This window comes from Sphaeramia orbicularis, chromosome 3, assembly GCF_902148855.1.
Source record: "Sphaeramia orbicularis chromosome 3, fSphaOr1.1, whole genome shotgun sequence".
Classification (NCBI taxonomy): Eukaryota; Metazoa; Chordata; class Actinopteri; order Kurtiformes; family Apogonidae; genus Sphaeramia; species Sphaeramia orbicularis.
The window spans coordinates 43,195,234-43,339,412 of NC_043959.1; the positions used below are offsets into that span (position 1 = coordinate 43,195,234).

At 38.6% G+C, this 144,179-nt stretch overlaps 7 protein-coding genes across 9 annotated transcripts in view; 5 read left to right on the plus strand and 2 right to left on the minus strand.

The window, feature by feature from the left end:
- Nucleotides 1-16,448: 16,448 nt before the first annotated feature.
- ppm1g (protein phosphatase, Mg2+/Mn2+ dependent, 1G) lies at nucleotides 16,449-29,544 on the minus strand. Of its 2 annotated transcripts, none has more exons than XM_030131220.1 (14): nucleotides 29,392-29,544; nucleotides 28,979-29,115; nucleotides 27,684-27,753; nucleotides 27,412-27,497; nucleotides 26,993-27,122; nucleotides 24,794-24,905; nucleotides 24,055-24,257; nucleotides 22,793-22,965; nucleotides 22,488-22,619; nucleotides 21,951-22,053; nucleotides 20,482-20,613; nucleotides 20,093-20,222; nucleotides 19,875-19,974; nucleotides 16,449-18,479 (listed from the first exon to the last, which is right to left on the minus strand). In XM_030131220.1, the coding sequence occupies exons 2-14, from the start codon at nucleotides 29,087-29,089 to the stop codon at nucleotides 18,279-18,281; spliced, it is 1,683 nt and encodes a 560-aa protein (XP_029987080.1). In that variant the 5' UTR covers nucleotides 29,090-29,115; nucleotides 29,392-29,544; the 3' UTR covers nucleotides 16,449-18,278. The 2 variants fall into 2 exon arrangements, with proteins under 2 accessions (XP_029987080.1, XP_029987079.1); XM_030131219.1 differs by having other exon boundaries at nucleotides 22,793-22,968.
- Nucleotides 29,545-32,079: 2,535 nt separating this feature from the next.
- On the plus strand, nucleotides 32,080-33,756 carry mis12 (MIS12 kinetochore complex component). The gene is made up of 2 exons (XM_030131238.1): nucleotides 32,080-32,505; nucleotides 33,320-33,756. Exons 1-2 carry the CDS (start codon nucleotides 32,086-32,088, stop codon nucleotides 33,587-33,589), a joined length of 690 nt encoding a protein of 229 aa, XP_029987098.1. The 5' UTR covers nucleotides 32,080-32,085; the 3' UTR covers nucleotides 33,590-33,756.
- A 7,089-nt stretch (nucleotides 33,757-40,845) lies between these two features.
- Nucleotides 40,846-51,135, plus strand: LOC115417192 (acyl-coenzyme A thioesterase 3-like). The gene is made up of 10 exons (XM_030131200.1): nucleotides 40,846-41,041; nucleotides 41,131-41,230; nucleotides 41,570-41,760; nucleotides 44,222-44,403; nucleotides 44,656-44,775; nucleotides 44,965-45,047; nucleotides 46,603-46,696; nucleotides 46,804-46,884; nucleotides 50,782-50,917; nucleotides 51,011-51,135. Exons 1-10 carry the CDS (start codon nucleotides 40,846-40,848, stop codon nucleotides 51,133-51,135), a joined length of 1,308 nt encoding a protein of 435 aa, XP_029987060.1.
- A 9,466-nt stretch (nucleotides 51,136-60,601) lies between these two features.
- On the plus strand, nucleotides 60,602-75,891 carry LOC115417194 (acyl-coenzyme A thioesterase 3-like). The gene is made up of 10 exons (XM_030131201.1): nucleotides 60,602-60,797; nucleotides 60,884-60,983; nucleotides 61,066-61,256; nucleotides 66,397-66,578; nucleotides 68,646-68,765; nucleotides 68,956-69,038; nucleotides 72,606-72,699; nucleotides 72,807-72,887; nucleotides 75,538-75,673; nucleotides 75,767-75,891. The coding sequence occupies exons 1-10, from the start codon at nucleotides 60,602-60,604 to the stop codon at nucleotides 75,889-75,891; spliced, it is 1,308 nt and encodes a 435-aa protein (XP_029987061.1).
- A 5,349-nt stretch (nucleotides 75,892-81,240) lies between these two features.
- Nucleotides 81,241-88,000, plus strand: LOC115417218 (acyl-coenzyme A thioesterase 3-like). The gene is made up of 11 exons (XM_030131226.1): nucleotides 81,241-81,269; nucleotides 81,844-82,039; nucleotides 82,125-82,224; nucleotides 82,307-82,497; nucleotides 82,848-83,020; nucleotides 83,364-83,483; nucleotides 83,664-83,746; nucleotides 84,518-84,611; nucleotides 84,706-84,786; nucleotides 86,214-86,352; nucleotides 87,780-88,000. The coding sequence occupies exons 2-11, from the start codon at nucleotides 81,844-81,846 to the stop codon at nucleotides 87,902-87,904; spliced, it is 1,302 nt and encodes a 433-aa protein (XP_029987086.1). The 5' UTR covers nucleotides 81,241-81,269; the 3' UTR covers nucleotides 87,905-88,000.
- A 27,800-nt stretch (nucleotides 88,001-115,800) lies between these two features.
- Nucleotides 115,801-123,849, minus strand: LOC115437029 (delta-like protein D). Its single transcript, XM_030160103.1, has 12 exons — nucleotides 123,386-123,849; nucleotides 122,931-123,230; nucleotides 122,118-122,178; nucleotides 121,051-121,308; nucleotides 119,567-119,627; nucleotides 119,328-119,458; nucleotides 119,040-119,209; nucleotides 118,716-118,932; nucleotides 118,446-118,619; nucleotides 117,639-118,356; nucleotides 117,223-117,502; nucleotides 115,801-117,088 (listed from the first exon to the last, which is right to left on the minus strand). The coding sequence occupies exons 1-12, from the start codon at nucleotides 123,437-123,439 to the stop codon at nucleotides 117,083-117,085; spliced, it is 2,430 nt and encodes an 809-aa protein (XP_030015963.1). The 5' UTR covers nucleotides 123,440-123,849; the 3' UTR covers nucleotides 115,801-117,082.
- Nucleotides 123,850-132,078: 8,229 nt separating this feature from the next.
- The window catches only part of fam120b (family with sequence similarity 120 member B), a 22,028-nt gene continuing 9,927 nt past the window's right edge, over nucleotides 132,079-144,179 (plus strand). Inside the window, exons 1-13 of one of the 2 annotated variants that reach the window (XM_030130885.1) lie at nucleotides 132,079-132,170; nucleotides 132,520-132,642; nucleotides 133,222-133,412; nucleotides 133,866-133,999; nucleotides 134,148-134,270; nucleotides 134,594-134,785; nucleotides 135,994-136,261; nucleotides 136,350-136,536; nucleotides 137,161-137,262; nucleotides 137,481-137,653; nucleotides 139,330-139,422; nucleotides 143,686-143,892; nucleotides 144,078-144,179. The exon at nucleotides 144,078-144,179 is cut by the window's right edge and continues 52 nt beyond it. In XM_030130885.1, coding sequence (XP_029986745.1) covers nucleotides 132,522-132,642; nucleotides 133,222-133,412; nucleotides 133,866-133,999; nucleotides 134,148-134,270; nucleotides 134,594-134,785; nucleotides 135,994-136,261; nucleotides 136,350-136,536; nucleotides 137,161-137,262; nucleotides 137,481-137,653; nucleotides 139,330-139,422; nucleotides 143,686-143,892; nucleotides 144,078-144,179 — 1,893 coding nt within the window. In that variant the 5' untranslated portion in view covers nucleotides 132,079-132,170; nucleotides 132,520-132,521. Of the gene's footprint in view, nucleotides 132,171-132,519; nucleotides 132,643-133,221; nucleotides 133,413-133,865; nucleotides 134,000-134,143; nucleotides 134,271-134,593; nucleotides 134,786-135,993; nucleotides 136,262-136,349; nucleotides 136,537-137,160; nucleotides 137,263-137,480; nucleotides 137,654-139,329; nucleotides 139,423-143,685; nucleotides 143,893-144,077 lie in introns of both variants that reach the window. The other variant, XM_030130886.1, reaches the window with a different exon arrangement.

Here is a 144,179-nt window from a genome sequence, read left to right on the forward strand (position 1 = left end):
AAGAGATTACCCATCATGCCTAGTGCCTACAGTACACACCTGTGGGGGCAGCATTATGATCTGGGGTTGATTCAGTTGATCAGGTCTAGGATCAGTACTTTTATGTGTCCATAAAAGGAGGGAAATAAATATTGGGATGGTGCATAACTTTACTGAACTAAGGCCAAAGTGAATGCATTACACTGGGTTACAAAAAAATGTTTTTTGCAAGTTGTCTAAGTTTTTTCAACTGAATTAGGACCATTTTGCACCGCTAAATCCAAAAATGACATCTGTTTTTCTCAATCAGGTCAGGTTTTTTTGCTAATTTGATTTTGAAAAATTTGATCTTCTCACAAAATATAATAATTAATACCAAAATAAGATTGGTAAGCACACTTTATGAAACTTGTGACTTGATTCCTGTTAGGTACAATGGTGTATTCACCGCAGATGTAGCAGAATACGTCAGGCTTATTTTTGCAAGATCTTCTAGTCAAAGCCATTTCATTCACCTGTAATATTAAAAAAAACATTAATCATAAATTGGCAAAAGTAAAATCTTCAGAACTCGTTTATTGCAAGAAATATGAAAGAATTTTGTATCATATGATGTGAAATGCCCATAAATGTAAGCAAAAATATTAAAAAGCCAATATGTAGCATAGTTGAGAAAGTTGACCTGATTGAGCAAAATTAATGTGATTTTTGGATTCAGCACACCAAAATTATCCTAAATCAGCTCAAAAAACTTAAACAATAAATTTGTTGTTGACCAGTGTAATCAAAGCTTGAAATGCTCCAACAAAATATTAGGGAATGGGACCAAAACTGAAAAACTCATGAGATTTTCCTGAACTGTACAGTGGTCTCCAAAGTTTGGTCTTTGTCACCGCTCTAATCTCATGCCCAACCTTAATCCCACAGGTAAATAAATGATTTACTTCAAATACTGATGGTTTCAGGTATGAATATTTGTTATGACATAGGGTTCAGGAATCTTTACAGAACAAGTGGACCTGTGCTTTATCTGAGTTCAGTCTACTCATGCAAACACACTATATCCTGTTGTCTTTTCTTTGCTTATCTTTGACTCTTTATTTTCCATACTCTCCCCACTTTCTCACCTCTGGTTTTTATTCTGCATCTCTCCAGAATATTGACTCTAACAAGCTGATGAGGTGTATGTGCAGCGTGTTTACATGTGTGTCATGAGGCATTTACACAGTTGAGTAATAGTGTGACACACCAGGTTTATCACATCCCTCCTCCTCTCAATGTTCATCCCTCCTGCAGACTGGAAACAGCAGCTGACCACTACATTTACTTAGACACTGCTACCACTGCAGATAACACATAATACATCATGGACAAGGTCAAAATGAACAGCATTTTCACATCCTGACCACATCCCTGTACACAAGCCACAATGTACTAAAAACTGAACATATGCTGAAATGAATAATGCACAGCGCTGTCCAGATAATATGGGCACATCCTGGCCGCTATATTTAGCTCTAGACACACGCTTATTTGAGTTATTGTAAACAGGATGTGTTATTTCATATGTTTGACCTGACCTCATCAAATGGGCGACATGATATGTGTTCTGTGAGGATTTTCATTTTAGGGAGAATAATGTAGTATCTCTGTTTCTGTAATAGCTATGTCTGATTTAATTAGTAACCCTTAACGTGTGTGAACAGATAAAAGCTCTCACTAATGTTGTTTTCGCACTTAGAAACTTTGGTGAAGCAGCTGACAACAGAACAGGGAATTACCAAAGAGTTCCAGATACATTTTACATGTTTGAGTCATCAGGCTGACACTACCTTTCACAGTAGATAGAAACAAAAATCATCTACTTTCCTGGAAAACCAAATCAAAGATGTGGCAACTCAGTAAATGAGCAGAAACTGAGATATTTCTGTAAACGACAAAATAAATCAGGATTCACTGCAACATGCTGGTCGTGCTCAAGTGGATGATACAGTAGAAGGGTTGCATCATTGCAAGTGTTTAGTAATTTATGGGGACGAATGAGTAATGTGATTAGACAGAATCAAAGTTTGTCTTTTTAATAATTAAATCATCCTCTTTGCTGTAACACTGGATCAAGATGTGGTAACTCAGTAAAAGAACCAGATGTGGTAAAAATCCCTCCTCACAGGTCACTGAGCAGTATACGTAACATGATGTTTATGCAGAATGAACAGGCACAGGTGCAGCTGAAGTCTTCAAAACAGGGAGAGGGAAAATCAGGAGTTAAATTAGGACAGATGAGGGGGATGAAGCAGCTTTAATAATAACAAGAAATATATGTATGCTTTTTTTTTTTTTTTTTACTTTAAAGTTAACCTCCAGTCATGTTATAAAACCCCTTATAATACTGTCATGCTTTTTACAATTTTTAACCAAAGCAAAGTGACTCTGAAACCAACTAAATAGGAGACAAACATTAGTCTGTTTACACAATGAAGTCTTCAGTCCACAAGTCTGACATCTTTATCTTTCTTTTCTGCTGCTCTGCTAAAGTCAATTTTCAGTGTGTGAGCAATGATGGCCTCAGGTTTACACAAGACACAGTAGCTACTGGCTCCCAATTTACATGAATAAACAAAGTCAGGTTTTATATTCTAATTATCGCACATGTACATTCTCTGCACTTTTTTTAATGAACATTGGGGATTAGTTTGAAATTGTATGTTTATTACGAAGTTATGTGTTTATATGGAGTTGTTGCATTCTATTTCTTCATGTCGGTTTTCAGTTTCATTTTTAAACCAACACTAATTTCTATTGCACTCTTTTGCAGATGTAGAGGAGCGGAAGAGTTACTGAAGTTGAACTTCTTATTGAACTTTGATATAAGGGATTTAAACAAAAAATCTGACCTGAATCCTCAGCATATGCAGATGCAACCAAGACAGCTGTTACAACTTAGTAATAAAGTTAGCATTAATTAGCATTAGTTAGCCTTAGCATTAGCTAGAATAATGGACTCCTAACAGAAAGTTAGTACACATGAGTGCATATGACTGATACATAATGAACCTTTAAAACCAGTTTAAGTGTTTGAGGGGAGGAAGAAAATCCTCACCTTATCATTTTGACTCTTTGGTTTGAACCATATCTAAAATATCCAACTTCACAAAAGTTAACCTTAACAGTGGGCTAGGGTAAAAATGCTTCCAGAATAAAAGTAGTCAAATGTAACTAAATTTGGGTCATTAAGAAGAATTAAGTTAAATTTACAAGTTGGGTATATGTCTCAAGATACAGTATTTGGTTAAAACTTGAAATTGTATTCAGTGAGTGAATAGGTTTTACTTGAAAAGAACGTTAAAATACTTAAAAACAGTCCCCACATTAGAGCTATTTCAGTTTTACATTCCTTTACGTGTAAGATTTATAAATCTGCTATGTGAATGTACACAAACCAATATATATAGGTGTAATAACACTTCATCATATATCTTGAAAACATAACTAGCCAGTTCATTTGTCAGTTGTTTTCCAATTCATTTAAGATTTTTCACATTTTATGTCTAATAATTTCCCCCAAAAAATGTAGACCAGTGTGATTTAGATAGAGCTACTGACATTTTTACATCACAGTTTTAAGCATACTGACAGGAAATATGGATTTCACATCCATATATCATATTTTAATGTGAAAATGATGGCATCTTTACGGCTGTTTCTAACATGCACACTTCTGGGAAACAGGGATTAGTAACTGATATTGAGAGGTGGGAGAAATCACCCTCCCTGTGTGCCTCTAAACCAGATGTAACCAGCTGGCACAGACACACACACACACACACACACACACACACACACACACACACACACAGACAAACTGACCAGGCTTGTGGCCAGAACTTTTGTCCTACTCTGACACAAATGTGTGTGGAGAGGCCCAGTTTCAGCTGTGCAGAGTTCAAAGACGCTGCTTCCACGCATGAATCTCTGTGAGCACAACAGCTTCTTAAAGGTCTTTAACTCAGCCCTAAATACATCTCAGATCTGCTCGTTTAATGAAGAATATAAATCTTTCTCCTCACATAAAATAGTAAGTGTAAATGAATGCGTTTACAGAGAAACGTGGGTTGAATGTGTGAAGTGTTACTTGCAGGCTGTGTGGTTGTGTGTCCACATAAACAGAGTAGACAGTGGGGGAGAGGGTGTGTGATGTGATGGTAAATCTTCAGGGAGTCAGATTCATCAGATCAACTCTGAGTCATGACCGGGGCTGAGGGAAGGGAGGACGATAATCCACAGTTTTTATGTCTCTGTGGAAAATATGCAGAGTTTGTTTTAGTGTAGAAATTAATTCAATTCAGACCAGAAATAAGTCAAACTCTGAGTTATAAAATAAAGTTAGATTGAGTGAGATGTGTTTGAGGGGTCAGTTTAACTAGTTCAAGAGCCATTAAGTTAAAACCTTTATGTCGTACTTGCCGTACTATGTTTCTGATCTTGTCTTGGTTCAGGTGGTCTGGGCTACAATACCAGGACAATGCCTTGGTGACTGCCAACAAAAAATACAACAAGTAAGGCAAGCCTGGCTAATTTAGATAACAAAACAGAAAACATTACAGTGGCAATATACAGATATATCAGATATACATACAGATTCAAATAAATATACAAAACAGAAAAGGACACTATATGCAACACTAAGTGTATTTGCCTTGAGCTGTTGTTGAGAGTTGTTTTAAATGTAGGGTTTGTCGAGCACTTCTTTAATGAGACTATTCCAGTAATTACTCTCCTTATTAACAATTCATCCAAATTCATGTCTCAAGGACATGCCTTTTAATGTACAGATGTTTTGTAAAAGTGACGTTTCATTCCTTTTTAAATGTGTTGTATAATTCCTATAAAAAATGTGTTATTTAGGCATATCGTAGTAAATCATCAAAGCTGAAGAGCCACAGACGTTGGTGAAATAATGATCATCAGTGGGTTCAGAGCAGCAGTCATGAGATATTAGACGGCTGGTCATATGACCGGGAGTCGTTCTACATATACCCTACAAAGCTGCTGGGTTTTCGATGGTTTTCAGACCAGTCACAAGATGATTAAGCTGAGAGCAGACGATTTATTTAATCACAAGACCAGTTAAAATGTGCACACAGTGTCTGTTTCCAAAGTCGAGATGGGTTTTTGTTCATAAAGTCTGATGTACTTTGGACAAAGCTTTCAGTTCATACTTTATCACAACAGCAAAACATCTCTGCCATACTGCATCACACGTCACGTCAGGTAATGAAGATGTTACATCAGGGATGACAGTGAATACAACCCTGCAATAATGTTGAAATTCTATATATGTACAGGAGAGTATATCTATGTGTACTTTTATTGTATCAGTAGTTGGTGAACAAAAGTGTGTATGGTTACTTTCATAGAAATGCAAATAGAAGTCATTACTTCTCTCAAATTTCATGAATATAAGTCATTGTTCACAATCTGAAAAAATGATGTTCAACAGCAAATTCTGCAGGTATTTAGATAAAACATTTTTTTTTATTCACCCTGAAAAATATTGATCACTAGAAAATAAAAAAAGGCTACATTAATGAAACACCTAAAAGAGACAAATAATTCTAACTTAAGTCAATTAAGACTTTAGATCAAGTTGGTAAGTTCATCTTGTTTTTGTTTGCAGCTGTTACTGTCTTGTGTGGGTGTCACTGGTGCCTCATGAATGCAGCAGATGCTATAGTTAAAGCAGAGGAACCATTATGCCTGAAGGCTGAAGTTTCTGGGTGGTTGAAAAATGTTAATCTCAATACTGTTCTATATAGTACAATGGGAATAAAGTATTGTATTACATTATACTGTTTTCAGTGTGAAGCAGATTAACATGTGTGCCCAATGTGTTACATAACTGTAAACCATACAATAAATTATACATGGTTCTGATATAAACTGTTGCCCATAAAACAGGAATATAATATTTTTTACCCTTTCTCTTGAAATGATTCTGACAATATGATTTATTCTTGATAAAGTGTAACTGGGACTCAGTATGTAAATAATGTACCTGGTTAAACGTGATTACTGATGTATATAAATAGCAATAAAAAGAGTAATGGGTCTGAAAACAAAATTATTCCAACTTTATGGGCAACAGTTATTTCAACTCTATTGTGCACATTCATTTTTTAATCACATTTGTTTCACATATGACTTGTCACATTGCAGGCATCTCTATTCACACATTTTATTATTTCAAAACTTTAAAATTCAGTCTAAATTTTGGGGCTGACTTTACAGATGCCTACAAAGGTCTGCCAAGTAAAAATGTTTCTAAATTATATAAAGGGCTGCAGAAACTAAATGGAAACAACACATTATACGTTAACTCAAAATGTGAGAAGGAGCTGAGCATTGTCTTGTCCGAGAGTGATTTGTATACAATGTGCAACACACAACAAACATCTACTAGCTCTAAAAGATGGAGGGAATTTGGGTGGAAAAGCCTGATTAGATTCTTTATTACATTACATATCACTTCTAAAGTAAAGAGACATCAACAGTATTGTCGGAGACACTGTGGGCACAAATGCACTAATCACTCTCATATTTTCTGGACATGTACAAAATTGAAGTCTTTCTCGGAAAGGCTTTTTGAAATGATTTAGGGCATTATAACTTTCACAATTCCTAAGGACCCCAAGTTTTTTGGTTTTTTTTGCTGGGACTGCTACCTGGAGATGTATTAGAGAAAGAAGACAAAATTCTTATAATTGCTTCCAAAAAGGCCATTACAAGGAACTGACTCAAAACTGATGCACCCCATGAGGATCAATGGCTATGATAGAGGAAATCTACTCTATGGAAAGAATGACTTATTACCTACAGCTCAAGGAATATATCTTCATAAAGCACTGGAGAAAATGGCTGAACTAAACACAAAACAATGCATAAGTACTACTGTATGACATTTAAATATTTTGTGTTCAACCAGTGACCCCTAGTTTCTGTTTTGTATTGTCTGTTGATAAAACAAATAAAAATAAAGTATATATATAAAAAAAATTCAGTATAAATTTTGTTCATGTTTCTTACATTTCAGCTGGAAACTGTATTATGCTGCGTGTAAACCATTGTGAATCCAACCTGACAGAACAAATATTTTTCATGTGGGCGAAAAGTGCTGTGTTCAGAGAACAAAATGCATAACATTAAAACCAAAAGTTACGCAAGAAAAACAAAGTTCTAAACAACTTCAACATTTCTGCATAAAACAAACTTGGAAAACACAGTTTACAAACAGCAAGAATTATGGCTGGAGGTTCTTTTTGTTTTCTTCTGTTTTATTTCAGTGTAGTAAAAATGAGAGCAAGTGTTAAAAAAAAGACAGAACAGACAGAATAAACACTGCCTGGGTTAATTAGACGTAGAGAGTACAGCACCAAACCGATGAAAGACAGTGAGGACATGTTTGGTGATGTAAGGGCAGCAGTATGTCCGCCGATCAAACAGCTGTTTGTTTCCACTTCTTATCTCTGCAGCCGCACCCTGTGTGTGTGAGTGTGTGCACATACCAACATCATGATAGTGTGTATCAGATCTAGTGGATGTGTGTATTCAGGTGTGTTTGTGAACGCTCATCTGTGTCTGTAAACCAGCTGCTGGAATGTGCCGCCCTGATGATCTCTGATATCACTGAGTTAATGTTTATATTTAGCCCATTTTTGTTCCCACAGTCTTTCTTTGTGTTGATATACTCGCATACTTGAACACGTACAATAGTTATATGTACTTTTAAGGTCAGAAGTTTATATACACCCTCGCTGAATGTGTTCACAGTTTTGACGTTTTCAGACATTGTGATGAAACAAATCAAATCAGGGTTTGCAGAGAGGACATAGGTACTGCACTAAAACTGGACACAAAACTCTGAACTGTACTACAAACAGCTGTTAAAGAAAATTCAGTCCAGTTTCAGATTTTACTCTCAGGTTCCCGCAATGAATATCCACTAACTTTCATACTTTCAGCACAAGTAGGAAAACATCAGCTCACTCAGTCAACCAACCATGTCTACTGAACCTTAACACAGCACTTTACCTGCCTTCCTGTTGTATTTATCATCATATTGTATTGCTGTGTCTGATGTTGTATATGTGATGTTGTGTTATTTACGCTGCTGCACAACCACTGACCCCCTGAGTTTGAATAAAATTCTACTTGGTTACTTAAAAGCTAAAATGAAAACTTCTCTCTGTTATTACTATGAAATGTCACACCCTCAAACTAAAACAGCTGGACTGAAGTAACACAGTCTATAGTCAGAGTATATTCAGATGAATAATGTAACGTGTGTGGGTATATTTCTAGAAAATCACTGAAAGGAGTAAATCATACTTGAGTTCATGCTTTTGTTATGACCACAATCACATTTGTTGATGGGTGCTTCTATGAAACTGGTCCCTAAAAACAGGACATAGGGACTAAAAATTCAAACCAGATGTAGACTAATGCTATGAAGCAAGTTTGGAAGCACTTTGGGTCTATTTTAAAAAGAAATATTTATGGAGATAAAAGAGGAACTATTTTTCAGATAAAACATTTTTTAAATTTTTTTTATATATATATATTTTTATACAAAAATCTGCATGTAACACGGTAAAAAGGACACGAAAATTACGTGCTACTATTTTTTCAGATATCTTTTTATTCTCTCACAGGTACATTTTGGGAATTTAAGTAATTATGCAAGGCAGAGTGTTTCACAAAAATGACCGCTGTAGCAAAATCACTCATAATTTATTTGTGTTTAAATGGGCAGGTTCCATATGTAACACGAGTTGGACACGATGAGATACACACGAAACCTGGAATGAGACTGCCGATTCAGAAAAACCTGCATGTCTGGATTAGAAAAACCACTAGAATCATTAAATTTAACACAGTGTCTTTATTCATAGCGGTATATAAGACCATTTCAAGTTGTTCATGTTTTCCTGATCAAATGTCCTAATTTTGGTCCTATTTTTGACCTCAATTTTTAATTAAAAAATCATTAATTTTGGGATGGCTCAGGGCAAGAGTATAACGGGTTTTTTTTTGCATTTATCTGAGGTCATCATTAAGTACATCCTGAGGAGAAATGTGTCTAAATTTGTCTTATATTGTTGGATCTAAAAAGCAGGTACCAAAATGAACCCAGTTTCATAGAAGCACCCTGATAAAAAAAAATCCTGTTCTTTAAAGTTTCAGTTTTGTTCTATAAAATGTCTTCAAGTTCCAGCATACAGTTATTTGCTAAGTGTATTTAGCTGAACTTTCCAACTCTTTTTATTCCAATTTTCCAATATGTTGACATACAAACAGTTGACAATAAGACAAAGGCATGACTGTACAATTTGTCAACCCCCTAAATTTCCTAACCCAGGTCACATTGAACATGTTTAATGTTGAAAATTATCATCAAAAATCATTCACATTTGTTGTTAAATGTGATGAAAGATTAGAAAAAATAATAACTAAAGCATATATAGATACACAAAATTAAGGCAGAAATAAAGCCTAAAACAATAACAGTATGACCTACAGGAACAAAAAGCCCTTGTTGCAGTATCAGGTTTAATCTCCCTTATTTCAGATTTACAGCATTTATACTTTTCCTCTGAGTCAAAAGGTCATAAATATTTATTTGTCTGTTGCCATTTTGCAACTAAATCATTAGAAAGACTGATGATGAAAGAGATTTAGTTGCTGTATTGCTTAGAATTATTACCTTATGACCAGAGCTTCTGAATTATACATGTTAGATGATAGTTTCTGTGAAAATGCAGCATTAGTTGTCATACAATGAACATACTGTATATCTTAATGTGAGCCTGAAGACAAATGGTGTTGGTAAAAGTACATGAGGAAATCTGTGGGAGGGTGGAGAACAAGAACAGGAAAGAGAGGATGAGACCAAACAAAGTGATCAGGAAAAGAAAGGAAAGTCAAAATTAGCCAGACAAGGCATTTTGTAATAAAATACGGAAGTGGAGTGGAAAGGTGAAAGGTGATGACGAGCAGAGGAAAGGAAATGGGAAGAAAAGAAAGGACGCAGGGTTTTTTCCTGTTTTTCTTCCACTATCAGTTTACCCACCACGCTCTTTTTGACACATGATGAAATGCAGACGAACACACATACATGCACAAAGAGGATGTGTCTGGATCTGACATGTTGGTGCGTCCTGCCAGCTGACGCCGACATCATGCAGTGTGTGTTTGTGTGTGCGCGCTCGTTTCTTTAGTCAGAACCAGTTTGCGTTTCGACCTTGGTAATGAGGACAGTTTTAGAAAGACATTCTGGCAGGTCATAGACTCTAAACAGGCTCTTTTAGGGACAGTTTGGGAATGGATTACAGTTAGAATGAGGTCTATGTTTGGGTCTGGGTGTGTCATGAAGAATCTGAGAGACACTATCTATCTATCTATCTATCTATCTATCTATCTATCTATCTATCTATCTATCTATCTATCTATCTATCTATCTATCTATCTATCTATCTATCTATCTATCTATCTATCTATCTATCTACCTGTCTGTCTGTCTGTCTGTCTGTCTGTCTATCTATCTATCTATCTATCTATCTATCTATCTATCTATCTATCTATCTATCTATCTATCTATCTATCTATCTATCTATCTATCTATCTATCTATCTATCTATCTATCTATCTATCTATCTATCTATCTATCTATCTATCTATCTAATCTGTACTATTATTATTTACACCATACCAATCTCCTCCTGGTGTGTTTTTAACCTTATTTGCTTTTAGTCTTAAGGTTAAGTGTGTGTGATATAGGACCAGCTAGTGGTGAACTCTTAGATTGCAACCATCAAAACATGTCTTACCTGTTGCAGATGCTCAAAATGTGACAAACATGAAAATTCTCACAAGAAACATTGTTTGGTTTGGGCTGTGGTGTTAAATCTGCAGTTCTTGCAAAATTCTATGATTATCTTTTAGCATATCGAATTTCAAGTGGAAGCAAGAATTTTACCCACCTGGGGACTTGGGCTGTTGAACCATGCAATGAGTTGTTTATTAAATCAGGATTGTTTAAGTTTAAAGAGTTAGCTGAATTAAAGACATTGCTGATTGTGTTTAGAGCGAGAAATGGACTTTTGCCTGTAAATTTGCAGAGATAATTTGTTTTAGTATCACAGGGTGAAGAACATAGAAGGAGGTTAAATTTTAAACAGCAAAGGGTTCGGACTAATGTAAAGCAAATGTGTATTTCTGTTGTGGGTGTCAGAATGTGGAATTCTTTGGCAATGGAAGAGAAAAGCTGTACAAATATTTTTCAGTTTAAGAGGATGTATAAGGAAAGAATAGAGATGCTTTATAAAAGCATGTAATGAAATAATTTAACTTATGGATGTTGGATTTGTTTTGTTTGCATTGACTATCATGTAAACGGTTTACTGTAATAGCTGTAAGGCAAGGCAAGTTTATTTGTATAGCACATTCCAGCAACAAGGCAATTCAAGGTGCTTCACACAGGACATTGAAATAAAAAGAAACACATTTAAAACATTATAAAAGAAACATGTAAAAGGTGATTAAAAACAGCAAGTAAGGAAACAACACATAAAATAAAAAAAAACAAAAACAAAAAAAAAACCACACACATATTAAAGTAAGAGTTGCAGTGCAGAGTTTCAAAAGAGAATATAAAATTTAAAAAGTCAAAAGCCTTTTAGTCAAAGGCGACAGTGAACAGGTGAGTTTTTAACCTGGACTTAAAAGAACTCAGACTCTCAGCAGACCTGATATTTTCTGGTAGTTTGTTCCAGATATACGGAGCATAGAAACTGAACGCTGATTCTCCATGTTTAGTTCTGACTTTGAGAACACAGAGCAGACCTGCACCAGATGACCTGAGTGGTCTGGATGGTTCGCACTGGACTAGAAGGTCTCTGATGTATTTTGGGCCTAAACCATTCAGTGCTTTATATGCTAGCAAGAGAATTTTAAAGTCTATTCTCTGAGAGACAGGGAGCCAGTGTAGAGACCTCAGAACTGGAGTGATGTGGTCCACTCTCTTGGTCTTGGCTCTCTTGGTCTTGGCTGTAACGGCAACCTATCTGATGTAAGCAGATGTTTCAAGAAAGGGGCAGGTATTATAAGTTTTCTTCATTCTGCTTCTTTCCAATCATTTAGATTAGAATGAATGAATAAAGATGTCACACAGACTTTGGATAATTAACTGGTATTTTCAAGACAGGTAGGGGAGTTAAATATGTGATTGCTATTTAGTTTTCCTCTACTACTCTATGTGGTTCAACAGGAAAGTTTGGAGAAGTGTCCTTTTTCTACAGCAATGTGAAACAGCATCAGGTACATCTGTATTTGTAGTTAGTCTTTCCAGTTCTGATGTTTCCCCCCGATTTTGCCTTTAAAGCTTTAAGCGGATATTAAATCTGGAGGTGATGGTATTGCACCCTATCACCTGGTGCCACCTACTATAAAAGGTAAAAGAGGAATTAGTCTTCTCGTAGGTACTGTAAAAACATGGTGGTGCAAAACAGAGTTGGTCCACTTTTTCTGTGGTAAAGAAAACACAATGAGTCTTTTGGCAACTGATTAGAAACTAATGAAAGCATAAAGTGTTAAAATTCTGTTTCTACAAGTACATCTCCCTAAAACTTATATTCGATACCTTCACAGATTTTAGTCACATTTCTACTTAAGAAAACCCTCATGGCTTTACATTTCCTTACTTTATTACAGTGTTCTACTTTTGGGAGCTCTAAGGAGGTGTCGAGCCACCAGCAAATCTTAGCTTCTATGAACTTCCCCATGTGAAGTCTTCTAATAATCCTACAACAACAGCACATTTACTACTTCTACAAAGGATAAAAACAGGAACACGGTTCAGTGTTGTGTGAAAGATATAGTAAACTATATTTGGTTCTATTCAAATGCCTGTCCCTGACCACCGGAATGTGTGTATCTGTGTGTGTCTGTGTGTGTGTGTCTGTGTGTGTCTGTATGTATCTGTGTATCTGTGTGTGTCTGTGTATCTGTGTGTGTCTGTGTGTGTCTGTGTATCTGTGTGTGTCTGTGTGTAAGTGTGTGTGTATCTGTGGGTGTCTGTGTGTATCTGTGTATCTGTGTGTGTCTGTGTGTGTCTGTGTGTATCTGTGTATGTCTGTGTATGTGTGTGTCTGTGTGTATCTGTGTATCTGTGTGTGTCTGTGTGTGTCTGTGTATAGGTGTGTGTGTCTGTGTGTATCTGTGTGTGTCTGTGTGTATCTGTGTGTGTCTGTGTGTGTGTGTCGGGACTCTGCTGATTTCTGCAAAGTAAAGGGCAACGGGGCCACAGCAGTTTTGCAGTCTGAGCAGCGAGTGCAGGAAAAATGAAAACGACTGCGTTGAGTCTCGATGAATGCCTACAGTGTCTAAATACAACCTGCTATTGTGGTCTAGCTTTCTATATAAGACCTGTTGGCGAGACAGCACACAGACACGCACAGACACACACTGAGCTTCATGTACAATTGCAGGTCTAGTTGAACTCCTGTGGTTCTCATCCACAGACATCAGTCAAATTTAAGAGTCTGGAGACAGAAGCAACTCCCCCAGCGTGCACACAGCTGGACAAGGCTGCCATTGAGCGCTATAGGAGAAACACTTTTTATAGTCACAGCGGTGAGAAATCAGACAGAAACAGCTACGTACAGTGAACCTCAGAGCTGATGAATGTCTTGCAAAGAAACACTTAATAGAGACATTAATATATGACCAGAAATAACTGATTTAGGCTGAGGCCTGAGGCCTAACTGAGGCCTTTGTGCATTTGTTGGGCTCATTCAGACTGATAAAGAAGGAGAAATATTTCCTATTTTTAATCAAATTCTTCAGATGTCACATTCTCATACATGGTACTAGTCCATGTGTGTTTTGGCCAGGGTTTGGATTGTGTCTCTATGTGCACAAGAATGAACACTCATACCAACAAACTTTTGCACGCACATGCTGTATCCACACTCAAGCCACTAATCGACGCCATGGAGAACAAAAAACATCCTGCCTGTTAAAGACGGGGAGAAAATGTGCATGTGTGCATCTGCGATGACATTTTTAGATCCCAAGGACAGTGTGTTTCCTCTCCTGCTTTCTATTGTTCCTGCAGCTACAGCGATCCTCTGGGAGCAGAGCAACCAACAGGACTGAAGAGCAGCAGCCAATAGCAAGGCAGGATGCAAAAGCCCGAGGCTGATGGGAAATAAAGTCTGTCCTCTTTTGCATTGCAGTCTCTATGGAGATTTAAAGTATAACTAACCCTCTGCGTCTTCATGAGGACGACTGTGATCATGAGCTGTGAAGGACGAACGGTTAGGTTTTGACCATGTTCATGACTCAAAGACAAACATGAGGTGGTTCAGGAAATCAGAGGTGCTCTAGTTGAGATGAAACGCTGAAGAGTATTGATCTCCAGTAGCACCTTTCCCTGCTTTATGGGATCTCATGATATGCCTTAACTTTGAAGAGATGTGCTCCAAATCACATAAAACACTTACTGAGTCCCTGTTGGAGATCAGTGCATGCTGCTCTGCTGGTTGTTTCTAAATGTAACTGAAGGTGACCAAACCTTCTCTAGTACACTACTAGAACACATCATCCACATCTTTTAACTCCTCTGTTAAAACCACCTTCAACAGGATAGCATTTATGGATTCCTAAATATCACACTGAGTATATTGATTCTTATGTTGTTTCTGTAATTTTTTTAATCTTCTGTCCTTTGTTCATGCTGTCTTTTCTTTTTCTGTGTAGTGCTTTGTGGCCTTGTTAAGAAAAGCAGTAAAGTCTTTTTTTTTTCTTTTTAATTTTTTGAATTAATATTAAAAAAAAATAGTACAACTGGTACAAACATCTTTGCTGCCCTCTGCAGGATTGCCTACAGACACAAAACTTAGTACAGAGGACAAAGTCACTAACATGTTGATTTGCTCAAAATGAACATATGTGAAGCCTCTGTTAATACCACTTTGCTTTTATACATTGACCCATCCTGGGTACGTTTTTATTTTTTATTTTTTTTAATCATGGTGCAATTAATTCCATTACATCTAATAAAAAAATACATTCCTTAACCTGGATTAAACCATGTTTTAATATTAAAATGACGTGTTTGACCTGTCTGTAATGAGGTTTGAACCAACAAAAATAAAGATGTTCCTTTTTTATATGTATGTATTAGTTGTGTTATGTTCAGAACACATTCTTACTTATCAAACTTCGTTGAGTGCATTTACAACATGTTCTATATTTATGCTCTGCTCTAAACACAGAAATCTGTTATTTTTCTGTTTCTTCCCATAGCGTTATTGTCTTGTGTGCTTATTCAGATGGTTTGTGTATAATGTATTAACTCAGTTTGTTCTATAAGTTTTGCTTTTGCAGGAACTGTATAAAGTCTGTAAAGTCTTGCTGGTCACTTAACCATTTTGTGGTTTGTTTGCAGAGTTCTGCAACCATAGGAAACAGATTGTACCTAAGGCAGTGGTTCCCAACCTTTTTTGGCTCCCGACCCCATTTTAACATCAGAAATTTCTGGCAACCCCAGACATTCAAAACAGACATTTCTTTGCTAAAATTAATTTGTTTTTGATCATATAATAGTTTTACTATGTTGCAAATAAACGTGTTACAGTAAAATCTGGGTAGTTGGATGCTTGATTTATGTTCAGTTAATGATATATTTTGCTGAAAAATTTACTTTTTATTCAGTGCTCTGTTTTGATATAATAAACTGCACATTTTTATCTACATAATCACTATATTAAATGTTGGAGGATAATGGATTTTCACTAAAATATGCAAAATGCAGAGGATGATAGTAAATTGTAATATATTACTTAAATGTTAAATGTAGAAAAACATAATAATTTGGAAGACGCCACGAAAATACTTCTAGGTGTTTAAAGGTTAAGGCAGTGAAAAATAAACAGTACCACAGTGCTTCAGTTTCAGCTTCACAGTTCGTCATGTCTTTTATGAATTGGGATTGTCTCTCTCAACTCACCACATATTTTTTTAGTAGTAATTTTTATCAATTACTAAAAATTTCAGACGACCCCACATGGGGTCCCGACCCCAGGGTTGAAAAACACTGACCTAAGGAGTCATAAAGAACTATAGTGTTAACTTTAACTCACTGCAAATTTCCCATCATTTAATTTTTTGCTCTTCAGATCTTTTTATTGATGCTGTGTAGACAATAACTTGGAAAGGTTTAAATCAAGCACCAGAAATACATCTGATGAGCGTTAAGTCATTCTAAAGGCTGGACCAAAGAAATTCAGAGTATGAAAGTCCTTCTCTTACATTCTCCAGGCAGTAGATGTTTTCCTTGAATGTCTATAAAAAGGAACAGGTTTGATTCAAAGTGACATGGCTGTCAGTCTTAAAGAATCAGACATAGGAGGAGTTTCATTATTTAAAAAAATGTATTTGTATGTACTTACATACTGGTGTCAAAACAGTATGCACCAAAAATGTCACATTGACTCACAATTACAAAGAAAAACCATCTTCTTTTTCTTCAATTAGTTAAAGTATTGAAAAACTATGTACAGAAAAAAGGGCATGGTGACAAGATAGAATACGAGAAACAGACGCACAGTCACACAGTATGGTTTACATGAGGCTTCTGCAAATAAAGAAAAACAGTCTTAACAGTTACACTGTCTTGGTGCTCTGAACTTTAAATTGTATTTCCACTCAAAAAATAACCGTGATGATCCTCTCCACAGTCCAACATCAGGGTGTTTTCAGAATGTGCTCACAAGGACTTTAAAAAAAAAAACCCACCCAAGGACTGACTCGTCAAAAATTAAACAAATGCTGAGTGGAAATGCTCTCTGCTTAAAACACATATTCTTAAAAAGGTGTTGGGAGTGAAAATCATGGAACAGCTGGGTGGAGTTCATTAGAGCCCTGGAGCAAGGAATGTGGTGGATCAGTCCAGGCTTCCTGCTGCAGCAGTGCAGTCTCTGTGGATGGACACTCAGAGACGCCATTTCCCTCTATTTTACAGAGATGAAAAGTAGACTAGCCCCCAAAACCCTGGCATTTTCTCTTATAAACCATCTGGAAATTTACAGATACCAGTGAAGACAAAACAAAAAGCAGGAATGAAGAGAAAGTTGACGATGGCGATGTTTGGGGTGCTCTGTTACAAGGAAAAAAAAAAAAAAGAAAAAGCTGAATATGACCCTCATTTGTCAGATTATAAGAAGATGGTCATGGGTCAAAAATCAAAATGGCAAACTAGAGCGATTGGACTACACACGCTCCTGCATCCTTAAGTTCCTCCTGTTGGAGGGTGGAATCTGAACCCCACATAAACTGCTCCTGAAGAAATTTGGGGAGCGTTAAACAGAGGGAACCTGAAACAGGTGCTGACACATTCAGTGCAACGCTAGACAAACACACACATTCCCACTGCATCGTGATGTAACTTTAATTTTAGATGAGTGTCTATTCTCATTTGTAATGAGAGAAGACACATTTCAGTCCTGTAACTATGCAATGCCAATTTAGCTGCAGTCATTTCTGGTCCATTCAGCAAATTTAAGTGTGCGAAATGGTGCTTACAAAAAAAATGTATAACATTTATGGCACTTTGTTGGGATACATTGACTACAGCATCATTTTGGGCACAACACCCACAGAGTATTGTGCAGTTTCAAGTTGAAAAAGAAACATGTGCACACTTAAAAAACAGAACTGCGGTGAACATGACTGACACATTGAAAAATGTGCACAGCCTAGAGACGTTGGTCACTACATTAGCTTTTCTCAAAGTGAATCTGAACAGATCAACAGCCACATGGGAATTGATTTTAACATAAGAGCGCACTCTCAGCAGAAACGATGAGCCATCTCTGACGTGCATTTAGAAATACACACCAGTCTCTGCTGACTAAAGTTTTCTCCTACATCTTCACTCTAGTAACAAATGATGTACCATTTATCTTCTCCAGAGTTTAAAAAGTAGAACCATGTTCAGCTTCATTTTACAAGGAACAAGGAAAAATTGAAAGGGGTATTGGAGGGAAAAATCCAAAAAATATATATTTACACTCACGATCTTGGTTCAGTGGATCTGAGTATACATATAGAATTTGTGAATTCTCATGTAGGATGAATTTAATGTTTGTGAGGTAAGAATCTAATTTTGAACAGAATGTGTCTCTGGTGTATCTGCGATGGCCTGGGACCAGCTGCTCCTCCTGTGAGTTTTTCCTGCATCCTTAGTCACTCTTTGCCTTTTTGCTGTCGTTTCCATTCTTCTCCATCTCCTTCCCTTCTGCCTCATCTTGGTGCTTCCTCTTCTTTGTGTCGTCTGACTGGCTTTGAGCAGAGTGAGGCCTGAAGGTGATGATGATACAGGTCATGTTGTCGCATCCTGTTCCGTCTCCAGACGTGTCGGGAGCCAAGCAGTGGTCCAGCAGCTGCCACGAGGACACACAGGATTTGAAATTAAAGACGCATGAATGTAGGGGCGTTTTGACATGGCCAAAACCTTCTACCATGGTATGTAGTTCAAAGGCTGCATGAGGATTAATTTCACTTGGAACTTCCAAATAAACAAAAACTACTTTCATAAATGAGACTTTAATTAAAAACAAGACCCAAAACAAAACAGTAAAGCTAATATTCTTTCAATTCAAACCATTATGATTCCCAATTTTAACAGGCAATACATTATCTCGTCATCAAATACCGTGTGAGTGTGTTTGTTGCAGTGATTGAAGCTGATCTGTACTTATTTTGATTCTGCTCAGTTTCTGACTGTATTTAAAGCAGTTGACCAACAACTCTCACATTGCACGTCCTTTTCTCACAAAGCGAAAAACAACTTCATAACCAATAATTTGCAGCGTAATAACATGAAAATGATGGTGCAAACATCCATGAGACACATGGAGCAGCGCAATTTAACTACCACCAAAACAAAGACACTCTGGGACTGTTACTATGCAAAACCACAAATACCTCAGTAGGAAAATATAGTATGTAATAAAATTGAAATTAAATTTAAAAAATGTAATAAAACATGCTCTCATCTCTTAAGTAATCTCATTTGTGTTTCCACCAAAATCAGCTGGGGGGAAAAAAACTTTTCAGATTCCCAGGAATACTTGAGGGGCAGGGCTGTGTAGCCATGAACACTGATTGGTGGAACACATTAGCGGCATTCCACACTTATATTCACCTACAATGTTTAAGCTAGTGTGCGGCTGCAAACTTTTTTTGTTCCATTTCAAAAAAGCTTCAGTTTTTTTTGTGTTTTGATCACTTGGAAAATGGCGCAAAAGAAGAGAAACTACAAGAAGTGAACAGACGACAAGGTCCATTTATCAAATATGCTCAAAAGAAATTCAGTGGGACTTTGAATTGGTGACTCGAAATGACTGAGGCTTATTTAACTACATTTTGTAGAACTTTGAGGAGCAGTGGAAACACAAACCAGACTACCAAGAATCCTTTTACCCAGACAAAGAAATTCCTGGTAATAAAAGTTCTTGGAAATGGGCTTTAACTTTATTAAAAAGGTTAAAAAGCAAAGGGTTGTTGATAATTATTCAGTGATCGACGAACCTTTCATTCCTAAACTACCAATTGTCTACTGGTGAAAAGATTCCTACCATTGTCTGATAAATACCTTCATGTCATCCAACTTTAAATGAATATGGACTTGTCTAAACTAGAATTAACATCTCTGTGTTCTTTAATGTTTAGTTTGGGTACACTTTGTTCTGTTAATAATGGGATATGGATCCGACTGTTGTAATGTGTCAATTATCACTTTGTGTAAAGTGTGTCTGTATCAGCTGTTCTCTCACCTCTTCCACTATGGATGACAGAGGCCTGGTTTTACCGCTCTGGTCTGGTTTGATCCTTTCACTGATGAAGTCCACTACTTCCTGACTGCTCAACACATTCCTGTACACACGTTAAAATGACAGAGGTGAAGGGGAGAAAAGAGGATAAACAAGCAAAATATCAATCTAACAGAACAACCTGCAACTCGGGCATAACTTTAGGTACCACTTCTACTCACCAGATGCCGTCACAGGCAATGACCATGAAGTCGTGTTCCTCATTAAGCGTCAGGACTTTAACGTCTGGCATCGCAGAAATCATCTGCTCCTCTGGAGGCAGAGCCTTGTTCCTCTTGTAGAAGTGGTCACCTGAGAACCAAAGTCCACTTTAAAAGCTCTCTTCTGTCAGATAATAACTGTCCATTTTTACTCTAATATTAGCACTTTAACTGCTAAACATCAAATTGTTATTTTATACAATTCCATGTATTGAAAGTTTCTGTGGGGACATCTTCTCAACGGGTTGCTGCAAAGTATTTATTAAAAAAAGTTGTTGATGTTTCAACTAATGTCAATAAACCAATGGTACCACCCAAAACATTTCAAGTATCTATTATCAGATAAATACCAATAGCTCTGGACAGGTTCAGTCCACCGTTGACTCGACCATCCATGGTCACTTTCCCTCCAGCGTTTTTGATTCGAGCCAGTTCCACCTCATCCTCTGGCTTGTGGTCGTACGACATGTCCACAGCTTTACCTGCAGAACCACAGGAATTTTACTTTTGATACACGATTGCTCCAATGCCCATGTTAATGCATCTTCTCAGAGCCACTCTAAGTTTTTGTCTATAATGTTGATTAACTATTACAGAGAAAATTAATCACATTTGTAACAAGGTTCTCTTCAGCTACAACACAACCTCATCAAATTAAAGGTTTCCTGGTAAAGCTGTACCTCTTTTCATATGATATTGTTTGTAGATTTGTGTATCAGTTAAATCATAATGTCATGATATGAATGTGTGATAAACACATTGCACCCAAAAGACAATAAGACAAATGAATTCATTTGCGCTCAGCACACAAACATTTGAAATATCAAATGAAGTTCCAGCTCTCTGACAGCTACAGTCAAGATTAACTGGTATTAGTTTGGTGCCGAGTGTGAGGTTTAGTTGACGTATTTCACATCAAACCATCACTGCAATAATGATACTGGTACTTTCCCCTCTATCATGCAGTCCTGGTACCAGCATATTTTTGATTTGCAGGTTCACAAAGTGAAACAGCAGGTGAAACATAATACATCACAAACACTGACAGAAAAGAGAACAAGGCTGCGACACAATTTCCATTTTAAGTTTCCAGAATTCCCAGTAGAATTTCACATTATGAAAGAAGGCTATTTGTGTTAATAAAGGGTTTTAGTATCCAGCTGTTTACAAGCATGTTACATTCATTATGGACGCCATTCTGTTGCCAAATAATTGCCAGAAGATTATCTTTGGGGGCTGTAGCTCATACAAATTAATTAACATCAAATCCTGGATGCCATTCCATGCATCCGCTCACTTTTCACTCTTGTTCTGCTTTCAGCTTGCTCTTGTGTGCTCTGCCTCCTCCAAAGACCATGAAAAATACTCTGTGTAATCAGTTTATTTTTTATAAATTCTGTATTGTATATTTTAGAGAACAGAAGAGAGGCAAAAGTCTGGAGACACATGATCCCATTCTTAGTTTTTTCCTATATTTGTCCTGACCTTCAAATTCATAAAATTAATTCCCTTACTTTTCCATGCCGTTTATGAACTCGTATGAGAAAAGGTGGTCATGGATGGCTATTTAATATGAAGCATATGAGGTGCATAGGAAACAAAAAAAGCACTCGGAGAGCACAGACCTCCACCAAGACATATCTGTGCGCCCCCCCCCCCCCCCCCCCCCCCCCCCCCCCCCCCATGAAAATCTGTCCATAACTTTTTGAGCTATCCTGCTAACAAACACGCAAACAAACACGCAAACACACACGCAAACACACAAAGCAAAGCAATCACAATAACTCCTGGCGGAGGTAATGAAAAGGGTATAACATACCACGCTCAGAGACCACACAGCGAGAGTCTCCAGCATTGGCTACGATCAGTTGCTTCCCTCGGATTAGAGCCACAACAGCTGTAGTGCCGCTGTCTGAGCCAGGCTGCAGAAACAAACACGCAGGGTGTGAGATGCTGTGAAAAACTCCAACACATCAAAAGTACAAATGACCTGCACTCTTTCCATGAAACAAGACAAACAATCTAAATCCCTTATGACAGTCCTGCATGGTGTACTTCAAGCTACAACTGGAACTAACAGTTTCAGACACTTTCTTGAAGAGAAAAGAATTTTGGGCTGCCACTACTTCTTCCATTTACATGTCATCACAAATCATTTCATTTGGCGTATGCTTCATCACAGCCATCTGCAGGTTGGCTGAACATTACAAATATGCTCTTCAAACGTCCATTACTTACCTCTCCGTTTCAAATGACAAGCAACATTTTTACAACCCTTAGAAGCAAAGTTACATAAAATCTTCATGCTCCCCAGACTAAAAAAAGCCTTTCAGTATACCTGTGTCATTATACACACCTCCTCCTTGCCGTCCATTCCAGGTAGACACATTTCCTCCTCATCTTCCTCCTCAGAGTCTTCCTCTCCCTCCTCTGTGTCTTCCTCTTCTTCCAACTCACTGCTATCACCTTCTTCATCCTCACTACCGTCCTTGAAAATAGTTATGAGAATGTTTTTTTAAGCACACAGGATTTGACAGACAACAAACATGGGAGACATAATGAAACATCACACACAATGTCATGTTTCACATTCAGGCTTTTTGGCTCCCAGTGTTTTCTTACTAATATACTGACTGAAGGCCAAGCCTTCAGCTCTCTCACCTCCTCATCGCTGCCCTCCTCCTCTTCCCCCTCCTCAGATTCCTCGCTGTCATCAAAAAATCTGGACTTTGAATCTCCAGAAGCTTTAGAAGACAAAGAAGAGCAGGAAGGACCTGCATCTCCTTCTGCCTTACCGGCCTTCTCCTCTCCATTGGAGCTTCCAGACTCCCTGGCTGCTGTGAAGGAGAAATGTGGCCAATATGAGGTGTTGGAAAACACAAAAAATTTATATGTAGATACATCTGAATCTACATCTACCAATAAGGCTCTTCATCTGAATCACTTAAGGTTCATTCCATGTAATTTCATCAAGTGGTCCCCACCTGACCCTCTCAGATTTTTCTGAATTTTTTACATACTTCTAGTACATTATATATGATGGAAAAATCCAAAATTTCAAGGCTTAATTGTAAATAGTTCCAAAGTTATGACCATTTGAAAAAGGTAGGGGGTACCCTAAAATTGCAACCAAAATTAAGACTTGAAATTTTCGGCTATTTTCAGGCTTCTGTAACTTCTGAACGACGAGAGCTAGAGGTCTGAAATTTTCAGAATCATTTCACAGGAATCTATAGTCCTAAGAAATGTGAAAATATTTACTTAAAATTTATAATTGCATGTTACAGAGAATGACAAAGTTGAGATTTTATCCATCACGAACTTCTAAAATGCTACTTTTGGCCACTCATTACACAAAAACTAATCATCATATTCATTAGAAATTGTATGTGCTACATCTTGGGTACTTAGGGAATGGATCTGAAAAAAAAAGCACATAAAATTTCTAATGAATATGATGATTAGTTTTTGTGTAACGGATGGCCAAATGTAGCATTTTAGAAGTTCGCGATGGATAAAATCTCAACTTTGTCATTTTCTGTATAATGCAGTTATAAATTTTAAGTAAATATTTTCACATTTCTTAGGACTATAGATTCCTGTGAAATGATTCTGAAAACTTCAGACCTCTACCTCTTGTTAAGAAGTTATAGAAGCCTGAAAATAGCTGAAAATTTCAAGTCTTAATTTTGGTCACAATTTTAGGGCACCCCCTACCTACTTCAAATGGTCATAACTTTGGAACTATTTACAATTAAGCCTTGAAATTTTGGATTTTCCCATCATATATAATGTTCTATAAGTATGTAAAAATTCAGAAAAATCTGAGAGGGTCAGGTGGGAAATTTTCTTAAAATCTGTTCAATTTAATACAGAATGACCCTTAAGTAAAATGAGAAGTGTACCTTATCAGGTCTTCATACCTGCATCAGTGCTTTCAGCTCCTCCTGTTCTTCGACAGGCTCGCAGCTTGGACCCACACGCAGCTCCTTCACGTTCCTTCACTTTTCCATTACTCTCTTCCTCCTCCATCTCCCCATTCAACCCCTCCTCCTTCCTCTGTCCTTCACCACCATCTTCTCCAGTTGTGTCAGGGTGTGGGCAGGACACCTTCTTAGCGGCCGCACTGAAGAGGAAATGAGAGGAAATAATGAGGGATCAACTAGCTGGTCAAACAACCCTGAACCACATGACTCCACTCATTTTGTTTTACATAATCAAAAATCCGGACTGACCGAGTCCCTGGTTAAGACTGAGGTTTCATGTTAAGATGAATATAACCTTAGCACATGATAAAGAAAGTAACAGAAACTAAAAATAACTGAATACTATTATTATTACTTGGACTGATTTAAGGAACTGATGATAATATAACATTTATTTACCTACACATTCCATGTAATGTTGCAAAAAATATATATGTTTATTTTTTTTTAAATTATATATTATTCATTTCATTTTCCTCATTTTCTCTGTTCAGAATTACATTAGATCAAATTTTTCTTTTGTGTTGTTCTGTTATTGAGACATTGGGGTTTCTGCCTTTTTTCGTTTGAAATGTATGGTGTTAGTGGAAATAAATTACTTTTCAAGAAATCAAAAATAATTTGTAGTAGCCAAATAGTCCCCGTCTAAAGTCAAAACATAAGATTGTTCAAATACCTGATGGCGGCAGCATGTTTGACTGCGTTGCGGTTCTGGCCGTAACGTACCAGCAGCTCCTCAATGGTCATGGTGGCCTCCTCGTGAAGCAGAGCTGCCTCCTCTGTGTCCACTGTAAAGACAGAAAAGGACAAAGGAGAGTGTCAGCCATTCTGAAGAATCCTCCATAATGCTGTTAAGAAGTCCCCTTTTATGACAGCTTGGTCTGTTTACACTCAGCCACACAAAGCTGGCATAATGCTGCTCCAGTGTGCAATGTTACATGAGTTTAGTGATGATGTTGATGTTGTATGAATGGGATAAAAATACAGGCATACCAGTGCTGCTTTCAAAACAGTATTAGTGAGTGATTTTGTCCTCTGCTCAGACAGACAGACAGACACTGTAGTCTCCACAAACTGCAGACATCTTTAAAGGCGAAGACACACCAACTTGGCTGCCGACTGTCACCAGAAAAGGTAGCTCAACTGATCAGTCGGCTCCTGTTTCCCCGACACGGTCAAAAAAGTGTGAACACACCAAACCAACTACCGACTTGAGCGTACGTTCTGTGCTTGCACGAGACGTAAAACTGGAACATCTCTCTAGACCAAAACACAGAGCTCTCTGTCATCAGTCATTGTTGTCAGCAGAGAGTGTTGAATAGTCAAGAAGGTTTGTTGTTGTTGTAACTGTTGAATGGATGGCTAGTAATAAGAAGATAGTGGCGCTGTCAGCTCTCGGGCTTCTTCTTGTGGAAGAAGAAAGATGTCACAGGCGAAAATGGAGGAGAAATCAAACTATGCTAACAATGCCAACAGTGTTCACTTCATGGAATGAAGGAAGTCCATCAGCAACACTGACTGGCACTCATTCAGATATGATATGAGCAGTGAATGACCTGTTATAGAAGACAATAATAGTGTGAAGTACCTTAGCAAAGCTGTATTCACATGTAAACTTCTCGTTCACTGATTCCCTAGTCAAGGGCTATCCCTCCACCAATCAGATTGGTCCAACTGAAGAACTGGATACTGCAGGGGTCGGCAACCCTGGTCCTAGAGAGCCACTATCCTGCATGTTTTAGATGTATCCCTCTCCCAACACACCTGACTCAAATGATAAGCCTATCATCAAGCTCTGCAGAAGCCTGATAATGACCATCAGGTGTGCTGGAAGAGGGAAATGTCTAAAACATGCAGGATAGTGGCTCTCTAGGACTGGGGTTGCTGACCCCTGGGATAATGGCTGATTGCACATGTTGAATCGGCTGAAAAGAATGGCGATGGCATTAATGACGGCTGATCGCACGGAACACACCAAACAGACTCATGTCACCGACCTCGCCAGACTGCCCGACGATGTCCGACCGTCAAAAATCGGGTTGGTGTGTCTTCGCCTTAACAGTAGGTTAAGTAGGTTGACAGTAGGTTGACAGTTTCTTCAGCGTTTTCAAACCCTCCGGTGGTTGGCTACATACATCAAAAGTCACAACTCTTCCCAACTATACAATCTCTTTGTTTCACACAGACAGGTGTTTCTCAAGTCAAGGATGGATAAAGCTACAAGATCAAATTTTGAAGGAAGTGCTGTCCCAATGATCTGGATCATACTTTTCTTTGCATAGAGAAATTTCAAGGAAGCTTGTATAGATTCTCTGTTTGCCATAAATACCTTTAATAAATCCTAAACAAAAGAGTTGACCACTTTGCCAGTACAACATGCTTTTAAATGCAAGTAGGTTATCTCCTTAGGTAAAGCAAGTTTATTCATGGTATATGGCACATTGCATACACAAAGGTAATCCAATATGCTTATACGTATGTAAATGAATCGCACCTTTTCAATGGCAAAACCTGAACACTTTTCCATTCATGGATCATCAGTTGTTTGACCTAGGAAGCACCCAACTTAGAAGGATCAAATTAAAAAGGATGGATCCATTTCTCACAAAGTCAATATTTTCAGTTTAGAGGCCAAATATTAACTATTGACCACTATCAACTTCTGCCGGTACTTCGTGAAATGTTTTATTGGCACCAATTAAAGTCTACTCTTAGTGCAAACACACAAAACCTACATTTTATTAAACCATATTTCAATACAGGATCTAAATATGACATAATAATCCTCTTAACTTTGCAATATGGTATCATTTCCTTACAAGTGACACCAATAACAACAGCGCAACATTAGTATTGATGTCAATGATATACTTACAATCATCCTCCTCTGCCACCTTCTCAGTGGGTGGCTCCTCAGTGGGCCGCCCGGCGATCTGGACCAGCTCCTTGATTACTTCTTCTGTGGTTATTCTACTATCGATAGCCAAGAAGGCATCCTCCAGAGCCTGGCAACAACATGGTCAAAGATTTTCTTGTTCAAGTCAATCAGAAGAAGAAGCAGGTGAAACAAGCCTTACAGACAGAAGAAGTTTGAGTTGCATGTCTGTTTCAGAAGAATTTGAAACATTTGACACACTTTAACTGAAAAGAATAAAAGATAATCATGTAATTGCATAATCAAATTTTACCTAATATCCAATTGTGCCAAGCACTTTTGATAAAGAAGATTTCTGCAGGGAAAGGGATTGGGGGAGGAAAAAAAAAAGGCATGTCGTGGTTATTTTGGCTTCTCACCTTTTGTAGTTTCCCATCTTTGTATGTCTTCTGCTCCTTTATGATGTCAGGTAGGTACTTTGAACAATACAAGGCTACCTCTTCACCTAAAGGAAACACAACAAGTTGTATAATTTTCCCTGGAAAGGCCTGTTGTAATCTACATGTGCAAAACAATAAAAACAGAAAAGGGATGGAGTAGTGAGTGGAACATTTCACAAAAATGCCTAGATTGTAATAGAAAAATAATGCGGTGACAAATACATCAACAATTAACTGAATGCTGCTTTTACCTCCATGTCCATCATACACAGCAAACATAGTGGTCTCCTCATCAAACTCTGGGATACAGTTGTGAGCATCCTGCAGAAAAGAAAAAAGATGTTCAACATGACTGACAGTAAAACAAGCAGATACTGGACCCTTAACTTTTTGTAAATAGATATCTATGCAGGTGACAGAAGGTGTCACAGATGACGAAAATGATTATTTTGCTTTTCTCTTTAAATAGGGCTTTATGATGCTATTTCTCCATAGTCAGCATCTGACTAATACTAGATGATTATTGTCTTTGTTGCTGCATGAAGTGTTTTAGTGCGTTAATTTGGGCTCTAAAACTTAGTCATGAAATTAGCAGTAGGATAGCACTTCCCCTGTTCTGAGATATGTTTTTGTCAAAGGTTTCATGGTGGCTGTGAACCGCTCAATCTAATAGCTTCAGTTCCCTGTTGGAAAGAACTGCCTGGCAGCAAGTTAAAGTAGTGAAAACATTTTTAATGTAAAACATAATTGTACTGGTTTTGTTCTTTTTAAGATAGGACATTTATGCTGCTCATCCACATGCCAACTGCAGACTACTATAGTATAACACCTACTATCTCGTATAAAAGATTTTACATTTTTTTCTCCAAACTAACTCCTCAAAGATTTTGACCAAATTAATGATGAACAAATTTTGGCCTAGGGGCTGCCTCCTGAAAACTGCATGTATTGTTCACTAACAAAGCTGTATGTACATCATATACCATTGTACTGTAGTCATTTTCAAATATCCCTTTAACTTTCTTGAAACACAGATTCAATGGATTTTTTTCTTGTCTTAGAAGAGAACCTAATAGTTGAAGCTTCATACTGAACAGCCAAGTCCCATTCAACTGACAAAATTCTGAGTAAGGGACAGTCCTACTAAACATTACCATGAACATATATGTCACTTGGCTAAATGATCCACACCTACAATTAGGAAATAACTTTATGAACTGTGCAGCATCTTGTGAAGACACAGAGCACAGTCAACAGCTACCCGTTTCATATTCTTGAAAGATGTGGTAAAGTGAAGATATTATGGCTTGCTGTGAGTGAAAGATGGATTTCCTAAACCAATGCTGCTCACTGTCTGGAAACAGGGTATTGCAGATAAATCTACCCCTCACTGAACTCTCATCCAAACAAACCTGTTTAACGAAAAATTCCTCAGACTTCCTTAGATCGCCATTTTAAACTTAGGAAACAATTTGTCTTTGCTGTCTGCAGGAAGCTGAGAGTTAACACGATTGTCTTTGATCTGGTCATTCATTTTCCGTCTCACCTCCATGGAAACACGCCATCCTTGCATGGCAGAGAAGCCGTAGCTCATGTTGCTGTTGCCGCCATCGGAGGAGGTCTTGGATGTGTTAGGTTGCGACAGATAAGCCCCCATGGTTGTTGGTTACTATGGCTTTAAACCTGGTGAGAAGAAATCACAGACAAAATGCCATATTTTAGTTTTGCATAAAATAACATGTATGCCACACTTAAACTGCGTTAACCAGGTTGGATAGTTACGGTTGTTAGCTAGCTAATGTTAGCAACACAACAACAAAAAGTGAACGCATCGGCTAGCTAACATCAGCATGCTAACAGGAGCAAACCCGGCTAAACTTCCATTGTAACCTATACACCGCCATGAGCGGCTGCGCAGTTGGACAAAGATCAAACACACAACACCGACGGCAACTTTACCTGTCTGACAGAGCAGGATGAACTTATAAACGGGTACGAAGGAGAGGAATTCACATAGGACTTATTGCACGTGTGGAAGCAAAAGCCGCTATCAACACAGACAAACTGGAGAGAAGAGAAGCCGTGGAGGAAGTGGGCACACGGCGCATGTCCCTTTCCTTCGAACAAGGGGGCGTGTCCGGCTGGTACGTCACTAGTCACGTTACATACTGCTAGGTAACGGAATTCCACAGTTTCAGGGGTTAAAATCATAGCTGGATAAAACACCTTATCCAACTCTACATTTATTTTAAAAATAAAAATAAGGCACCTTCATGCCATATTATTCTATGTTGTTATTTATTTAATTTCATTTTATTCTTTATATATACCGAACATTGTGCATTTTGTATCTTATCTTATCTTATCTTATCTTATCTTATTCAAATGAAAGAATCTGAAGATCTCATTTAATAGCAATCTTAGTGGGGGGTTTTTAACCACTATATTTCTATGAAGAAAATTTATAGGGAATAAATTGCAACTTTATTCTTGTAATATATTGTAATAATAATATCTTGCAATATTTCTTTGGGAATGACAAATTTGGACAGGATTAGGAACAAGCCCATCACAGGGATAGCTCAAGCTGGACGTTTTGGAGACAAAGTGAGTGAGGACAGATTGAAATGATTTGGACATTTAATGAGGAGGGATGGTGAATAAATTGGTAGAAGGATGATGAAGATGGAGGTACCAGGTAGGAGGCAAAGAGGAAGAACAAAGGGATGCATGGATGTGTTGAAGGAGGACATGCAGGTAGAACATGCAGGGGACAGAGTCAGACGGAAGCAGATAATTTGCTGTGTGGTGAACCCTAAAGGGAGCAGTAAATAGTAGTAGTAGTAGTAGATGTAGTGGTAGTAGATGTAGTGGTCGTAGTAGATGTTGTAGTAGTAGATGTAGTAGTACTAGTAGTAGATGTAGTAGTCGTAGAAGATGTAGTAGTCGTAGTAGATGTAGTCGTAGTAGTAGTAGTATAGTAGTAGTGGTAGTAGTAGTAGATGTAGTACTAGATGTAGTAGTAGATGTAGTGGTAGATATAGTAGTAGTAGTAGTCGTAGTAGTAGATGTAGTAGTACTGGTAGTAGATGTAGTAGTAGAAGATGTAGTAGCCGTAGTAGATATAGTAGTAGTAGATGTAGTAGTAGTAGTAGTAGTAGTAGTATAGTAGTAGTGGTAGTAGTAGTAGTAGTAGATGTAGTAGTACAAGTAGTAGATGTAGTAGTAGTAGTAGATGTAGTAGTACTGGTAGTAGATGTAGTAGTAGAAGATGTAGTAGCCGTAGTAGATGTAGTAGTAGTAGTAGTAGTATAGTAGTAGTGGTAGTAGTACTAGATGTAGTACTAGATGTAGTAGTAGATGTAGTGGTAGATATAGTAGTAGTAGTAGTAGTAGTAGTAGTAGTAGATGTAGTAGTACTGGTAGTAGATGTAGTAGTAGAAGATGTAGTAGCCGTAGTAGATGTAGTAGTAGTAGATGTAGTAGTAGTAGTAGTAGTAGTAGTAGTAGTAGTAGTATAGTAGTAGTGGTAGTAGTAGTAGTAGATGTAGTAGTACAAGTAGTAGATGTAGTAGTAGAAGATGTAGTAGCCGTAGTAGATGTAGTAGTAGTAGATGTAGTAGTAGTAGTAGTAGTAGTAGTAGTAGTAGTAGATGTAGTAGTACTGGTAGTAGATGTAGTAGTAGAAGATGTAGTAGCCGTAGTAGATGTAGTAGTAGTAGTAATAGTATAGTAGTAGTGGTAGTAGTAGTAGTAGTAGTAGTAGATGTAGTAGTAGATGTAGTAGTAGTAGTAGTAGTAGAAGTAGTAGTAGTAGTAGATGTAGTAGTTCTAGTAGTAGTAGTAGTAGTAGTAGTAGTAGTAGTAGATGTAGTACTTCTAGTAGTAGTAGTAGTAGTAGTAGTACCCAGCCAGCATGTCCATGTGGGCCCCAGAAGGGTTCCGTTTGGGCCGCATATAAGGGTCCCATGTGGGTTTGTCCGCAGTTTCCATGGTGACCCCACATGTGTTTGCCCATATCAGAATCAGACATCTGAATATATCATATTATTTATTCTTCACACTATTTATCCCACAATATTTATCTTTCATGTCATTTGCACTACTTCTCATATTCTTTGCACTACTTAAATTTTGCTTTACAAATATCTTACTTTACAATACTTTTTTTTTTTTTTTTTTTAATGTAAATAACTGTGCCTTTTACTGATATTTGTTGTTGTTTTACTAATATTTTTCATCTGTCTGTAAATTCTTACACTGAACCGGAGAGCTTTGCCTCAGTTTCATTGTACTTGATAAAATGACAATAAAGAGATTCTGATATGGGCAAACACATGTGGGGTCACCATGGAAACTGCGGACCAACCCACATGGGACCCTTATACGCAGCCCAAACGGAACCCTTCTGGGGCCCACATGGACATACTGGCTGGGTAGTAATAGTAGATGTAATATTTTTATTTGATTTCGAACGATTTTTTTTTTCGTAATAACAACGTTATTCTGGAAATGTAACACATTATGTTCCCCTTTCTCGGTTTACTGTTAGGTACACTCCACTCCGGCAGGTGGCGATGTTGCACCTTCTCTTTATTTGCAAACGTCGGAACAAAACAAGCGGAAACACGGAAGACAAATATCAGATTGAACATGGAGCGGGAAACTCGGGAACAGTCGGAGATGGATGTCCGCGGAGAGGCTCCAGAGGACGGGGACACTTACTCTCCGTCCAAATTAAAAATGTACGACGCGCAGTTTTTCGGCTTCACCCCACAGACCTGTGTGCTTCGGGCTTGTAACGCTTTCCAGGATTGTCTGTACGATATTTTACCCGTCGTAGAAAAGGTGTGTGTGAGGCAGCTGAGCAAGGGCGAGTCGGCCGAGGAGGAGGAGCTGCTCCGGGCCGGGGCCAGGGAGTGCAGCCGAAAACTGCAGCAGTTCCTGGAGGAGCGGTTCAAGCAGCTGTTTGAGCGAATGGAGCCGCTACTGGTGGACCGATGCCTGTCACTGCCGGCAAATGTCCTGCTGCCGGAGGACCAGTCTCACAACAAGTATCCTCAGGACATACAGGTGGAGTCCTGGCACACAGTCTGGTCTGACTGCTACTACTGAACAGACTAATTCACTGGTCTATGGACTGCATTGATGACAAATTTACAGGGTGGGGAAGCAAAATTTACAATATTTTGAGGCAGGGATTGAAAGACAGTGTATGACCAATTAGTTTATTGAAAGTCATGAGAATTTATTTGGTTATGACATCAATACATGTTTGGTTTCAAAACAATTGACGTAGTGCCTGCTGAGAAAAAACAACTAAATGTTCATTGTAAATTTTGCTTCCCCACCCTGTATGTTGTTTTAGCTACACCATATTTATTTATTTATTTAATAGGGACAGTGCATATTAATGAACATCTACAACAATTGCAGCTGTAAATATGCCAGATTGTAGCAGCAGTGCTAATTTCCATCTGTAGTCCCTAAATTAAATTATTTAACACTTACACCTTTCAAAATAGTCGTAGGTTTCCACAGTTGCAGAAGTGTTAATTTCATTTTAAGTACATACAAAAAATGTACTTAGTGTGAAATGTGTTAGTAGTTCTTCAGTCAGTTATGTCATTTTACTGCTGCATTAATGTGCGTCCTGAATGTCACTGTGCTAAATGTTTATGCTTGTGTTCATTTGACCTGCTTTATATACTTTTGAGCTGTTCTATCTGCAGCAATTGTTCGTTTTCCACAAGATCATCCTATGTTTGAACTGTCACTGTCGTTCGAACCACGTCATTTGTCCTATAATAGCCCCCTTTTTTTTTTAGCTTTGTGATATGACATTTTGACTTATCTCAGTTTTGTCTTTTTTCTCTATTCTGTTCAGGAGGTGTTCAAGCTGGAGTCTTCCATTGCAGATCTCCAAACAGCCTACGAAGCAGAGATCTGTGCCAAGCAGGCTTTACTTGCTGAGTTGGAGGAGCAGAAAGAGGCACAGAAGCAGTTGGAAGAGATACTAGCATGGATCAGAGAGTTACAGGGAGCCTGGGTTAAAGAGGGTAATGGCAGCTTCCATGAAAGCTTCCGACTGGTGATGGAGTCAGTACAGAAACTACAGAAGAACACCAGAGAAGTCTGCAAAAAAACACCCCATTAAACAGACATAAATCTGTGAAACTGTTTTCAACAGGCAATCCTTGTTTTCTATTTTTACTCTTTCTGCAAGAGATCAGAGAATTTAGAAGACTAGCAGCACCATGTGACATTTAGGGAAAAGATGATCAATGTCATGGACCTCATCACTTTATTCACTTCAATTTCAGACCAAGTTTTAGGAGAAAATAAAACACCAGTGAATTAATGTTGCATAGTGTGTAAATATTTTGAACCCTGCTTGTCTTGATCAGAACTAATGGAAATGACTCTTGAAGGCACAAGTGTCATCACTTAAGAAGACAAAACAACCTGTGTCAGATGCTTTGTGGCTTTATGAATGTTATCTATATTGCAGTGACATTTTACTCAATCTTATCTTAGCTACATCAGCTTAAATTAGTCATGTTTATCTTTCCACAATAGCAAATATTAGATAAAGGAAATATTTTAATGTCATTTTCGTTAAATTATTTCATGAATCAGGCTTTATGAATGTTATCTATATTGCAGTGACATTTTACTCAATCTTAGCCTAGCTACATCAGCTTAAATTAGTCATGTTTATCTTTCTACAATAGCAAATATTAGATAAAGGAAGTATTTTAGTGTCGTTTTCATTAAATTATTTCATGAATCATTAAGTTTTTGGGTTTGTCTTTGGCGTGTCTTCCTCCTCAGCTTGTGTTACTTGCATGGCACTCCATCTTACAGTCTTATTTAGCAACTGCACAGACATTGCACAGCCACTGTACAAATCTGTCATCGTGATGCAGCCATTGCATATGATATGGGTGCAAGCGCAGCCTTAGATCTCATGAAAGAGGAAGAGTTTGGAGGAAAAGGAATGAAATATAATACTCATAAGCATAAATCAGTGTATAATCACCTGAAAATAAGAATTGTGTTTGTTACCTTGTTACAGAATCCACCATGATGCACTGTCATGCTTTTACAGTGGCTCAGAACAGACTTCCTTTTTACCTCTGCCAGGAGGTATTGTCACCGCTTTGCTTTGTGTTTGCGTGCGTGCGTGTTTGTTAGCAAGATAACGCAAAAAGTTATGGACGGATTTTCATGAAATTTTCAGGAAATGCTGGTACTGGCACAAGGAAGAAATGATTAAATTTTGGTGGTAATGGTGGAGGGGGGCCACAGGGGCCCACTGATCTGCCTTGGCGGAGGTCTGTGCTCTCCGAGTGCTTTTCTTCTTTTTATTATTTATTTATTTATTTTTTCCTTCTCCCGTGCTTTGAGCTCAAATTTGACCCCCTAAACATTTATGACAACTCACCAAATTTTGCCCAAAATTCAGAAGTGTGAAAAATTTAATTTACATACAGGTTTCGAAGATGTCTGTAAAGAAATGCTGTGACAGCGCCCCCTTGAAAAGTGGAAATACATTACACCAATGGGACCACATCCAACATAAAGTTTGTTGTAGAGCCATGAAAATTGGTACGGAGATTCATCGTCAGGAGACAAACACAAAATATTATGGCCATGCCCCTAAACCAACCCTTAGTTGGCCATATTGGATTGAAATTTCCAAAATGCTGAGTCAGCGTTTTCACTGACGTATTGTAACTATCTCCTCCTTGGCCGTTTGGCCAAATGAGCTCACACTTGGTGTACAGTATCTAGAGAAGTGGGGCATGACAAATTAGCCAAATTTTTGGGATCAGTGTCACCGTTTTTGTGCGACAAGTTTGCAAACTTTGCGAAGTTTTTACAAAAATTTACAAAAGCTTCAGCTCGGACATACGAACACGAATTTAGCTCAAATTTGACTCAGATTTCTATCTCCCAGGCCTACATCCATTTATTGGAAGAAATTTTAATTTCACACTATAGTGCCCCCTACAAAGTTACCTTTACCAAAATTGCTTCAGCTCAGACATATGAACATCAATTTGGCTCAAATTTGACTCAGACGTCAAACTCCCAGGCCTACACCCATTCATCTGAAAAATTTGAAATTTGGCTATATAGCGCCCCCTACAAATTTAATTTTACTAAAATTGGGTCAGTTTGGACATACAGTCACCTATTTGGATCAAATTTGAATCAGTTGCCAATCTCCCAGGCCTATACCCATTCATCAGAAGACATTAAAATTTGCTGCTAGAGCGCCACCTGCTGAACGATGGACATACTTGTACTGGACGTGCCCGTGGCGAGGGCCTTTCAATGCCGCTTGTGGCTTTAATGCTCTTTCTGTCTGCTGGTTCAGACACGTTCAGCCAGTTCATCTTCATAGTCTTCTGCAAGAAAAGCAGACAAAAAGACAGTCTCAAACTGGGTCCAAGTAGTGACATCTAATCTAGCGATTTCCCACCAGTCACAAGCGGTGCCTTGGAGGACAGTTCTGAAAGTTGCCAGAATATCAGAATCAATCAAAGGATGTAGAGCAAGAAAGTCATGGCACTTTGACAAATAATTAAGAGGGTCAGGATCATCATTAGGTCCTCCATACGTTGGGAAGGTTATCTTAATATGATCACTTTTCATAATTGGGGGGTTTGTAGACAGAAGTGGGCATGATTTATCAGAATACTCTCTATAACTTGAAGAGGATGGAGTAGATTTGACTTCAGCCTTGAAAGATTCTAGTCTTCCTTCCAGACCAGAAGATTTCCTCTCAAGACGCGTTAACTGTTCTTTATTTTCAATCTCCACTTTCTTCATGTTAGTAGCCAGCTTGGTTAGCTCAGCACTAGTTGCTTCAACAGTTTTTGACAACTTGGAAATGCATTCTTGAGAATGTGTGTGAAAAGTTTTGAGCTCCTGTTGGATCTCCACTTGAAGCTTCTCCACCATAAAGCGAACTTCTGACAGCAGGGATGCTTCAGAGTTTTTTATTTCCTTTTCTACGATCAGTTTGATTGTCTTTACAAGATTCTCCATTTCAGTTCTCGGACCTTCTTTATGTGATGTAATCATAGTGCAGAGTTGTTGATGATTTGAACTTATTTGATCCACAAAATCCTTAAGATGTTCCTTTGAAGAATTCTGACTTTCTTTTAAGTATGTTGTTGGCTCCTTAATAGCCACATTTTGCTCCTTCATTTCCATGTGCATTCTGTCCCAACCTGTCTGGGTTTGTTCTGCGAGTTGATTCAATTCCCGAGCAGGTGTTGGTATTGCACGTGGAAGTTCATCAGGAGAGGGAGGTGCTGGGTAAGAAGAGGAAGCTGTAAGGTTTAAAACTCCACCTCCTGGAGCAGATGAATAAGACACGGCCTCAGTTTCCCAAGCAAGAGATTGATCAAGAGGATGTAAATTGTCCAAGGGGGGAAAGGATTGGAGAGGGACTCTGGCATCAGGTGTTCCAGCTAGCGGTTGACTGGGGGTTGGAAAATAAGTCTGTAAGTGTGCACTAAATCCAGTGGGTGCACCATGTGCAGCTGGTGGAGGGGTTTGAACATCAGGAGGTTCTATGTCAAGAGAAAGACTTGGTGACACTGTAGAAGACTGTTTAGCCATACTGTAAGGTGTGGGGGTTATGGGTGAAGTATGAATTATGAAACAGAGTAAAACACTTAAGGGTCACTCATCACATTAAAAAAAAAAAGTCAGTATCAGTTCAAATCAGCATTCAACACGTTAAAACACAAAAATCCACAAAACAGACCAAGAAAATGGATATACAGGTGAAATAAATTAGAATGTATACTTTAACTTAATATTACTGAGGTTTTATTGCTCAGGGCTATAACAGCTACTTCCATCCAAAGATATTAAGCCAGGGGTGTCCAAACTTTTTTTCAAGAGGGCCAGATCTGATAATGTGGACATTGCCAGGGGCCAGTGGTCCCTTTGGACATTTTTTAAACCGTAAAAATTACATATAAATGCGCTGTTCTACAACAATTTTATTTTCATTGTCACAATATCATTTTTTTAAATGGCAATGTAACCAAATCTAAGCCACTCAGGTGTGAACAAATTTAAAAAAAAAAAAAAAAAAAAAAAAAACATTTCTGCCTTCCTTTCACATCTGGAGTCAGATAACATAGAACAAACTGTATGGAGTATCTTAAACTTCCAAGTTGATAAAAAATCTTAACCCCACATTCATTTTAAACATGACTTATATAAGTAATCATTACTCATATATTACTCAGTAATGCAAAGTCTGTTAACATTTCAGATGAAAACATATGACTCTTACTCTTGTCTTTCACAAAATCATTCAGAAAGTAATATTTTGTGTCACATCTACAAGTACATAACACCAGCAGTTAGAGGCAACTAACCTGGCAACTTGGTAGCTTGCCTTGGTGGTGAATTCATTGAACTCCCAGGTTCACATGAAGAGTCACTGTTGTGAGTTTAAAGCAGCTTGAATTTGCTTCACTTTTTCGGAACGCTCACTCCCTGCTAGCTTGTTGTATGTGTTAGCTTGTTTTGTCTGCTAGTGTGTCTTTACATTGAATTTCTTAAACAAGGCAACAGTCTCTTGACAAATTAGGCAAATACAATCGCCTCGATTTTCAGTGAAAAAAAAAAAATTGTAATTCCCATCTCTCCTGGAAGCGGCGGCCCTCACTGTCAACTTCCATTTTTTTATTTACAGGCGCCATGGTTAGAAATTAGTGAGAAGGGTTCACGGCAAAGTCACAGAGCCAGATAGAGTTAGAGTGGTGCTGCCACCATGAGGCGAAAGGAGAAACTGCATTTTGAACCTTTTGTGATTCATGTACTCAGTTCAACAGTCCAAGCGGGCCATAAATAATACATTCTAAAACCCAAGCTGTGGGCCGTCTAAAATCTGACCGCGGGCCATGATTGGCCCCCGGGCCGGACTTTGGACATGCCTGTATTAAGCAATACACAACACATTCAGAGAAGCATATGCTGTGGGAGGGGACTGGGACTCCACATAAGACAAACCACCACTCAGTTTTATATATGAACAGACTGAAGACTCCAGCTCCACACCCTTCTGTCTCCTGTGTAGTAAGTGTTTTCTCATTATGCGGTTGAGTATTTTACAGACTTAGATTTTCTATTTGGAGGAATTCCACATTCAAAAATCCATGCAAATTACTAATTATTAAAATTATGTAAATGAGTAAAACTTGTTTTTTTGTGTACTGTTAAAGCTGCAGTATGTAGGATTGTGGCCAAAACTGGTACTGCAATTACATTCAAAATACTGTAGAACGTGGTATCCTCTCCTCCTCCGCCCAGGCTAGGGGTTGCCAGATCCCGCATGAGCCTCCACTACTAGCGTTTCCTCTAATCCAGGGGTGTCCAAACTTTTTTTCAAGAGGGCCGGATCTGATAATGTGGACATTGCCAGGGGCCAGCGGTCCCTTCAGACATTTTTTAAACAGTAAAAATTACATATAAATGCGCTGTTCTACAACAATTTTATTTTCATTGTCACAATATCATTTTTTTAAAATGGCAATGTAACCAAATCTAAGCCACTCAGGTGTGAACAAATTAAAAAAACAAAACAAAACAGTTCTGCCTTCCTTTCACATCTGGAGTCAGATAACATCTCAAGAGTCACTGTTGTGAGTTTAAAGCAGCTTGAATTTGCTTCACTTTTTCGGAACGCTCACTCCCTGCTAGCTTGTTGTATGTGTTAGCTTGTTTTGTCTGCTAGTGTGTCTTTACATTGAATTCCTTAAACAAGACAACAGTCTCTTGACAAATTAGGCAAACACAATCACCTCGATTTTCAGTGAAAAAAATTGTAATTCCCATCTCTCCTGGAAGCGGCGGCCCTCACTGTCAACTTTCGTTTTTTTATTTACAGGCGCCATGGTTAGAAATTAGCGAAAAAGGTTCACGGCAAAGTCACAGAGCCAGATAGAGTTAGTGCTGCTGCCACCATGAGGTGAAAGGAGAAACTGCAGTTTGAACCTTTTATGATTCATGTATTCGGTTCAACAGTCCAAACGGGCCATAAATAATATTATATAAAACCCAAGCTGTGGGCCGTATAAAATCTGACCGCGGGCCGTGATTGGCCCCCGGGCCGGACTTTGGACATGCCTGCTCTAATCCTTGCCACCACACCATAAATTTCATACAAAAAAATCATCACCAGACTTACTCTACATAAGTCTAATATATAACAGGCCAGAACAAACGTCCTGCACAGTCAAATGAAAATTTGCGAAGATTCAGGAGCTCTAACCCCCCCCCCCACCACCACCACCGAACCACAGACACCGGACTACTGACACCCCCACCCCCACCACCGAACCACAGACACCGGACTACCGCCCCCCCCCCCGACCGAACCACGGACGCCGAACTACCGAACACCCCCCCCCCCCCCCACTTTCCGGACTACTGATCCCCCATACACACACCGAACCACAGATGCCGAAAAACCAACCGAACCCCCCGACCGGACAACGAGCTACCGAGCCCCCCCCCCCCGACGGGACCACGGACCGAACTTTGTGCAGTAATCTACACCTGGCTTTTCTGCCTCCATCCATAATAATATACATTATATAGACTAAATGTCAACTAAAATTGATGTTTATTTGCAACATAGTATAGCAAACTATTACATGATCAAAAACAAATTAATTTTAGCAAAAAAAATGTCTCTGTTTTGAATGTCTTGGGTTGCCAGAAATATGTGATGTTAAAATGGGGTCACGAACCAAAACATTGTTGGAAAACACTGGAATAAGCCATACTGATAACAACTAAGACCATTTACAAAACTTTAAATAATGGACAAAATACACAGAGAAAGAAAAAAATAAAAATTAAGCAACATTCTCATTAACCTATAGTAATTTTTTCACAGGCACACCGTTTTCCAGCTGCATAATGACAAAAACTCAAAAGCCAAAAGTGATTTTCCATTTAATGTTAATTTGATGACTCAGACCAAGTCAGACACCAGTGGTCAGCCTTCAGTTACACAAATCGTTTTGGATCTGGTCCAGAGCCAGGAACATGGCAGCTGCAGATTAAACCCTGTCACCAGTGTTCTTGTTCATTTTGTTTTATTACAGACCATAACAGAGCACTCCATTTTGTTTGTATTTATTTAACCTTTATTTACCCAGGCAAGCAATTAAGAACAGGTTCTTATTTACAAATGCAGCATTGCTATGGAGCAATGTCTTTGGGGATAGTAGGGATGGATAGTGTTGGTGATGGTGTTGGCGATAATCAGGATCAAACATTAGACTTGTATTTTAAGAGGTAGTATCTGATACTTTGGATAAAATATAACAGATCTGAACCTTATCATGCAGGTCACTGGTTTTGAAGATGGACAGTGAGCGGTGTAATGTGAAGCTCTCAGTCTACCCGTCCAGAGGACTTGTGGATGAAAAGTTCACTGTTCTGGTCCAGAAGGCCCCTCCTGGTTTCCAGATGACCATCCATGCCCTACACCAGAGTGAAGATGGAAACAGTTTGGAGGCATTTGCTCACTACACCGCCGACGCCTGTGGAACCATCAACCGTAAAATTCAATGCACTGAAACAGGGCAATCAATCATAAATGAATCATTCATCACATTGAATGTTTTTTTTTTTCCTTTTGTGTCATAGTTTCAGAGGATCCTAGTATGGGTGGGACTTATGTGGGAGTTGAGCCAATGGGGTTACTCTGGAGCCTCAAACCAGCTCCAGGCAGCAAACCTGGGATCAGGTAAAACCACTAAACAAGGGGTCACCAACCCTGGTCCTTGAGATCTACTATCCTGCATGTTTAAGATCAAGGGTGTCCAATCCTGGTCCTTGAGGGCTGGTATCCTGCATGTTTTGGATGTTTCCCTCTTCCAGCACACCTGACGGTTGTTATTAGGCTTCTGCAGAGTATTATGATAGGCCTATGATTTGAATCAGGTGTGTTGGAAGAAGAATACATCTAAAACATTCAGGATAGTAGATCTCGAGGACCAGGGTTAGTGACCCCTCCACTAGACTAACAAGGCAGATAAAAATCCAAACAATACTCAATATCTGACTCTTTCTCATAATCCCTCAGGTTGAGTAAGAAGAATGTCCAGACTCCAATGGAGTTCACCATCTCAGTGTACAAGGGTCACCAGACTGAGGGCTTTGTGGATCAGGTCCAGCTGGCCTGTGTGGTGGTGGAGCGCTGGTACATGGCACCAGGAGTCCGTAGGGTCCCGATCACAGAGGGGGGTCTCATTGGTGTCCTCTTCCTGCCCCCAGGTAAGATCAGAGGGTATGAGAGGTACAATATACATTATGTAGTATACGATAAAATACAATGGAAGCTGGATAGAAAGAAAATCATTTTTATACAAATGCTCTTGTCATTATAGCAGATATGTTCATATTAATATATTCACAGAATGGTTTCCATACTCTTGCAAAGACATTGGTCTTGTGGTGCATGAGACAGGTCAGAAAGTCCAGGAGTATGAATTCCATGAATATATGCCAGGCATGTCCAAAGTCCGGCCCGGGGGCCAATCATGGCCCGCGGTCAGATTTTAGACGGCCCACAGCTTGGGTTTTAGAATGTATTATTTATGGCCCGCTTGGACTGTTGAACTGAGTACATGAATCACAAAAGGTTCAAAATGCAGTTTCTCCTTTCGCCTCATGGTGGCAGCACCACTCTAACTCTATCTGGCTCTGTGACTTTGCCGTGAACCCTTCTCACTAATTTCTAACCATGGCGCCTGTAAATAAAAAAATGGAAGTTGACAGTGAGGGCCGCCGCTTCCAGGAGAGATGGGAATTACAATTTTTTTTTTTCACTGAAAATCGAGGCGATTGTATTTGCCTAATTTGTCAAGAGACTGTTGCCTTGTTTAAGAAATTCAATGTAAAGACACACTAGCAGACAAAACAAGCTAACACATACAACAAGCTAGCAGGGAGTGAGCGTTCCGAAAAAGTGAAGCAAATTCAAGCTGCTTTAAACTCACAACAGTGACTCTTCATGTGAACCTGGGAGTTCAATGAATTCACCACCAAGGCAAGCTACCAAGTTGCCAGGTTAGTTGCCTCTAACTGCTGGTGTTATGTACTTGTAGATGTGACACAAAATATTACTTTCTGAATGATTTTGTGAAAGACAAGAGTAAGAGTCATATGTTTTCATCTGAAATGTTAACAGACTTTGCATTACTGAGTAATATATGAGTAATGATTACTTATATAAGTCATGTTTAAAATGAATGTGGGGTTAAGATTTTTTATCAACTTGGAAGTTTAAGATACTCCATACAGTTTGTTCTATGTTATCTGACTCCAGATGTGAAAGGAAGGCAGAAATGTTTTTTTTTTTTTTTTTTTTTTTTTAAATTTGTTCACACCTGAGTGGCTTAGATTTGGTTACATTGCCATTTAAAAAAATGATATTGTGACAATGAAAATAAAATTGTTGTAGAACAGCGCATTTATATGTAATTTTTACGGTTTAAAAAATGTCCAAAGGGACCACTGGCCCCTGGCAATGTCCACATTATCAGATCTGGCCCTCTTGAAAAAAAGTTTGGACACCCCTGATATATGCCATCCCGCAACAACATCTACTATGTGGAACCAGTTCGACTCGACTCGGGTACCAGGTACTATTCCTGGAGACCGTTTCCATTACAGGATACTTCTGAATTTAGAGTACCTGGATGTCATAGCGCGTAACTTCCGTAATGTCAGCTGAAAGTTGCTGATTTACCCGCTTGTTGTGTGTTATCCCGTCAAGCTCACACTGAATTTTTTCGTTGGCCACCAACCGATTGTCACAGAGCTTTTTGTCTGTTGCTCATTTGATCCTCTCTACGATAATTTTATTGGAAGAGTGTTATGCTGTAGGACAGAACTAGACAGAAAGCAATAACATGCAACATGATCTTTAACCCTTTAGCCTAACTAATGTAGTGAGCAGATTCCCATCCAACAACCAACCAACCATCAGTTTAACAAAGAGCAGAAAGAGTGGACTGTGTTTCAATGGAAAAAGGTCATGTGGTCTGATGAGTCCAGATTGGCCATGTTCTAGAGAGGCAGATGAAGTGATTACCCATTATGCCTAGTGCCTACAGTACAACCCTGTAGGGGCAGTGTTCTGACCTGGGGTTGTTCAGTTGGTCAGGTCTAGGTTCAGCAACATTATATGTCTGAAAAATGATGGAAGTAAATGCTGTGATATTGCACACACTTACTGAAACAAGAAAAGCACTCAGAGAGCGCAGACCTCCACCAAGGCAGATCAGTGGGCCCCTGTCCCCCCCACCCCCGATCACCACCAAAATTCAATTATTTCTTCCTTGTGCCAGTATCAACATTTCCTGAAAATTTCATGAAAATTCGTCCATAACTTTTTGAGTTCTCTTGCTAACAAACAAACAAACAAACAAACAAACATGTAAACACGCACGCCCGAGGTAATGATGCAGCAGTGAATGTAATCAAAGCTAAAGGTGGTCCAGCAAAATAGACAGAATGTAAGACTTTTTTGACCAAACTGTGTATTTTGTACAGTGTTTTTATTTTTATTTTTAAAAATTAGATAATAAAGTTTTTTCTACTTATCACAGTATTATTATCTTAAATCAATTTACCATCATTATTTCTCTCTTTTTTATTATTAGAATAAAAATTTATTCCATTTAATCTGATGTCTTTAATTTTGGCTGACTTCTTGCCTATTGTCATGCAGGATCTGGACCATTTCCTCGTGTATTGGACCTGTGGGGAGGTGGAGTTGACCTACTGGAGACTCGTTCAGCTCTACTGGCTTCACACGGCTTTGCTTCCATGACCATCAACTATATGGACCCTTTCAGAAAAAAAGCAGAGACCACTGAAGCTGGGAAAATAGTGAACAATCAATACTTTGAGGTAATTTCAGTTTCCAACCATGTGTAATAAAACTCAAACTATACTATACATTATTCAGTATGTGATGTGTTGAAATAATAATTTAGTCAAAGAACTGAATCTCGTTAAATATGAAAAGACAAGCTGTTTATTCTGATTCGTCAATAAAACCTTAAAAACTGGTTTGGAGATTCATTCACCTATATAGTGATTCATCCACACTTAAATGCCCTCAGCTTATCAGTTACCTTTCTGATAATGTTTTTCTTGCAGACAGCCTTGAGAGTCCTGCAGCAGCATCCTCAGATCCTCAGTAGCAGCATTGGCATGTTGGGCCTTTCTTTTGGTGCCAGTGTGACTTTCAAGATGGCTGCTTACTCTGATGTTGTAAAAGTGAGGAACGCATGGATGAAATATTTATCATTGCCATTTGTTATTGATTTATCTAACTTATTGAAAGAATAGAATATAATGGAAAATGTCACGTTAATTGTTTTAATACCTGAAAGTGTTTCATATTTGATGCTACTTTCATTCTTCAGCCTTGTCTATGCAGCCAAAAATATTTTGTGTTTTTTGCAGCTCAAGTGTGCAGTGTGTATTAGTGGAAGTCATGTGCAGCCAGTGGATGGATCTGTGGCAGACCTGATAGAATACTGTACGAAGTAAGTCATCTGTGACTACTACTTTACAATAGCAGCAGTGGTGGATCTAGAAAATTTTACATGGGGTGGCAAGGGGTTGGCAGGAGGTTTTGATTACAGGAGACATTCGCTGTCACATTTTTTTCGCCACATAATGCTTATGTAGTGTCACAGTAAGGTTCATAATATTTTTTCCATCCATAGTTGCATTAATTTTTGATTATTGATGATGGAGAATCAGACTGCTGCATCAAGTCTTCATCATATCCCAAATTAGAGTCTGGACTCTATGGTGGCTAATCCATAAGTGAAAATGATGTCTCCTTCTCCCTGAACCATTCTGTCACAAGTCTGATGACCCTGATCAATCCTGGAATTGTCCAATCTTTATGATGTTAAAGACATGAGAGGCTACTTACTACATCATTTAGATGGACACACTGAGTTTTATGCAAAACCTCCACGGTGTTGGCTCCATCTACTGCTATTGCAGTGACTGTCTCAAACAAAAGAAGGGAAACTGACTAACCAAAGGGGAAAATGTTCCAACAAATCACAGGCGAGTGAGTCACTTTTGGCTAATGATGACTGAATGTACTGAACCATCACCTTACATATTAACTTGACTTTAACTTTGTGATAGGGAAACTGACTTCACCTGGTTAAGCTGGGCGGCTCAGCCCCTCCACTCTGCCGGGTTACAGACAGTTTCCAGACAAACAGTGCTATTATAGCAGTACTAATACATACAGACATATTTACCATTTTAGGGGACACTGCATTGACTCATCCTAATGTACAAATGAACTGCAACCTAACATTAACTGTGTAACGATGAGCCACCGTTACCATAGTCTGCTTGAATAATTGTTGTTTATTTTAGGCCTATAGTGTATAATGGCTGAGAAGCAACATAAGATGTTTTAAGACAGTGGTTCTCAAACTTCCCCCTGAAATATACTTTTTTAGCCAAGTTTGAAATATATATATATATATGTGTGTGTGTGTGTGTGTGTGTGTGTGTGAGTGTTTATGATCATGTTTAATTCAATGTTGTTGTATAATTTGTGTGTGTAACTTTCCCCCGTTTAATTAGTATATCTCCTGCCACTGGAGGCAGCACAGTGTATAAAAGCCTCACATTTGTTTTTGTTTGAGTTGGTTGGTGTATGGATGCATTGAGTCTTGTTTTGGATATTACTACTGTTATATTGAAATTAAACCAGAAAAGGTAAAAACCTTAAAGTGCCTCCGACTGAATTCAGTTTTCTGCTACTTCTGAAGCCTCGACTGCTCAGCCAGCTTGACAAACTGTAAAATCTCAAATGTAATGATTTTATTTTTTAGGTAATGATTAAGACCTGCCTTTTTGTTTGTGATGTAGAATTTTGTTTAAACAGATTGATGTTCCCAAAGGTAATATATTCATAGTCTCTAGTTCTAGAGGGGCCATGACTTCATCTGATTTTTTAATTTGTATTAACTGATTATCTTGAAGTACTCAGCTGGTGTGCTGCAGGTTTTCCTGTAGTGACTAAATCCAATAAAATACTAACTCTACTTACTCTTGAATCAGAAATGCTTCAAAGATTCGTGTCAACACAGACAACCAGGTGATCACCAGAGACTTGCTGCTGCCCATCCCCACTGACCCCACCATGAAAGTAGATGTGAGTCACAGTGATTATTTTTCGTCAGAGCAGTGGCGAAGAATAACACGAGTAACATCCACAGATGAGATGCATAAAGCTGAGAGAGTCTGTTTGTCTCTGAGCAGGTTGGTCGTGTGCAGTGCCCTCTGCTGCTGATTGTGGGTGAGGATGATCAGAACTGGCCAGTGTCCGAGTCTGCACAGGATGTGAGTTCACTGATGTCATGACAAAATCCTCCTGTGAAATTCTCTATATCATGTCACTTATATTTATACTCACAATAACACATTTTACAGAGCTGGGGTGATAAAACCTCCTCTGGTGCGTCATTCCTGAGAACAGATTTTATTTCTTTATTTTGAATGTATTGTATTATACTTAAATGTGCTACTTTTTTATATTTAAAGGTGTAATGTAAGATTTTCATTTCCTTCCTATATTTGGTGGTCTTCCTTGTGTTTTGCTGTGTTTGGAATGTTGCTAAAGGTCAATATTTAGGCTCTGAGTGTGTATCTAAAGCCAGTAACAGAGCAGCGCTGAGTGAAGAGGTGGGACTCTATTGTTATATGACTGTCTCCTCTTTCTGCTGTGATCTGTCTGCTGTGGGTTTGTGACTCTGAGACAAATAACACATGACTACAGAATTCTCTGTAGTGGTTTCTACTACATTCACTGTGACCCGTCCAACTCTGTTATATGAATATATGACCTTATTCACTTATGAAACAATTAGAACCTAAGTTTAATTTCTCTGTGTCGTGGCTTTGTTCTGGCTGTCACTGTTCTCCCTTCATTCGTTATGAACTCACTTGGCTACTGCTGCCCTTGCTGGTATGAGGGTCCAACTTTGGATCACAGGTTTATTAATTGGAAATCTTACATATTATGACTTTTAAGACCATAGAATGATCAGATACTTCAGCTAAATGGACTACAGACATCCAATTTAATAAAATAAGATATATAGATAAATGCCTGCCAGTGGTTAGAACACTAGCTATTATTTCTGTGTATTGCTACGAATAACAGCCCATTGCTTTGCTATAAATAATGTGTCAACCACAGGTCGTGGGCCCTAGAGTTAGTCCATATATTAGGTGAGTTGGATAATAATTCATACTCTATCTAATCATGGATGGATCATGGGTGACATAATAGACTGATTAATGAGAAAAAGATGAATTAGCGAAATTGTTTTTCGGTGCAGGAAGCCCACCACAGGCTTGAGTGCAGCATGAAATGCTACCCCAAGCCAATAGCGTTGGCTCAGTGTATACTTAGGACTACCAATGAGATGCTGAAAAGTCTTGAAGATACAATCATCAGAAAAACACATACCTTTGAATTCTATGCTTTTATGTATCTTAAGTGATTTAACTTCAGTGTAAAACAGCATGCATCAGATTCCACTATGCCATCATTAATTTAACAAAAATGAAGCCAAGATGGAGAGACTGTCTGTGAAACAGTACGTACACCCTTAATGCTTCCAAGGGAAATAAGAGCAGTAGCAGCTTGGTGCTGCTAATCAAGTTCCCTTTATTTATCAGTAAGTGTTTGCAGCTTCATAAAGGCAGATTGTGTACCGGTTTGCTGGTCCAGGGCAAGTGTTACTAGTACCCATCAGTCTGGTAATGGGTGTAACGTATAGTATCATGGTACAGTGAGAAAGATATTTCTCAAGTAGAAAATGTTCAAGACAGGTTCTTGTCTTCTCAACAAATTCGCCACAAAGTCAGACTGTGCAGTGCTCAGAGTTACTGGAAAAAACCCAAAGCTACATTCCACCCCAACAGGCTTCAGTTAACATGTTAATATTAAAGTTCTTGGTGATAAAACTAGAAGCCTGAGCAAAAATGGCTTGTCTTGTTCAGTCTTGTTCAGAAGTGATCCAAGAAAAAGCCTCTTCTCTCTAATCAGAACATGGCAGCATGGCTTAGTTTTTCCATAGGTGCAGATTTATGTAGTTTTATAACCTGGTGAGGACCACATGAATTCTTATCATGTTCCAATTGAGATCCCTGGTTTTAACCTGAAATGTCCCCAGTTAACCGTGGCTTGCTACAAATTAACTATCTGAGTCACCTCTGCACCAAAACAGGAAGGGAGACACTGTAGTTATTGAACAACTCCAAATACTTGTTTCCTTCTTCTGAAGTAGCAGAAGATCCATACAGCAGTGGAAAAATGTTTTCAGGCACTCCATGCATTTGTGATATATTGCATTAAGAATCACTCTTAAGTCATCAAACTCTGCCAAGTATTGTGCTGTTCTCCAAACCCACATGTTCCCTTCTGAATCAGAATCAGAATTGCCTTTATTGTCATTTGACAGTACAAAGTACATCAAATGAAATTGAGTTCGATGATTAGGGACATCGGACCGCTGCTCCTAACTGGTGCGCCACCACAGGACCCTTTTCTTCGAAACAATTACTGTGAAGATAATGCAAGCATATACATCACATACATAAGACATAAGACATTATAAACACAGTACACGTGGTCACGTGATGGAACTTTTTCAATGGATTCGGTTGTAGGAGGGGGACAGGAAGAGAAGAAGAATGTTGTGAGGCAGATGGAGATGGGGGGGGGGGGGGTAAATGCTTGTATGTGGTGAGTCCTTGAAAGTCTGTTTGTATATGAAAAATAAGAGACACAGACTTCTGTCCTTCTTTCAGTCCTGTGTCTTGGCCTTGGAAGGATGTTTTGACTGCAAAGGAACAGATTAGACCAGAGTGGCTTTAATTGCTTTACCGGCTCCCAGGAGGAACAGAATTAAACAGGGAAAAATGATTTGGTTTCTGCTTAATTTAGTTATAACTTAATTTCTGTTATAACTGGGCCTCAGCATTTAACTCCTCACTTCAGAGCAGGTAGATCCCTGCACAGTTCATCCACTTATCCCTCAGTCCCGCGATTTGCCGGAACGCATCCACGGTCTGTTCAGCGAGGTAATCCAACTTTTGTGTGGGTCCGCAGCTCGTCCAGCCAGGTCTCGCATGCAATCCTCCGACTGTGTCACCATCCGCTGTAATACCTTCACATTGTCACTAACCGCTCCAAAGTGCTCCTTAATTTTGATCGACAGCAGCGGGGTCTCTTTGTGTGCTGCTGTCTTTCCAACTTTGCGATAAACCAGGGCAACTCCAAGACCAATTAGAAGGTGTCCTGTTATCAAAAATCCAAATAGGTAAATATCCTCAATATCCTCCACCGACAGAACCAACAGCCATACTACTTCCACTTGTTCCAAGCATTGATTACATACTGCAAAAGTTCCATCAGGGCAGGCGGGCTCCCCCAGGCCCCTGTTCCTGGGTGAAAAAATCTTGTCAATTGTGCTGAGAGACCAGTTGATCAATTCCATAATTTAGTTGTTCGGGAGTACAGCAAGCAGGGGATCCAAAGACAAAATCAGACGAGATACAGAGGTAAAAGCAGGAGAAAAAAAAGAGGAAGGCAAGGACAGCTCAAACAAGTCTGCTCTCGACAGAGGACATTATTCCATTGAGGTCAAAACTCAGCAGGATAACACATTTGCATTTGTCTGTCTGATGCAGTCACACCTTTTAAAACACACACAAACAAGTTTTTCTGTAAATATTTCATGGCAATGTTTGAGAGGTAAAATTTTAAGGGTGTCTGAACACGTTTTTCCACTACTGTAGATCTATGTGACTTTAGTAGTAACACTCTTGATACCCTACACTACACCCAATATAACCTCTGATCGTCATGACATAAGGACTCCTAGAGAAGTGGCTAAGCTAGTAAAACATAGAATTCAAAAAGGCTGTACTTTCTTTCTCTCATGACTATACAATAATACAGACTATAACCTGTCTATAACCCCCTAATGTGTGCAAGAAGGGCTAATGTTATATGCAAGTTATAACACTACAGTTATTTATAGACCTTCTCACTCAGGTTATCAAACTTGTTTTACCCTCTTTCTCCAACAATCATCATGATGTACAGTGGGATAAATGTTTGTAGAGTTATACCTATTTGGTTCTTTGTTTTTCATGTCTGTCCGATCAGTTTGATATGGGCTGTTCTATTGAAGCCTTTTTGTGTTTTAAACCTGTATTTGTCAGATAAAAGAAATGATGGAGCGTGCAGGAAACAGCCACCTACTGACCATCTTGTCGTACCCAAATACTGGCCATCTGATTAATCCTCCGTACTCTGGACACGTTCTTGTCAGCACTGTAACATACATAGTCAAACCGGGTAAGATCTGACCCTAGTTTGTCATTGAATGTATAAATGTGGAGCTCAGACATATTACTGCTTGCTGAGGGTTAGTCTCTGTGTTTTGTGCAGTGATAAGTCTGTGGGGTGGAGAGATGGTGGCTCACTGTCGTGCTCAAGAAGACGCTTGGAGGAAAATTCTGGTGTTCCTTATGGAGAATCTGTTTGTTCATAACTCTGCTAACACCTCTGAATAACAGATTGTGTCCAGAAAGGGTGTCACATTTTTAGGTACCTTTCAGAAGTTTAAAATTTAAAGGGTACCAGTAGTGATTTTCATTTGTAGTCATTTGCTTCTAGCCTATTCCTTTTTTGGTTTTTGTTTATTATGATTGATGTACTGAGATTGATGTAAAACCAAAAATAAATTAATTAATTCATTCTTTCATTCATTCATTCATTCATTGCTAGCTCTTGAAAAAAATCACGTATAATACTAAGCAGTTCTGTCAGGTTAATTATGTTACAAAGTCGCTGCTCAGTCAGTCAGACATGGTCAGCAATATTTTGGCTCCAGTGGCGGCTGGTGAAATTATTCTTTGGTGGGGCACAGTATCCAAGTCAGTTTTCAGCTGCACTATAACCACATATCACCACAGTCCTCCACAATGTTGGAGTACAAAGCTTACGGCTACACAAACAACGAGCACAAACACTCAATCTTGCTCACTGACTGCTGCTTGTTTACATGTGCTCCATCATCCGGAATCAATGACAGGTACATCACTTTTACTCAATCTACACCCCTCTTGCTTATAAGTAATACACAAAGCACAATGAATGTCTGAAGCATGACCAGGACTGGTACACTTTAAGGTGTGAAATTGCCTCAGTCTCCTTCTGAGCATTTATAAGCTATCAGTGACTAATTTTAACTACAACAGACTCCATGTTTCAGCTAATTTAAAATATACATTCCTGCTCATAATTTTATTGCATAATCAAGTCAGACATCTGCAGTTAATTAGTTTAGTTTGATTTCGAGCACATAAAATCTTCAAATAATGAACGATACGGACAAACAACATTTTCAGCGCTCGAAAAGGAGTGGGAAGAAGTATAACTTATAGACACCCACCCCCTTTTTACAAACTACTAATTAAATTGATTCCGCTTTCTTTGCTTTGTTAACACACTTTTTTTACTCTTTTTTTTTTTTTTTACATATTTACAACACAAAACATCCATGGAAACCATTCACCAAATACTTTTTTAGTCACCTCACACTCAATCAGAGTTGCATAATCAACCTTGTTTGATATAAATTATAATATTTACCTGCACCGGAATTATTTACTACAAATACAAGAATTAATAAATATGATAATATCTCCTAATCATGATTGTCTATGGTAATTAATTATAAGTAAGCAAGACTCAAAAATATCATATTTTATGCATTCTTCTATATTCTCACTAGATATTCAGCTATTTGGATTATGTTCTATGTTTTGTTATTATACTGTATTTTTACATCCTTTTAAATGCACAAATTGAAGAAGACATTTTTAAGTTTTGACCCAGATTATTCCAAAGATGTATGCCTCTAACAGAGATACACTGACTTTTTATGTTAGTTCTACACTACATTTACTTGAAGATTTCAGTTCCCCTTAAATTATAATTTCTTTACCTCGGCTCAAACATCTCCTGTATACTGTAGGGGAGCATATGGTCATGGACTTTATATATTATCATGAGAGTATAAAGGTCAACAAGATCATGCAGTTTTAGAGCATTTAAATTTATAAATAGGCAATATGTTGTATGTTGTACAATATATTGAGAGATTTCTGATTTAGAAGATTTAGGATTTTATGTAATATAGCAATAACTTTTGGCTATTTTTGATCTAAGAAAATTCACATGCTCTTTTCAATTTGGCTTGTTATCAATTTTAAATCCTAACATTCAGTTGCAAACACTCTTTCAATTTGAATTTCCTCCATTCTAATTTTAACTCTTTTGTTATTTTCCCTTTTACCAAAAATAATATATTGGTTTTGCGAAGACTCAATGATAAGTTATTGATATCGAACCAAATCTTTAGTATGGAGAGCTCCTTTTCAACTGTATCTAAAATTTGATCTAAATCGTTGCCTGAGTAATAGAGGCTGGTATCATCAGCAAATAAGGTACATTTAAGGCTTTTTAAGACTTGACAAACGCCATTTACATAAATAATGAATAATTTGGGCCCTAATACAGAGCCTTGCGGTACTCCATGAGTTATAATTTTCCTTTCAGAATCTACATTATTCATGTGTACATATTGACATCTATTGCTGAGAGCTTTTTAGCCATGAGTGCAATACCCCGAATACCATATCTCTCTATTTTCTGTAGCAACACTGAATGGTCAATGGTGTCGAAGGCCTTGCTTAAGTTTATAAAGACACCTATATTATATTCTTTATTGTCTATTGCCATTGAAATTTCTTCCACTAGCTCCATGACTACCATCAAAGTTGACATGTTTGCTCTTAATCCATATTGGTGGTTGGTCAGTAGTTTATGTTTATTTACAAAATTGTTCATTCTTGTTGCAAATAATTTTTTAAAAACTTTTTGAAAATTGTGAGAGAAAAGAAATGGGCCTGTAATTATTAAACTGATGTCTGTCTCTGTTTTTGAAAATGAGAATTTGAAAATACCGGTGAGGAAAGACTGATTACAGATACATGTTAAAGGTGTAACCATACAGATTATATCTTTAATTAGGATCATATGAAAATTATGATATTCACTTAACCTTTTGTTCTTAAATGTTCTGAAAAATTCAATTATTTCATTTTCATCCACACTCCAAATAAACAAATAAAGAATTTTGATTTTGTTTAATGATTGAGTCCAGCTCATCTGTAGCTATTGGTTCTGAATCATTTGCTAAGGTAGGTCCCACACTAACAAAGTAACTGCTTATTTCATTCATTTCATTAATTTTTATTTAGAATTAAATTATCTTTAAAAAAATAAGTTGTAAATCTTCTTTTTTTTATTAAACTGTTAATATCTCTTGGACATTATCCTTGTTCTGCTCTAATACTTTATTTATTTATTAATGTTATTATATTTATCAACTTGTTTTTATATTTTTTTTTATATCTATTCTCAACTTCACTTGTTCTATGTTTTATAAATAATCTATAGAGATGATTTTTTTTCTTTTTACATACATTTGCTATTCCTGGAGTTATCCATGGCTTATCTTGTCTAGTTTTATAATTGCTATAAGATTTTTTAGTGGGCAGTGTTTTTCATATAATTTCATTACGTTGGACAAAAAGGCATCATATGCCAGATCAGGGTCAGCTGTTGCATAGACTTCGTTCCATGTCTGAGCACTCAGATCAGTGTTGAGGGCAGCGATAGCTTCTGGTGTCCTACATCTAATTCATTTAGGAGTGTGTATTCTTATTTTTTGGTTCTTTCGAAGGAGTTGGTGAAAGACACTAAAAACAGGGAGGTAGTCACTGATGTCATTAATGAGTAACCCAGCTGTTACTTGACTACCTAGAACATTCTGTTCTGTACAAATTACAATTATATTTTTACCACCTTCAATAACAATTTTGTCAGTGACACATTCCAAGATCAATGGTGGTTGACTTGTTTTTAATTATATGACTTCTCAAATCTGAACTGACATATGGTGCGACCCCACCACCACCACCACCTTTTTTACTGATCCTGTTTTTAGCTTATTAGCTTACCGGCCAACAGGCCATAAGCTAATAAACTAAAAACAGTCATGCGGCATCTGTCGTTGTCGTTGTCTGTCATCCGTTACAAAAATTTCAATCATCTTCTTCTCCGAAACTCCAATTCCGATTGACTTCAAACTTGGTATACAGCTTCTTTATGATGATATCAACAAAAGTTAGAGAAATTATTTGGATCCGGATCCGATTCTGGATTTGGTGCGACTTTGAAAAATTTTCCCATTGTAACAGATAGGAAGTGGATTGATACAATAAATCAGTAAGTTTCAATGATATCAAGTTGGAATTTGAATTTTTTACAGATCTGATTGGAATATGACCAAAACATGGGCTATTTCTGTAATATAATAAATACACATAACTGGGTGATAATAAATGGCATCTGGATACATTTCCCAAAGCTTTTAATTTGGCCGGTAAGCTACAGGGCCATTGGTCCTATTTCTTGTAAATAGTGTGTATCCCTTAAGTTCTGTATCCCAGCCCTTTTCTGTATCCAGCCAAGTTTCAGACACTGCTATAACCTTAAATTTATGAAATTGTCCTTCCATTTTGATACATTTGAATTGCTCATCTGTATAATATTTACAACTACTAACTGTACTATGAAAGTGATTGCTATCAGGATCTATATTTTCACCAAACTCATTATTTTTGTACAGAGTCATACATGGTTAAATTTAAATTGGGAAGATCATATTTCAATAGTACACTAGTATTGAGTGCATTAGTACAGTTTTGAGTACATTCTAATTCATTATCATCAATATTTGTAAATGCGACCATAGACTCATCCTCAACCATTAATTTTAGGTATTAGTCTTGAGATTAATTTAGCACTATCAATTATTACCACTCCCACTTACACACTCATTTTGCTACACACAAATTTGCCACTCACACAAACACACTCACACACTTGTGTTTTGTAATGACCAAAAAAAAAAAAAGAATAAGAAATAAATAAAAAAAGAAAATCATGGCCTCCCGATAAATAAATCCTGTTCTGCATCCCAAAGTCGTTTTCAAACTCCACAATGTCATACACATTGCATCCTTCAGTATTTACCTTTTTGTCAAACATAAAGAGAGCCACAAATCAGATCCACACAGCCACAGTCTGACCATTCAATGTAAAGGGGGCCATGTACCCATTCTCAAAATGTAGCAGTCTCCCATGAGCTATAATTCCAACTTCCAACACAACGTGCACTATTTATCTATCCACAGGGTTTGAAAACGTTTATTCACGTTCAGGTAACAGGTATAGTCTTTCCCAATAGTTCAGTCACTAGGGCTATTAGTCCATGCATTAGATCCATCCATAACAAGGCATACTTAAATATGTCTACCATGTTATGAGGAGGACAAGAGGCTACAGTCACCGGAATAAGCAACATTATCTGATTTGATCCAGGGCTTTAAGCTCCCTTACTGTCATTACTTTGGCTTGCTCCAAGGTAGCACCATTCAGCTGAATGAACAACTTGCAGTTCCTTGTCCATGATGCTTTAATCCTGTGTTTTTTCTTGAGGACGCATGCTTCTCGAGCAGTCTCCGAGTTCTTCTTGGTCAGATGCTCATTCAGATACACCACAGATCCCTTCAGCTTAACTCCTTGTCGTAGTAGCTCAACTTTAGGTGATCAACTACAGCAGGAAAAAAAACTGGCATCCCACCACTCATCATCAATGGGGACTGTGTGGAGAGGGAGTCGGACTTCTGCTTCCTGGGTGTCCACATCGAGGAGGGTCTGACCTAGAGTGTGAACAGCTCGAAGGTGCTGAAGAAGGCCCATCAGAGACTGCACTTCCTGAGGGTGCTCAGGAAGAATAATATCACACAGAGACTGCTGGTGTCCTTCTACCAGTGCTCCATACAGAGCATTTTAACATACTGTGTCTGTGTGTGGTTCACCAGCTGCACAGCAGCCCAGAGGGAAGTGCTCCAGAGGGTCATTAACACAGCTCAGAAGATCATCGGTTGGCCCCTCCCCTCACTGGATGACCTTCACAGTGCCTGCTGTGTAAAAAGAGCGCAGAGCATCGTGAAGGACCCCTCTCACCCTAGACACTCCATATTCCAATTGCTGCCATCAGGCAGACGATACAGGACAACCAGATCACGAACAAACAGACTCAAAACCAGTTTTTATCCAACAGCAATAACCACCCTCAATGCCATAAAAAGCAATGTTTAACACAACACATATATACAGTGATGGAGATCACGCAATGATTGAATGAATGGCTGTGTTTGTTTTTTTTTAATAATTATTTATTACCTCCGCCAAGGAGGTTATGTTTTTGCCAGGGTTTGTTTGTTTGTTTGTCTGTCTGTCTGTTTGTCTGTCTGTTAGTGTGCAACATAACTGAAAAAGTTATGGACAGATTTTGATGAAATTTTCAGGGTTTGTTGGAAATGGGATAAGGAAGAAATGATTAAATTTTGGTGGTGATCGGGGGTGGGGGGGCCCACGGGGGGGGGGGGGGCACAGACCACAAAATTTCATCAAAATCTGTCCATAATTTTTTGAGTTATGTTGCACACTAACGGACAGACAAACAGACAGACAGACAGACAGACAAACAAACAAACCCTGGCAAAAACATAACCTCCTTGGCGTGGGGGGGCCCACGGGGGGGGCCACTGATCAGCTTTGGCGGAGGTCTGCGCTCTCCAAGTGCTTCTAGTTTACTATTGTGATGTTTGTGTCTGTGTTGTTTTTTATTATGCACTGACTGGTTGACACTTTTTTAATTTCGTTGTACATTTTTCATGTTACAATGACAATAAAGACTATTGTATTGTATTGTATTGTATTGTATTGTATTGTATTATATTCTGTTCTTTCTGTTTATGATTCACAAAGTGTAGAATAACAGCGAGCTTGGTTTTTTCCATCTGTGGAAGAATATGACACACAAAGATGTTTTTAGCATCCAGATGTATATTTTTCTCCGCTAGGAATTGCAAAACCTGCTTTTCAAGCATCTGGAGCTCTTCTGGACCAGCATCTTCCCTCACATTTCTGCTGTCTGCTACTGCTTTGGCATAAGAGCAGGGTTGAATGTTTAGGCTGGTTATAATAACATCTTCCGTTCGTGTGTATTTCTCCATGTTATAGATCTGTCTTTCAAGCTCATCCATTTTGTCCTTTTCTTTTACAATGCTTTTAAGTTGCTTAACTTCATCAAAAAGTGCCATTAAAGCTGACAGCTGCTTGTTGACTTTGGTCATCTCCTCCATCATGGAGCTTAGAGACTTACAAATTTCCTCGATGTTGTCTTCCATTTGTGGATTGTTTGCTTTCTTTGTAGGAGGCATTGTCAGCTTTTCCAATTGGTCTTTATTACCTTTCCTCAGTTTATCAGCACAGAAATGTGAACACTGTGTGCCTGCCAAGCTTTGCTCTCCTGATAACACACACAATAAAGCATAGCAGCTAAGTTAGCATGCTAGTATTAGCACACACGTTAAACTCATTAAAACTCAACATTAGCAAACTCAGAAGAATTCTTATAGGATATTACAAACACCAAGTTACAGGAGTTTTGCTTCCTTTAACTCATGAACTACCTAACTTTAATGAACTTTTATTGCCACAGCTCAGCTCTACAGCAGCTCTACTCCTAATAAGCACATGACCTCAGCTGACAAACTTAACCAAACACCACCAGGTTCAGCAAAACAACTAAAATAAAACTCACTGATAACATTTGTGCTAATGTTACCTTATCTTAAAAACTCCTTAATTTGTGGTTGTGGTTAAATCTCAACAGCTGGACAAGTCAAGCTAGCTAACTATAGGACTACAGCTGAAAATCCACCAAAACAGTTGTGTAAGATATAAATTTATATTAATGCTAACACTTACCAAACAAAACAGAATTTACAACATAAATGTCCACTTATACAGGAAATTCCCTTGATAATTTGAAAGATGACCTTATCTTATTTACTTAGCACTGGAGTTGCTAGATCAGCTGCAATAGAAATGAATGTGACGCCACTACACTCGATGTTGTAACTACGGGCCCCTCCATAACCCAGAAGTAGGTCCATGTTTCATCTGCCTTTTTTTTTTACAATGGGAGTCTATGGAAGTGTCGAGACTCTGTCATATCGAAGGCTCTGATTATATTCAAGTGAAAGTACCACCCACTTCTGTTGGGAGATTGATCTCCTGCATCAAGATCACAGGACTCTAACATCGTGGCAGAACCTGACAACCTCAAAAATTTAAGTTGTTATGGATGCTTTAGAACATTCCAGTGCGCTTTTGGTCCTATTTTTAATAATGTTTTTGTTTTGTTTGATAGTAGTTTCACTTAGTCACATTTACCTCTCTGCATTATTTGGTCAGTTGGTCTCTTTTCTTCCTGTTCAACTCCAATTCTGTCACTCTCCAGTGGAACACTACACAACCTCTAATTAGTTTTAACAATGAAAAAACTACTATATATGAAGTTAATTTTAGCCATTGTTTTAATATATGATATCAAAATACAATCTATGGAATAAAAGAATGGAATGTAAGACTCATAATTTGCATAAATCATCAGCGTATATTCCCTGGAAAACAACAATTGTGTTTGTAACTTTAGAATGAGCCATGTACATCTACAGAGGGAGTGTTTCTCTCCACAAATTCCATTATGTTATAAAGTCATATTTGTACAGACAGTATAGAATGGGAGTTTTTCCTCACCAGTGTCACCAAGTGTTAGCTCCTGGAGTATTCTGTTGGATTTCTGTAAACTGGTTTAAGAGTCTGGTTTAGACCAGCTCTGTATGTAAAGTGTCATGAGATAACTTTTGTAATGATGTAATGCTACATAAATACATTTGATTTGATTTAGAACAGACTTCTGTTTCTGGTTTTAAGCAGGTGGCATCGAAAGAAGGAAAGGTTATTAAAAAACCTGATCTAGATTTTTTTTTCTTTTAACTAGTTTCCTGGATCTAAATCTATAAACAATACCTGATGACCAACCAGAATCATAAGTGCATCCCACAGAAAACAAACCATTAAGCAGTCTGATGAAATAAACAGCATCTGAAACAGCTGTGGCAGGGGCAGAGGTATGATTGTTTTACTTCTGTTCAGGGAAAAGTAAAAGAATTACCTCTGAATCTTAGTGAACCAGAAAAAGGATGAAATCCTTGTATGTACCCACAGGTATTTGAGTAAATGGTTTCCAGCAATGAGTATGTGTAGCTTGGTGCCCTCGTGTGTCCAGAATTGCCTCTGCTGTGGGAGGGGACTGATACTCCACACAGTGAAGATAACCTGGTGATAAGCAGTTTAGTTACAGAAACAAACCTGAACATATTGGTTCTGCACCTTCCTCCGTCTGCTGTGCAGTAAGTGGTATTTCACTTTGCATTTAATATTTTGCAAGATTCAGTTTTTGTATTACGAGGAAATACTCAGAAATAATTGCACTCTAATAAAGTGAATCCTCTGCTGTTTAGTAAAGAAAAAATCATACAGAAAGAAAACTGCTGCAGTGCTGAACTTAGAGAACTGATTCCAGAAAATGAACAAGGAGACTAGTCCAAATAAAGCTAGATATTTAAAATTGTTCCTAATTAAACATACAAATGACTGTTTACATTTATGAGCACAAAATATTTTGGTTTTGTTCTTTTCCAAAAAAAGAGAAATAGGAGAGGGACATCAGTACACATACAAATGTACACACTGGCTCTGGTCAATCTGTAAATATGTACTTTTTTGAAAATATAGCCATTTTGACAACCCCTGCTTTAAGACAACAGTTTATCTGATACTCTGGAAAAAATACACAACAATTGTCAGACTGTTTTTATTTTACAACATAGTATCTACAGTATCTACAGATAAAACAGAACAGATTAGAGTGTTGTGTGTATTATGTCTTTGTGAACCTTTTCATGCAGGTCACTGGTTTTGAAGATGGACAGTGAATGGTGCAATGTGAAGCTCTCAGTCTACCCGTCCAGAGGACTTGTGGATGAAAAGTTCACTGTTCTGGTCCAGAAGGCCCCTCCTGGTTTCCAGATGACCATCCATGTCCTACACCAGTGTGAAGATGGAAACAGTTTGGAGGCATTTGCTCACTACACTGCTGACGCCTGTGGAACTGTCAACCGTATGATTCAATGCACTGAAACAGGGCAATCAATCATGAATGAATTATTCATCACATTGAATGTTTTTTTTTCTTTTGTTTCACAGTTTCAGAGGATCCCAGTATGGGTGGGACATACTCTGGTGTTGAACCAATGGGGTTAATCTGGAGCCTCAAACCAGTTCCAGGCAGCAAACCTGGGATCAGGTAGAACCACTAGACTGACACTACAGAGCAGATAAAAATCCAAACAATACTCAGTGTCTGACTCTTTCTCATAATCCCTCAGGTTGAGTAAGAAGAATGTCCAGACTCCAATGGAGTTCACCATCTCAGTGTACAAGGGTCACCAGACTGAGGGCTTTGTGGATCAGGTCCAGCTGGCCTGTGTGGTGGTGGAGCGCTGGTACATGGCACCAGGAGTCCGTAGGGTCCCCATCACAGAGGGGGGTCTCATTGGTGTCCTCTTCCTGCCCCCAGGTAAGTTCAGAGGGAAGGGAGACAATCAGTAAAGGCTTCAGGTGTTGTTTGGTCTTTTTAATGAGAGAAACTAAGGTTGCACAAAATTTCACTACTGATTCTAACCACATTAAATATAACACAGTTATGTGCAGGCTTTAGGGGTTGTTAGCTCTTTTTTTAAATAATGTTAATTGGGTTTTTTTCTTTTTAATAACACATACAACAAAATAATAAAACTAAACACCAGCTGGGAGTGGTAAAAAATAAATAAATAAATAAATAAAATAAAAAAAAATAAATAAATATATATATATATATATACATACATACACACACACACACACACACACACACACACACACACACACCTACACACATATACACATGCATTCTATATGTATGAGAGGTACAATTTACATTATGCCAGTGGTTCCCAACCTTTTTTGGCTCATGACCCTATTTTAACATCACACATTTCTGGCGACCCCAGACACTAAAAACGGAGAATTTTTTTTTTTTTTTGCTAAAATTAATTTATTTTTGATCATGTAATAGTTTGCTATACTATGTTGCAAATAAACATTAATTTTTGGTGACATTTAGTCTTTATAATGTATATTCTTACTGTGTAGATTACTGCACAAAGTGAGAATTTGATTTTCCTTGGTCAGGATATGTACAGTCAGTTCAGCTTGGATTTACAAGGCTGACAATTAATACTGAACAAACAATAACTCAAACGATGAATTATGAAAAAGCTGCAGCATCTTAAACTGACCACAATGAACATTTGACAGATAAACAGTACCACAGTGCTTCTGTTTCAGCTTCAGAGTTTGTCATGTCTTTTATGGATTGTGATTGTCTCTCTCAACTCACCATATATTTTTATTAGTAAGTTTTTATTTTATTTTTAGCAATTAGAAGAAATTTCAGGCGACCCCATTTGAATTCCAGGTGACCCCACATGGGGTCCCAACCCCAAGGTTGAAAAACACTGCATTATGTAGTATATGATACAATACAGTGGAAGCTGGATAGAAAGATAATTATTTTAATACAAATGCTCTTGTCATTATAGCAGATATGTTCATATTAATAAAGTCACAGAATGGTTTCCATACTCTTGCAAAGACATTGGTCTTGTGGTGCATGAGACAGGTCAGAAAGTCCAGGGGTATGAATTTCATTAATATATGCCATCCCAAAACTGAGGGGTTTTATCTGAAATCCTGTGCTGAAGAATATTTTTCCTAGCACAGAATGCCATAATGTTGTACAGTTTTTTCTGATATGCACCAGGTACACAGACACTAGGAACTCCCAGAAGGAGAGAAAGTTCAAGCTCCATTTTGAGAACTTTTTGTATTTCAAATAATACATCATACATAAGATCACCAATTTCTGTCCTACATTTAAGACAAACTGGAGAGACATCCTTTCTACATTTGTGAAGACGGCTTGGAGCAACATGTGCTCTGTGCAGTATCTTAAGCTGCAATGCTTTTGTTTGGTTACAAACTGAGATTTTCCTTGCATTATCTCAGATGTCCTCCCACATCTCCTCAGTTATTACAAAACCTAGTTCCTTCTCCCAGATTACCCCCAGTGTCCGAGCACCAGCATTTCAGCACTGCCTCAGACTGGCATAAAAGGTGACAATGGACGCTACTCCTGTTGTGTGACTTTTGAGTCAGTAAGCGGTGAGGTATCTTTCATGATATTATTTCTGACCTGAAAATACTGGAAATGACCATTTCTCAATATGCCATAGTTCTCTATAACTTAGTTGAAAGTCAAAAGAATAGGGCCATCAAAAAGATCACCCAAAGAGGAAATTCCTTTAGCTGACTTGCCCCTGAAAGCTGTATCCAGGATCCCTGGGAGAAGATTGGGTTTGTTGGCAATCAGAGTGAAGACTGATGTAAGCCCTGATCTACCTTCCATGTGTTGTGTATTTCTCCATGCCCTAAGAGTATTAATTGTAATCGGACTATTGTAAAGCTTCTGATGCACTTCAGTTTACCAATGAAAAGTAGATTTTTAAGAGGACAGTTAGATAGGGACTTCTCAATATCAAAGCAGACTGAGGAAGAATAATGTTGAATCCAATCAGCTATGTATCTTAAATGAGCACTTAATTGATATTTCTTAATGTCTGGGAGATCCAGCCCACCCATAGCACTTGGTAATTGTAGCACTGACATCCTAATTCATGCACTTTATTTACACCATATAAAAAAACTAAACCAACCGTTAAGTTTCTTCAATCTTTTATGATTGAATAAAACAGGAATCATTTGTATCAGATAGTGTGACGCACTGCCCTCAGTAATGTTAGCAATTTATGTTGTTTTGTTTTTGTTTACTTCCTGTTTTATTTTGGTGAGGGGTTTTGTTCGCTCGTGTCCACTGTGTCTGTCTTGACTGCGTAATCCCTGATTCCCTTGATTGTCTGCACCTGGGGCTCATTATCTCTTTACCTTTATATACCCTCCTCTCCTGGTGTCTGTTGTCAGTGCATCTTTCATGCCATGCTAAGATCTTCAACCTTCTCCTGTTCCTCTGTGTTGCCTCGTCTCACTCTTATTCTAAGTTTATTGGTACCACGATTGTGAAGATCTTTTTGTTAGTTTTTTGATTCCTTGTTTGAGAAGAACTTTTTGTTTATTTTTGATACCACAATTGTGAAGACCTTTTTGTTAGTTATGTTAAGATATTTTTGTTACTTGATTTTTTTGGAGTAAATAAATACTCTAAGTTCCTCTTGTCTCAGTCTCATGCACTTGGGTCCAGGCCTTGTGGATTCTTAACAGGATAGAGCAAGCATGGGAAGATATTCATTTTCAGAAGTGAAATTCTGCCCATCCATGATATAAGAAGATTGTTCCATCTCTCTAGATCTTGCTTAATTCTGCCAAATAGGGGATAAAAGTTGGATTGAAACATCTGACTAAATTTAGGTGTAATGCATATGTCTAAGTACAGGTACATCTCAAATAATTAGAATATCATGAAAAAGTTAAATATTTTTTGTCACTCATTTCAGAAAGTGAACCCTGTATATTATATAGGCTCATTAGACATGGAGTGAAATATTTCAAGCCTATATTTCTTGAAATTTTGATGATTATGGCTTACAGATAATGAAAACCCAAAATTCAGTGTCTCAGAAAATTAGAATATTACATAAGATATATATATATATATATACACACACACACACACACACACACACACACACACACACACACACACACATATATATATATATACATATATATATATATATATATATATATATATATATATATATATATATATATATATATATGAAAAGGATATTTCAAAGAGAAATGTCAGGCTTCTGAAAAGTATGTTAATTTCTATGTACTCAAGACTTGGTTGGGCCTCCTTTTACATGAATTACTGCATCAATGAGGTGTGGCATGGAAGAGATCAGCCTGTGGCACTGCTCAGGTGTGATGGAAGCCCAGGTTGCTTTGATAGCGGCCTTCAGGTCATCTACATTGTTGGGTCTGGTGTCTCTCATCTTTCTCTTGACAATACTTCATAGGTTCTCTATGGGGTTCAGGTCAGCCCAGTTTGCTGGTCAGTCAAGTACAGTAACACCATGGTCATTGAACCAGTTTTTGGTACCTTTGGCAGTATGGGCAGGTGCCAAGTCGACCAGTTGGTTGGTTGGTTGCAGCAGACCAACACTGGTTGCTATCAGTGTCGGTCTGTTGGTTGCATCCATTTCACAAGTTTCACTACTTGAACTGAGAGTCATTTCTTTATTAGAGGTGCAAATAATACTGTTCTTGCTTTGCTGATTCTTGCTTTTAAATCACCTTTTACTTTGCCTTGTTTGTCAATGATGCTCCAAAGGTAAGTGAAAGATTCCACTTCTTCCAGTGATGATTTATCCATTGTCACATGTTTACTTGATATTAAGAACTTTGGACATGTCTGAATGTATGCGTAGGCTGACACTCTTTGCAAGATGGTTCAGCCCATCTGTCATTGTTTGCATTTGTACATGTGTACGAGACAGTAGTGTAAGGTCGTCTGCAAAGGCTATGTCATTGAGTTGTTGCTGTAGTGTCCATTTTGTCTTCCTTTGGTTGTTTCCTTCATGACCCAATGAAGAGAAAAGGTGATAGTAGGTATCCTTGTGGTACTCATGTCTGTACATGGAAAGGTTGTGAAAGCTGTCCTTCATGAAAACTTTGCAATTTGTTCCCTGATAGATGGCCATTGCATGGTTGACTAGTTTCTCTGGTTTTCCATAGTGTGTCATGAGTTTCTGTAGCGCTTCCCTGTCTATGCTATCAAATGCTTTTTTGTAATTGATGAAGTTGACTAATACAGGTGAGTTCCCCTCTAGAGACTGTTCCATGATGATACGCAGGGTAGCTATTTGGTCAAAGCCAAAGATCGGTTCTTGCAAAATCCCACCCGATTGTCACAGATCTTATTGTCTGTTGCTTGTTTGATCCTCTCCTAGATAATTTCATTGGAAGAGTGTTATGCTGTAGGACAGAACTAGACAGAAACACATCAGATGCAACATGGTCTTTAACCCTTTAGCCTAACTAATGTAGTGAGTAGATGAAACATTTCTGAAACAACCATCAGTTTAACAAAGAGCAGAAAAAGCGGACTGTGTTTCAATGGAAAAAGGTCATATGATCTGATGAGTCCAGATTGGCCCTTCTTTAGAGAAGCAGATGAAGTGATTACCCATTATGCCTAGTGCCTACAGTACAACCCTGTGGGGGCAGTGTTGTGACCTTGTTTCAGTAGTTCAGGTCTAGGTTCAGCAACATTATGTGTCAGAAAAATGATGGAAATAAATGTTGTGACATTGCACACACTTACTGAAATGATGCAGCAGTGAATGTAATCGAAGCTAAAGGTGGTCCAGCAAAATGGGCAGAGTGTAAGACTTTTTTGACCAGGTTGTGTATTTTCTACACAGTGTTTTTGTTTTTTAAAATAGATAATCAAGTTTTTTTCTACTTATCACAGTATTTTTTATCTTAAATCAATTTATCATCATTATTTCTCTCTTTTTTTATTAATAACATAAAGATTTATTCCGTTTAATTTGATGTCTTTAATTTTGGCTGACTTCTTGCCTGTTGTCATGCAGGACCTGGACCATTTCCTGGTGTATTGGACCTGTGGGGAGGTGGAGTTGACTTACTGGAGACTCGTTCAGCTCTACTGGCTTCACACGGCTTTGCTTCCATGACCATCAACTATATGGATCCCTTCAGAAAAAATGAGGAGACCAGTGAAGCTGGGAAAATAGTGAACAATCAGTATTTTGAGGTAATTACAGTTAGCATCTAGGGATGCACCGATACCACTTTTTTCCAAACCAAGTACAAGTACTTACATTTGAGTACTTGCCGATACTGAGTACTGATATGAGTACTTAATAATCCCATTCCAGTTCTTAGTTCCTTTTGTAAATGTGCTTTATTGTCGTTGTCCTTAGTCTGACTGTAACAAGGTCCTGCTACTGACATTTAGTGTGTTGGAATGAGCGTTTCTCAGTTAATCAACCAGGGGGTGCCGCTCTTAATTAATTAACCATACTGGACAAATACCACGAAGAAAAGTAAAGTTTTTTTGAGTAGAAGAAAGTCAGTAATAACAAACATGGAGATGACAGAGGTAACATTAAAATGATACGAATATTGCAGTGTTTTCACTGGTAAGGTTTAAAAGCAAAGCTTCAGGAGGTAGGGAAAAGATAGATGTTTCGTTTTCACATCCGCTGGTGGCACGGTCCGCATTGCTCCATACCTCCATAGTATTATAAGTAGAATGGAAACTGGCCCAGTCCTGGGTAGTTGTCATAAATCTGTCAGTAGTTTTTCTCTAACTCACACAGTCGCTCTTTGAACAGATCCTCTACCTCCATGGTTCCCGCTGGTATTCTTCGTCTGGGTACGCATCCACGAGCACCTGGAAAACAGATGGAATGTACACAGAGGACGGACAGAATGTTCTGTCCATATCTGTCTGTGTCTTCAACGCTACTTGCAGTCAGCGTTACTTTTATCACCGTCATTTATTTTGAAAAATCTCCACACTCTTCACACTCCCCACACATTATTCCACCGTCGCATACCTGCTGCACTGAACTGTGAATGTCACACGGCCGTAAGTGGTATCGGTGCAGTTATGTCGGATTACTTTTACCAGTACGAGTACACACACTGAGTATTGGAGCCGATGCCCGATACTGGTGTCGGATCGGTGCATCCCTATTAGCATCCCATCATGTGTAATAAAACTCAGAATATACTACATATTATTCAGTATGTGATGTGTTGAAATAATAATTTAGTCAAAGAACTGACCCTCATTAAATATGAAAAGACAAGCTATTTATTTTGATTTGTCAATAAAACCTTAAAAACCACTTTAGAGTTTCATTCACCTATATAGTGATTCATCCACACTTTAATGGTTATGTCCTGGTGTTTTTTGTTTATTATATATATTCAGGTAAATTGAGCTTTGTTCATGTATAAAGTCAAGGTCATTAAACATGTTGATTCATCCACACTTTAATGCCCTCAGCTTATCAGTTACCTTTCTTATAATGTTTTCTGTGCTACTGGCTTCACACGGCTTTGCTTCCATGACCATCACCTACAGGGGTTGGACAAAATAATGGAAACACCTTAAAAAATCAACAAAATGTAATTTAATATGGTGTAGGTCCACCTTTTGCGGCAATTACAGCCTCAATTCTCCGAGGTATTGATTCATACAACTTGTGAATTGTTTCCAAAGGAATTTTAAGCCATTCTTCAGTTAGAATACCCTCCAACTCTTTTAGAGACGATGGCGGTGGAAATCGACATCTTACTTGAAGCTCTAAAACTGACCATAAATGCTCAATAATGTTGAGGTCTGGGGACTGTGCCGGCCATATGAGATGCTCAACTTCATTAGAATGTTCCTCATGCCATTCTTTAACAATTCTAGCTGTATGGATTGGGGCATTATCATCTTGAGGTGAAGGTGTTTCCATTATTTTGTCCAACCCCTGTATATGGACCCTTTCAGAAAAAACAGCAGAGACCAGTGAAGCTGGGAAAATAGTGAACAATCAGCATTTTGAGGTAATTTCAGTTAGCATCCAACCATGTGTAATAAAACTCAAACTATACTATATATTATTCAGTATGTGATGTGTTGAAATAATAATTTAGTCAAAGAACTGACCCTCATTAAATATGAAAAGACAAGCTGTTTATTCTGATTTGTCAATAAAACCTTAAAAACTGGTTTGGAGATTCATTCACCTATATAGTGATTCATCTACACTTAAATGCCCTCAGCTTATCAGTTACCTTTCTTATAATGTTCTTCTTGCAGACAGCCTTGAGAGTCCTGCAGCAGCATCCTCAGATCCTCAGTAGCAGCATTGGCATGTTGGGCCTTTCTTTTGGTGCCAGTGTGACTTTCAAGATGGCTGCTTACTCTGATGTTGTAAAAGTGAGGAACGCATGGATGAAATATTTATCATTGTCATTTGTTATTGATTTATCTAACTTATTGAAAGAATAGACTATAATGGAAAATGTCATGTTAATTGTTTTAATACCCGAAAAGTATTTCATATTTGATGCTACTTTTGTTCTTCAGCCTTGTCTATGCAGCCAGAAATATTTTGTGTTTTTTGCAGCTCAAGTGTGCAGTGTGTATTAGTGGAAGTCATGTGCAGCCAGTGGATGGATCTGTGGCAGACCTGATAGAATACTGTAAGAAGTAAGTCATCTGTGACTACTACTTTACAATAGCAGCAGTGGTGGATCTAGAAAATTTTACATGGGGTGGCAGTGGGGTGACAAGCGGTCTGGTTAGATTAGCATGGGAATGTCCTCAGTGCAGTACATGGAATCTCCATATACACTGCCCGGCCAAAGAAAAGTTGCACATGCAATATTTGACTGCACCACCTTTGGTTTTGATATTTAGCATTAATTTTTGATTATTGATGATGGAGAATCGGACTCCTGCATCAAATCTTCATCACATCCCAAATTAGAGTCTGGACGATATGGTGGCTAATCCATGTGTGTAAAAGATGTCTCATTCTCCCTGAACCATTCTGTCAGAAGTCTGATGACCGTGATCAATCCTGGCATTGTCCGGTCTTTATAGGTGAAGACACACCAACCTGATTTTCGGTGGTTGGACGTCATTGGGCAGTCTGGCGAGGTCGGTGACATGAGTCTGTTTGGTGTGTTCCGCGCGATCAGCCATCGTTAATGCAGTTGCCAGTCTTTTCAGCTGATTCAACATGTGTGATGGGCTACTACCAATCGTTCAGTTGGACCAATCTGATTGGTGGAGGGATAGCCCTTTACTAGTGAATCAGTGAACGAGAAGTTTACATGTAAAGCAATGCCATGGTACTTCACGGCCAAGGTACTTCACACGATTAAAGGCTGGACTCAAAGACAGCACAGAGGCACTACTCATGACTGCACAAGAACAGGCCCTGGACATCAGAGCAATAGAGGCCAGAGTCTACCACATCGGACTAGACCCAAGGTGTAGGTTGTGTAGAGAAGCCCCTGAGACAGTCCAGCACATCACAGCAGGGTGCAAGATGCTGGCAGGCAAGGCATACATGGAGCGCCATAACCAAGTAGCGGGCATAGTGTACAAGAACATCTTTACCGAGTATGAACTGGAGGTCCCAGGGTCAAGATGGAAGATGCCCCCGAAGGTGATAGAGAACAAACAAGCCAAGTTCCTGTGGGACTTCCAGATCCAGACCAACAAGATGGTGATGGCCAATCAGCCTGACATAGTGGTGGTGGATAAACATCAGAAGACGGTGGTAGTGATAGATGTAGCAATCTCAAGTGATAGCAACATCAGAAAGAAAGAACACGAGAAGCTCAAGAAACACCAAGGGCTGAAAGAGGAGATGGAGAAAATGTTTGGTGTGAAGGCAACAGTGGTACCAGTAGTGACCGGGAATAGATAGGGAACGGATACAAGGAACAACATCAGAGATCTGTGTCCAAAAGAGTGCAGTCCTAGGAACAGCTAAGATCCTACACAGAACCTCAGGCTCCCAGGCCTGAAGGACCTGAGCCTAAAGGGGAGGAAAAAAATAAATTAAATAAATAAATAAATAAACAAATAAACAAATAAACAAATAAATGTGTGTATATATATATATATATATATATATATATATATATATATATATATATATATATATATATATATATATATATATATATATACATACAGTACAGGCCAAAAGTTTGGACACACCTTCTCATTCTTCGCATTTTCTTTATTTTCATGACTATTTACATTGTAGATTCTCACTGAAGGCATCAAAACTATGAATGAACACATGTGGAATTATGTACTTAACAAAAAAGTGTGAAATAACTGAAAACATCTCTTATATTCTAGTTTCTTCAAAGTAGCCACCCTTAGCTCTGATGACTGCCTTGCACACCCTTGGCATTCTCTTGATGAGCATCAAGAGGTAGTCACCTGAAATGGTTTTCACTTCATAGCTGTGCCTTGTCAGGGTTACTTAGTGGAATTTCTTGCCTTATTGATGGGGTTGGGACCATCAGTTGTGTTGTGCAGAAGTCAGGTTGATGCACAGCTGACAGCCCTATTGGACAACTGCTAGAATGCATATTATGGCGAGAACCAATCAGCTAAGTAAAGACAAACGAGTGGCCATCATTACTTTAAGAAATGAAGGTCAGTCAGTCTAGAAAATTTCAAAAACTTTGAATGTGTCCCCAAGTGCAGTCGCAAAAACCATCAAGCGCTCCAACGAAACTGGCTCACATGAGGACCGCCCCAGGAAAGGAAGACCAAGAGTCACCTCTGATGCTGAAGATAAGTTCATCTGAGTCACCAGCCTCAGAAATCGCAAATTAACAGCAGCTCAGATTAGAGACCAGATGAATACCACACAGAGCTCTAGCAGCAGACACATCTCTACAACAACTGTTAAGAGGAGACTGCGTGAATCAGGCCTTCATGGTCAAATAGCTGCTAGGAAACCACTGCTCAGGAGAGGCAACAAACACAAGAGATTTATTTGGGCCAAGAAACCCAAGGAATGGACATTAGACCAGTGGAAATCTGTGCTTTGGTCTGATGAGTCCACATTTGAGATCTCTGGATCCAACCGCCATGTCTTTGTGCGACGCAGAAAAGGTGAACGGATGGATGCTACATGCCTGGTTCCCACCGTAAAGCATGGAGGGGGAGGTGTGATGGTGTGGGGGTGCTTTGCTGGTGACGCTGTTGGGGATTTATTCAAGATTGAAGGCAACCTGAATCAGCATGGCCACCACAGCATCCTGAAGTGACATGCCATTCCATCCGGTTTGTGTTTAGTTGGACCATCATTTATGTTTCAACAGGACAATGACCCCAAACACACCTCCAGGCTGTGTGAGGGATATTTGACCAAGAAGGAGAGTGATGGAGTGCTGCGCCAGATGACCTGGCCTCCACAGTCACCGGACCTGAACCCAATCGAGATGGTTTGGGGTGAGCTGGACCGCAGAGTGAAGGCAAAAGGGCCAACAAGTGCTAAGCATCTCTGGGAACTTCTTCAAGACTGTTAGGAAACCATTTCAGGTGACTACCTCTTGAAGCTCATCAAGAGAATGCCAAGAGTGTGCAAAACAGTCATCAGAGCTAAGGGTGGCTACTTTGAAGAAACTAGAATATAAGAGATGTTTTCAGTTATTTCACACTTTTTTGTTAAGTACATAATTCCACATGTGTTCATTCATAGTTTTGATGCCTTCAGTGAGAATCTACAATGTAAATAGTCATGAAAATGAAGAAAATGCAAAGAATGAGAAGGTGTGTCCAAACTTTTGGCCTGTACTGTATATATATCTATATATATATCTATCTATATCTATATCTATATCTATATCTATATCTATATATATATATATATATATATATATATATATAAAGGTAAAAACCTTAAAGTATCTTGGCCTGAATTCAGTTTTCTGCTCCCTCTGAAGCCTCGACTGCTCAGCCAGCTTGACAAACTGTAAAATCTCAAATGTAATGATTTTATTTTTTAGGTAATGATTGAGACCTGCCTTTTTGTGTCTGATGTATGATTTTGTTTAAACAGATTAATGTTCCCAAAGGTAATATATTCATAATCTTCAGTTCTAGAGGGGCCATGACTTCATCTGATTTTATAATTTGTATTAACTGATTATCTTGAAGTACTCAGCTGGTGTGCTGCAGGTTTTCCTGTAGTGACTAAATCCAATAAAATACTAACTCTATTTACTCTTGAATCAGAAATGCTTCAAAGATTCGTGTCGACACAGACAACCAGGTGATCACCAGAGACTTGCTGCTGCCCATCCCCACTGATCCCACCATGAAAGTAGATGTGAGTCACAGTGATTATTTTTCATCAGAGCAGAGGGGAAGAATAACACGAGTAACATCCACAGATGAGATGCATAAAGCTGAGAGAGTCTGTTTGTCTCTGAGCAGGTTGGTCGTGTGCAGTGCCCTCTGCTGCTGATTGTGGGTGAGGATGATCAGAACTGGCCAGTGTCCGAGTCTGCACAGGATGTGAGTTCACTGATGTCATGACAAAATCCTCCTGTGAAATTCTCTATATCAGGTCACTTATATTTATACTCACAATAACACATTTTACAGAGCTGGGGTGATAAAACCTCCTCTGGTGCGTCATTCCTGAGAACAGATTTTATTTCTTTATTTTGAATGTATTGTATTATACTTAAATGTGCTACTTTTTTATATTTAAAGGTGTAATGTAAGATTTTCATTTCCTTCCTATATTTGGTGGTCTTCCTTGTGTTTTGTTGTGTTTGGAATGTTGCTAAAGGTCAATATTTAGGCTCTGAGTGTGTATCTAAAGCCAGTAACAGAGCAGCGCTGAGTGAAGAGGTGGGACTCTATTGTTATATGACTGTCTCCTCTTTCTGCTGTGATCTCAGTCTGCTGTGGGTTTGTGACTCTGAGACAAATAACACATGACTACAGAATTCTCTGTAGTGGTTTCTACTACATTCACTGTGACCCGTCCAACTCTGTTATATGAATATATGACCTTATTCACTTATGAAACAATTAGAACCTAAGTTTAATTTCTCTGTGTCGTGGCTTTGTTCTGGCTGTCACTGTTCTCCCTTCATTCATTATGAACCCACTTTGCTACTACTGCCCTTGCTGGTACGAGGGTCCAACTTTGGATCACAGGTTTATTAATTGGAAATCTTGCATATTATGACTTTTAAGACCATAGAATGATCAGATACTTCAGCTAAATGGACTACAGACATCCAATTTAATAAAATAAGATATATAGATAAATGCCTGCCAGTGTCGACCGCAGGTCATGGGCCCTAGAGTTAGTCCATATATTAGGTGAGTTGGATAATAATTCATACTCTATCTAATCATGGATGGATCATGGGTGACATAATACACTGATTAATGAGAAAAAGATGAATTGGTGAAATTGTTTTTCGGTGCAGGAAGCCCACCAGAGGCTTGAGTGCAGCATGAATTGTTACCCCAAGCCAATAGCGTTGGCTCGGTGTATACTTACGACTACCAATGAGATGCTGAAAAGTCTTGAAGATACAATCATGAGAAAAATACATACCTTTGAATTCTATGCTTTTATGTATCTTAAGTGATTTAACTTCAGTGTAAAACAGCATGCATCAGATTCCACTATGCCATCATTAATTTAACAAAAATGAAGCCAAGATGGAGAGACTGTCTGTGAAACAGTACATACACCCTTAATGCTTCTATAGGAAATAAGAGCAGTAGCAGCTTGGTACTGCTAATCAAGTTCCCTTTATTTATCAGTTTGCAGCTCTATAAAGGCAGATTGTGTAGCGGTTTGCTGGTCTGGGGCAAGTGTTACTAGTACCCATCAGTCTGGTAATGGGTGTAACGTATAGTATCATGGTGCAGTGGGAAAGATATTTCTCAAGTAGAAAATGTTCAAGACAGGTTCTTGTCTTCTCAACAAATTCGCTACCAAGTCAGACTGTGCAGTGCTCAGAGTTACTGGAAAAAACCCAAAGCTACATTCCACCCCAACAGGCTTCAGTTAACATGTTAATATTAAAGTTCTTGGTGATAAAACTAGAAGCCTGAGCAAAAATGGCTTGTCTTGTTCGGAAGTGATCCAAGAAAAAAGCCTCTTCTGTCTAATCGGAACATGGCAGCATGGCTTAGTTTTTCCAAAGGTGCATCTTGACCTTAGATTTATAGAGTTTTATAACCTGGTGAGGACCACATTATTTCTTATCATGTTCCAATTGAGATCCCTGGTTTTAACATGAAATGTCCCCAGTTAACCATGGCTTGCTACAAATTAACTGAGTCACCTCTGCACCAAAACAGGAAGGGAGACACTGTAGTTATTGAACAACTCCAAATAATTGTTTTCTTCTTCTGAAGTAGCAGAAGATCCATACAGTGAAGGAAAAATGTTTTTGGGCACTCCATGCATTTGTGATATATTGCATTAAGAATCACTCTTAAGTCATTAAACTCTGCCAAGTATTGTGCTGTTCTCCAAAATGTTCCCTTCTGCATGTGCATTATTCCATTGAGGTCAAAACTCAGCAAGATAACACATTTGCATTTGTCTGTCTGATGCAGTCACACCTTTTAAAACACACACAAACAAGTTTTTCTGTAAATATTTCATGACAGTGTTTGAGATGTAAAATTTTAAGGGTGTCTGAAAACATTTTTCCACTACTGTAGATCTATGTGGCTTTAGTAGTAATACTCTTGATACCCTACACTACACCCAATATAACCTCTGATCGTCATGACATAAGGACATGCATCACACACAGAACATCTACAAAGCAACCCTCCTAGAGAAGTGGCGAAGCTAGTAAAACATAGAATTCAAAAAGGCTGTACTTTCTTTCTCTCATGACTATACAATAATACAGACTATGACCTGTCTATAACCCCCTAATGTGTGCAAGAAGGGCTAATGTTATATGCAAGTTATAACACTACAGTTATTTATAGACCTTCTCATTCAGGTTATCAAACTTGTTTTACACTCTTTCTCCAACAATCATCATGATATACAGTTAGTTAAACGTTTGTACAGTTATACCTATTTGGTTCTTTGTTTTTCATGTCTGTCTGATCAGCTTGATATGGGCTGTTCTATTGAAGCCTTTTTGTTTATTAAACCTGTATTTGTCAGATAAAAGAAATGATGGAGCGTGCAGGAAACAGCCACCTACTGACCATTTTGTCGTACCCAAATACTGGCCATCTGATTGAACCTCCGTACTCTGGACACGTTCTTGTCAGCACTGTAACATACACAGTCGGACCGGGTAAGATCTGACCCTAGTTTGTCATTGAATGCATAACTGTGGAGCTCAGACATATTACTGCTTGCTGAGGGTTAGTCTCTGTGTTTTGTGCAGTGATGAGTCTGTGGGGTGGAGAGATGGTGGCTCACTGTCGTGCTCAAGAAGACGCTTGGAGGAAAATTCTGGTGTTCCTAATGGAGAATCTGTTTGTTCATAACTCTGCTAACACCTCTGAATAACAGATTGTGTCCAGAAAGAGCGTCACATTTTTAGGGACCTTTCAGACCTAGGTTTTAAATATAAAGGGTACCTATATTGAATTTCATTGCTACTTGGTAGTTCTTCTTGGTTCAACTGGACTGGTTTAGCTCTTTTTGAAAATGTTTCATTTCTCATCCAAGAGACTTCTTCAGTTCTACTAACTGGTGGGAGAAACTGGACTTCTCAGCTTGCAGGGGTGTGGTCTGTGTGGGTGTTACCAGGGGCGCCACTAGCAATTGTGGGCCCCATGAAAGGTAAACATTAAGGACCCTTCATAAAATTCAATATCTTATTGATCTGTCAGAGCAGGGGGGTGGGGGGTGGGGTGGGGGTACAATTCCGATGGAATTGATCAATTGGAACCGGTTCTAAGTCGGAATTGGTTTTAAAGTCCCACCTCTACTGCTGACAGGTCACACATGCACACTGAGGCAGCGAGAGAGAGAGGTGGATTGCGTTGCTCAGTGAGGGGGGTATGAAATTACTTGATTAGTACACTGTTTTAATGACACACTGGGTTTCTCCACTCATCCAAAAGAAGGACACCCACCTCAGGAGGGCTATTACCTCCAAAGACAGGCTTTCGGTGTTGCTCCATTTTCTTGCAACAGGTGTGTCTCTCACTGTAGTTGTTGCAGTTGTATTTCCGTGATTACGTGCTGCGTAGTGATGTAAAAGCGCACAACTGGGAAGAAAATTTCTGACATGTCAGAAAGTCCAGCGATCATCCGATTTCTGACCACGCAGGTGCTGTGAACAGTTATGACCCTCTGCACACTGCATGATAGAGACGCACAACAAAGCTGACACTCAGCCTGATTTGAAAAGGGTCGTACAGGATGAAATCATGTCAAATTCAGACCGAAAACCACACAGTGTGTTCCCGGCTTTAGGGTCGTAAGGGGGGTGTGTCCCAGTGGGTATTGTGTATGAGTTTCAGGGTCATTGACCAAATGGGTGGGTCACTGTCCATATCTTTCAGGGAGGTTTGTTTAGTTTGAGGTGAGTCCAGGTGTGGAAGGTTGTTGGTTGATAACTGTTTGAGAATGTTATTTAAAATGGTGTTATAAATTTTTGATAAGTAGTGTCTCAGACCACCACCTCTGTTCAGGGAAGGATTTTCCACTTTCACACAATGGCTCCTTTGACTCCTCTCTCAAATCATTTGTCTTCACTAAGCCAGTCCAGTTGGACTGTGACCAGCTACCGAGAAGAATGATGACCTGGGCAAATAAGATTCTACACAGACATTTTCATTGCTAGCTCTTTCAAAAATCACATATAATACTAAACAGTTCTGTCAGGTAAATTACGTTAGCCTGTGGTCAAGTACACGTGAATACTAAGTTGCTGCTCCATCAGTCAAACATGGTATTCAAGTATATCCTGTGGCAGGCCCACCTACTTGTAGAGCGAGAAATCACTGCAGATGCCGGTGCAGGCTGCAAAATTACATTCTGAATAATAGCGCTTTATCTAATAAGTGGGACTGATTAGGTTAATTACATTTTTTAGATACCAAAAATGCAGTGCCTGCACCAGCTGGGATGTTCTCCCATAACGGAAATGTTCCTCATTATTGTCGTAGCACTATTAATCTTATTTCCCCTGCTTTTGCTGGAGGCTCAGCAGCTGAAACCAGGGAAGACCGATTCTACTCTGACTAATAAGTCAACAACTAGGCTTGGATGATGTAAAAGAGATGTTTTATATGGATCCGTCCAGACTGATTTAGACCACAATACAATGTATACAATCAACATGTGGAATGTGTATGCTAAATATGTAGAAGATGACTGAAAGAAGTGTTATGTGTGCATGATCTTATGTGATGTTATGTGTGTTAAGTGTGTATTGGCTGTAGCTACACCCTATGTGCTCCCAGTAGTGTTCCTTGACCCAGACTCCCTTTTTCCAGTGATCCTGGTACCTAATATCTCCCAACTACTAATTAATTTGACCCTAAAGTCTACTTCTGGCCAACCACCACCCTGTCCCGCTTACAATTCTACCAGGACTTGAGCATCGTATAAAACAACTAATGACACCACCAACTTGAATAATGATGAGGATGATGGACAGACTGACGAACCGGACCGCCCCGACATTTATGACTACTATGAACTCATTCCCATTCAACTGATCTCTAGGCCACAGGTGGTGGTTGAAGAGATTGTTTCAGTCCTGTTGACAACACATATGCAGTGAAGGTTGGAGAAAGAACAACCTAGATCCATGCCGGCTCCTGCAGAAGAATACAACCCCCAACAGAGTCCACAACATTTGAAGGAACAGAAGTCAAACACTGTTAATTGCAAAGGTACAAACCGGATGAAGTGCAGGTAAACCTCTCCCTTTGGTCATAGGAGAGCTAGCTGGATGATCACAAATCCTGGCCAGAAGCAGATGACCGACCGCTGTGGACCAACAACTGTGACATCCCTTTAGGAGACCAGGCCGTTGCTAACTGAGAGACATTGTTTGCTGCGTCCTTGTACTCATTATATTGATTATATTTTCTGTGTTATGGTATAATTCAAATCTAATAATGAAAGCTATACTAATCATGGCTTTGCATACATGGTTGCAGCTGTACTAATGGGTGCATTTGGGTTCACTATGTTAAGCAGTATGAATAGGGGGACTGTTGGAATTATACAGTTGAAGAACATATAAAAACCTAAGCATTATATGATTAGAATGCAATATGTTATAATCATGATTTCTATGTTTTGTAATCAGAATGTAATATGATATAGCTATGATTTCTGTGTTTTGCTGATTTGTTGTGAGTTATGTGATTCATTGACAGAATGTTACAAGCTTCATGGGGTAGAATGAAAAAATACAGTGTGTCACAGGTGGGTTAGCTTGGTTTTTAGCAGGGTAGAGTGTGGGATTAGAATGGATAAGGGAAGAGTACGATGTTATATTGTTAGACTAGGGATAAAGACAATAGTTTATGAGGCCTGGGGTGCAAGGACAATGGATAAGAATGAAGCGGTGTAGGTGTAGCATGGGTGATATGCGAAGGTATTGGCTGAAGTTAGGAGTAGGAAGACAACGCTCCATAAAAGAGTATAAAGAAGCAGAAAAAAAATAATTCGGGGCTCTTGAGGACTGGGAGCCAGATGTCAGATGCCTGTTGGTTAGGGAGTCTGATTCTCTGTGACCTTGGTAGACCACAGATCTGTTTAAGTTTGACTGATGCTCATTAAATGATTGATATATTGCTGTTCTTAAATCCTGTTTCAGGTCTGTTTTATGGTCAAGGTAATAACCAATGTAATGAATGCGGGGGATAGAGAATTGGAGTCAGATTTGTAAGTATAAACCGAACAATGGTCAATGATATGTTGGCTCCAGTAGCGGCTGGTGCAGGTCAGTTTTCAGCTGCACTATAACCACATATCACCACACTCCTCCACAATGGTGGAATGGTGGAGCAGCTGTAAACTGCACAAACAACAAACACGAACACATGCTTTCCACTCAGTTTTGCTCACTGACTGCTCCTTGTTTACTTGTACTCCATCACCCGGAATCAATGACAGGTACATCACTTTTATTGAATCTACACCTCTCTTGCTTATAAGTAATACACAAAGCACAATGAATGTTGTAAGCATGACCAGTACTGGTACACTTTACAGTGTGAAATTGCCTCAGTCTCCTTCTGATCATTTATAAGCTATCAGTGACAAATTATAACCAGACTAGACGCCATTTTTAAGCCAATTTAAACCATACATTCCTGCTCATTTTATTGCATAATCAAGTCAGACATCTGCAGTTAATCTAAAGGAATGGACAACCACAAAAATGTGCTTGTTGAGTACAGGGACATCTCAAAAACTTAGAATATCATGAAAAAGTTCAATATTTTTGTCACTCATTTCAGAAAGTGAAACCCCATATATTATATAAACTCATTAGACATTGAGTGAAATATTTCAAGCTTTTATTTCTTGAGATTTTGATGATTATGGCTTACAGATAATGGAAACCCAAAATTCAGTGTCTCAGAAAATTAGAATATTGCATAAAATCAATAAAAAAAGGATATTTTAAACAGAATTGTTGGGCTTCTGAAAAGTATGTTCATTTCTATGTGCTCAATACTTGGTTGGGCCTCCTTTACTGCATCAATGTGGCGTGGCATGGAGGCGATCAGCCTGTGGCACTGCTCAGGTGTAATGGAAGCCCAGGTTGGTTTGGTAGTGTCCTTCAGGTCATCTGCATTGTTGGATCTGGTGTTTCTCATCTTCCTCTTGAAAATACTCCACAGATTCTCTATGGGTTTCAAGTAAGGTGAGTTTTCTGGCCAATAAGGCACAGTAACACCATGGTCAATGAACCAGCTTTTGGTACTTTTGGCAGTGTGGGCAGGTGCCAAGTCCTGCTGGAAAATGAAATCAGCATCTCCCTAAAGCTTGTCAGCAGAAGGAAGCAGGAAGTGCTCTAAAATGTCCTGGTAGATGGGTGTGTTGACTGTGGACTTCAGACAACACAGTGGACCAACAGCAGCAGATGCCATGGCAGCCCAAATCAGTACTGGCTGTGATCAGACCTCAGATGAGTTATCATGAAAAAACTACTTTATATTAAGTTAATTTTAGCCATTGTTTTAATATATGATATCATAATACAACCTTTCCATATGATATAGATGCAAACATGGCTTTAGGTGCTGTGGAGGAGGAAAAATTCTATAATGCGGGTATGGAATGAAAGAATGGAATAGAAGACTCAAAATTTACATAAATCATCAGTTTATATTCCCTGGAAAACAATTGTGTTTGTAACCTTAGAATGAGCCATGTACATCTATAGAGGGAGTGTTTCTCTCCACAGATTCCATCATCTTATAAAGTCATGCAGGTGGCATTGAAAGAGGGAAAAGGTATTAAAAAACCTGATCTAGATTTTTCTTCGTTTAACTAGTTTCCTGGATCTAAATCTATAAACACTACCTGCTGACCAACCAGAATCATAAGTGCATCCCACAGAAAACAAACCATTAAGCAGTCTGATGAAATAAACAGCATCTGAAACAGCTGTGGCAGGGGCAGAGGTATGATTGTTTTACTTCTGTTCAGGGAAAAGCAAAAGAATTACCTCTGAATCTTAGTGAACCAGAAATATGATGAAATCCTTGTATGTACCCACAGGTATTTGAGTAAATGGTTTCCAGCAATGAGTATGTGTAGCTTGGTGCCCTCGTGTGTCCAGAATTGCCTCTGCTGTGGGAGGGGACTGATATTCCACACAGTGAAGATAACCTGGTGATAAGAAGTTTAGTTACAGAAACAAACCTGAACATATTGGTTCTGCACCTTCCTCCGTCTGCTGTGCAGTAAGTGGTATTTCACTTTGCATTTAATATTTTGCAAGATTCAGTTTTTGTATTACGAGGAAATACTCAGAAATAGTTGCACTCTAATAAAGTGAATCCTCTGCTGTTTAGTAAAGAAAAAATCATACAGAAAGAAAACTGCTGCAGTGCTGAACTTAGAGAACTGATTCCAGAAAATGAACAAGGAGACTAGTCCAAATAAAGCTAGATATTTAAAATTGTTCCTAATTAAACATACAAATGACTGTTTACATTTATAAGCACAAAATATTTTGGTTTTGTCCTTTTCCAAAAAAAGAGAAATAGGAGAGGGAGATCAGTACACATACAAATGTACACACTGGCTCTGGTCAATCTGTAAATATGTATTTTTTTGAAAATATAGCCATTTTGACAACCCCTGCTTTAAGACAACAGTTTATCTGATACTCTGGACAAAATACACAACAATTGTCAAATTGTTTTTATTTTACAACATAGTATCTACAGTATCTACAGATAAAACAGAACAGATTAGAGTGTTGTGTGTGTTATGTCTTTCTGAACCTTTTCATGCAGGTCACTGGTTTTGAAGATGGACAGTGAGCGGTGCAATGTGAAGCTCTCAGTCTACCCGTCCAGAGGACTTGTGGATGAAAAGTTCACTGTTCTGGTCCAGAAGGCCCCTCCTGGTTTCCAGATGACCATCCGTGCCCTACACCAGTGTGAAGATGGAAACGGCTGGGAGGCATTTGCTCACTACACTGCTGACGCCTGTGGAACTGTCAACCGTATGACTCAATACACACTGTGTATCTCAAACAGGACAATAAATCTCTAATTAATCATTAGTCATATCATTTTTTTGTTCCACAGTTTCAGAGGATCCCAGTATGGGTGGGACATACTCTGGTGTTGAACCAATGGGGTTAATCTGGAGCCTCAAACCAGTTCCAGGCAGCAAACCTGGGATCAGGTAGAACCACTAGACTGACACTACAGAGCAGATAAAAATCCAAACAATACTCAGTGTCTGACTCTTTCTCATAATCCCTCAGGTTGAGTAAGAAGAATGTCCAGACTCCAATGGAGTTCACCATCTCAGTGTACAAGGGTCACCAGACTGAGGGCTTTGTGGATCAGGTCCAGCTGGCCTGTGTGGTGGTGGAGCGCTGGTACATGGCACCAGGAGTCCGCAGGGTCCCGATCACAGAGGGGGGTCTCATTGGTGTCCTCTTCCTGCCCCCAGGTAAGTTCAGAGGGAAGGGAGACAATCAGTAAAGGTTTCAGGTGTTGTTTGGTCTTTCTAATGAGAGAAACTAAGGTTGCACAAAATTTCACTACTGATTCTAACCACATTAAATACAGTATGACACAGTTATGTGCACATTTGTTTTAGTGTCTGAAAATCACAACACTGTTGTTTATGTTGCATGTAGTCATGTAAAGTGAGAGGGCCTCTTCAGACCAATGTGTCCCTCACTTATACTTGATATTTTACAGTTTCTCTTAAGGATCTGAACTATTTACATGGTTAAATCCAGGTGGGGACTGTTTTAGCCAGGCATCCTGACTTAGTTGTTGCCTGTTGTCATGCAGGACCTGGACCTTTTCCCGGTGTCCTGGACCTGTGGGGGCGTGGAATTGACATAGCAGAGTATCGCTCAGCTCTCCTGGCTTCACACGGCTTTGCTTCCATGACCCTCAACTATATGGGCCCTTTGAAAGCAAGCAGTGATGCTGCGAAACTAGTTAATGATCAGTATTTTGAGGTACAACTCAGAGAAAAAGATGTAATTAAATGAAATGTGAAAACAGCATCATTCAACTTTATAGTGGTAAAAATGTTACTTTATTTAGCTGCAAATGTTGATATTCTGAACAAAATCCAACCCAGATCTCCCCATAAGGAGGTAATGCAGACTTACAGTTCACAGATTTCATTTATGTTATATCCTGGTGTTTTGTTTTGTTTTTTTGTTATTATATATATATTCAGGTAAATTGAGCTTTATTCATGTTCAGATAAAGTCAGGGTCATTAATCATGTTGATTCATTCACACTTAAATGCCCTCAGCTTATCAGTTACCTTTCTGATCATGTTTTTCTTGCAGACAGCCTTGAGAGTCCTGCAGCAGCATCCTCAGATCCTCAGTAGCAGCATTGCCATGTTGGGCCTTTCCTTTGGTGCCAGTATGACTTTAAAAATGGCTGCTTACTCTGATGTTGTAAAAGTGAGGAATGCATGGATGAAATATTTATCATTGTCATTTGTTATTGATTTATTTAACTTATTAAAAGAATATTTTAATTATTTTAATATTAGAAAAGTGTTTCTTATTTGATGCTGCTTTTGCTTGGCCTGTTTATCCTTGTTTATGCAAACTCTAGAAATATTTTGTGTTTTCTTGCAGTTCAGGTGTGCAGTGTGTATTAGTGGAAGTCATGTGCAGCCAGTGGATGGATCTGTGGCAGACCTGATAGCTTACTGTCAGAAGTAAGTCATTCGTGACTACTACTTTACAACATCAGCACTACTATCTGCAGTCATGTTTGCATCATTTAGGGGTACTACACTGACTCACCTTAATGTACTAATGAGCTGCTACCTAGCTCTAACCTTAAAAATATTTTGACTCCCAGATGTTCTAATTTCTATTATATAATGATAAGGACTTGCCTTTTGTCCTATATAGTGTCCCCAGATGTGGCTGTGTAAACAGATTTTTGTACCCAAAGGTAAAACACACACTCTCAAAGCCCAACTGGGTTAAAAAATAACCCAACCTTAACAATACTGTTGGATCACTATGTCACTATCATGTTCTGGTTTGGTTTGATCCTGACGTTAAATATCACTTATGGACTGCCTTGTTTCTTGTCTCATTAACTTGCTATTTTTAAGAAAAATAAACTCAATCATATGCAAAACAGTACAAGTAAAATGGCAAAACCACACAAATCACAGGGCAAAGTACAGACATAACAGGTGACTTTTCAGCAGCCTCTCAAAACTCTTAATTTTCTCTGTTTTTTTTTTTTTTTTAAGACAGGGCAAGACGGGTGTGGAAGGTTGACAGTCACCAAGTCAGCCCTAAGCAGAATCCTCTCAATTTATAATTTACATTAGCTGATTATCTTTAAGTCCTGAGTGGGTGTCCACTACGTTTCCCTGTGGTGACCCTGTCTGAGAAGAAAACCATGGCTTCAAATCAATAATAAACAACAAACAGACAAATCAAACACTAACTTTTTTCTGTCCCGTCAGAAATGAGGCCAAGATTCGCATCAACACAGACAACCAGTTGATTGGCCGAGACTTGCTGCTGCCCATCCCCACTGATCCCACCATGAAAGTAGATGTGAGTCCCAGTGATTATTTTTTTTTGTCAGGGCAGAGGGGGCGGGTCTGAGTGGACTGTACAGTGAACATCATGTGGCTGCTGTGTGTCTCAGGTTGGTCGTGTGCAGTGCCCTCTGCTGCTGATCGTAGGTGAAGATGATCAGAACTGGCCAGTGTACGAGTCTGCACAGGATGTGAGTTCACTGATGTCACGACAAAATCCTCCTCTGCTGAATATCACATTTTACAAATTTAACTCAAGGTTCTTTACAATCCATGCAATATATTACTTATGTTTCTACAATTAGGAAGAATCACACTGAAGGACCCTCCTCTGGTGCATTTTTCTCAGAACAGACTTTATTTCTTTTGTTGAATGTATTATATTAAACTTCCATGTGTTATATTTTTAATATTTAAAGGCATAATATCTAAGATTTTCATTTCCTTACAATATTTTGTGGTTTTCCTCATGTTTTTCCATGTTTGGGATATTGCTGAATGTCATTTAGGCTCTAAGTGTGCATCTAAAGCCAGTAACAGAGGAGTGCCGGGTGAGGAGGTGGGACTCTATTGTCATATGGCTGTCTCATCTTTCTGCTGTGGTATCTGTCTGCTGCAGATTTGTGCATCTGTAAGACAAATAACACACAACTACAGAGTTTTTTGTGCAGGAGGGAGCATATGCTTCTAATACATTCACTCTGACCCATCCCACTGGGTTATGTGAATGTTTGGGCTTATTTACTTATGAAACTATTCAGACATGACTTTTATTTCTCTGTTTTGTGGCTTTGTTCTCTGCTATCACTGCTCCCTTTTTATTCACTTTATAGCTCACTCGATCACTTGCAGGTATGAGATGGGTCCAACATCAGATCATTTGTTCATTAATTGGAAATCTTACATATAATAACTTTCAAGACCATAGAGTGATAAGATACTTAAATAGACAACAGGACATCTGGTTTAATAAGTTATATGGATGGATGCCTGCTAATAATTAGCACTCTAGTGATTATTTATGGGCATTGCTATGAATAACAGACAACTGACGTGCTATAAATAACATGCAAACCACAGTTCATGGGCCCTGCTGTCAATCTAGTTGGTTGATAATTAATATTTTAATTAATAAAATATGATTTATGATTAATGAACAAAATATTACACAGAGTCTGCAATGTTTTTGTTTCGGTGTAGAAAGGCCACCAGGGGCTTTTGAGGAGCATTTGGATGCAGCATCAAATGTTTGAGGTTTGGGGGCAGTATTGGGTAGGGGTGCAGTAAGAGTAGAGTTTTATCTGCCATCACGGTTGTAAAAGCTGATGTGTGTATGAAGGATTTACATCTGAGTTACTGCACTAAAGCTGGGAACAGACCATCTCACTTTTCACCTTTTCATTACCAACCAGATTACACAAATATGATCAAAAAGATGAGTCAAAAATATCTTGTTTGACCTTTTTTCTCCTAAAATCTGCATCATCATATATAGAGGTCCAACCATAAATATTTGTGGAGTTACATTTTAATAGCCTCATAGCATAATTGCCTAATGATATGTTTTGTCCTTGGTTTTACCTTTCCTTACATTCTGTTTTCAACCTTTATTCCTCAGATGAAGGAGATGATGGAGCGTTCAGGAAACAGCCACCTACTGACCATTCTGCTGTACCCAAAGACCGGCCACCTTATTAAACCTCCATACGCTCCACACAGTGGTGTCAGCACCTTAACATACACCACAGGAAAGACGGGTGAGCTGAGTTGACTTTGTTTTTGTTTGTTTTTTTTAAATTTTAGTTTAGTTTATTTCAAATATGCAACAAGACAAAGTAATCTTACTTAGTCCTTAGGAATAAAACAGGTAGTAAGAAGTCATAGAAAAAAAAGCAACGTATACATACAGGGTGGGGAAGCAAAATTTACAATAAACATTTAGTTATTTTTTCTCAGCAGGCACTACATCAATTGTTTTAAAACCAAACATATATTGATGTCATAATCATACCTAACACGATTATCCATACCTTTTCAGAAACTTTTGCCCATATGAGTAATCAGGAAAGCAAACGTCAAAGAGTGTGTGATTTGCTGAATGCACTCGTCACACCAAAGGAGATTTCAAAAATAGTTGGAGTGTCCATAAAGACTGTTTATAATGGAAAGAAGAGAATGACTATGAGCAAAACTATTACGAGAAAGTCTGGAAGCGGAGGAAGCAACAAAAAACGTGCCAAAGCTTTTATTAAAGCTCTCAAATCCAAAATCCTAAAGGATCCAACCAAATCCTTGAGAAAAATGGCAATTGAACTTGAGGTAGACAACAAGACCGTTAGAAATGCAGTAAAATATGATTTGAAGTTAAAATTTTACACAAGAACACCAAAACACTTGTTGACAACAGCAACAAATCCAACTTTAGCAATTTTTGGGAATCATGTTTATGGCCGCCTTCTAGCCCAGATCTAAACCCTCTGGATTCTGCTATTTGGGGCGTTTTAGAACATGCTACCAATAGAACATCACACAGCAATGTCGACTTTCTTAAAGATACTATTAAAGAAGAATGGGAGAAGTTGTCACCCGAATATTTGAGGAACACTTGCACAAGTTTCAGGAAGCGTGTGAAGGCAGTTATTGAGAAAGAAGGAGGACACATAGAATAAAAACATTTTCTATTATGTCAGTTTTCTTGTGGCAAATAAATTCTCATGACTTTCAATAAACTAATTGGTCATACACTGTCTTTCAGTCCCTGCCTCAAAATATTGTAAATTTTGCTTCCCCACCCTGTATACATGACTTCATTTGCACATTAGAAAAGGAGTGGGAGGATGTATAATTTATTTAATCCCACCCCTTCTCCAGACAACTGTCTATCCTTTAGCTTCCTATCAGCATAATATATGAAAAGTCAAGTCCCTTAGATCTTTTGCACACAATTACCCTCACTTATCATCCTCACATACAATACATACACACCCATTGTGATATACCAGAAAAGTAAACACTTAAGTACATACATACACACATACACCTTCTATCTTTGTACTGGGACCAGACCATCTGTTTATATACCAGTTTAAATCGGTGGATATTTTGGCATTGCTTGACTGCTGAATGTGGAGCTCAGACATATCTGCTGCCTTCTGAGCTTTAAGTGTTTCTGTGTTTTGTGCAGTGATAAATCTGTGGGGTGGAGAGATGGTACCTCATTGTCGTGCTCAAGAAGACGCCTGGAGGAAAATTCTGGTGTTCCTTAGGGAGAATCTGTATGTTAATAACTATGCAAAGTCCTCTAAATAACAACTCCAGAAAAAGCATCACATTGTTAGGGCACTTTCAGACCTGGGTTTGAACTTTGATCAGGCATGCTTTTACATTTATAAGCTGTCAGAGTTATACATTGTAACCTGCAGATTGAATATTTCAGTTCATTTAAATCATCACATGTAGTCGATGCATTCCTACTCTTTATTTTTAGTGCACAGTTCAATCCATTTCAGTGAGTTTATGGTGATATATCAGATTCAGTGACACAAAACAGAGATAATGTGTACATAATGCAAAATGAAAGTCACTTTTTTCAACATACTGCACAAAAATACTGTATTGTTTCATACTAGTTCAAGGTGGCTGATTTTTTTTTTTTTTTAGAACAGAACTTGTATGGCATTGTTACAGTACAGTGAGAAACAATTCAGCAGCATCTCTCACAGCAGTCACAAAAATAGTGCGAATCCAATAAAATATCACACAAATCCAACATACAATAAAAAGACAGTGACACATAGACAACACAAAAACAAAGACTAGAATTGAATTGAATTGAATTGAATTGAACTAGACTGAAATACACATTTCAAAATGATCAGTAAGTTGTACATTTTCATTGATAAACACATAATCAGACTCATATCACAATAACAACAATAAAAAGAATGGTATCATCAAATTGTGTACGCCATCCTTTCACATACTGTAGTTTATTCTCTCCTGAAAATATATTTTTATCAGTATAGAAGTTGCAGATATTTCTTCAAAGCCAAATTAAAGAAGACCTTATTTTATTCTTAAGTTTTGTGCCCTTGCTACAGTGTAGGGAGACTATGTTAAGAGAGAAATTCATGCAAGCACATTTACAGAGATTGAAATGAAAGATATAGAGGGGTTTAGACCTAAAAACTCATAATTGAAGGTCATGTTTAGCTTAGAACAAATTGCTAATAAATACTAAATGCAGTGCTTAACAAATTTATTAGACCCCTGCCTAATGGTATGGTTAAGGCCACAGCTTCCTTAAATTAGGAACATTGGTAATTACCAAAATCATTTCTGTAATGGTTTATACACCAGTATGTTGAAGCACTTTAACAGAAATGATATTTTTAATGTTAAAATATATATTTTTTTAGTATCCATGTACCTTCAAATTTACTGTTTAACTAAAAACAAAAAAATAGTATAGCCCATTATTAATATTTCATTAACCCATAAAGATCCAAACAGTTGCCGGCGACCAAAACCATCTACTGATCTAAACTGTTTAATACCTGTTGATCCACTAATCCTATCAATACATGTAAATAATTGGTGTAAAATATAGATATCCATCTTTTCACGGTCATCAGATATGACCCATTTGGACGTTCTGAGGCTCTGTAGTTACCATGGAAACACCGTCATCTACAACATTGATTCACCAATAAAACCCATGGAGTTGGATCCATGACAGTGGATGGAGTCACTAGGTTTCTGTTCATTTAATGAGAGATTTGACTGAAAAAGACAGTTTTTCTTCAGCTGTCTCGGTTTTCGATGTAATAACCCTCAACTTTAATCAGAGCTTTTCATGATCATCTACATGATCAGTCAATTAAATATAGTAAAATATCTGATTTTCACTGAAAAAAAGCAAAATACAGAGAATAATATTACAATAAATGGTGGTAAATTGCTTAAGAAGTGTTCAAATAGAAAGAAAAATACATTTGGAAACTATGACATACAGGGGTTGGACAAAATAATGGAAACACCTTCACCTCAAGATGATAATGCCCCAATCCATACAGCTAGAATTGTTAAAGAATGGCATGAGGAACATTCTAATGAAGTTGAGCATCTCGTATGGCCGGCACAGTCCCCAGACCTCAACATTATTGAGCATTTATGGTCAGTTTTAGAGATTCAAGTAAGATGTCGATTTCCACCGCCATCGTCTCTAAAAGAGTTGGAGGGTATTCTAACTGAAGAATGGCTTAAAATTCCTTTGGAAACAATTCACAAGTTGTATGAATCAATACCTCGGAGAATTGAGGCTGTAATTGCCGTAAAAGGCGGACCTACACCATATTAATTTAATATTATATTTTGTTGATTTTTTAAGGTGTTTCCATTATTTTGTCCAACCCCTCTATATAGCACTGGGTTTTTATGGGTTAAGATATGAAATTATTGTTATTTACTTGTATTCCTGAACAGAAAAAAAATTGTTTTAGTGATTGAATGTTATGCTTAATTCATTTCTGACGTCTCAGAGAAGCCCAGTGAACTGACAGATATGGGAATACAAAAATGAATTCAGGTTGAAATTCCTCATTCCTGTTCAAAATGGTAAAATGTTAAGAGTTCACTGAAAATGAAAGAGTCTGCATTAATGCACTTCATGATGCTGGATGGTCTTTGAGACAAATAGGGGAAAGTAGTCTAATAATTCTGTTAACCCTTCGGTATCCGGGTGCGCTTTTTAGGCACACTTTGCACTTCGTTTTAAAAACTCCATATTATTTTTCATAATTTAAATAAGATTAGAATTAAAAAGTTGTTCATTTTTTCATGATCTTTAACATTCTGGCCACCAACTAAAATTTGCACATTGTAAACAAAAGAAAATTACAAGACTAGTGTCTTCCAAGTGTGCCAAAAACTACACTATTTCTTCCATTTGATATGTATGATTAGGGCTGACCTTGATTTACAAAAATAATATCAAATAAGAGCAGAAAAATAAATCAATATATCATATTTAATAGTTTGATTTATAGGTGTGCATTTTACGCACACTTGGTGACAGATGCTAGTATTTTTGAACATTTGACCTAGTGCCAAAAATAATATTGCAAATTAACCAATATTGGAGTTAATCATTGACATATGCCAGGCTGCAAAATTCAAATAATATGTGATCCACCTTTTATGTAGAATATTGAAAAAAATATTTTTTTTTTTGTTTTTTGCATCCAAAAAAATGGTTTGTTTACATTACAAACACGGCATTTAAAGGGTTAAAAAAATGTGACAATTATTGAGTATTTGGTATATTTATTCACAGCTCAAGTTGATGAAATAGAAAAAAGTATTAAAAAAAAAAAAAAAAAAAAAAATTTAAAAACAAACTGTATGAAAATTTTTTGACATTATTCCACAAGTTTGCCAACAAGGCAGACTTGGTGCTTAGTAAATACCGGAGGGTTGAGAACTGTACATGTTTTTGTTTTGCTGATTATTGTTGGATGAATATTTCATGTAAAGCACAGTTTCTTGTAAATTAAATGAACCAGAGACTGTTTCTACTGTTTACCTGTAGAGGGCAGCATCTGCTTGCCTGTGTGACTTTAACAAATACACATCATGTTTCATTTCCGTAGGTATTCTCCAGTGAGAAGGTAAGTATAATGACATGTGAATGTTTTATTATTAATATTATTATCATTGAAAGTAAGTGCCCCCCCCCAAAAAAAAAACACAAGACAACAACAACAACAACAAAACCAAAACAAAAAACATCTTTGTAACCCCTGACACGCTGAAGGGGCCCATATGTGAATCCAGACCTGTTGGAGGTGGAATGGGTAATTGGTATTGCTGATGTCAGATTTACAGCCCTAACAAAAACAATAACAACAAGTGGAGCAGAAAGTACATAAACAACTCCAGTGTAAACAGTCAACATTTGTTTAAGGATCCGCATTCCTGAAATGCTACAGTATGTGTGTGTGTTTGTGTCCCACCTGCCTGTTGTTTGAGAGTTATCTGAGAAAGTGCAGATGGGGAGGTGTGAGAACCAGGGAGTATTGTTTTGTTTGTCTAAATTTAATCATTAGACTTGTATCTATCATCATTTTATAGACAGTGATTATATCTCACCAAGAGTATTTATTTGCTTATGTAATAAATACGACAATGGAAGTCAGTAAAGGTCAAAGTCTTTGTTCCGTAACCATCCACTTTAGTTTTAAAGAGGTTTTTCTGTCTTATTGAACAGTGCTTAAAGAATACTCCACACATATAAATATAAGCACATACATAAAAAGATAACTGTTATAAAACTGAGATACTGATTCAACTTTACAGCAGTAAAAGTAAAAAAGTGCAAGCATTGAAATGCACTCAAAATATAAAAGTAAAAAGAAGATCTTTTAATAATATTTCCCCAGTAGTTTGTATTGAAAACTAACTAAACCTCATATCAAACTCATATAATGTAAATACTAGTGGATCTTCAAATAATAACACAAAAAACAACAGCTGTATACTGTAAATATTACATCATTCCAATGTGCAAAACAGTTTCCAGAGTCAGTAATGGGTTTTAAAACACATTTGATCATTTTGTCATGCTATCCATCTGTGTTGGTTGAAATCAGTCTTGGTGATTGGTGTTTTGCTGATATAAAATAATCAATAACGGCCTAAAAAGCATTAAAACGAAAGTATCAAGTCTGTTTTTTTGTTGAGCTAGTAAAAAAAAAAAAGTAAAATAGTAAAATATGTAAAGTGCAGATACCTACAGCTTTATTACAAGTACAACAATTAAGTATTTGTACTAGATAGTTTGGTGGTGACATAAATTAATCTATTTTAATCAGAAATGCGGTTAAATATGCCACTTTATCATGACAGATCATTTAACGTTTACTTATTGAACCCAGATATTTTCTGTGCTTTAAATCAGCCCATTATGGTGATTTACAGCACACTTCCACTCATGTTCCTGTCCTGTAATCTCACTGAGGCCTGTTCAGGAATGAACTCTGCTTTACTTTCTCTGCTGACAGGTTTAGATAACAACCTGTGATCTTAGATTCTGTCTGTAACACACACGTCAGACCATGTCAATATGATCTGCAGCCATATGTTTGGGAGCAGCTGTCCTGTTTTTTATCAGTGTGTCGAGCTATAATAAATCCTAAACTCTGCCCTTGCAGTGTGTAAATGTGTGTGTGCATCGCCCTCTGAAGCCTGTAAAATATGTTGTCAAACACCACGAGGACACAGCTGTATGCAGCTGGCTGCTGGCTGCACACGCTGCGTACGTCTGGAGCCTGCTGGCAAAGCAGAAAATAAAGTAATCTGAAGGGAAAAGAACTGTCTAATCAACAAGAGAGAGAGAATGAGAAAGAGCCAAACAAGTGTCAGCGAGTGTGTTTAAAAAGTGAAAGTGTTTGTATTTGAGGGGAGGGGAAACAAAATAGAGGCAGAAGGTCGAGGTGGAAAGTATCTTTTTTTTGCAGCAAACTCCCAAACTTTCACACTGCTGTCCTAAACAGCTTTAGCACGAAGCTGAGCCTGAATAAATGCTGTTTGTCTGTGAAAATAACATGAGCTGTGAGTCATAAGTCACCTTGTAAATGTCTCTTTTTCAGTCAGTTTAGTTGATTCACAAATTACAAACAAGCACAACAATGTAAGATGAAGTGCAACCTGATAAACTATCTGGACAAACTACATAAATAACATATTTACATACATTTACTAAGATCTCTACATTTGCAAAATTCATATGATATACAGTGATAACATTTCCCACCCACAGGACGTCTACAACTAAACTGAGATAAACCTTAAACTCTCAAGATATTTTATAACATCAGTCAGTTAAATGGATAAAATACAATAAATACATGCATATCATTAGCCTCATGGCATAGTTGCCTCAGTCATATTTTTACAGGTCATAGCCAGTGATGAAAAATGAAGCAGCATTGTTAAGAGAGTAAAGTTACACAGATACCACAATTTGCCAAAAAAAAAAAAAGACTTTTATGCAAATATGCCATGAGGCTGATATGAGGAATAGAAATAAAAGTAAATGGAAGTAAAAGGTCTCAGGAAAGACGATGAAAAACAAAGACAACATGTGTGTCCATTATGGTTTTTGTGTCCCATGACACAAAAAGGTTTTCATGTCTGCTAATATGAATAAGTTTAGAGTGTGAGGAGTCTGATTTGTGCTTGGACTTGGTTGTTTGTTGACTGTATTTCTCAGTTACCTACATCCATGATCAAAGCCTCAACACACTAATAACTGTTGAGGCTTTAAATACTTCTTTGTGTCTCCTCTGCTCTTCTACAGCCACAACAGTGTACAACCAGGTTTACAAATGCAGTCAGTAGTCATAAGGAGTACCCAGAAAATTTAATACTAGCTCATACTGTTTGACTTTTACTTGAGTCACAACATTGAAAAAGTGCTTTTACGTTTTTACACGAGCACCTGAACTTCTACTTGAGTAAAGAAAAGTGTGTACTTTTACCACCTCTTACTGATGTCAAGACACAACAGAAACTCCAACACAAACTTCTCATAAGTGCATTAACACATGCAAAACTAAGAAAATAAAATGAAAAAGTTGTTTTTTAATTCCTGTAACTGTACTAAGATAGTAATTACTTAAATTAATTCAAAGATGTTCAGTATGTGCTATTTTGTTTTTCGGATTGTATACAAGATTTATGGGAGCAGTGTGTGTGTATTTTTTTTTTCAGTGAAATGGTCCTAGACGCAAAATTGGATTAAAAAAAAAAAGTGTTTTCAGATTCATCTGGCAGAGCAGATCAAAACTGCTGCATGTGTTTTTGTCATTACAGATGGGAATTTTCATTAGTTTTTAATTTTTTAGTCGCAGATTTCACTTTAGTTAATGAGAAGATACAGAGTTCTATTTCTCTTATTATTTTGAGGAATTGGGTTGTGTGTATATTATTTTTTGTGTTGGATTTTTAGATTTATAGAAAAACACGGGTTAAAAGAATGCATCAAACAATGACTACAAACCATTTATTAAAGTGTACAAAACAGTGTAATTCTACATCAGGAACTATTAACAACGTGAGGAAAATTACAACAAAACCTATTTTACCTCCAGCTCTTTTTCATTTGTTTTGCAAACCTGTTTTTATTTGATTTGGTGGTTTTAACCTCCCTTAACTCTATTAACCCGGTGTTGTGTGTCAGTTTGTGTACCTGCTGGGATTGGGACTGTACTCGTCTGTGTGGTGTGTGAGCGTGTGAACCTATATACGTGTGTGTGAATGAAGACAGCATATGGACAGTGCCCTCCCTTCCTGTTGGGAGGGGAACATCGTGGCTCTCTGTGAACCACAGCTTGACCCCTGACCTCTTAGGATCACACATGCACAAAGACAAAGACACTCACATAAACCTAGATACCTACACACACACAGTCAGATATACATCCCCACTCAGCCGCCAGCTGTCCTCACCGGTGGACCGTCCCACATACAGACACAGAGCAGAGAGAAGGTGAGAGTGACGGTCAGAAAGACAGACGGGCTTGTTTTCTCAGGCTGTGTGAGTTTGTCTGGAATCCACTCTGATTTTTTAAGCCCACGTGTCACCCAGCAGGGACACCAACACTCTGCAGCAAACCCTTCCAACATCTTTTACAAGTGAAGGTCACCATGACGTCACAAATAAAGAGGTGAAAGAAACTCCTCTTCAAGAACTGAATACAAATGTCAAAAAAAAACATAACCAGGAGACATAATGGGACCCCATTTTCCTTTGTAAAATTCAGTCAAAGGTCCTGTTTTAAAATATCAGAACCTCGGGGAAAAGCTGCAGGATGACAACAATAAATTTAAAGTCTTTTAATGGTGCAAACACAGACAATGTTTTGACATTTCTGTCTTCTTCAGAGAAAAAGAGAGGAAACCCTGAATTTATTGGTGTGTCTTGGCTCCATGTCTGCTGTTGTAGCTGAGGAGTACCTGACTTTGTCACTTTCTCTTTGAAGACAGAATCCTAAATTGTGTGTTAATTTGTCATGATGTTCAGTTCAACAGTAATTCATTGTGGGTATTTTATTCATTTGTTACTAGTATAGTGTTTTATTTATGGCTTTAGAACTTGAGTTTTACTGTGTTTTATGTACATATTTAGAGTGAATGGCTGTAATTTCTATTTTCTGTAACTTCTTCTGCTGCTGTCTTGGCCAGGAAAGTCTTGTGAAACAGATTTTTAATCTCAATGAGTCTTTTTTTTCCTGCTTAAATAAAGGTTAAATAAAAGAAACATAAAATCTGTATTTGCATGTTCACTTAGTGTCATGTTTACATGCTAAAAACAGTTTGCCTCATCCACAGTCAGCAGTAAGTACATGAATCTGCTTTACTCTCCTTAATTAAACACAACACTCAATTGATAAAGCAAAACAAAGGCAAGTTTATTTGTATAGCACATTTCAGCAACAAGGCAATTCAAGGTGCTTCACACAGGACATTGAAATACAACGACAGGGAAAAAGAAACACATTTAAAACATTATAAAAGAAACATGTAAAAGGTGATTAAAAACAGCAAGTAAGAAAACAACACATAAAATCCAAAAAAATAAATAAAAACACACACATATTAAAGTAAGAGTTGCTGTGCAGAGTTTCAAAAGAGAATATAAAATTTAAAAAGTCAAAAGCCTTTTAGTCAAAGGCAGCAGTGAACAGGTGAGTCTTTAACCTTGACTTAAAAGAACTCAGATTCTCAGCAGACCTGATATTTTCTGGTAGTTTGTTCCAGATAAACGGAGCATAGAAACTGAACGCTGATTCTTCATGTTTAGTTCTGACTTTGGGAACACAGAGCAGACCTGCACCAGACCACCTGAGTGGTCTGGATGGTTCATACTGGACTAGAAAGTCTCTGATGTATTTTGGGCCTAAACCATTCAGTGTTTTATATGCTAGCAAGAGAATTTTAAAGTCTATTCTCTGAGAGACAGGGAGCCAGTGTAGAGACCTCAGAACTGGACTGATGTGGTCCACTCTCTTGGTCTTCGTGAGGACTCGAGCAGCAGCATTCTGGATCAGCTGCAGTTGTCGGATAGACGCACAGTGGGTGTCATTTGTACAGGAATCTAACACATACAGTATATTACAGTACATTAACCCTTTCATGCATGAATTGTGAGAACTTGAGTCAAGATTTATTTTTTTGAGTGTTTTTATTCTGCCTTAGCCATGAAAAAAACAATGTGATCGAGTCTTTTTTATTTCTATGGAGTTACAAAAATATCCATGCATTTAATTTTTGAAGTAAAGAAACGTGTTTAAAACTCAATATCAGAAAGTGATATGAAAAGAATGAAATAAAAATATTTTTAATGTTGCTAATCTGATGTCTTCTCACATTTTAACATATTCTAATGCTAGTAATTACTCAGTTCATGGAGATAATATGCAAAAAAAAAAACAAACTTTTAGTCTAACAAATAATTAATTGACATTCAAACATGTCACTGCAGATCAGGTTTATCAAGAACTGCACAGTTACAGTAATGGTATGAATGTCAGTGTATGGGATGATGCATAAGTGTCCACTGTGTTGGCTGATATGGAACTAAAACAACAAAACCCATGAATACACAAGAGAACAGCTGTAGAATAACTGTCCACTGGAGCGACCTGTGCATGAAAGGGTTAAAGCTACAACAATGTGTGATATTTAGTGAAAACTAGTTTTGAAGTTGCAGATTGCATCACTGTCCACCTATTGCTTGGCTGCTAAAAATGCTAAAGATCTCCCATAGAGTAAGTGTTTGGTCTGCTCTGGCGTTTTTAGTTCAGGGGATGTTAATGCTGGTTTGTGATGGTGAAGTACAAAAATGCCGAGTCACCCATTATAAAATGTAAAAAAGACAACAATAATGAGGAACTGGAAGAAATATGGAGAGCCTCTGTTCCAGGAGTGGATGATGTTAGTTGGAAAAGTAGTGGGATATGAAAGAATGTCATATAGGATGCAGGACAAGACGGAAACATATCATTTGAAATGAAGCAAATACCTGGAATCTGTAGATCTCAAAGACTAAAGGCTAAGAAGATTCACACAGAAAAGACGGTGATCACATGCCTTGTGTGTACATGTGTGTATTGTGATTGGACACCTCTGTGTAGATATTTGTGGTGCATGTAAATATTATATACATGGATACTCAAGGTTGATGTAAGTAGGATAAAGGCCACAATATCGATATGAAGACCCCTTCTGGTTACGGGTGGGCGGGGAAGGTGGGTAGTTTACCAATGCTCTAATGTTGGTGTTTGATGTACGATGGTGTGATATGTTTGGAAAAAGTTAATAAAGAATGCAAGTCATAAAAAAAAAGACAACAAGGAAGCCTGTTCTGAGCTACTGTACAAACATGGTGAACTCACTTCCTCTAGATATTAATGGTTCATTCTAAGAAACAAAACACAATGACGCTTATTTTCAGTAAATTATACACTAACTAGAAAAACACTAGGAGAGCGCAGACCTCCCCCAAGGCAGGTCAGTCCCCTGCCCCCCCCACAATCACCACCAAAATTTAATCATTTGTTCCTTGTGCCAGTATCAACATTTCCTGAAAATTTTTATGAAAATCCGTCCATAACTTTTTGAGTTATCTTGCTAACAGACTGACAGACAAACAGACAAACCCTGATGAAAGCATAACCTCCGCCGTTACACTTGGCGGAGGTAATTAAACACAGTTATTAATGTTATTTTCCATTTCTATAAATAGATTCCTCTAAATTCCTGTTGAATCTACACATTGAACTTTAAATACAGAAAATATACATGTTTTATACAACAATGAATATGAGAACAAAATAGTCAAATAATGAAAAAAGATAAACGACACGCACATCCAAAAATAGGAGGTGTGCAGGATCCCAAAAAAATTACCCATGAAAAAATGAAGGAAGGTCCGCACAACCTGTGAGCTCCCAAATCATTTATTCTGTGACGTTTCGGGCCGAGGCCCTTCATCAGACTAAACGTTGCCTAATATTGTTTTTTCTTTGCTTTTGTTTTTGCTTTTGTAAATCCATTTTTGTAAATCTGTTCTTGCATTTTTGTCAATAAGAACTGTGCACACATGCTGTGGTGTTTGTCACTACATTCAGATGGACAGTATAACTACATGGACCTGTAGAAATTTGAGTAACACCTGTTTATAAATATGAGTACAAAGCAGTTTGATCACTAAAAATTATGTGTATTTGTAGACATTCAAAATATTTGATGATTTATGATTGACTGTATGTATGATAAGGTTTAATAAGTTATTTTCTGTAGTTCTAAGATGATGTATATTGCATGTCACGTGCTATTGTGGTCGGACACTGCATATAAAACACCTGTGTAATTTGTATTTGTGGACACTTGGAATGTTTGACTTTTGATCATTTATAATTACCTCCGCCAAGGAGGTTATGTTTTTGCCAGGGTTTGTTTGTTTGTTTGTCTGTCCGTTAGTGTGCAACATAACTCAAAAAGTTATGGACAGATTTTGATGAAATTTTCAGGGTTTGTTGGAAATGGGATAAGGAAGAAATGATTAAATTTTGGGGGTGATCGGGGGTGGGGGGGCCCACGGGGGGGCTCATTTCCAACAAACCCTGAAAATTTCATCAAAATCTGTCCATAACTTTTTGAGTTATGTTGCACACTAACGGACAGACAAACAAACAAACAAACCCTGGCAAAAACATAACCTCCTTGGCGTGGGGGGGCCCACGGGGGGGGCCACTGATCAGCCTTGGCGGAGGTCTGCGCTCTCCGAGTGCTTCTAGTTGATCATATGTTTGAAAAGTTTTAAAAGACTTTTTTCTGTTATTCCAAAAGGACGTATATTGCAGGTCACGTGTTATGATTAGATGGTGCATATAAAACTCACATTCATGTGTACCTGCATGCTGTGCTGTCTTTAATCAAGAGCATTGAAAGAGATGAATAGAAACACAGCAACAGAATAAAAAATCTCCTCATGCTCTCACTTCAAAAAAAAAAAAAGTACAAAATAGTCAAACCAAATACACATCCATGTAATTGAATAATTATATGTAAATTATATGTGTGAAATGTGGATTTGTGCGGTATATTCTTGTAACGGTTCTTTTCACCTCTCCCTCGCTGGAAACCTGACAGTAACACCTGAAAAGCTAAAGTCACCACACCCCTTCCTCTTATTTGATCCTCTAAAGCTGAGTTAACAGCAGCTAAAATGAAAGAGGGTGGGGGGAGAAAAAAGAGGAAGAAAAGTAGGGATAAAAAGAACAGCAAGGAAGAAAGAGGAAAAAGGAGAAGGATGAGGTGAGCAGAGAAGGAAAAAGAAGAAAAGAGGTGAAGAGGAGCAGAGCAGCAGCTGGCAGGTGTCAGGAGTCACAAAGGACCATCTGTCCATCGAGGGCGACGTCCACACAATCACTCTCACTACATTAAACTTCATACCTCACAGACTTAAATGCCTCAACAGAATTATTCTACCGTTTGTTCCTGTTATGACAAAAATTAAATTAATAAGATGTCGGTGTACAGTCCTCAATCTCCACCCTGTTACTGTAGCGAATGTGTCCGACCTCCTCTGTCTTTAGAGATAGAGTGACAGTCGGGAACAGGTCCAGGAAAGCCACGATGGTGACAAAACAGAGCCCATGTGGCAAAGCTGGACTGTGTGTGTGTGTGGTATGTCGCTCTTCCTCTGAACTCTGCAAACTCAGGTTCCTCAGCTACTTACCACCACACACACTACGCTGACCTCTGACCTTTCACCTCAAACTATCTCTCTCCAGGGAATGTGAGGAGATGACACGTGTTAAAATCGTCATGTATGCAGCAACTGGATTCTGGAGACATGCCCAGACAGAGGGGAGTGTGAGAGCGTGGAGGTGGAGGTTTACCCTGGTATAAAATAACTACATGACATTATGAAACATATGGGGATGTTTTAGTTTTACACCAATTTAAATGTGTTGATTATTTTATTCCAAAACAGTGAATGTTACAGCAGACTCCAGCTCTTCACAGTTCAGATTCTGGTCGCTGGATACAGAGGATTTTCTCCATCACTGATCTTGGGTGTTTCTTTTCATCCTAAGGGCGTAGGTGGGCGTTAGGTCCGGAAAGTCAGGTTCTTCTAACAACATCAAAGTGAGAAAATGAGGAGAGTAAAAAAGCACTCAAAGAATAGAATTGCTCTCGTTGTTTTCACCACCAGATGCAGCTTCAAAGTATGAAGTTTGATGCTGAGATCATGACATTTTTCTGTAAATTTTTAGTAAATTGGGTTATGATGCTTTTGAATAGGTTACTATGTGATGTTATTAGCTTTGCTGCTCTTTGTCGACTAAACAGTGGCAGTTCTGACCTTGTTCGGATCTTTAGTGCTATTGACAACTCAAACCACACAGAAAACAGAGGTGATTTGTGGTTTAACCCATAAAGACCCAAACATCCACCATCGACAGAAAGCATCCACTGATCTAAACTATTGATCCACTAATCCTACCAATACATATAAATAATTGGTGTAAAATGCAGTTTGTCATCTTTTCATGGTCATCAGATACGACACATTTGGACATAGTTACCGTGGAAACAACATCATCTTCTACAACATTGATTCACCCATAAAACCCATGGAGTTGGATCCATGACAGTGGATGGAGACACTTGTTTTATGTTCAGTTAATGATAGATTTTACTGAAAAAGTGACTTTTTTTCAGTTTTTTCTGTTTTTATAGAATGACCTTTGAATTTACTCTTGGGCTTTTATGAACATCTACATAATCAGTGAATTACATATAGGAAAATAAATGATTTTTACTGAAAAAAAAATGCTCAGTACAGAGAATAATATTATAATAAATGGTGAGAAATCAATTAGGAAAGGTTAAATAGAGAGAAAAGAATTATTTGGGAACTGACACAAAAGTCACACTGGGTCCTTATGGGTTAAATATGGCTGTTTTATGTCTAAAAACAAAGCTACGCTAACAGAGGTATAATGTTAACTATCAGCTAATGCATGAAGCTTTTAAGACACAGTGTTATTTTGACCAACTCTCAGGGTTTGTATTTGAAGCAGAAAACCTTGTGATATAATAACACAGATGTGTGTAAACAAGAATCACACTTTATTCAGTGGGTGAAACCGTCTGTGGAGACCTAGTGTTACTTTATCTGTTTTGGGCAGCTGTGGGAGTCCAACAACACCCACCGCTGTTGATGATTTAGAATATCATCATTACTACATAGAATACCTTTTTGATACTCTGATGCAGTATAATAAACATTTTTCTGATTTTTCTGTCTTTGGAAAGAAGTAAAAATGCACCAAAGTTCAAAACCTCTATCGTGATGAATTTGTCAAGTCAAGGTGTCTACAGAAGGTTTTACGTGTCAGTTGTTGGATATGGAAAGATCTGAATGCAAGAATAAAGTGAACAAACTATTTTTAAAAGGGCATATCAACAGAGCACAGAGTGCAGCAGGGTATATTACCTGTAGTAAAATCATCTTTGGAGAAAAACATATGTTACATGTGGTGACATACTGACTTTCCTTTTTTGCATATATTCTACTGTGTAAAGTATCAAAAACATTAACAAATTGTGCAAATTAAGTTTGAAGTGATTCAGATGAATAGAGGGTATGCACATACGTCACTTCCCCCCGGGCCACGCCCATCTAAGTCAGACTGAGTGGCAAAAACCAACCTGCTCAACATGAAAGAGTATAGCAGTAAACACAGTGAGTACGGGAAAATGTGAAATATGAAATTAAAATAAGGACAATTGGACTGGACATGGATCCGTACGAGCTACCAAAGAACAAGTGGTCCACTAACATTGACATGCGGCCTGAAATCGCGTATCCGGACATCCAGGGTGAAGGAGATAATCGCTATTTTTACCTGAAACAAATATACATGGTTTCATCATCACTGATGACCAGGGGCTAAAACTAGGCAGAGAACCAACTGATCCAAAGTCCATTTACAGTAGTAAATGTACTGACCCGTGAATATATGCAGGATCTACTGGTACTGAGGAGATTTATGTCTAAGTTCATATCAAGTACTTTATACAACACAGATACTACTGCTGTGGACCAGCAGGGCACAACATTATTCTTGTAATATTATGGCTTTATTGTCAGAATATGACGACCTTAATCTCATAAACGAATGACATTTTTGTTAAATTACGAGGTTTTTTTTTTAATAACTACGACATTATTCTCATAACATTGTGATTCTTTTTGTATTTGACTTTATCATAAAATGATGGGTTTTATACCGATATTTTATGACTTTATACTCGTAGTGACAAGCGTTTTTATTTTCTTATGTGGCCCTAATACTCTGTCGAAGCTTTATTCTCCAGTACCCCCGTATTTGAAAAACTAGGTTAGCCTCAGTTTAAGTTAGTTTACTAATCATGTAGGAGCACAAGGTTCATAATCACAAAATGAAGACAAAAACCATAAAGGATCTGATCATGAAACCAAGAGCTTTACTAAGAAGTAACGTTAGTCAAAACAATACATCATTTAAGGTCTGATTTTACCCAAAAATACAGCATAAATTAATGTTACCTGACACCAAACGGGATCCACAAATCTAGGTTTGGTTTCCTGGGTCCATCTACATTTCTTTTCTTTGTCTTTCGGTGCCTGTAAAACGATAGCTCCGACTGCTTTTCAAACCTGTTCATACAATCAATCGCACAACAGCTCTTCCCCATTTTTTATTAAATATTGTTCTTCAGTTTAGACAGTAATGAAGCTAACGCTGTCACTCATCTCCCACTTTCTGCCACTCAGTGGGTGGAACCACAGTGACTTCCACTAGCGGTGATGTCACGTGCATACCCTCTATAGGTGTATTTCATACTAAGTCATTATGTAAGAACTGAAATATGTAATTTTGGCAACAATTTGCAGTTCAAGCTCATGGACTGTATGGAAATATAACTTAATGAACATATGTTTTTAAGCAGATGAGAAAAACTGTGACATGCTGTAAAAGGAAGACTCCCTATGAAGCCTTAGTTCAATGGTCTGAGATCATACTTTCCCTGTTCAGTACAATGAGGCTAAATGTGGACAGCTGGTCTCTTTTTTATATTTGTTCTGTGTGTATGTTTTTGAAGATGTTTTAACCTACTGAATGAAAGGTAATAATGAAGAATAATCCGAGGTTTCAAGTAGATATAAGATCAGTTGCACAAGTGTGGATGAGGCACAGACATGAGACAGAAATAAATTTTATGCCAATAGATAATTTATGCGCCTCGGATTTTTTGGTACTGCAGTATGAGCTATAAAACATTCATTCTAAGTGAACATATGGGACCAAACCTCTGCTGGACCCTCACACCTACAGCACAAACCCACCCTGTTTCTCTCTCTCTCTCTCTCTCTCTCTCTCTCTCTCTCTCTCTCTTCTTCCTAAACCCTCCCTTCTTCCTTCCACATCCAGCAGACAGAGGGCGGATGCTGGCAAACACTTCCTCTCTCCACGAAGGTACTTCCTGTCTCTGGAAATCCATTTCCTGTTCGCTGCTACTACAGCCACACTTAAAGCATTCCTCACGAGTCTCGGAGCATTAAACACACACACACACGCACGCACACACTGGTCTGAGTGTGTGTGTTTTGTTTTCTTTTGACTTGGCCGAGAGTCACTTTGTCAGCATTTGGCTCCTGCAGCTAAAATCTGTTTGCCTCACATTCATCATATGTTTCCCCCCATTTCTGCTACTGTATATGTCTGTTTACAAGTAACAAAGAGCTGACTTGTGTTTTGTCAAGGACCTCAAGTACACACTCATTCCCATGTATATAACTCATAGTGTGGCACTCAGAGCTTGACACTGCCCAGGTAAGTAGTTCAGAGATAACATCCATGACCCACTGATTGTGTCCAATAGTCTGGTTTAACCCATCAAGACCTAGAACTGGTTTTGTTGTCTCTTTCAGCCACATTTTTCCTCTACATTTTCTATGTGATTCATTACCATTTATTACAACCAAATCCTCTGCATTTTGCCCTTTTCAGTGAAAATTCTGTATTTTCCTACATTTAATTTACTTTTAATGGAGATGTTCATTAAAACTCAGAGTAAATTCAAAGACTATTATTATATCAAAAGAGACAAAACTGAATAAAAAGTGACTTTTTTTCAGCAAAATATGTCATCGACTGAACATAAAAACCAGCATCTACTTCCATTTATCAAATTACATGGGTTTTATTTGTGAATCAATGTTATAGAAGATGACAGTGTTTCCATCTTCATTACAGAACCTCTGAACATCAAAAAAACACACTTCTAATACTGCTGAGATGTCGAAAAACTGCATTTAACCTGAATTATTTAAATGTATTCATTGAATTAGTGGTACCACAGTTATCACACATTTTAGATCAGTAGATGCTTTTGGTTGCTAATGGATGTTTAGGCCTTTAAAGGTTAAAAGCAAAAGACGATTTTAAGGACACTGAGTGAAAAACAATGTGTTTGTGTAACAAAATGTGGATCAGGATAGAAAGAAGGAAAAATAAAGAGATCTTGGCAGGAAACAGGCACAGTTTCCTGCAGTGTTAACACCACCAGCCTGAATGATACACACACTTTAACACACACACGTCTCGCTTCTAATCAGTGGCACTATTATCTGACCTTTGAAGGAAGTGTTTATATTTGTCTTGAAAGTTGGACGGCCACTTAGTGCTGGAAGTGACACACACATTTGTAATTCTGTCTTTGTGAGGACACTCATTGACGTTACACATTCGCTTAACATCAGCCTTAAACCAAACTAAACCTTATACCTTTAGCTAAACCTAATACAAACCTAATACCTAGCCTAAAATTGAATCTGGTGCCTCACACAGCCATTTGTAGATGGGTAAAATGTCGTCACTCTGAAGGCCAGATCCTCATAAATAGATATGTCAAAGCTACCCATTGTATATATGCTATAAATGCTCTGTTTGTCCATATTCATATGTGCTACTTCAACAAATAAGGTGTTTTGAAATGTTTTTCCAGATGACCAGATACCAGACTCTGATGGAGAAAACATTCCATGAACATGGAACCAGGCCAAGCTATTGTTTTTATGTTGCGCATACAAGCTAAGTGTGCAATATTTAATAAATGTGAAAATGTGGTAAATAGCTTGGAGAAGACAGCTGAGATTAGAAATTTTGCTCTTGTACCATGTTTTCTTTCCAGTTGTTAATCACTTCATCCATCTGTATGCTATAAACAGGGCATGAGGACAAACATGGTGCTACGTTCTTTTTGGCTAAAAAATACTTGACTACACAGAATATAATGAACATACAATGAAACATACACAGCCAGTGGTAGAGAGTGTTTTGGTCTTTTGCGGGTTTTTAGCGAACTATCATCATATGCCCATGTGACGCCCAGGATCTTGTTGAAGATACTGACCATATTCAGTGTTTACTCCAAAGTAAAAAGTGTAAGATCATGGTGTGTGACTCTGCATGTTGGTCTGTTTGGTTCTTTTAAGTTGTATGGCTGCTGGTGTATTTGTTCATTGTTGGTCCTGCCTCCTCTTTCCCATCTGCTGCTACTCATTAGCATGGAAACAGGACCGGGAACGTTTTCACACATACACACACTGGCCATTAATCAACAAGTCAGACCAGGGTCCATTCCCACACATACACACCACACACATGAAAACAAAGACTATACACACAGGGGCAGCGCCTAATCACAGAAACCTTACCAGATCTCAGCTACACCTGTTGTCTCTGTGGATCAGACACAGAAAGCCACATTTTTGTCCATCAAAAATGGCATCCTAGACATGTCTCATTCACTTATTACTTTAACCCAAGATTCTGTTGTTGCACTGAGAGCACACACAATGACCAGCTCCCATCAGCTGGTCACGTCTTTAACTAATGGGATGAATTTGTGAGTATTAAGTGTTGACTTGACGTCTAATTTGTCTAGCCCTCATGAATGTCCTCAGTGAAGTGACTGGCTTATGTAAAATGAATAGTGACTCGTAAGAGTTCAGATTTAGTGCTGTGTAGGAGGACTACATCAAGGAGGACAAAAAAAACATCTATGATGTCAGTAGACAGGTTTCTATGTGTGTATTGCACGTTTTAATCCCATTTTCAGAAAATCTGCAAGAAGTAATGCAGATTTATTTATGTTTCCGTTACTATCATGTGAATGTTACTGTTTTTTTAATCAACATAATAATCACTTAAATGTTTACTAGTCAGATGTTGTATTTCTTATAATAACCTACTGAGCTGCTGAGGCACTACCATAGGTATTTTATCAGCAAATGACCAAAACCAGATGAACCATTGTCTGCTTCTATAATGTTGTTTTAAACTCTTCTACAGTTTGTGAAAGCATTCGTCTAACATTTGTTTCTGCAGCTCTTCATTATGTTGGTGCTGGTGTTGCTTCCAGTGTTAATTGGAGTGTTGCAGGTTCTTTACTGCTCCACAAACACAGTTATTCACTGATTCTGAGTCCTCTGCACTGTCATGTTTACATTTGATCAATACACCAACTTTTCTACCATTTTCTGTTGTAAAAAGTTTTCTTTCCATTCAGGTTTGTAAATAGACACACCTGTATGAAAATGCATCAGATGTGGATTTACAAAGTGTTATTTATAACCAGCAGAGAAATGACTGTTATTGAAGGTAGTTTTTGCTGTCGTGTTATGCATGGGCTTAGTTAGATGAGTGTCCATGCAGGTTTTAGAAAGTCTTAAGCTTTTGAAAAGTTGGTCTAATTTATTAAAACAACTACAGAATCTCCTATGTTTCTCCAGGCGAATGTAATTGTCTCGAGGATTTCATTTTGTCATTATTTTTTTTTCTGTTCATCTCTTTAGAATTGACTCCACTTTATATTAATGCTTACAATAACAACATTAAACAAAGCTGAAGGATCACCAAAAATCTAGTGCATACTGGTTCATCTACCGTCAAAAGAGTCAATAAAAGGAAGCAGAGAAGCAGCACTTAAATCAAAGTCTAATGTACAAGGAAAGACAGATATTGAAGACAGTCTGCAGAGCACTATCTCCTGTAGTTTCCTGTAGTTCAGCTACAGACTGTAACATGGTCACAGTTTCTCAGCAGTTGTGGTTCAGTTTCAGCTGGTGCCTCAGAGGCCACCCTTTTAGATACTATTAAACATCTGAGTACCAGAGCCATTATTTAATCTTATTTTAGAGATTGATGGTCATTGCTATAATCTATTTGATGATGGAAAGGGAGGAAAGACAGGACATGTAGAAGATGAACCAGACACTGGTGTTGGATTCACTACTGAAGGCATTTATAGTCAGCTGATACGAGCCCTACAATCACAAGGCCTTTAGATCATCCCCACTGATTATTATTTCATTAAAGCACTTTATTTATTTATTCCTTATTTGCAGTATACCAGAACATGTCAAAGTTAACTAGTGGGTTTTGAAGACAAGTGTCAGCTATTATGAATCTATCAATACCACAATGAGGCCAGTCAACATGCTTCACCTTTTTTCTACAGCTGTTTTTATTTTGCATTTCCACACTTTGCTTCTCATCCTCAGAAATGCTGCAGGACCCTTTCATTAGAAACCAGGGATGCTGTTATTGTTCTGAACCATAGTTAAAACCACAAAACTGGATATTAAGGATACCAAACATCCACATAAAACTTAATTACAGGGATCCAGGACAATCTACTTAAAAGTATTTTAGGGTGCAGACACACAAATCATGTTATCAGCTTGAATGTTTGTATTTTTTAACTTCATCCAGTTCTCAGATTAAGAAGGATAAGAAGACGTGCATGATAAATTTGCCCTCTTTTGCACAGTTAAAAAACAAAATGTAATGATTTTAGTGGAATTTGGTTAAACTTGTCAGGTTGGAAGGAAATACACCACACTCAATCTTGATGCAGAAACATTGCACCTGACTTTATCCCAGCAGCATCGTCATGTTTACAACAGGTACATCTGTATCATCAGGAGACGAATCAAAGCTTCCTAGATACAGAGACATCTGCTGTCTCTGTAGCTCGCTCTGACTCCCCTCCTATGTGTCCTCTGTGGCAACATCTGCTTCCTTCACTGCTCTTTCCCATCATGAAGTAGGCGTGTCCTTTGTGTTGCCCCCAACTTCATTGTTCTAGCCAATCATTGTCCTCGCCAAGCTGTTCCCACGATGCACCAGTAATAGCCAGAAGGCGCTGATGGGAGCTGGAGCTGGTGTCTCTGAAGGAATGACTTTGCCTTTACAACTGCTTTAACCCCCAGGGAGAGATGACAATAAACAAAATAAAAACAAAAACAATGCTCCTTCGTAGTCAAAGAGAAACATTCATTGGTTTTTTAGTTGATTTATACGTGATGTTAATCCTTAAAACTGTTCTTTAAGTGAAAATATGCACATTTAAGGTGGAAAAACATGAAAATCAGAGATATTGACTGAGTCAGACGAGAATCAATTAAGAAAAGACGGCGAAAGAGGAAATGGAGGAGGGGGAGAGAGAAAAAGTAAATGAAAGAGAAAGATGGAGCTCTGGGAAAAGATCAGAGCCTGGTCCCTGGGGAGCTGCGACAGATGAAGTAGCTGAATAAGCTGTCTGTCATTGTGTGACTTGGGCTGCTGTGGTCACTTCGTTTGTTCAAACTCAACAATGGAGGATGGTTGAGAGAGAAATCTCTGTTTTCCCACAAGATTTAGCCAAAAAATCTCTAGTCAGTGATGCTGTGTGGGGATTTGTCCTGGTGACAAATTGTGATGCTAATACACAACAGAGAGAGTAAAGAGGTGCAAAGTCACAGAGTCACTGTTATGATGCAGTTTCTTTTGTTGTGACTGAAATTGCCAATCAGCAAAAAAAGTCAAGCGATAACATGACTAAAAAGCTTGAAATTTACTGTGTGATGATGTCATCTGAATTAATTCACTTATCAAAATACCTCTTTTTTTCATGTTATATAGTAAGTTGTCAATGACAAAGTCAACAAAAAGGCCAAAGATAATTGTTTAGATTGAAATATTTAAATATGATCCACAAAATGTCAGTTGTGTGAGTATGTTTCGTCATACAGGTGATTTTCTATGGCTGATTATAAAATTAATTTAATAAAATGTATTTCCACTGACTTATGCTGTGGATTAAATACAGTTAGACACTTTCATGGGGTCAGCATCAGTATAACTAAGAGAGCTGATTCTTTTGCTTGATGTTAAATTAATTCCGGGCTTTAATTAATTCCTGGTTTTAGACCATATCCCTCTGTTTGAAGAGTAGAGCATCCATTAACCCTATAACGCCAAATGTATCATATTTGATACATGAGTTTTGAAGCCCTCTACATGATCAGTGTGATATTTTTTGTCTTGAAAAACCTGATACAATTAGATACATGCAATACACGAATAATCCACCAGGAAGGAAGAATTCGTTCACTAGAGGCCTCTCCAGTGACACAAGATTGTCAGTAATGAGGAAGGAGGCAGAACTTTCCCAATTTTGAAAAGGAATTACCAATTTGTTAGACAGGTTTGTGCTATATTATGTTTTAGTTTGTTCAAAAATAATAATATTTGAGCATTGAGTCCCAATGTATCAAATATGATACAAAATTGAAACCAATACATGGAAACTGATATTTGGGGGAAAAAAAATGTTTTGGTTTTTCAGAAGGACTGATAAAGGCTCAAGTTTCAAAGAACTAGAAATTTCAGTCAATGATTTAATGGTTCAGGCTTTACAAAGTTAAAACTGTACATAATAGTGTTTGATATGTCAGCCTTGTGAACTGAAACTCACTGTTTATTTGGAAATAAACCCAACAGTGTCTCCTTGTACACATCATAATTCATGTCTCCGTTAGGTTTATGGATCATTTCACTCAGCATAACGGTTATGTAGAGTTTCAATTACAGTATAAATGTGTGTCTAAACCCTGAATGGCCTGTATAATGTCACTTTGTAGATCTATTAGTTAATGTGAGGCAGAACATAGCTTATTTTAGAAAGGGACAAAAAAAACCTTTATTCAGACAAACTGCTTTTCCCCATATCCATTCTGTGATTAAAAAAAAACAAAAAACAAAAAAAAACTAAGTAAATAAAAATAAGCAGACAGTTTCTCATAAATATGGAATAATTTTGTTTTCAGACACATTCCTCTTTTTATTCCTATTTATACACATCAGTAATAACATTTGACCAGGTGCAAAGATTACATACTCAGTTTCAGTTATACTTTATCTATCAAGAATAAATCACATTGTCACAACCGTTTCATGAGAGGAGAGGTAAAAATATTTTATTCCAACTTAATGGACAGGTGTATTTATGTTATATATATATTTTTTGTGCATTAGCAAGTGACAGGAAAATTCTCACTCCTGTCCCATGGCACTCCCACAGAAATACTCCAGTCCCAATGTCATGAAAGTTCTGCTGTGATTTTCTGGCATCCTTGACACACTCATTTTGTAAAAGAGGTGATTTTTATCCACATTTCATATGTATTATTATTATTATTATTATTATTATTATTATTATTATTATTATTATTATTATTATTATTATTATTATTATTATTATTTTATGTATAAAACCAAACTGATTCTCATGACAGTTCACTCTCCTGCCTTCTTTTATCCCCATTCCATCCCAGTTATATATAGAGTAGTTAAACCAGCCTTTATAGTAAACATAAATTATATCAGTCATTTTCTTATTCAAATTAACATGTTTCATTTGACTGTCTGTTCCTGCCGCCATATCCCTTGTTTCTGATGTTATCTGGGATGATGAAATATGAAAAGACTGTACATCACTAAATTTAACATGAATAAAACTCATCTGTAAACTCATACATTTTCTTTAACTGTGGTGAGAACAATAATCCACAATTTCATGCTACGTCACGACATCATTAAATCGCTGTGTCTTTTATTATTGTTTGATTGAGAGGTTCCTAGCAGCAGAAATGACATACGGTACATTTAGAACTTTTTCTTATGTTAGGGCAGTGATTCCTAAACTTTTTCAGACTGAGAACCAAAACACCCAATTCCACCTGGATCCAAATTTGCATGAATACATCTTGAATTGTCGTATTGACTGTTCTATAAAATCTCTTTATGACGTCTTGCTACATCTTTTACATTTTACATATTTGTCATTTCCTCTTTTAAATCATTACATCTCAGTTTTTTGCAACTTGTTGTATCTTTTACTTTTACATGGGCTAATTTTCATTGTGATGCATTGATTTACATATTGTTGTGTTGTCTTCTCCTTGTCTTTTTTTGTCTTGCTGTATCTTTTAGGGCTTTTTTTTTTTGTCTTGTTACATCTCATTCTTCTCCACTGCATCTCATGGAGGTCCACAGAAAACACTCTTCTACTTTGATACAAAAAAGAATTCCTTTTGCATTTATGTCTTTTCTGTAAACTCAATACAAACAGCTCCACAACCCAGTTCATGTCCTACCCTAAAGGGAAGAGGAAGAGCTGGGTTAGGGATATGCCTGGGCCTGCTGTGTTTATGGTCAAGGTTAAGTCTCCAGGAAATGTATGTAAGTCAATGTAAAGACCCACATGGAAACACAACGTGTGTGTGTGTGTCTGTGTGTGTTTGTGACAGGTGACCAGTGTGTGGACAAAACAGAGGTCATTGGCCAAGTGTGAGCTCTTTTCTTCCTCCTATGTCACTCTCTTTCCATCCAACAAATTCACTCTCATGCTCTCTCTGTCTCAAATACACAGACAAATACACAAACGCACAAGCATACTTACGCACGTACACACTGTGTGAAAGGAAAGGAGAGAGAGAAAAAGTGAGGCTGGTTCATGTCAACGCACAAAATACTCTGTTTGAGATGGAGAAGAGAGGAGAGAGTGTATGAATGGACAGATTAATCAGATTATAGCAGAGACACACTTAAACAGCCTGTTCTCTGGATTAGCCACGGTCCTGCCTACTCTCTGTCAGAATAAAACGTGTGTGAGAGAGTGTGTGTGAAGAGAGAGGGGAGGGGGACACCAGCTATTTTCATCATTTATTTCTAAAGCACTGTTTCTGTTCTTGCTTTTTATGTTGTTTCTGTGTTTTTTGCTTTTGGCATGCATGTCATTGATTGGTGTTCCATCCTATAACAGATCTCCTAAATCTTAGAATATGAATCAAGTGCAATCATGGTATTCTGAAGTTATGTTTTAATTGTATTTATTTATAGGTGTCATGCCTTCATGGTCATCTGCATACTGAGAGGTCAAATTTACCTCAAGCCTTCATGTTTGTCATATTTCTGTATTTAGAGGTGAAAAATGTTCAGAAACCTGAAGCAGAAGTGGAAGCACAAAAAGTTTACCTTGCACATATAAGTTTGTTCAGAACATACATTATATGATACCACAGCTACTTTTGGTGTTTGGTGATTTTTTTTTTTTTTATCAGAAGAGAAAAAAACATATTCACACTTAAAGTTATAAAATGGGATGAACGATCAGAGGCTCCTTCAATGAACTGTGGTCAACATAGGATGTGTTATAGATTGTGTTGGGTTTGCTTTGTTTTGCTTGTTAAAGGGGATTCATACCCTATACATTCAATACATTTCAATAAAAAGATCGAAAATACAAATAAAAGTATTCATCATGTGTTTGAATATTTTAATTCATGACCAACTTGAGGATTAAATTGGAAGTATTCAATCTGATCAAGCAGAACTTTTAAAGAAATATTTAAATAAATAGCTTAATGGAACAGTAAAAACTGAAAACTCTTACACTGTACTCCAGTAAAATACACAGGTCAAGGTACTGTTATTTTCTACAAGCATGTGTTTCAAAAGAAGAGTTAAATAAGAACTTGTGTGACGCTGTGATTCAGTTTCTTTAAAAAAAAAAAAAAAAGAAAAAAAAGAAGAAGGCAAAATGCTCCGTACTTGGCTGAATGCACAAAACAATACCACATGAAACTGCTCGGAGTGAATATGTGCCTGATTTAATATAAACTTCTATATATTAAACCATGAAGAAGTTTCGATTTCCCCCTCAGAAGTTCAAAGAGTGCTGTTCTTTATGTGCAGCAGCGTAGCATATGGCAGCCAGTGACCAGGGCTTTGTCTGACTATTGACACCACAGAGATGCAGAGAGGGAGGATGCGAGTGAGTGTGACTGTTCGGGGCCGGAGGACAGCCTAACAACAACAAAGGACCAGCTTTAAGCCTGTCTCCTGTGATTTTCCAACTCAGCGAAAAGCTATTGTGGCACTGAAAAAAAAGTTAAGTTAAAAAGCTTAGCATGGTATGCGCTAACAACTGCCTGCCGCTTGTGTAATACAAGCAAATACTTTTTGAGCAGTCACAGTCGCAGTCTTTGGAAGGCCAACTGTCCCCAGCACCTACAACCACTGGACAGGCCACTGGTTGGACTGGTTTGTCAGAAGCCAGTTTGACAAGAGGGGGATCCAGTTCTTACAATGGGCCTGAATAAATTAACCCATACAGGCTGACTCTCTAATTTTATATCACATTTTATTCAGAAAGTTCATGACCTGTATGTGTGTGTTACATTTCGACACTTGGTGCTGTGTGTCCTTGTAACTGTAGTAAAATCCAGTTCATCTGTTGTCTAATTTCACCATCGTGTGTGTGTGTGTGTGTGTTTATATGAGACTGTGAACCAGATGAGTTTCTTTGATGACTACTTCTACACTCCTAGTGGTCTCTAAATGACACACAGAGAAACACATGCAAATACACACACACACAGGGGCAACCGGGACTAAATCCAGACTGGTGGTTTCTCTCTCCAGCTATAAATACCCTTCTGCTTAAAACAAGATCTCACTCACACACATATGCACACACACACACACACACACACACACACACACAGGGAGGTGCTCATATTTAGTTATGAGGCGAATGGAAAAAAAAAACATTCACTCACAAGCACACTATATACATACATACAACATATACACACATGTATTATACACTAAACATATTGAGTGATTACCTCTGTCTCTAACTTTCTAACACACACAAAGAGATGGGTCTGACCTCAGAGGAGGCTAGCTAAGCGGTCTATGATTATGGGGTGTGTCTTTGTCTCATTTAGTGGTTCCACAAGGAGACAGTCTTCTGCTGCGTCAGACGAACACACACGTACACATACACACATACACACACACACTAGCATACACTCTTTCGGTCTCTTTTTCATACACACACAAATAGACACACTATCACTTAGCGACAACAAATCCCTCTGTTTGAATTTGTTTGATTGCTCTTTTGGTGAGCTGAAAAAAGGCTGCTTTGGAAAGTAGTTTTGATAAAATGATCTGCAACTTACAGCTGGATGGACGACGTATTGTACATTTTGTCAACTGCGTTTGTTTTAAATGGATCGAATGCTTAAAGTTGTCAGAATTAATCCGTTTGTGTTTCCCCTCTCAGGAGAATGAATCTGATATAAATGCAACCCCAACTACAAATGCGCTATATTTCATTCTTCTTTTATTTTGGAAAAATATTGCGCTGTTTTCCAGCAATAAAAATGACAGGCTCTGTACATAAGACTTTTCTCTTAAATACAACACAGTCACAGTGGTCTCAAGTGCCTAACACATACATGCATACATACTTACTTACATACATACATTATCTGCCAAATAAAAACAATCCAACTTAAATTATAACAGGTTTAACGAAAACCACAACACAAATGTAACACAAATAATTACATAATTAAATTAAAAGAATACATCTTTCTTTAGATAACATAAAATAAAAACAGGGAACACATGATCCTAACCAATAGCAGGCAGGGTGATGGCGTCTAATAGTGGAAGACTGGGAGTGAAGGGATCTGGAGTGGGCAGTGCATATATAGACACCACACACAGGCATCACCTCTATACACACATACACACACACACACACACGCACATGCGCACACACACACACTCACACACACCTCCATAGTGCAATGAGGACTTGGCAGGTAAGACTAGTCTGTTACAGCTCGGCTAAAATGGAAACACTCCAGCATCAGAGATCATGAATATTTTGTACTCTTTTTTTTTTTTTTTTTGCAAAACTTCTTCATCACTACACTGAACTCACAGACTTCTAATTAATAAATCTGGTCAAGGATAACCAATTTAAACTTGAAAAAAAAAATCAACCTGAATGCTGAATTTCCTTAATATTCTCCTGATTTGTTCCACTGACTTCTTTTGCTTGTTCTCTAATGTTGAGAGCATTTCCAAAGTAGCCCTGCCCAAAAACATTGCCCTGTGTATCACAACCTTCAGGGGTCAGGAGGCCACTATGGCCCAACAGGATCCATGTTGGATCAGTCTGCAGTCACTACTGGAGTCTTCAGTTCTCTATTTTCTGCTGAGAACCAGCTCAGCTGACACCGTATCTGTCAGTGCTGCAGAGATGCAGATGTTTAGCTGCTGCAGAAGTCCCACAATTTTTTTTCTATTGTTTCACTGCGAATGCACAGAATTCAATTTTACTTTTGGAATGAAACTTTTTTTAACATTTGCTTTGGGGAATTTTGTCCCTTTATTCAATACCAGAAAGTGAGAGGAATGACATGCAACTAGTGTCACCCGAACAGCGAATCCAACAGAGAATGTTGCGGTCATGGTCAATATCATCAACCACTTGAAAATGCTCCAACCCTGAAGAAAAAAGCCAAATGAAGGGCCTCTATGTTTGAACTTCATCTTCTACTCTGCAGCACTGCACAGAACATGAACTGTCCAATATCTACGACAGCTTTTACACTGCATTATAAAACCACATCACATAACTGTACTACAACAGTACTTCAAAAGTTGTTGGTACTCCAAAGGTACTACATTGTTTGTTCATTCAGTACTCCATGGTACTACAGCTTTATCTGTCAACATCCAAGTCACTACTCCAATGTTTTTCAGGGGGAAACAGTTCATAAGGACTCATTCCGGCAGTAAGTCTTTCCGTACTGCAGCTTGCTCTTCATCAGTCGCCCAGACCGACTGACTGCATGAGTTCAGCACTTTTTTCTGTTGTGCTAGCTCTGTCTTCTGCTTTGTCCATATGTCTGTCAGCATTAGACCTACATCCAGCAAAATGTCTAGTATTCATCCGTAGTACTACTGTAGTACAAAGTCCTAGCCATGTCAGTACTGACTCCACGCTGGCTCAGTAGCACCTTGGCTCAAAGTCCTCCGGTAAATCCCAGGGAACAGCAGCAAACAGCAGGAGTAAAACCTCCCGGAGACAAGCTGAGCTCTACTGCTCAGGGCTGGTTTGGACCACCAGCATCCAGAGAAGACTGGTCTGATCTGATCTGGACTGGTATCATACCTGGAATACAGGAAAAATGGTGAATATTTGGTTGATTTTAATCAAAATAATTTTTAACAGCTAAGCCTCCATGGATTTAGCAATTACACTTCAACACTGTAAAGTATACGTTTGCATGTGTATTTTGTGCTCACCTCTGTTGCGATGATGCATTCATCTTTTTGGTCAGATATGACGTAGACGGACTGGTATTTGGTGTCAGTGGTACACTGGTACCTGCTGTCACCTGAACAGTGGTATTCAGCATCACTGGTGGGGTGGTATTTGATGTCACTGGTTGACTGGTTTTTCAGATCACTAGTGGACTGGTGTTTTAGATCGCTTGCTGCATGACAGTTCAGATCAATAGAGGAGTTATACTTCGCTTCACTGCAGCTCGGTGATTCTTCTACTGGTTTCTTCTCTGATGCATCACTGTGAGACAGAAGAGCACAAATTCAGAAATGCTACACTTCACATGACACATGCTTTCAAATAACACAATACATTAAGCATTTACAAAACAGTTTTAATGCAGTGTATGAGTTGTTTCTAAAGGCTCTCTATGTACCTGTTTTGTCTCTTCCTGTATCTGTCCTCTGAGTCACACTCATCCAGCATTTCACATTTGACCTCGTCTTGCTCCTCCTCTTTACACAGGGATAGCTCCTCTGGTCGGAGCTCATGGACCAGGTTGTACTCCACGCTGGGGTAACGAGTCTTAAAGCCATTCTTTTCTGATCCACCGAGCCCATTAAGCCCACTGAGCCCACTGATGCCACTCAGACCACCCAGTGATCCACCCAGCTCTGAATGGTAATCAGCCTTCTTATTAGTATTTTTAATTGAAGTTGTCATCATGGCACCCAGTTCCTTGTCGCTGCGGAGACAATTGTTGGTTGTTGTCAGGTTGTTCATGGTCTCATGGCTATCACTGTGGACACTGTCGCCATGGTGACTGTGCCGCTCCTGCAGTTTGACCCGTACATAGACCACCAGCACAGAGCAGCCGATGAGAATCACAAGAACAAGGAAGACACCTGCACACACAGCTGTCCAAGGGAACCCACTGTCATCATCTTCCTCGTCATCAGCATTTCCACTTCGGCGGTCTGGTGCGTCCACCACAGGATGATGCTCTGGCAACAGAAACTGGCAATTGTGTCCACCATAGCCAGGCAAACATGCACACAGATAGCGACCATCACGCTCATGACAGGTCGCTCCATTGTGGCAGGGGTTGTGTTGGCAACGTGAGATGGGAGAGCTGCAGTTTTGTCCAGTATAACCTTAAAGAATAATAAAAAGAGTTAGAGTCTGGAACAAAAACGTTTATTGTTTATGTTCATGATTTATTATTTGTTGACTCCTGTCGTACCTGGAGGGCAGGAACAGGCGTAACCATTCACTCCTTCCTGGCACGTCCCCCCATTCTGACAGGGAAAAGACTGACAGTATCCACTGATGCTGATGTTGTCCTCACAGTTAGGGCCTGAAAATCCCTCAGGACACTGACACAGATAGGAGTTCACCAGATCTACACATTCAGCATCTGCAGAGGGTAAAGACCAACACAGAGACCTTGATAAGTCAATAGATTGATAATTAAAATCTACATTTAAGTACAAACTCACAGAAGATGACAAACCATTTAAGCAGGGGTTGGAGGAGCAGTGGTCAATCTTCTTCTCACAGTTGAAACCTGCATATCCCGTCGGGCACTGACAGAAGTAACCACCTTCAGGGTTGTCCGAACAGCGTCCACCATTAAAGCATGGTCCGTCTGCACAGGTGTTGGCACTCAACTCACAATTGTTGCCATAGAAACCAGGTGGACAGGTGCACTTATATCCATTATCATTGTCCTTTATGGATGAAATATAAATCATGGTTATTTACAGTTTTCTGTCATGAACACATTGACTTTATTTTCATCTCCTGGGTTCCTCTTCCTCTTCTGACTGATACTCACAGTGCAGCTGCCCCCGTTGCGACATGGGTTTCCAGAGCATTCATTGACCTGGATCTCACAGCTGGCACCTGTAAAGCCAGGCAGACAGGAGCAGGTGTAGCTGCCCTGGCCAGTGTTGGTGCAAGTGGCTCCGTTAAGACAGGGCTTGTGGTGTGTGCAGTAGTTCAAATCTGGAAACATCAAATATAAACAGCTTTCATTAGAAATAGCACAACACAGTTTTAATGAGAATGGATTTAGCCTTGTGAAGTCGTAAATCTTTATTTTGAGGGTCTTGACAAAACTCACCCTGGTTGCAGAAGAGTCCGCCCCATCCCTCCTGGCAGTTACACTGCCACGGCTGCTGGCAGGTGCCATGAAGACAGCCTGGGTATCGGATACAGTCATCACAGTAACGGCCACTGAAGCCCACACGACACCTAGGGACAAAACATTAATTTAATACTATCAATCACATTATCTGGATGAAATTAAATCCAAAGAACTAATAACTGTAGATGGAAATTTCCATGGCTTTTCAGACTTACTTGCACTCTCCAGGTTTATCACAGAAGCCATGCTCTTCATCACAGCCAGGCAGACAGATTGCTGCATGGAGAAAAAATAAAACAGTGACAGGTGAATAATGAGAAACCTTGTGTTAGAAACGTGTTTGGCTGCCATCAGTCTCCCTTTCACTATGGCCTTTACAAATGGCTTCCTGCTTGTCTGCTTGTTTGGCCTTCTTATCTGTTTGTCTGCCTTTCAACCTGTCTAGTGGCCTGTATGTCTGACCATTTTATTTGTCTGCCCACCTGTCTATGTGTCTGCAGACCTTTTTGTTTATATCTTATTATAGCAACACCAGAAGGATATCTCTGGACCATGTTTGCACATTTTATTGCTGAAAGGAAGTCGGCTGGTGTTTCCTTCAGCAAAATTTTCTGTAATCACTTTATTTCAGACACACAGGTCCGTATCAGTACTCATAAATAACGTGAAACACCAGGACAACACAAAGTTAACAGTCAACAGTTTGGTGGCCAAGGCTGCTGTAACGGCCCGGGTCCCCAAGGGGGGATCTAGCCAACAAGCTATCTCCTTTAACATGGTTGCTCTCCAACACAAAAGCATTCAACACAAAGCCCCTTTTCTCCCCTTGACTGTGGGTCAGAAGTCCCTTTTCTCACCCTTGGCCCCTCTCCTCCTCTGCCCCCTCTCCCCTCCTCCCTCTGATCCTCCTCTCTCCTTCCCTTCTTCCTTCTACCTATCCCTTCTCTCCTCTTCACCTCCTCTTTCGTAGCCTTCTTTCCTCCCTTTCCCTCCTCTGCTGCTCCTGTCTCTCCTCGCTCCCCTCCACCTCCCCCCAGGGCCAGCTGGTCTGTGTGGAGCTAACCACCAGACAGCTGCTCCATTGTCTCCTCTCACCGAGCAGCTGCCCCCTCCACAACAATACACAACCTCACTCGGCCAATCACCAGCCTGAGTTGCAACAATACAAGACCCCCACTTGGCCAATCGGGGAGGAGGTTTGGGGCGAGGAGGCCCCAGTGGTCTAATGGAAGGCACGCGGCGTGTGAATTACTGAGGAGCCAGTGCGGCTCATTAGAATGGAGGCCTCTGGTGCTATGGGATAACTAACTAACGCCTGTTGCACACGGGCCCCGCATTAGGAGGTGGAAAAGTCCCTAAACAATAAAGATAGGCAAGTGACTGTTGGGAATATTAACTTTGAAAAAGATAGTATACATGAAAATCTGTCAGCCTCATTACTGTCAGTCTGTATTCACTAAATAATGATTTAAGAGATCAGACCTTTGAGTAAACATCACTGCCCATTATTGTTGTTTACATGCTGCTCCTTCACCTAATCTATCTAACATGCAGCTGTCAGTGGCTTTAAAAATTAACTAGTGAAGTATAATTCAGGTGAAGCACTGTCTTCTCTGACCCTCTTATCAGCCTTTTTATGACCCTTCTAAGCAACCTGAATGATAATGTTGGATTAATAATAAACCCTTCTCAGACTTACGTTCAGTGCAGTACTGGCCCTTCCAGCCAGAGTTGCATATAATTTCTCCGCGCTCGCCACAGGTGAAGTGTCCAAAGGCATCATCTCTGGGACGACAGAAGACAGAGCAGCCATCACCGTAGTAATGCTCATCACACAAGAAGCGGTATGAATAACGCAGTTCTGTCCTGCCAGATGTCTGCATGTCTTTGGACCATTCTTCACCCACAGTCAAGTGACGCTGGGTGGTGATCCTGCTGATCAGACGCTCTGGGTTATCTGCAAAAATTAATGAAACTGTTAGTAATGGAATACCTCTTAATGAGACAACTGAATTTCAATTGTATGATGATGTACAGATGAGCCACCTACAGGGTGAACAGGAAGCCTAATGAAAGCTGACATCCCAGTTAATTAGTACTTAGACCCCATTTTTTTTTACTGCTTGGACTTCCTGCACAATATGATGTTTCTGTTTTCATATCATATGGTTATGATAACAAAACATGATTTAATGGTTTCAAGGCAATAAAAGCATGGATGCCAGTTTGGACTGTTCACTCTGTTCTAGATATGAAGTGATAAGTTTCCACCTGCTGAAGACCACCTGCCTTCATTATCTACAGGCTCCCGTGCTGCAGATGGTCACCATTAGTGCACTGATAAGAGTCACAAATAAAGATAAGGACAAATACCCCCCATAAGGCTAATCCTAGCACCTGTAAAAGTATATGGCCTTTCCTGACATGACCTCCAGGTAAAATGTTGCTGAATGAAGGCAAATCTACAAACTTGCTCTCTAACATACTCAGAACTTCTCTTTTCAAAGCACCCTGCTTTTCTCTAGAGTGGTGCAAATTAAGACATAATCCCAACATGACTTTGCAGATTGATGCACATTTAATTTACTTCTGTAGAGGGGTTTATGACTGGAAGGGTCATCTTCAAGTCTTACATGGGATGCATCATGTTGCCATATTTGGCACCACTTAAGTGAAAACTGTGCTCCTGATAGAGCTGCTATTCGCCTTCTGGCCTGTCTTACAGAGTTACAGTGCTGCCTTTCTGCTTCTTTGGCTGTCACCCACCTGTTGTCAGGTCGTCCAGGGAGTCAGTGTGCAGAGCTTCAATGATCAGTGAAAACGTCCCCTGAGGAGAGACAGAGAGAGTCAACAGCTGCTCAGCCTGGAGGCCTCCTCCCTCCAAGGCAGCAGAGGGCCATTAGGAGGCCTCCCTATAAACTTCACAACCTAATTCCCGTGTTGATTAGGGGCCTAATAAGGCTACTACCTGCTCCCTTTTCACACCCCTGCTACTATCACACTCTGACACCGCCGTAAAACCAAACGAGGCGGAATTTCACGCTGCGCTGCCAATGATGTGCCAACTCAGAGGATGTTAAATTTCCCACCACGCCTGGTCGGAGGAGATGCGTTTGGTGAAAACACCGCCCCCCTCCTCCTCCCCTTCTCTCTCTCTCATACACACACATACACACACACACACACACACACACACACACACACACACACACACACACACACACATACATACCCCTCCCCTCCCCGTTTTATCCTACCAAAGACCACAGACACACTACAATAGCCCCTCTCACACACTGCTGACAAAGACCCTCACAAGTGTTGAGTTTAGGAGCATCTGTTGCGTTTTGCACTCTTCAAAGCTAAAATGTCCCACTGGAATAAGACTATAATAACTTCACAGTATGCCCACAACTCTCCCTAAACCTCAAAATGTGACATTATTCACATCAGACACCACATGACATAAATATCAATCAATACAATCAATCACATTCTTGAGGGTTTAAAATTATCCTATACTATTATGATTATTTGCTCCCGAAGAAATATTAACCCTAGACATCCTGAAACACTCACCGGCCATGTGAATCCAAAGGGGAAGCGGACTGGGTTGGTAAAACTGTCCGCGTTTGTCTCCGGCACCTGGAAGGAGTTGGATCCGAGGACAGGAGTCACAGCCCCGCCGTAGGTACAGGGAGGCTCCGGGGAGACGTTTGCCTGGTAGTGTTTCAGACAGACCCGAAAGAAAGTCTTGCATTCACACTGATGGACCAGGGGATGAGCGGATTCACCAGGACAGCAGTTGGCATTTCCAGACACCCCTTTCTTATTGAGAAACTCCTGCAGCTTCAGCTCAAAAACTCCAGAGCACAAAACCTGTAAAGGTGGAACACACATTCAATCAGATGTGTTTTCAGCATCAAAAATTGTGATGTTAAGTCATTACAGATCAATATAAAACATTGATATAAAAGGCCAATGCATATGCGCATTAATGCCACAATTACTGGGGGTCTTATTCTTGGACCTACCTGGCAGGTGAGTAGGGAGAGGGTGACAACCAGGAGCAGACACAGGCGTCCCATTGTGTTGACAGCCCTTAAACAAGCAGTGAAAGCTCCACAGGTCCGTGTAGCCCGGCTCAAACACGCATGGAGAAAGTTTTAAAAGCTTTCCGTTATGTGAGGAGTGGACGCGCAGAAGGTGGATTCAGGGAAACTTTTCCTTCCTGCCCTTCTACTTTCCCATACGGCGAGTTTTGTTTTTTGTTTTTTTTTCTTCTCTTTTTTAATGACAGAAATACTCTGTAAAATAATCCTCAAATGAAGGATCCCTTTTGAAGAAGCGTGAAGAAATCCCCGATGGAAACACAGGAGAGTTAAATCCAACAAAGCAGTGCGCAGGAGGAGAAAGACGCAGCTCTCGGTGGTTTTGTTTATTTTTCCACTTGATTGATAATGCTGAACATAAACACAGAAACAAGTCTCCGTCTCTGTCTGTGCTTCTGTCGGTATAGCGCGTATGTCTGATGGGTCGCCTGTCCTGCTCAGGGTTTTATACCAGGACAGCAGGCAAAGGGTAATAAGATGCAAATGAGCCCCTCTGCTCCTCTTCTTCCCCTCCCTCCACCACCACCACAAGTCCGCCCCGGGGCCATCACAAAGAAAGAGGAGGGGGGGTGGAGGTGGGGAGCGCACAACTTTTCTACCCCCCCACCCCTCTATTTCTCTCAAAGGGAAAGACCAAATGGCTAGTGAGCTGTTAAATGTGCAACAACCCTTTGCTTCCCCTGATACCTCCCTCCTGCACAACAAAACACACAGGGCCCATTTACATTCCGACAAATTCTTTATCCTCTGCACGAAGTCCTTCACATCACAACATCAAGTGATTTATAAGCTCGTCCGATGATGGCTCCTCATTTTTTTGAGGTTATACAGAGTAGCCTAGGCTGGCCAGCCGTCCCAAAGCTGCGATACAACCACCATCTGCTCCGCCACATTCCTATGGTGTTACCCCTGCCGTGGTGTTCACATGTTCACACCCCCACCCCAAACAAGTCGATCTGTTCTCATTGCCTTATCTTTATTTCTTCATTAAACACCCTACATCACCTCTCCGCATATATACGCATCACATGACTGTTTATTCTACACAGTGCGCCAGAACCGCGTCCCCTCAAATTCCAATTTCAGCTGAATATATTTAAAAGTACAATAAGAATAAATTAATCCCTGTTTTTGGCGATCACACCCCAGATTGCAATGATTATTTAAATACAATAATATTTTACGCATGAATGTGCTTGCAGGTAACATAAGAAAAGCGGGAGAAAAAAACTTACGAAAAGACGCACAAAGTACGCACACTGGCTACCGGCCAGCACACCTAAACGGTTTTCTCTGCATGCCTGTGTATTTCCCTTACTTGTCTTTGGTACAGGCAGTAAAAAAAGACTCGGTGTGTGTCACTCGCGTGGCTGTCATTAAGGGACTTTGTGAGGAGAAGGAGGGGGAGGAGGATGAGGAGGGGGCACAGAGGGAGTAAAGTTTTTTCTTTGTGCTTTCAGCTGTATGGTAATCGGGACGGCAGCACCTGCTCTCCCACAATAATACAACACCAGAGAGAGAGAGAGAGAGAGAGAGAGAGAGAGAGAGAGAGAGAGAGAGAGAGAGAGAGAGAGAGAGAGAGAGAGAGAGAGAGAGAGAGAGAGAGAGAGAGAGAGAGAGAGCATGGTCGGTTGTATAAACAGTACTCTTACAATAAAATTTATTATCATAAAAAAGTATATCATACACAAGAGATAAAACATAATACAACCAACTCCCTGCCATTTGCCAACAGCTCACAGTCCACTTTCAGCCTTTATGTAATGGCTACTGAGTCCCACACATGGACCCGCTGATAAATCTGCAGAAAAATGTGGACAAGAATTCACACTTGTTGGCACGATGTTAATATGAGTTTATAAATCCCAGGCTCTGTGGCAGGATAACTGAAGATGCTGGCAAAAGCCCCAGCCTAAAACATAAAACAGGTTTAATAAGCTCATCTGACCTTAATGTGATTACTTACACACAGCTTTGTTAATATGCTTTTAGTGGCTAATGCCTAATTGTTTTTCTCATAACCTACATATTTTGGTAAATAGCCTCGAGGCAATGTTGATCTCATATGAAATATTAATGAATGAAATGTTGCAACAGTGTGCATTGCACTGAATAAATATTTAAATATTTTAGCAATTTTTTTTATACATTTATCTTATATAAGACTGTTGAAATGCATTGTTTTTAATGTAGCCTACATATCATCTTGCACTGTCACTGTTAATATAAATCGTGATATAAAGATGTGCACTTACATATATGGTACTGTATGAAATAATCAACTCCATTTCTATGTGAGTCCTTGCTGTGTGGATTGTGTGCATTTTACAGAACACTTGACTTGTATTTAAGTTTTTATTCCTGTTTATTCTCTATATGCTTTTGTCTACACTTTAATGTTCTTGCTGCTAGCGGTGTGTTCCTGTTGATGTAATATAATGAAATATAATGTACATATAACTGGACAATAAATGTGATTCTGCTTTTGCTTATGAACCAATTCACATGCAAAAACCATCAAAGGTTGCTTGAGGACAGACATAAACAGAGCCTGAATGAGTGTTTTGAGGCAGGTAGTGATGCTTTTTTACACTTGTTCACTGCAGTGAGTGGCCGTTGTTTACTGCAGGGAAGGCTGCCCCCCACTATTTTACATGTTTAAGTACAGTATGAATACATTTTGCATCTCTAATTTCTCTAGTTTTCTTGCAGTATTTAGCCAATGCATCAATGTTTTGATCACTTGCTGTCCCAAAGCAAGTCTATAGTAAACTATTTTTAAGCTGATTTATCATCATGCAGTTATCTCTATCTGCTTGTGTTGGCCTTGCCTGAAGCTGGTGTCCCATCATTGCATAAGTTTGATGACCTGTTGACTATAACTCCCTCTGGGTCAGTGCAGAGATAAATAAAACTGTGTCTAATGTGGTTGCCTGTCCATGATATGCTCTTTACACCCCTTGATGCTGATTGAAGGGCCTTTAACCTTAAGCTTTAACACTATTATCCCTGCCTGCCATAGTCCTTTCCAGATACCCGTATGTGTGTTTAGCTATAGGACGCTGCTCGGAGCTGCTCATTTAATTTAACCAGCTGATTTCAGCCCCCTTCTCAATAGCCTACAATACTCCTATGTGGCGTGGCGTAAAATCCCTCTCTGAAGCCGTTTATTTACACTCATCCCGACTTTCAGAGGTCCCCGGTGCTCTTTCTCTCTCTCTCTGTATTAGGCCAATATACTATCAGTCATTCATCACCATGACGTGGCACACATTTTCCGATTACGGCAGCAAAGCGTGACTGAAAGGCATGGTGGGATGGAAAGACCCCCACCTCCCACCCACCACCACCTCCTCTTCACTTTACCATCACCAAAACGACGTTTCCCCCTAAAAACATAATTTATGCCAGGAGATTCTCTAATTGTGTCTTGAAGGAAACAGCCCAAAGTACAGACTCCTCCCTTCTGATGCGTGAGTGTGCGTGCGTGCGCGTGCGTGCGTGAGGTTAAAAAATTGTTTAACTGGAGGTCGATTGTTTAACTGAAGTGCTTTCCTATTGTCTCTGCGTGGATGTGGATCTGCGCTTGCGTCCGTACGGGTCCGTGTCTGTGTGTGTGAGTGTGACCAGGAGCTCTGTGACTCAGGGGCCACAACAAAGGAAGAGGTCTCGCGCCCCGCCGCCCATTCATCCCTTTCTCTCGCGAAGTAATTCCCATTGATTCTTATTGAACGGCGAGTCGCGAGCCCCTCGGGGGAGAACCGTGTGATTTGTGAAGGGTCGCGAGGACAAGACACACCCCTCCTCGAGCCCCGGCCATCTGCTCACCAAACACCACAACACCACAACACCAAATGCATTCCCTCATCTCCAGCCTCTATAAAGTCTATTTTTGCCTCTGTATCTCCTTCTCCATCCATCAGTGTGTTCCATCCCTGTTACATTCCTCTCTGCTCCTCTCCTTCATCCTTTAAATCAGGCCCATCTCAGGCCTTTGGAGGTGAATCTACCAGTTGCTCTGTTGGATTCAGGGCCAAAAGCACAGTGGAGGCATGCAACGGTATGAGATGGCCATATGGCCTGTGTGTGTGTATGTGTGCCAAGAAATGGATGGATGGCCGTCGTGGGAACCTCCACATCATCACCATCACATCAACCCCACACACACATTTTTACACATAGCATCGCAAGCTTTTGGTCTGGTCAGTTACAGAAATCAAAGTGCACAGGGATCTAGGAGGAGGCCGGACAAATGTAGACTAAGTCCATCTCACATGCAACAGCAAGAATACTTTTATGTTTAACTAAGTCCGGCTGCTGACTGATATATTTAATTTGTGTCAAGGATGAATAGGTTTGTGAACAGCTGAACAGGGGCCTGTATTTAATTAGGAGAATGTTTAAGCCCCCACATTGTGATCTTATTTCATTAGATCAAGTCATCGCATCAATCGTGGGTTTTTTCTTTCACATTATGGCAACAGAACTGGAATTGGTCCCTGGGTGCCTTCAGTTGCACGGCTCCTTGTGTGTGTACTTGGATAGGTTAAATATAAAAAGTTTACCATAGATAGATAGATAGATAGATAGATAGATAGATAGATAGATAGATAGATAGATAGATAGATAGATAGCTGCTGTGCCTGTTGAATCCTGTGCTGATTATAATGATAAAGTATGATTCGTGTGTCCTGGCTGCTGGTTTGATGGATAAGTATCCCCCGGCAACATCAGCACTGTAACGTCAGAAACCTGAGATTCATGGTCCTCCCCTCCCCATTTTAGCCACAAAGACCTGAGGCAGCCCACCTACCGTCCCAGTGTCTAGCAAGTATAGAGAAACACATGTAAGTTGAACCTTTTTAGAATTAAATAGCATAATGCTATGACACCCGATCAGTAATCCTGGTCTGTAATGTTTTATTTTTTCCATGTATGGTCTAAACCCGTCAATTCAAGTCCATCCAGTAAAATATTTGAATAAAACGAATAAATAATTCAAATAATTTAAAGCTGTAATTGTTATCATGTTGATATTCTTATTTCGCTATGCAATGGGAAGTCTCATCACGAGAAAAAACAAACAAAACCTCTGTATTTTGAATAAATGACACACTGCCTGCTCCCTGATATCCCTGCCCTGTGGCCCCCTGGGGGTCCTTGGCCTTTAGTTTGAGAACCAGTGGCCTCCAGCAGCAGGATTAGCCAGGCCAGCTGCCCAGAGAGACCCTGGGCTCTGGACGCTGACACCAGGCCTGACCCCAGGGTGGCTGCTATCAGGGAGACCGAGGGGATTTGGGCAGCACTTGGTGTGTGTGTGTTGTTCATTCAGTTGGACAACTGTTGAGCCAGTACAGATTTGGGCAGCGGTGTGCTTTGTATGTGTGTGCGTGCTTGTATGGTCAATTCTTTCCGGGGGTTAACTGCTGATCCAGTACAAATGGGAGGTGTTGGGGGTAGGGCAGCAGTGTGCTCCTGGAACATCTGCCTCTGTTTCTCCTGAGTCAAGCTTTGCACAGGAGAGAGGAGGGGGATGTGAGAGGGGCGCGGTGGCTCAGAGGGGAGGAGATCGAAGAAGAGAAGGAAGAGTCAGTGTAGGAGGAGGAAGAAGTTGAAAGGACCCAACATGAATAGGCAACAGATTCACAAACTCACTGCTACACAAATCCCTTCACTCCACTGGTGTTTTATGTATAGAAATGGAGATTGTTGTAAAGTTCTTGTTCATATGTTTCATGTTCAGGTGTATGCTGTGTGAATCGTGTTTCATTTGGTGTAAAATTACAATACTGTTTGATTCTTCTTCAGTCAGAACTTCAGACAGGTGAAAATTTAAATAATAGCACATTTTTGTAGAATGCTTTGAATCAGAATGAGTTTTACTATCAGGCCTAAGTATTTTGTGGTCATAAAATCTCCTTAATGGTCAGATAATACAATCAAAGAGTAAGAGTAAGACTTATGCATCCATATTTTAGGCTGTTATCTATGTTACAGTGAATATGCACTTAAGATGGGGGTGATGTAGAGGACAGAAATAAGATACATGGCTGATAGATTTATATTTATAGAGGTCTGACCAGCTGACAAATTAAATGAAAAGAAATGATGGGAGTGGTCTCTTCCTGAATGACAACGCCATGATTCACAAAGTATGAGGTGTTTGTGAATGTATTGATCAAAATTATATGAATTGTTTGTTACCGTATAGTATGTTACAGTTTCTAGATCCCAATTCAACCAAATACTTATCTGAGTGCTCTCCACCAAAACACCAAAAGAGGCAACATGTTTTGTCAGAACAGTCTTCATCCGTCCTATAGAGTTCACAGACTAGAAAATCAATGTCAAGCAGCATGGAAACTGTCCTGGCCACATCACAGTTGATGTTTTTTTCCTTTATTTTGTCACTGGTCTGTACATAACACAATGCGAGCAGAAATTACGCGTGAGGAAGGTAAGGATAAATGTACTGAATAAATATATGATGGATAAAGAGGCTAAATTATTGAATAATTGTCATTCTGAATTACAAGAAAAAAGAAAAAAAAAAATGTGTGTGTGTGTGTGTGTATATATATATATATATATATATATATATATATATATATATATATATATATAAAACAATATGGTCAGAAATTGCTAACAATTATGATCTGTATCTGCTGTTTTTATGATTCTGTGTTATAATATACAGTTATTTTTTCTTTTGTTTCACTGCATAAAGCAAAATTGTGCTTTATTAAGATGCTAACAGTACAAAATAAAGTTGGTCACAGTGTTGATATTGTATGTACAGTGTATATAAGGATGTGGAGAATTATTATGTAGTGTTATTCACCTGGGTGGTTAACTTGTCATAGTGTGAATAACTGACAGGAAATACTAAACTAAAATATACTAAACTTTTATACACTTTCCTGATTTTTTTCCTGTCTCCCCTACTGTACCTTTTGTAACATTATTGTGACGTGTTCTGTGTTGCTATTGTGTCTTGTTCTTTGCACTGTTTTAATAACTATAACTTCAGTCTGATTATCTACATAGTGATACGGAGCTTAACCTGAAGGTTTATTATCTGTTTCTTGTAACAGTGTAAAACACACAGTGAGCGTTGGAGCTTAGCAAACATCCCTACGACCAGCCCATGGGAAGTATTTTCACCTGCTGTGCCACAGGTTCTAGCCGAATAAAGAACATACAGGCTGTAAAACCCTTAATGTGGTTAAGGAACTTGCCACCTGAAAGAATAACTCAGTGACGTGTTTAATATTAATAATTGAATTTATTTTTGTGCACACAAGAGCAATACTTTCTTTGGTATCACTTCAATTTTTCTTTCTTCACTCCTTTATTTTTCATGTGAATTGTTGAAACGAAGAAAATCAACTTCTCCTTCAGCCTTAACTTTAATAGCTGGAGTCCTAATGTTAGGTGCTTATGGGAAAAGGGTCTAGAATCAATAGGTCAAGTTCTGAATGAAAGCCTGTGCAATCTTTATGAATCGAGTGACCATAACTCTCCAGTGCAGTGATCGGAGGCAGATTTACAGCACAGCCCCTCCCTCCTTGAAGATCAGTTGAGTGGGTGGGTTGGATTGTCTTCCCTGTCCACTGAGCATCTGGCTGGGGAACGACAGATGCTGACAGCTGGACTGACAGCCAGCATATGTCCCTTTCTTTATCTGTGCTCAGCTCAACTCGGACAATAGAGTGGAAGGGACGGGGGTGCTTTGTTTTGAAGGTGGACCTAATAGCTTGTGACTCCAGAAAAGAGCCTCTATTCTCCTGAAGAGCAATTAGCTGCTCTCTGATCCTATCCTGAAGAGTTTATAGGAGTTCTGCACCCACAAAAACCTCAATGGTCCATTCTTATTCATGCCCACTTTAGTATTGAGTTTTTTCATGAAAGCAGTAGGTTACCAGTGCCATATTAATCTGTACAGAAACACTGTATAATACATGACACACAGCCTCCTATGTCAAGAGTGATGTTTTTGTAAATGTTACCTATAAGATGACATATATTATGTATATTATCATACATACTTCCTCTGGATATGTAAAAATAATAACATGCTCAGGTAACATTTATTAAGGAACCATTATAAAGTTTGTATGTCTACATATGTTACATCTTATGTGGGTAACATATGGTGGGTTAGTATGGTGGGACGTTCTACTTTTGGTTATACTGAAAATTTATTGAATTTCTACAAAAATAAAACTCATAATTATTCCAAAGCTGTACATTTGCACATCTGCACTAACTGTTATTGTACAAACTAACCAAAAAAATTATTTCAGTTGTAGTTTTGTTTTTTTCTGGTGATGACCTGAGCCAACTAATGCATGTAACATAAGATGATATACCATCAAGGAGAAAGGTTGTCAATAGATAAGCTTTATGATTTTGTATTAATAACCCTTCAATAGTGTTTACTTGTTAATTCGCTATTGTAATTGTATTCAATTTATTATCATTTTGTCGTGTATTTGCTAAATAAAGTTCTTCATGATGGACGCATAAGATAATAAACGTACATACACTATATTCAAGGTTTATTTATCAGCTGATCCACCGAGCACGTGTGCTTTGTTTGGCAACGTGATGACGCCACACGTAGTATACCGGAAATAATCAGCATACAATCCTGCTAAACGCAACTGAGATAAATGCTGTTCGGTTACACAAAGGTTTTAAAGTAAGTCATCAGTTATGTAATGGGGTGTCTCAGGGTAAAAATTTGTACACCTATAAGTCTTCGAAGACGGGCTAGTTTGTTTGCTAGTAGGGGTAGACACGCGGTTGAGAGACTGGAAGCTAAGCTAATTATTAGCATGAAAGTTTGAAGTCATTAGAAGTAATGAATGAAGGCAGAAAAGCATCACCATCCCGCAGTGTGCAGAATAACCCACAGAGTAAACGCTTGTTGAAAATACATGACTCTAGAAGCACGTCGAATTTAAATGACGTTTGCACCTCGCTAACATAAATGCATGAGTTAAAGACTTCCACATGAGCCCTCTCACTTGTGTGTTTCTTCTCTGCAGAGATGGGAGTGAAGGGTCTGCAGTCCTTCTTGGAACACTGCTGTCCACAAGCCTGTGTCAATGTGAACCTGAGGGAAATGGTCAGGCAGCATGCAGGCTGCACACACACATCCAGCCCGACCAGTTCAGTACAATTCAACTGATTTTTACCTTTGTAAACATTTGTTGCTATAAGTTACACTTTTATTTTTCAAAAGTGAAGCATATGTAAGCTTCTTACATTATGAATGAATCAAATACTCCAGATAATGCTATCTGCTGCTGATTTTAGGTGTTTGTTATACTGTGAAAAGAAAAAGTATTCAGTACAGTGGTGTTATTCCTTTGCCAATACTGAGATTAGATGTAAAAAAGAAAATCAACCATTTGCATTTTATAACTGAAGGATTTTCCTATTCAAATTATGACTCTTACTATAATTATTTTATCTGTCAAAATAATCACAATATGGCTTAGTTTGCATATCTTTTTTCCCTAATAATATTTAATATTAATTTGTAGTCAGAATATAATACTCACATTTGGCATTAAACAAGCACAGGGCTTGTACAAGCTCATACTAAACAAATAAAATGAAATCCAAGTCAGCCAGTTCCTGATGATTATTAGCTTCATCAGCAGCATTAAGGACTTTATTTGCCTCTTTGTAGGATGTGTGGTGATTCTCGTTTATATCATGTTTGCAATTCACTCTTTATAAAGGTCCCACACTTGTTGTTGATGGGATGGCTTGCTTGCGACACTGGTACACGTGTAAGGACTGGGTCTCTGGAGGGCAGTGGAAGGAATACATGGACATCCTGATGAACTGGGTGCAAGCCTTTACCTCAGCAGGCATCAGACTGGTCTTCTTCTTCGATGGAGTGGTGGAAGAGAAAAAGAGACCGTCATGGGTGAGAAAGGAGGCTGTTAACTTGAAGTTGTAAGATATTTTCTTTTAGGAATCTTTATTTTTCATTAATTTAACACAATGTGTCAGAATGATATTTACATTGTTCATCAGCTTACTATTTCTGGTAAATATTTTATTGATTTTTTGCAGTTTAACAAAGATGCAGCCAATACACACAACACAACAAAGCTATAATATAACAACAATAGTTATAGAAATGATAATAATAAACACATCAAGCCTAAAGCATATACTTAAAATAAAAAGGATCTAGTTCTTACCACAGGACATTAAGTACAGAGATCAGTCCTTGGGCTCTCTCACTGTCCATGTACTCCAAATAAGGGCCCAGTTTTTGTAGAATAAGTAAAATTTGCCTTTTAGAGAACTTGAAGTTGTACATTTTGGTGTTTTCTCACCTGACTCGTTGTCATTGTTCCTCCGCTGTCCACAGGTTAAGAGGAGAAGGAGAGTGAATGGGGATGTGTCTAAAATATTCAATCACATCAAGGCCCGTGGAGACCAGCCTGGCAGAGAGCTCTTTGGTTTTCCCCCTGGTCTCGCAACATTTACCAGTTTTGCTCTCAAGTAAGACACACAAGAGCACATAAAGCACCCACTGTGATGGAGTCTTAACAATGTATCTACAGTAAAGTACTCCACAGCATTAGATGTCTGATTTTTTTTTTTTTTTTTTTTTTAGATTTTTGTTGTTTAAACTTGCTTTCTCTTTTAGGTCTTTGGGACAGGAGGTGTTTCTGTCAGTCATGGAGGCTGATTATGAGATCTCCAGCTATGCTCGTGAGCATGGTTGCATGGGTATTCTGGGACAGGACACAGACTTCATCATATATGACAGGTTTATTGGGGTTATGTTAATAATTTCCTCTTTATGTTAGAGAAAACTGAAGCTGTTAGTATAATCAAAGAGTCTCAACTATTAATGCAACTATATAAAGTTTTTTAATGGCTAACTTATAGATCATGCAAACATCAACAAATCTCACTAAAGTCTTTTAAAATTCTTGTTAACAGTCAAACACACTAACTCTTTTCAGCAAACTGACTTACTGAGTGAAATCTGAAGTAATTAATTAATTTATGTAGAGATTTTCATTATTATTGAGTTATTAGGATGTAAAAAATGAGAGTAAAGTTCCTGTATAATTTTGTCCTTTGAAGCGCACCATACCTGTCTGTCTCAAAGCTACGGATTGAGAATCTCACCACTGTCCTGTACGACCGCCAGGCGTTCTGTCGAGCCATTGGATTGGCTGTTTACCAGCTGCCATTACTGGCCTGTTTCTTGGGTAACGATGTAGTGCCAGAACAGCGGATGCAACACATGAGGAACATTGCCATGACGACATATAGGTCTTTGCATTTTTTTACTTCCCACATAATATTTGTTGAAATTAAAATGTACTGATTTTAGTTGGTTATTCTGACTCACAGAAAGTAGTCTGTTGGAATAGGCTTGTCATTGACCATCTGTTTCGGTGTTCTCTCCCCTTTTTATTATCTTCCGTTGCTAACTAAAACAATAACATCCTCTGAGCTGCAATAATGCTTTTGTATTTCTAAACTAACAGTATCAAATGTTGCACAATGTTACAGCTCAATAGCTCTACTTACAAAACAATATATTGCAGCTGTTATCATGGATATAAGCAATCATGACCATTCCACCAAGTCCAGTCAGACCAAAGATTCACAATGAGATGAGCTGCAACTTGTAAATACTTCCAGAGTTGTGGTCTACGATCCTATGAAATCCCACCAGTTCTGAAACAACAAGACAGTATATCATGTCCATGATAAAAGTTCTGTACTTCCTTTGTAACTGTCAGCTTTTCATGCTCCTTTTGTAGCTGCTTATACCTTGTAGTATCTTAGAATATAAAAGAAGACAAGGATAGTGACTAATTTACCACCATTATTCCTGGAGTAAGAGTGTTGTGTAGAGGAGTAGGTGTCACTTTTAATAAGGAGAGAGCATGGACCATTGAGACAGAATTTGTCAGGGAAATAGCTGATAGTAACGGGCAAGCTACAGTCCATAAATACTGTTACAACACACACCATATAGTGTGATGTTCTAAAACCAGCCACTGGCATTTTGACAGCCTAAATTGCTGGTGATGCCATCGTCCGGTGGTCAGTTCAGAGTGTTGCAACCTTTCCTTGTGACCCTCTAAAACAGTTTAGTCTCATTGTGATTGTTTGGTCTTAACTGGGCTTTAGCTGTTGAGTAAAAAAAAAAAAAAAACACCAACTGATTGTAATGTGTGCCATGTGCTAATGCCTATTGCTAATGATAATGCATGGTACTGTATGTGTATTAGAACGGGTAAAATGCAGAGACCAAATGTCTCTACTGGAAAAATTAAGAGTTAACCATTTAACCGTTACCTGACAAATTAGAACCCTTGTTAACATGAAGTTGTCTATTTAATCATGCAGCTACACATTTATTTTAACAAAAATATTGAAATCTGCTATTGGGTTGAAGTTGAGATGAGGACATTGTATGATGACTTTATTTTATTGTTTTACTCAAGTATATGATTTCTGTCCTCCAGGCAAAGCAGTCCCACTCCTCAGTCCGATGTTCCCCATGGACAGATACTGTCAGCTGTATCCCAGTTTGTGAGCTCATTGTGGAGCAGAGAAGACGAGAACAACCTAATTCCTCTGTCTTTGAAACTGTCACCTTCAGATAGAGAGCTCATTGAGAGAGGTGTTTACTCCTACCTATTAACGGAACAAGAAGCTCATCAGGAATGTGACATCACAACCCCGCCTTCTGGTGCTGTTTTTGAGAAATACGTTAGTCCGGAAGTATTAAAAGTATGTTTTTGTTTCTACATATAGTAAATATTTCCAGTTTTGAGAGTGCCAAATGCTAAATATGTTTTACTGTGTGGTTTTCCACCAGGCATGCAGGGAGAAACATGTAGCAGCTCAGGGTTTCATGGTTTACTGTGTTGTGTCTGAGGGAGTGGTCGACTGTAGCAACAGTCTGGAGGATGCAGAGGACACTGAACTGCTGCCTCAGGCCCTCGTCTACAAGCGCTGCAGGCAGCACATCTATGGTCTGCTGCTGCTGCTGCATGGCCCTGATGGTAGGACAGCAAACATGCAGGAGCTGCACGGACAACGGCATATTTATGAGCTGAAATAATTTAACAAAGCAATTTAACAACTTGAAAAGCATATACAGGAGCTGAGCATGCAGTTACACATGTGGAAAATGGGGTGAAATCTTTCTGGTCTGGTCTAAATGACCCTTGTTGAATATCTTGTCTCCCTCAAATAGGACTGAAATATCAAAATTGCTTTTGTCCACATACAATCTTCACACTACAGCAAGTTTTTTTTTTTTTTTTGATTAAGGTACAATGTCACAAGATTCCATTAGAAATAAAGCAGTGTGATACTACAGAGAAGCATCAGCCCACATATCATCTCTCCAGATGTCAGAAACTAGGCTTGTTTGGTATATTTTAGCTTTATACTTTGCCATAATTTCTTGCCATTTCTCAACATCCAGTTCCAAATTAAGATATAAAGTCTGTAAAAAAAAAAAAAGATTGCATATGATTTATGGAGACCACCCACATACACATAGGTACAGTACCTGTATAAAGTACAGACTTGACAGTGGAGTTTTATTTTTTGTATTATATGTCTTTGCTTAAAAAATTCTCAAATGTTCTTTTATCAGTATTTTTTTTGTGTGTTTCCAGGCAGCACTGTTGATCCTCCAGCTGTTAAGGAGTGGTTTGTCTATCCTGGAAACTCTCTGAATGAACCTGACCTGGTCCATCCAATCCCACTCAACCTGCAATGTAACGCACCTACTTAATTTTTTAATTATGCTAATGCTTATAGTAATTGTAGTTTATTAATTGTACTTGTCTCAGTACTTTAAAGACACAAATACATGAAGTTCTGTCTGTAATAAAGTTCTACATGCTAAGTGACAAATCAGTAACATTAGTTTTCAAGACATCATTTACCTGATTGTGTATTTATTATTTTTGTTTCTGTGCACATATATTTGTAGGCGATCATCTCAGCCTGGACCTACTATGGTTCGGCTCTGGTCCTGAAGTTTCTTCTCTACGTCTGGCATCGTTTCTTTCAATTTTTGACTGCCAGGATTTTTCTGAGTTGTATGGGGTTGTAGAAGAGCATCTTTTGGCTGCTCTCTGTCTGATCACTTACATAGTCCTCCAGGTAATTTTATATTTGTTTATTTCATACACATTAAAACGATAAGTAACATAGGTGAATTATCAAATTTAAATGAGATGTCCATAATATCCTTTGTTTTTATTGCATATTTAAGAAAGTGGTTTTAGGTAGTTTTTCTGTTTTCAAGCTGATCTGAAGTCATCCTGGGTGTTCCAGTTGCACAAAACATAATTAATGCTGAAGTCTACTTTGTTTTTTATGTTGTGTCTCTTGGTTTTCTTTGGCCAGTTTTTATGTTTGGAAACATTATTGATTGCGTCAAATGTTCAATGTTCATTTTCCTTTTAAACATTTCAGAGAAGATAATCTCAGTGTTTGAGGAGTTAAGCCACACCTGGTGATTTATGTAAACACAGAATGAAAGGCCAAATTTATTTGGTGACGTTTAACTCGCATGTTAGCTTTTGATTTGGAATTTGTGTCACAACCATGCAACAATTATTCTGCTGTTTTGTCAACATGTGATGTGAAGTCAAACATCAATTGTTGATGGTTTGTTCTGTGTTGTTTTGTAAGAGCTTGATGGGAGCCATTAACACCTGCTGAGCACTTAGGTTAGTCAGACACTGGTCTTAGCGCTCTGTAACTCCATCCCCAATGTAAACAACTGCTCTGATAAATATTCAAGGCTTTGAATATTTTCCAAACTATTTCTTCATTTGTTAACAAGACTTTTTTGTCCATATTTTAGTTTTTGTAGTTAGTACTTTGGTTGCTTCCAGTGTTCTGATCCTTGTTTAATGAATATAAAAGAAGCACAGATTTGTCTTTGGGCTTTAAGCATTTTGCATTCACGTCATCTGACTGAGCTGAAAACACAGCAGGGATCACGGAATCATTACACTTGGATAAAGGCAAATGCGTCATTTTGCTGAAGAGAAACACATATTACAAGCATAGTTATCCTCATTTATAAACTCTTGACATGAAAACTGGTTGGTAACCCTGCCTGACAAACAAAGTTTTAAAGAAAATAAGTCAAAAAAAATCTTGTTTTAGGTTTACAGAAAGTGTTAGCACTATTTTGTCTTAGTTTGCATATTTTATAACAGTATGTGTCTGTGGGGATCAGCAAATATCTTTAAGTCTTCAAACAATAAATGCAAATTAATTTAACATAAGTGGAGAAACTGTAGCTGCTTCTAAGTCTGAAAAACCTGAAGAGCGTGCTTTAAAAAGTTTAAGTTTTTAGTAAGTGAGACATTTCTTGTGATGATGCTTCACCACAGAGCCATCAGAGGGCTTTCAGACAGACTTTTGAAGAACATTGTTAGAGCATGTCATTAAAATGGATGAAGGCCCAACAGACAGACTGAAGAGCAGCTTGTTGGACGAACTGTTTGACAAGCAGACAATCAAAGATGAGCAGACAAGCCGACTGACAACAGTAGCTGTTGTTGTCTGATCACTGCTGCATTCACATTCCCTCCTCACTCGTCTATTTAAATCACTTCAACGTTTGTTTGTTTTGGACACACAACTGGGCAGCCTTGTTTCTGCATTCAGCATTGTTTCTTTCTCTGTTGAATTGTTGAACGCAGAGGAGACAAAACAAACTGACCCACACAGAAAACACACTGATATGTGATTGACTTCACTTACTATACATAGTATTTTCCTCTGTGTTTGTGTTTGTGTATTTGTGTGTATCTCATCAGGTACAGACGCTGTCTCAAGAGGATGTAGATGCGTACCTGAGTCAGGCTGTTTGTGTGGCGTTAAAATCCCCTCAGGAGCTGCAGCAAATCAAGGTCAGTCGCGCACACACATATTCTTCATTTATGAATACTCAGTTCTAAAAAGGACAGATTCATATACTTAAACCTCTGAATCTAATCATTGTTTTCATTTGATTTTCACCCATATTATATGGCACCGAAAAACGCACCCTAAAGTTGGCTGTAGTGCTGCGGGAATACTGTATTTACCACAGTTTACAGTAAGCTGAGTTCTTCTGTGGCAAACACAACTCACAAAATCCTTTCACTAATAGAAAGTGAAGACAGAAAATGGGGAGAAAACATAAATATACTTCTGAGTTCGAGTCCAGAGAAACGACAGATTAAAAAATCCTTCAAACTTTATTAGTAACAGAATTCTCATAGACCATCAATCACATTTAATATAATCAGATTCAGATGAAGTTTATTAACCCCTGGGAGGAAAAAAAAAAAGTCCTTCAGCTCAAGAAAATAAAAATAAAAAAGTTGAAATAGCAGTAGAAAGTGAGGCGAGAAATTGGGGAGAAAACCTGAATACACTTTTGAATTAGGTTCCAGAGAAACAAATGAATTAAAAAAATCCTCTGAAATTTATTAGCAACAGAATTCTCATAAATCATGAATCATATTTGATATATATTCAGATTCAGATTAAGAGAAAGTCATGTGTCCTTCAGCTATAAAAGAAAGGTTTTAAAGCGTTTATGGTGCTGATTCTGGAGATTCGTATCACAATATCACATGGGGATCAGTTTGCAGAAAGAGCAAACTTAAATGCTCTAGAAAAACAGATCTATGACATTCATGGCAGCACAGTGAGGAACATTTCTCTGTCTTTCAATGGTGAACGAGTGCTTGTTCTCTGCGCCTGCACCACATGAAACACAGATGCGGAGGGGTTAATCTCTAAATCATTGAAGGTCCCCAGGTTATACTAGTCCCATGGCAGAAGGATCCAGTACTTCTCCCACCACAGTTTGCGGCGATGTCACTTCGGGCTCTGGGAACAATTTACTGGTGCATGTTGTTTCAGCCCAAATACAGACAAAACTGTAATTGAAATCATCAGTGCACCAATAAACCTTGTGTCTCCTCTGAGTCGTCAGCGAGTTCAGCTGCGTTGACTTGTGAGCTCTCAGATTAAAAAAAATCAAAGAGTCAGCTGTGCGTTTTCATTCTCTGGGAAACGCCATGCTGTTTGCTGCCTTGTTGTAGCCCCATTTATTTTTACTGCTTAATTACCATACTTATGTCTAGTAATTTGTATTTTTGCTCTTCGTCTGTTTTCTACACAATAATTAGGGCTGGGCGTTGATTTGAATATGCTGTCTGGGAGAGGTTCAGGGCTCCAAGAGGGGGGTTAACTAGTGTGTGGATTAACTGAACACACATTAAAATACTCATGTACCCCAGATATGGGTCAAGAAAAAGTCAAGTTTGGGGTTGTGTGTGCTCATTCTTTCATGTGTGTTAGATACAGATCCACACACACACACACACACACACACACACACACACATATCATCATCATCATCCACCTCACCAGTACACACACAATGTACACTTTTAAGATCTCCTTTATTTCAACAAAACACTATCCAAAAACACTGGTTTTAATGAAAATGTTCCTTAATTGGAATTGTGTGTTTATGTTTTTCAAGTGAAAATGAGTCACTGCGTTTGTGTATGTGTTCAGGGGAAAGGGGTTGTGGGTACATGTTTGGGATGCGTTACTTTCATTGCAACATTCCTCCCCTTGGGACTGTGATTGTGGCGTGTGTGTTACATTTTTGTGTGTGTGTATTTCTGAGTAACAGTTAGAGTGTGCTGGCGACAGTCGCCTGTCTGTCCTGGCTGACGCTCACCACATGGAGCTATTTACACCAACACACTCCGCCCCACTGGACACACACGCACACACAGTCCCATGTGTGTTTGTCTTTGTCTTTCTCTCACTTTGTGTGTTCTCATTTTCTTCATCTTCTTACACTGAGCTACTTTCTCCTCTTCTGTCTCTCTTCACATTACTCTTTATCTCTTTTTTCCTCTCTTTCTTTTGTTGTTGTGTTTGTGTACGCCTTCAGGCTTTTGTATGTCTGTCCAGTGGTTCATTGTTTTCAGTAGGTGAAGCTGTGTTTGACTGGAAGCAGGTGGCAGGCAGGGCTGTATGTGTGTCTGTGTGTATGTCTGTGTGTGTACACATAATCACTGTTATCAGTAGTATCTGCCAGAGAACAGGTGAGAGCAGAAAGCACACGTGCATTTATGGATAACATCTGCCTGACTGCTGTCACTACGGTTGGCCTCCGCTCTGCTGCTGCTGCTTCTTTTCTTTGTTGTTCTGTTACATTTTCTTGTGGTCAAGATCTTTATCAACAAACAACATAAGACGGTCTCTGTTTTGTTATAGTGGACAACCAGAAACATTTGTATCTGTTTGCTTAAAAACAGTGCAAATCAAATTACTTTACATCACGCATCATAATACCATAACATAAAACATTTGTTTGAAACATTTCTTCTGTTTTTCTCTATTAAGTCCAGTCAGTGGAGCAGTCTTGTGTAAAGTACTTCACACCAGAGGAAAATCTACACTAAAACTACACTAAAAATGATCAAATTGACAATGTACATTTGAAATGATATGATAACATTTATAATGCAAAGAACTCATGTGTCAGTAAAATATGGCACATATTTGAGTTTATGGCAGAATTTCAGGTTTAGTTTCCAGATGAAGGAAAAAAGGGGACGGGGTTGGTCAGAGGAGGTTCAGGTATAGTAAAGAAACTGTGCTACCAAAAGGTTCCTTTCTTTTATAGCCCAACATTTGTAGGATGTAGTTGTCATAGTTAACTTCACAATAAGTGGCCAAAAATGTATCACTGAATGTATCACTATGGAAATGCAGAATAAATATAAATGAACTATGATCAAACTGCTACCCCCAAACACTGTGAGTGTTATTTTCATTGTGTTATTCTGGGTTTTAATACACATTTCTCATTCTGTTCGCTCACTTATGTCATTACATGTGTTTCTTTTTATCTCCAGCACAAGTTCCTTTTGTATTCAACTCTAAAATAATAAAAAGCATTTTACTCTCCTTCACTCGCCCAGCTCAGGTCTGCTATATGGAGATCCAAATGTAGAATGTAATGAACTTTTGCATTTAGTGAAAGTAATACAATAATTTTTATTTTTATAGTCATGTTTGTTTTTCTTTGGAACCCAAGATAAATAGTTTTTACTGCAGTAATAACTAATGAGCATCCTATGTACATGATTAAATAAATAAAGTAAGTCATTTTTAATTATTAATTTCTTTAGTATAACATGTAAGAGGTAGGATAATGGTTGCTATGGTAGTTATTGCAAAATAAAGATCCTCTAGTTTCTCAACACTGGGACCAGCTCAATGTACATTACATTATTTAGTTCATAGCAGTTTACTTTAAAAGCCAATAATTCAACAAAAAGTATTGATATAAAAATGATTGAAGCTGGGCAACCAGGCAAAAAAATTTAATCTCTCTATATATTTTTTTGCTTTTCAATGTTATGGACAATTTTCAATCTTAATGGATTGTTTTCTGGCTTCGTGTTATATTCAACTGTATATTATTAATTTCCTAACATGAGATTTGTTGTGATGAACTAGTCTAAGGAAACCTTCACTGTTTCATTAGCAGCAGCCAGTTTTTTCACATAGATCAATATAGGGCTCACTACTGACGGACATCAAGTTTGACTTTTTATAATCTGATGTCAGGGTCAGTGCTGACCATAGTAGTAATGATAGCAGTTGTAGTCGGAAGTACTGATTATTGTACCAGCCATGGAAAAAACAATTGTACCAGGTTATGACACTACATGTATTGAAGAAGCAGATGTGTCTTATCTGTTTTGGAATAATCAGAGGAATAAAGCTCAGACTATTTCAATAGTTGACCCAAAGTCTTGAAACTGAAATAATAATAGAAGATTTACTCTTTCGGTCGTTAAATGAAGCGGTCTGGTCTCCGTTGATGATGGGGGGGCTGTGTGTGTGGTCTGTTTCATTGGGGGGGCTGATGATCTGGTCTTTGACTTGTTAAACTTTGAACTAAAGGAATTTATTGTCACATGTGGTGAAGTCAAGTGTGTATTGTTGGTGTTGTCGCCAAGTTGTGGCTGTGTCGTCTGCACATTTAAAGGACGCTGGTGACAGTAGATACAACACAGCGTCAAGACGTAGATGTGCAGCCAACCAAATGCAAAACCAAACATTTTTCTTTCTTCGCTCTTTCTCAGCTGCCTTTCCTCTGCAGCCGAGCCGTGCAGCTGGGATCCCTGTACGTCCGAGGGCTGAGCCACCTGCTGGGTGCTAACTGTGCCAGTGGCTGTCCGCTGCCCAGCGCTGCCCTCATGCCTTGGCACAGCTTCGATGGACGGCTGTTCCACTCAAAGTACCTGCTGGCACATAGCGGCGCAGAGCAAACTGTGCTGCTGGACGGTGATGTGAGTGGAGACAGAAAAACAAAAAGGGCCAATGTGTGTGAATGTGGGAAAACTTTGAAGAGGGATTGTGACCACTGCTGTTATTTTTTTTATCACCCATGAAAAGCAGGTTTTTTAATCTTATGTCATTGTTAATCTTGTTTATTGCTCAAAAGTAACATGTTTATTGTGTGGCTTTCTTTCAGTCGTCCTGTGTGACTTTGTTTCTCCGCTTGAGAGAGAAACTTACAGAGGCCTGCTGTAAAAGTGGCAGAGTCCTGCAGTCCAGACCCAGACCCAACACTGCA

Excerpts from the sequence above, each read along its gene's own strand:
- LOC115417218 (XM_030131226.1), top strand. The coding sequence starts at position 81,844 with ATGGACAGTGAGCGGTGCAATGTGAAGCTCTCAGTCTACCCGTCCAGA. Across the intron at positions 82,225-82,306 it reads GGCAGCAAACCTGGGATCAG|GTTGAGTAAGAAGAATGTCC; the intron begins GTAGAACCACTA and ends ATAATCCCTCAG. Across the intron at positions 86,353-87,779 it reads ATACACCACAGGAAAGACGG|TGATAAATCTGTGGGGTGGA; the intron begins GTGAGCTGAGTT and ends TGTTTTGTGCAG.
- LOC115417192 (XM_030131200.1), top strand. The coding sequence starts at position 40,846 with ATGGACAGTGAGCGGTGTAATGTGAAGCTCTCAGTCTACCCGTCCAGA. Across the intron at positions 41,042-41,130 it reads CGCCTGTGGAACCATCAACC|TTTCAGAGGATCCTAGTATG; the intron begins GTAAAATTCAAT and ends TTTGTGTCATAG. Across the intron at positions 44,776-44,964 it reads CTTACTCTGATGTTGTAAAA|CTCAAGTGTGCAGTGTGTAT; the intron begins GTGAGGAACGCA and ends TGTTTTTTGCAG.
- ppm1g (XM_030131219.1), bottom strand. The coding sequence starts at position 29,089 with ATGGGGGCTTATCTGTCGCAACCTAACACATCCAAGACCTCCTCCGAT. Across the intron at positions 27,498-27,683 it reads TGTGTATGATGGACATGGAG|GTGAAGAGGTAGCCTTGTAT; the intron begins GTAAAAGCAGCA and ends TGTTTCCTTTAG. Across the intron at positions 18,480-19,874 it reads TGTCATCCATAGTGGAAGAG|CTGCTGGACCACTGCTTGGC; the intron begins GTGAGAGAACAG and ends TCCTCGTGGCAG.
- LOC115417194 (XM_030131201.1), top strand. The coding sequence starts at position 60,602 with ATGGACAGTGAATGGTGCAATGTGAAGCTCTCAGTCTACCCGTCCAGA. Across the intron at positions 61,257-66,396 it reads TGTCCTCTTCCTGCCCCCAG|GACCTGGACCATTTCCTGGT; the intron begins GTAAGTTCAGAG and ends GTTGTCATGCAG. Across the intron at positions 75,674-75,766 it reads AACATACACAGTCGGACCGG|TGATGAGTCTGTGGGGTGGA; the intron begins GTAAGATCTGAC and ends TGTTTTGTGCAG.
- mis12 (XM_030131238.1), top strand. The coding sequence starts at position 32,086 with ATGGAGCGGGAAACTCGGGAACAGTCGGAGATGGATGTCCGCGGAGAG. Across the intron at positions 32,506-33,319 it reads AGTATCCTCAGGACATACAG|GAGGTGTTCAAGCTGGAGTC; the intron begins GTGGAGTCCTGG and ends TATTCTGTTCAG.
- LOC115437029 (XM_030160103.1), bottom strand. The coding sequence starts at position 123,439 with ATGGGACGCCTGTGTCTGCTCCTGGTTGTCACCCTCTCCCTACTCACC. Across the intron at positions 119,628-121,050 it reads GGGCCAGTACTGCACTGAAC|CAATCTGTCTGCCTGGCTGT; the intron begins GTAAGTCTGAGA and ends TTCTCCATGCAG. Across the intron at positions 118,933-119,039 it reads GCAACGGGGGCAGCTGCACT|GACAATGATAATGGATATAA; the intron begins GTGAGTATCAGT and ends TCATCCATAAAG.